General features: G+C 40.6%; 3 gene segments (V, D, J or C); all 3 read right to left on the bottom strand.

The window, feature by feature from the left end:
- Positions 1–19924: 19924 nt before the first annotated feature.
- LOC136766423 (immunoglobulin kappa variable 3-15-like) lies at positions 19925–20718 on the bottom strand. The segment is given in 2 exon segments: positions 19925–20247; positions 20611–20718. Coding segments are annotated over 2 exon segments (381 nt in total).
- A 42588-nt stretch (positions 20719–63306) lies between these two features.
- LOC136766415 (immunoglobulin kappa variable 1-39-like) lies at positions 63307–128597 on the bottom strand. The segment is given in 3 exon segments: positions 63307–63340; positions 63740–64160; positions 128484–128597. Coding segments are annotated over 3 exon segments (513 nt in total).
- Positions 115482–116177, bottom strand: LOC136766416 (immunoglobulin kappa variable 4-1-like). The segment is given in 2 exon segments: positions 115482–115840; positions 116016–116177. Coding segments are annotated over 2 exon segments (408 nt in total).
- Positions 128598–144179: the final 15582 nt, after the last annotated feature.

The following is a 144179-nucleotide window of genomic DNA, read 5'->3' as shown; positions in this document are numbered from 1 at the left end:
TAATGGCTGCTGTCACACTGGGACCTTTCTAAAGGGCTTGTTCCTGTTCAGGATATTTAGTGGGATCCCACAGGATCTTAGGATGCTGTACAATATTCTGCAATATTTCAAAATGCAGTTTTGATTGACCTTTCTATTGACTGAAATATGTCAGCATGAGCACTCTCGATATGATTATTAGAATTATGTGGTTTATCCTAATCATGGAAAGTTTTCTTTGAAATCTTATATAATTTATAAGATATTTGTATTACCAGTTTAGTAATATGACATATCAATGTTAAACTAAACTAAATTTAACTAAAGGAATGTAAATAATATGCACAATGATTGTACAAAATCCTGTGAACAAAGGTCTGGATGGAAAATATCTGGAGTGAGCCCGGAGATGCGGCCTGAACAGACCTGTTGTTAACATGCAATAACTGCTGAACCAGCATGGACTGTTGATACTACATGGAAGCTGCAGGATGATTGAATGCTCAGTAAATCCCATGATTACTTTTTCATATAAGGCTTAATCAACATGCTAATCAGGAATCCCAGACTGACGGTTTGTTGCACAATAAACCAGGAGCTTGGGAGCCTGGTCTGGTACCTGCAAGTGCTAATTGACTGACTTGCTGTACAGAAGATTGAGACGCTGCCTCCTGGGTGAACAGACTGAGCTGGTGGAGACAATCTGAACAATCTGCCCATTGGACTCTGGAAAATAAGTACTGATTGAAATAAACAAATCATTCTAATGAATACATTGATTTAAAATCACAACATACCAACCATAAATAGTTATATTGCTATGAATGTAAGTGGTCTTTGAAATATAATATAGTAATTCCAGATTCCAGGACATGTTTGTGTTTCAGGAAGGGAAGGGACTGAATGCTGCAGGCAGTGATCAGCTTCACCACAGAGAGGATAATGTTGCTGTCCACACAGTCTGTGTTCAATGACATTTGAAAGCAGTTTGTTTTTTACTTAGTTCAGTTTTAAAACAATCACAGATAATGAATCATAACTTTACTTAACATCCAGGATACAGATATTGCATGTATAATAACAATGGGATTAGACAGCACAGGAGCCAACAGCGTGTTTAGTAATATTACGCAAGACATAGTTGTGGTCACAGGCAAGGGTCAGTCAATCAGGCAAAGTGTGTGTCAGGGGAAATCTGGAAATCAAGGTCACGAGAAGTCAGGTGGAAAACTGGAGATGAAACCAAAATAACTGCTTGGAGATGATTCACAGGGAATACACAACTTCATGATAAGTGAGAGCCAAGGAGGGGATTAAATAGGGAAGCAGATGACCTGGATGATGGTCAGCATGTGTGTGGTAAGTAATCAGGGTGATTGCTGTGATGATTGAATGATTGCATGCGGGGAGCTGGGAGAGGAGACCGGTATGGATGATGCAATGAGGCGACCTCTAGTGGGGACCTGTGGAAGTGCTGTTAGACAGGGATACTAGAAGTGCTAGACAAGGCTGTGACAATCTACTATTCCATCTACTATTGGCTATACATTACATTTTAATATTACCACAATAACTATAACATTATATTTCATAATGAATCTGAAATAATAAAATACCCAAATTAGTATTTATAATTTAGAATCATCACAACTTCACAAGTAACACCTGTGAACACAGGTGGGATTTGACAGGGGTAGCTGAGAGCGTAATCCAGTGTTTAAGGGAGAAGAATAGTAATGGAAACAATCCATGACTTGCTCAGAGGCCTGATTTCAGATTAATTCTGTTTTCAGAGCATCAGTGTAAAATTCATCCACATCACAGTTTCAGATTGTTTATTGGTGTGAAATTCCCTCTGTGATGCATTTCAGGGATGTATTTTATAGATGCTGTGCCCCTGTGCAGTCCTGTCAGCTCCTTTCTTCTCCCTATCCATTATAGTGGAGTAAATGAAATCTTAAAAGAAATCTATGAACACTATCACTATCACTTTAAAACATGGGTTAAGATTAATTAATACATATAAAAATATATGAGTGGGTATATCCTCCTATCCTCTGTGCAGTTCAGCTGAGGGATGATTTTGTGTGGCTGTGTATCACTGTGTGCCCACCCAGACTACTGGGGTTGTGTTCAGTCTGACAGTAGTAATCTCCTGTATCTTCAGGCTGGACTCCACTGATGGTCAGAGTGAAGTCAGTTCTGGATCCACTGCCACTGAATTGCTCTGGGATCCCAGACTGATGTTTATTTGCAAGATATATCAGTAGCTGAGGAGCTTGTCAGCTTGAATCAGTGTACACTGCACTGCTGGTTTTACAGTTGACGGTGACTGTCTGTCCTTGTGGATCAGATTTCACTGATGAGGGCTGAGTCACAGTAATCTGTCCACTGGATTCTAGAATTGACAAAACAAAACACAATATCTATAAATATATCTGATTGAAACATTTTAAAGTTAATGCATTTTAAAGTGGTATCCTTATATGTTGCCAATGTTTCCCTGACAAACAAATACATCTAAGTCTCTTTTTAATATCTCTTACCCTGAGTGCAGATGGCGAGAGCCCAGATGAAGATGATGATGAAAGTCATTGTTGTTGTGGATTTTGTTGCCATGAAGGGCAGCATCATGAAGTGTTTAACTCACAGCGCTATAAACACTCCCAGAGCACTGAAGCATGTGCTGCCCATGCAAAGTGGCTCTTCTATGCAAATTGTCTTCCTGGGTACAGTGGGTACTTGTAGTAAAGCAGTGCTGTGAACACAGGCTTGGTGCTGTGTGTTCTGACAGAGCAAGGTTAGCAGTTTTGGGATTTTAGGACTAAAACAAAAAGAAGATAGAGAATCAGAACAAAATCATATTTGTGTATATAACAGTGATGACTGTTGTGATGAGCCTTTTAGAATGAAGTCTTAAGCTGTGGTTAACACTACTGCCCAACTGGCATCTATAGGATTAGAAAGGTCAGAATGACAAGAGGAGCATGGTGGCGTTGGGATGTCAGTTAGTTAATTGTAAGGAAGATCCTGTTTTTTATTTTTACTGTGCAATAGCATAATGGATAACAAGAGTGCCAGCGATGGACTGGTGTCCCATTCAGGGTGCATCCTCCATTGTCCTCTGTGTCCACCTAGTGGATTAAAGCAGGGGTTCCCAAACACCAGTCCGTGCTGCCAGTCTGCAACTCATTTAGTGTCGGTCTAGCATATTTAATTCTGCATGCTATCATACTCATGTACTGTATTGCTATTGCATTTTTAATTAATGTATTATTTTTTTTGTACAAGTGAATGTCTGTATGTTTTATATGCAATATCATGTATACTGGCTGTATACTTCATATTGTGGTGTTCAGCCATACTTTAATACCACAAATAGCTGAGTTTTAAAACATTTGGAAACCACTGGATGAAAGGAGTGCTCCGGCCACCCCTTATGTGTTAATAGCTGCATCAGTGTTGATTGTAAGAGCTATGTCTCATGTCACTTTAACTCATCTGAAGAGGAAACGATATCTGGGGCTCCAGTATCTCCAGGCTGCTGTTCTCATGGATCTAGTGTGATGTAAATAGCCTGTTTCATTACATCATTATTACTTTAGGAACAGCAGTGAGATGTTGGCCTTTTGTTATGGTCACTTTAATAATAACCACAGAGCCAGTGTGCTGTGCAGTGTCCTTAGGAACAGCAGCAGGATATCGGCTTCATCTAATGCTCCCTCTTTTATAACTCCAGATCCAGTGCAGAGTCCAGTCCCATATACTAATCAGACACAGGGAGACAGTGGTCCAGTGTGGGGAGTGGCAGAGCTCTGATAAAGGCTTGTGTGTCGCTGGGCTCTGATCAACAGGGCTGGTGTGGAGAGAGAGGGGCAGAGAGAGCCAGACAGCAGCAACACACAGGCTGCTCCTACTGCACTGGGAAAGTCTGTAGGAGAGAGGGGGGATGGGGCCGAGGAGGGAGTGAGAGAAGACCTCATTTTCAGATGGATTGATATGATTATGTACACTGTGTATCACTGGTCATGTCCTGAGAGAATAATAATAATGTATTTAAATTTAAAATGATCAACAGTTTTGTTATCACAGTTTCATTATTAAATGAGATGTATATTATATTCCGTATTTAAATATAATGATGCTTGAAGCAAAAATAAAATAAAAATCCAAGTCAATAAAAATGCTATTGCTAATCTTTTCAAATTATTGTGCTTAATTTTAAACATTAGACAGAATTGTTGGAAACTCATGTGAGAAAGTATTTGAAATTAAGGAGTATCTTTAATGTTTATCATATTAGTAACTTACATACACCTCCAGCACTGAGTCGTCCCAGACCTGCAGCTGTTCTCAGCCTCAGCCTCCTCTGGTTCCTGTTTATGAGCCTGTAGAGCTGAGGGAGGTTTTAGTACAGACGTGTATCACTGTGTGAAAGGAGAGCTATTATGCTTCTGACAGTAGTAATCTCCTGCATCTTCAGGCTGGACTCCACTGATGGTCAGAGTGAAGTCAGTCCCAGATCCACTGCCACTGAATCGCTCTGGGATCCCAGACTGACGGCTAGTGGCATCATAGATCAGGAGTTTAGGAGCTTCTCCAAGTTTCTGTTGGTACCAGGCTAGGTAGCTGCTAATAGAACTACTGGCTGCACAGCGGATAGTGACGCTGCCTCCTGGCTGAAGAGAGTGAGCTGGAGGAGTCTGAGTCATGATGATCTGTCCAAAGGACTCTGAAATAAAGGAGGGAATAAAAACATGATTTGTTAATTATCAGAACACAGCATTCATTAAAACAAATGAAAGCATTAGACATAACTGTCAGATTTATATTTAATTGATTTTAAATTAGTAATGCATCTACAGAATACAGTTTCTGATGACAATGTAAATTATACATTTTAACTACAAATTAAAATGGCTTGATTGAAATAACTGCTATTCATTGAGAGATTATATAACATTATTTGAATGTATTTAAGTTAATATATCTATTTATTTTTAATAACTCTTAACTTTGGGGAGGGAGGTTAAGTATTGTTTTATCTGTTTCTATTAATAATTAAAAAATATTTGTTAAACAAAAAAAATCTCACCCTGAGTGCAGATGGCGAGAGCCCAGATGAAGATGGTGATAAAAGTCATTGTTGTTGTGGATTGTGTTGCCATGAAGGGCAGCTCTCAGTCATGAAGTGTTAAACTCACAGGGCTATAAACACTCCCAGAGCACTGAAGCATGTGCTGCCCATGCAAAGTGGCTCTTCTATGCAAATTGTCTTCCTGGGTACAGCATCACTTAAAACAGTGTTATAAATACAGGCTCTGTGCTGTGTGTCTGACAGAGCAAGATGAGCAGTTTAGGTTAAACACTCATAGGACAGCAGGACTAGACAAGCAGATTTTCAAGTCCTCAGTTGTTGTAGTGTGGAGTCTTACAAATGTCATTAACTCCATCAGTTAGTCTTCAGAAAACTGTGTCTGGAGTCCAGATTGGTCTTTTCCTTGTCCTCACTGGCCCTGAGGACAGCACTACTGCCCCACTGGTGTGTTTGGGGTTTGAAGGGTCACAAGACCTTGACGATCGCTATAGCAATGAGACAGAACATTGTCACTTTTGATTTATTGTAATTACCCATCTTCTTACAATTACTTGATTAACCACAGCAGTGTTATGTCTCCCTCTTGTTGTCAGTGTTCAGTAACTACACACTGTGCTACTCACTTGTTACTAACAGACATCTGAAGAGGAAATGGTTTGCAGCTCGAACATCTCCAGACTCCTGCATCACCTGACTGCCGTTCTTACAGATGAGGTATATTGTGTATTGTCCAGTCTCTCTGCTCTTTAGAAACATGTGACATTGACCCAGGGTGGTGAGGGCCAGTGCTCTGATAATGGCTGCTGTCCCACTGGGACCTTTCTAAAGGGCTTGTTCCTGTTCAGGATATTTAGTGGGATCCCACAGGATCTTAGGATGCCGTACAATATTTCTGCAATATTTCAAAATGCAGTTTTGATTGACCTTTCTATTGACTGAAATATGTCAGCATGAGCACTCTCGATATGATTATTAGAATTATGTGGTTTATCCTAATCATGGAAAGTTTTCTTTGAAATCTTATATAATTTATAAGATATTTGTATTACCAGTTTTGTAATATGACATATCAATGTTAAACTAAACTAAATTTAACTAAAGGAATGTAAATAATATGCACAATGATTGTACAAAATCCTGTGAACAAAGGTCTGGATGGACAATAGCTGGAGTGAGCCTGGAGCTGCGGCCTGAACAGACCTGTTGTTAAACACTGATGCAGCTATAACCAGCATGGACTGTTGATACTACATGGAAGCTGCAGGATGATTGAATGCTCAGTAAATCCCATGATTACTTTTTCATATAAGGCTTAATCAACATGCTAATCAGGAATCCCAGACTGACGGTTTGTTGCACAATAAACCAGGAGCTTGGGAGCCTGGTCTGGTACCTGCAAGTGCTAATTGACTGACTTGCTGTACAGAAGATTGAGACGCTGCCTCCTGGGTGAACAGACTGTGCTGGTGGAGACAATCTGAACAATCTGCCCATTGGACTCTGGAAAATAAGTACTGATTGAAATAAACAAATCATTCTAATGAATACATTGATTTAAAATCACAACATACCAACCATAAATAGTTATATTGCTATGAATGTAAGTGGTCTTTGAAATATAATATAGTAATTCTTTTGAATTCTCACCTCTAGTAAAGAGCCCCAGTGTCCCCAGCAGCAGAACCAATGACATCATTGTTGTGTGTCTCTGTGACTCTGAAAGGGCTGAACAGTGTCTGATCAATACTGTGAGTCTTAAAGGGTTTGCAGCAGTGAGGCAGGACAGGCATGCAAAGCAGCTTCCTGTATACAAATCCTGTCACAGACAGTTAGATGAATACAGTTGGGTCTTGATTGGCTCTGGCTACAGTTTTATTTCACTTTTTACCACAGTCTGAAATTACATTATAGTATTGTTGTGGCTGACTTATAAAGAAAAACAGTTTTGACATTGATTTTCACCCTTTATTCACTTTTATTGTGTTAAATGATGATAATGATGATGATTATTGTTATGTCTGTGTGGAGATGCAGACATTTTGATATAGTGTTAACAGGATATTTATTCTTCTCCATCTTCTCATTTATGCAGATGTGTTTACTCTACAGTTTTGGAGCACTCAACATGAAACCTTATAGTTATGTGTCTTTAACATACATGATGATTGCTTATACTTTTTGTATGGATCCGCTGAACGAAACTGGAGGTGTACTTTTTTTCTGTGCCATAATACGGAAGTTTTCATGCTAAACTGCTAATCTGCAGGAGCCATTAGAGCTGTTCAAGTTCAAATCCGAAGGTCTTTCTTCTTTCAGGTTGTAGAACCAGGAGCAGCCAACAGAGGGGAGTGAGGGGAGAGAGCGACAAGTCCAGGGTCTAAAGTGCAAATCTTATCCAAGACAACCATAGACTGTCACTACCACTTCCTGTGGTGTATGTTATAAATAATTCCCATGCCGTGTCCACATCTCTTAATTTCAATGATCAATACTGCAGAAATTAAACAAAGGTACTCATCCATGCAGGGATGGTTATATCCTTGCCCTTCCTGTCCCAGTTTTCAGCCCAAGACTTTAGTGTGTTCTGTGTTATTATCCACACTTGGGTCCTACCTCCAACACAGAGCAGGTTTCATCTGGTTACATTGAAGAAAGAATGAAGCTTGTTGAAAGAGACAGGAAACAATTAGTGCAACAGTGTTCTCTGGAATTATGTCATAGGGCTCTGTGTGGACCTCTCAGTCATTAAATGAAATACAAACTGTGCTGGTAGAAAGATTTTGGGTCGGCAGTTCTAATCAGAATTTATGACGTGCATGTAAAAAAAACAGGAACACACAAAACCCAAAAGTAAACTTCAAGGAAGTACAAAGCATATATTTCCATTCTGGGACATACCCTCAAGGGGCTTAACATTTTAAAAACAGTGTCTGATTGGTCATTTCCAATAACTATAGCAGTGATTTCATTGGCATTCTACAATAAGCTTTCCCATCTCATCAATATTATCATTACTTATGAATAACAATCATTAACCTCTAAATTGCTAGCTACATTGGAAGGTCATTTGCATTTAATATGTTTGAGTTAATCAGATCCACAGGCCAGCAGAATGTTTCTCTGTCTGTTTGATATGAAGGAAGACTGACCAGCAGGGGAGTAGAGGGAGCTGTCCGGTGCTGAACCTCCAGCAGTCTGACAGAATAGGGGCTGAAGCTCACAGCCCTTCCCAGAGCCAAGGCTGGGCTCCACTGATCTGCCCTCCCTCCTCCCTCTGCAGCGCCCTTGACACATTCACACAGCACTCTAATGTGTCAGGACTCCTCTACTGACACAAGGACATGCCATTGACAGGGGACAGTCTGTGATCTCAGTGTTGTCCAGATTCCAGGACATGTTTGTGTTTCAGGAAGGGAAAGGACTAAATGCTGCAGGCAGTGATCAGCTTCACCACAGAGAGGATAATGTTGCTGTCCACACAGTCTGTGTTCAATGACATTTGAAAGCAGTTTGTTTTTTACTTAGTTCAGTTTTAAAACAATCACAGATAATGAATCATAACTTTACTTAACATCCAGGATACAGATATTGCATGTATAATAACAATGGGATTAGACAGCACAGGAGCCAACAGCGTGTTTAGTAATATTACGCAAGACATAGATTTGGTCACAGGCAAGGGTCAGTCAATCAGGCAAAGTGTGTGTCAGGGGAAATCTGGAAATCAAGGTCACGAGAAGTCAGGTGGAAAACTGGAGATGAAACCAAAAGAACTGCTTGGAGATGATTCACAGGGAATACAAAACTTCATGATAAGTGAGAGCCTAGGAGGGGATTAAATAGGGAAGCAGATGACCTGAAAGATGGTCAGCATGTGTGTGGTAAGTAATCAGGGTGATTGCTGTGATGATTGAATGATTGCATGCGGGGAGCTGGGAGAGGAGACCGGTATGGATGAGGCAATGAGGCGACCTCTAGTGGGGACCTGTGGAAGTGCTGTTAGACAGGGATACTAGAAGTGCTAGACAAGGCTGTGACAATCTACTATTCCATCTACTATTGGCTATACATTACATTTTAATATTACCACAATAACTATAATATTATATTTCATAACGAATCTGAAATAATAAAATACACAAATTAGTATTTATAATTTAGAATCATCACAACTTCACAAGTAACACCTGTGAACACAGGTGGGATTTGACAGGGGTAGCTGAGAGCGTAATCCAGTGTTTAAGGGAGAAGAATAGTAATGGAAACAATCCATGACTTGCTCAGAGGCCTGATTTCAGATTAATTCTGTTTTCAGAGCATCAGTGTAAAATTCATCCCCATCACAGTTTCAGATTGTTTATTGGTGTGAAATTCCTTCTGTGATGCATTTCAGGGATGTATTTTATAGATGCTGTGCCCCTGTGCAGTCCTGTCAGCTCCTTTCTTCTCCCTATCCATTATAGTGGAGTAAATGAAATCTTAAAAGAAATCTATGAACACTATCACTATCACTTTAAAACATGGGTTAAGATTAATTAATACATATAAAAATATATGAGTGGGTATATCCTCCTATCCTCTGTGCAGTTCAGCTGAGGGATGATTTTGTGTGGCTGTGTATCACTGTGTGCCCACCCAGACTACTGGGGTTGTGTTCAGTCTGACAGTAGTAATCTCCTGTATCTTCAGGCTGGACTCCACTGATGGTCAGAGTGAAGTCAGTTCTGGATCCACTGCCACTGAATTGCTCTGGGATCCCAGACTGATGCTTATTTGCAAGATATATCAGTAGCTGAGGAGCTTGTCAGCTTGAATCAGTGTACACTGCACTGCTGGTTTTACAGTTGACGGTGACTGTCTGTCCTTGTGGATCAGATTTCACTGATGAGGGCTGAGTCACAGTAATCTGTCCACTGGATTCTAGAATTGACAAAACAAAACACAATATCTATAAATATATCGGATTGAAACATTTTAAAGTTAATGCATTTTAAAGTGGTATCCTTATATGTTGCCAATGTTTCCCTGACAAACAAATACATGTAAGTCTCTTTTTAATATCTCTTATCCTGAGTGCAGATGGCGAGAGCCCAGATGAAGATGATGATGAAAGTCATTGCTGTTGTGGATTTTGTTGCCATGAAGGGCAGCGTCATGAAGTGTTTAACTCACAGGGCTATAAACACTCCCAGAGCACTGAAGCATGTGCTGCCCATGCAAAGTGGCTCTTCTATGCAAATTGTCTTCCTGGGTACAGTGGGTACTTGTAGTAAAGCAGTGCTGTGAACACAGGCTTGGTGCTGTGTGTTCTGACAGAGCAAGGTTAGCAGTTTTGGGATTTTAGGACTAAAACACAAAGAAGATAGAGAATCAGAACAAAATCATATTTGTGTATATAACAGTGATGACTGTTGTGATGAGCCTTTTAGAATGAAGTCTTAAGCTGTGGTTAACACTACTGCCCAACTGGCATCTATAGGATTAGAAAGGTCAGAATGACAAGAGGAGCATGGTGGCGTTGGGATGTCAGTTAGTTAATTGTAAGGAAGATCCTGTTTTTTATTTTTACTGTGCAATAGCATAATGGATAACAAGAGTGCCAGCGATGGACTGGTGTCCCATTCAGGGTGCACCCTCCATTGTCCCCTGTGTCCACCTAGTGGATTAACGTTGGGGTTCCCGAACACCAGTCCATGGACGGCTGCCAGTCTGCAACTCATTTAGTGTCGGTCTGTAGCATATTTAATTCTGCATGCTATCACACTCATGTACTGTATTGCTATTGCATTTTTAATTGATATATTTTTTTCTTTGTACGAGTGAATGTCTGTATGTTTTACATGCAATATCATGTATGCTGGCTGTATACTTCATATTGTGGTGTTCAGCCATACTTTAATACCACAAATAGCTGAGTTTTAAAACATTTGGAAACCACTGGATGAAAGGAGTGCTCCGGCCACCCCTTATGTGTTAATAGCTGCATCAGTGTTGATTGTAAGAGCTATGTCTCATGTCACTTTAACTCATCTGAAGAGGAAACGGTATCTGGGGCTCCAGTATCTCCAGGCTGCTGTTCTCATGGATCTAGTGTGATGTAAATAGCCTGTTTCATTACATCATTATTACTTTAGGAACAGCAGTGAGAAGTTGGCCTTTTGTTATGGTCACTTTAATAATAACCACAGAGCCAGTGTGCTGTGCAGTGTCCTTAGGAACAGCAGCAGGATATCGGCTTCATCTAATGCCCCCTCTTTTATAACTCCAGATCCAGTGCAGAGTCCAGTCCCATATACTAATCAGACGCAGGGAGACAGTGGTCCAGTGTGGGGAGTGGCAGAGCTCTGATAAAGGCTTGTGTGTCGCTGGGCTCTGATCAACAGGGCTGGTGTGGAGAGAGAGGGGCAGAGAGAGCCAGACAGCAGCAACACACAGGCTGCTCCTACTGCACTGGGGAGGGTCTGTAGGAGAGAGGGGGGATGGGGCCGAGGAGGGAGTGAGAGAAGACCTCATTTTCAGATGTGATTGATATGATTATGTACACTGTGTATCACTGGTCATGTCCTGAGGGAATAATATTAATGTATTATAATAAAAAAATATCAACAGCATTGCTATCAAAGTTTAATTATTAAATGAGATGTATATTATGTTCCATACTTAAATATATGCACAAACACACATATATATTTCTACATATAATGATCCTTGAAGTGAAAATAAAATAAATAAGTAAATAAAAATGATAATGCTAATCTTTTCTATTTTAAACATTAGACCACATGGTTGGAAACTCATGTGAGAAAGTATTTGAAATTAATGTTTATCATATTTGTAACTTACATACACCTCCAGCACTGAGTCGTCCCAGACCTGCAGCTGTTCTCAGCCTCAGCCTCCTCTGGTTCCTGTTTATGAGCCTGTAGAGCTGAGGGAGGTTTTTGTACAGACGTGTATCACTGTGTGAGAGGAGTGCTATAGCCCTGCTGACAGTAGTAATCTCCTGCATCTTCAGCCTGGACTCCACTGATGGTCAGAGTGTATTGTGTCCCAGATCCACTGCCACTGAATCGCTCTGGGATCCCAGACTGACGTCTAGTGGCATAATAGATCAGGAGTTTAGGAGCTTCTCCGGGTTTCTGTTGGTACCAGGCTAGGTTGCTGCTAATAGAACTACTGGCTGCACAGCGGATAGTGACGCTGCCTCCTGGCTGAAGAGAGTGAGCTGGAGGAGTCTGAGTCATGATGATCTGTCCAAAGGACTCTGAAATAAAGGAGGGAATCAGACTAATTGTTAATTATCAGAACATAGCATTAATTAAAACAAATTAAAGCCTTAAACATAACTGTCTAATTTATAGTGATTTTAAGTTAGTAATACATCTACAGAATATAGTTTGTGAAAACATAATGTAAATTATACATTTTAACTACAAATGAAAATGCTTTGTTTCCACAAATAAAATAACTTCTATACATTGAGAGATTATATTACATTATTTTAATTTAAGTGTATATATTTATTGACTTAAAATAACGCTTACCTTTGGGGAGGGAGGTTAAAGAAAAAATATTGTTTCTATTAATGATAAAAAAAAATTTGTTAAAAAAATAAATAATAATGTCTTACCCTGAGTGCAGATGGCGAGAGCCCAGATGAAGATGGTGATAAAAGTCATTGTTGTTGTGGATTGTGTTGCCATGAAGGGCAGCTCTCAGTCATGAAGTGTTAAACTCACAGGGCTATAAACACTCCCAGAGCACTGAAGCATGTGCTGCCCATGCAAAGTGGCTCTTCTATGCAAATTGTCTTCCTGGGTACAGCATCACTTAAAACAGTGTTATAAATACAGGCTCTGTGCTGTGTGTCTGACAGAACAAGATGAGCAGTTTAGGTTAAACACTCATAGGACAGCAGGACTAGACAAGCAGATTTTCAAGTCCTCAGTTGTTGTAGTGTGGAGTCTTACAAATGTCATTAACTCCATCAGTTAGTCTTCAGAAAACTGTGTCTGGAGTCCAGATTGGTCTTTTCCTTGTCCTCACTGGCCCTGAGGACAGCACTACTGCCCCACTGGTGTGTTTGGGGTTTGAAGGGTCACAAGACCTTGACGATCGCTATAGCAATGAGACAGAACATTGTCACTTTTGATTTATTGTAATTACCCATCTTCTTACAATTACTTGATTAACCACAGCAGTGTTATGTCTCCCTCTTGTTGTCAGTGTTCAGTAACTACACACTGTGCTACTCACTTGTTACTAACAGACATCTGAAGAGGAAATGGTTTGCAGCTCGAACATCTCCAGACTCCTGCATCACCTGATTGCCGTTCTTACAGATGAGGTATATTGTGTATTGTCCAGTCTCTCTGCTCTTTAGAAACATGTGACAGTGACCCAGGGTGGTTAGGGCCAGTGCTCTGATAATGGCTGCTGTCCCACTGGGACCTTTCTAAAGGGCTTGTTCCTGTTCAGGATATGTAGTGGGATCCCACAGGATCTTAGGATGCCGTACAATATTTCTGCAATATTTCAAAATGCAGTTTTGATTGACCTTTCTATTGACTGAAATATGTCAGCATGAGCACTCTCGATATGATTATTAGAATTATGTGGTTTATCCTAATCATGAAAAGTTTTCTTTGAAATCTTATATAATTTATAAGATATTTGTATTACCAGTTTTGTAATATGACATATCAATGTTAAACTAAACTAAATTTAACTAAAGGAATGTAAATAATATGCACAATGATTGTACAAAATCCTGTGAACAAAGGTCTGGATGGACAATAGCTGGAGTGAGCCTGGAGCTGCGGCCTGAACAGACCTGTTGTTAAACACTGATGCAGCTATAACCAGCATGGACTGTTGATACTACATGGAAGCTGCAGGATGATTGAATGCTCAGTAAATCCCATGATTACTTTTTCATATAAGGCTTAATCAACATGCTAATCAGGAATCCCAGACTGACGGTTTGTTGCACAATAAACCAGGAGCTTGGGAGCCTGGTCTGGTACCTGCAAGTGCTAATTGACTGACTTGCTGTACAGAAGATTGAGACGCTGCCTCCTGGGTGAACAGACTGAGCTGGTGGAGACAATCTGAACAATCTGCCCATTGGACTCTGGAAAATAAGTACTGATTGAAATAAACAAATCATTCTAATGAATACATTGATTTAAAATCACAACATACCAACCATAAATAGTTATATTGATATGAATGTAAGTGGTCTTTGAAATATAATATAGTAATTCTTTTGAATTCTCATCTCTAGTAAAGAGCCCCAGTGTCCCCAGCAGCAGAAACAATGACATCATTGTTGTGTGTCTCTGTGACTCTGAAAGGGCTGAACAGTGTCTGATCAATACTGTGAGTCTTAAAGGGTTTGCAGCAGTGAGGCAGGACAGGCATGCAAAGCAGCTTCCTGTATACAAATCCTGTCACAGACAGTTAGATGAATACAGGTGGGTCTTGATTGGCTCTGGCTACAGTTTTATTTCAATTTTTACCACAGTCTGAAATGACATTATAGTATTGTTGTGGCTGACTTATAAAGAAAAACAGTTTTGACATTGATTTTCACCCTTTATTCACTTTTATTGTGTTAAATGATGATAATGATGATGATTATTGTTATGTCTGTGTGGAGATGCAGACATTTTGATATAGTGTTAACAGGATATTTATTCTTCTCCATCTTCTCATTTATGCAGATTTGTTTACTCTACAGTTTTGGAGCACTCAACATGAAACCTTATAGTTATGTGTCTTTAACATACATGATGATTGCTTATACTTTTTGTATGGATCCGCTGAACGAAACTGGAGGTGTACTTTTTTTCTGTGCCATAATACGGAAGTTTTCATGCTAAACTGCTAATCTGCAGGAGCCATTAGAGCTGTTCAAGTTCAAATCCGAAGGTCTTTCTTCTTTCAGGTTGTAGAACCAGGAGCAGCCAACAGAGGGGAGTGAGGGCAGAGAGCGACAAGTCCAGGGTCTAAAGTGCAAATCTTATCCAAGACAACCATAGACTGTCACTACCACTTCCTGTGGTGTATGTTATAAATAATTCCCATGCCGTGTCCACATCTCTTAATTTCAATGATCAATACTGCAGAAATTAAACAAAGGTACTCATCCATGCAGGGATGGTTATATCCTTGCCCTTCCTGTCCCAGTTTTCAGCCCAAGACTTTAGTGTGTTCTGTGTTATTATCCACACTTGGGTCCTACCTCCAACACAGAGCAGGTTTCATCTGGTTACACTGAAGAAAGAATGAAGCTTGTTGAAAGAGACAGGAAACAATTAGTGCAACAGTGTTCTCTGGAATTATGTCATAGGGCTCTGTGTGGACCTCTCAGTCATTAAATGAAATACAAACTGTGCTGGTAGAAAGATTTTGGGTCGGCAGTTCTAATCAGAATTTATGACGTGCATGTAAAAAAAACAGGAACACACAAAACCCAAAAGTAAACTTCAAGGAAGTACAAAGCATATATTTCCATTCTGGGACATACCCTCAAGGGGCTTAACATTTTAAAAACAGTGTCTGATTGGTCATTTCCAATAACTATAGCAGTGATTTCATTGGCATTCTACAATAAGCTTTCCCATCTCATCAATATTATCATTACTTATGAATAACAATCATTAACCTCTAAATTGCTAGCTACATTGGAAGGTCATTTGCATTTAATATGTTGCAAGAAATGAATTGAAGTTGCTGATAACAAAGAAGTGATAGAAAAGTTAAAAGAACATGTTCCTTACAAGAGTCAATTCATAGTTACTGAAGAGAGAACTCCAGGGTCACAGCACAAAAAGGACAGAGGGAAAAAATATATATATATATATATATTTGTCCCCTACAACACACAGGGATATAAACACTCCATGTGTACTGAAGCATAGTTTGAGTTAATCAGATCCACAGGCCAGCAGAATGTTTCTCTGTCTGTTTGATATGAAGGAAGACTGACCAGCAGGGGAGTAGAGGGAGCTGTCCGGTGCTGAACCTCCAGCCGTCTGACAGAATAGGGGCTGAAGCTCACAGCCCTTCCCAGAGCCAAGGCTGGGCTCCACTGATCTGCCCTCCCTCCTCCCTCTGCAGCGCCCTTGACACATTCACACAGCACTCTAATGTGTCAGGACTCCTCTACTGACACAAGGACATGCCATTGACAGGGAACAGTCTGTGATCTCAGTGTTGTCCAGATTCCAGGACATGTTTGTGTTTCAGGAAGGGAAGGGACTGAATGCTGCAGGCAGTGATCAGCTTCACCACAGAGAGGATAATGTTGCTGTCCACACAGTCTGTGTATGACATTTGAAAGCAGTATGTTTTTTACTTAGTTCAGTTTTAAAACAATCACAAATAATGAATCATAACTTTACTTAACATCCAGGATACAGATATTGCATGTATAATAACAATGGGATTAGACTGCACAGGAGCCAACAGCGTGTTTAGTAATATTAAGCAAGACATAGTTGTGGTCACAGGCAAGGGTCAGTCAATCAGGCAAAGTGTGTGTCAGGGGAAATCTGGAAATCAAGGTCACGAGAAGTCAGGTGGAAAACTGGAGATGAAACCAAAAGAACTGCTTGGAGATGATTCACAGGGAATACAAAACTTCATGATAAGTGAGAGCCTAGGAGGGGATTAAATAGGGAAGCAGATGACCTGGATGATGGTCAGCATGTGTGTGGTAAGTAATCAGGGTGATTGCTGTGATGATTGAATGATTGCATGCGGGGAGCTGGGAGAGGAGACCGGTATGGATGAGGCAATGAGGCGACCTCTAGTGGGGACCTGTGGAAGTGCTGTTAGACAGGGATACTAGAAGTGCTAGACAAGGCTGTGACAATCTACTATTCCATCTACTATTGGCTATACATTACATTTTAATATTACCACAATAACTATAACATTATATTTCATAATGAATCTGAAATAATAAAATACCCAAATTAGTATTTATAATTTAGAATCATCACAACTTCACAAGTAACACCTGTGAACACAGGTGGGATTTGATAGGGGTAGCTGAGAGCGTAATCCAGTGTTTAAGGGAGAAGAATAGTAATGGAAACAATCCATGACTTGCTCAGAGGCCTGATTTCAGATTAATTCTGTTTTCAGAGCATCAGTGTAAAATTCATCCACATCACAGTTTCAGATTGTTTATTGGTGTGAAATTCCCTCTGTGATGCATTTCAGGGATGTATTTTATAGATGCTGTGCCCCTGTGCAGTCCTGTCAGCTCCTTTCTTCTCCCTATCCATTATAGTGGAGTAAATGAAATCTTAAAAGAAATCTATGAACACTATCACTATCACTTTAAAACATGGGTTAAGATTAATTAATACATATAAAAATATATGAGTGGGTATATCCTCCTATCCTCTGTGCAGTTCAGCTGAGGGATGATTTTGTGTGGCTGTGTATCACTGTGTGCCCACCCAGACTACTGGGGTTGTGTTCAGTCTGACAGTAGTAATCTCCTGTATCTTCAGGCTGGACTCCACTGATGGTCAGAGTGAAGTCAGTTCTGGATCCACTGCCACTGAATTGCTCTGGGATCCCAGACTGATGCTTATTTGCAAGATATATCAGTAGTTGAGGAGCTTGTCCTGTTGTCTGTTTATACCAGGCCAGACGATCACCATGTGAATCAGTGTACACTGCACTGCTGGTCTTACAGTTTATGGTGACTGTCTGTCCTTGTGGATCAGATTTCACTGATGAGGGCTGAGTCACAGTAATCTGTCCACTGGATTCTAGAATTGACAAAACAAAACACAATATCTATAAATATATCTGATTGAAACATTTTAAAGTTAATGCATTTTAAAGTGGTATCCTTATATGTTGCCAATGTTTCCCTGACAAACAAATACATGTAAGTCTCTTTTTAATATCTCTTACCCTGAGTGCAGATGGCGAGAGCCCAGATGAAGATGATGATGAAAGTCATTGCTGTTGTGGATTTTGTTGCCATGAAGGGCAGCGTCATGAAGTGTTTAACTCACAGGGCTATAAACACTCCCAGAGCACTGAAGCATGTGCTGCCCATGCAAAGTGGCTCTTCTATGCAAATTGTCTTCCTGGGTACAGTGGGTACTTGTAGTAAAGCAGTGCTGTGAACACAGGCTTGGTGCTGTGTGTTCTGACAGAGCAAGGTTAGCAGTTTTGGGATTTTAGGACTAAAACACAAAGAAGATAGAGAATCAGAACAAAATCATATTTGTGTATATAACAGTGATGACTGTTGTGATGAGCCTTTTAGAATGAAGTCTTAAGCTGTGGTTAACACTACTGCCCAACTGGCATCTATAGGATTAGAAAGGTCAGAATGACAAGAGGAGCATGGTGGCGTTGGGATGTCAGTTAGTTAATTGTAAGGAAGATCCTGTTTTTTATTTTTACTGTGCAATAGCATAATGGATAACAAGAGTGCCAGCGATGGACTGGTGTCCCATTCAGGGTGCACCCTCCATTGTCCCCTGTGTCCACCTAGTGGATTAACGTTGGGGTTCCCGAACACCAGTCCATGGACGGCTGCCAGTCTGCAACTCATTTAGTGTCGGTCTGTAGCATATTTAATTCTGCATGCTATCACACTCATGTACTGTATTGCTATTGCATTTTTAATTGATATATTTTTTTCTTTGTACGAGTGAATGTCTGTATGTTTTACATGCAATATCATGTATGCTGGCTGTATACTTCATATTGTGGTGTTCAGCCATACTTTAATACCACAAATAGCTGAGTTTTAAAACATTTGGAAACCACTGGATGAAAGGAGTGCTCCGGCCACCCCTTATGTGTTAATAGCTGCATCAGTGTTGATTGTAAGAGCTATGTCTCATGTCACTTTAACTCATCTGAAGAGGAAACGGTATCTGGGGCTCCAGTATCTCCAGGCTGCTGTTCTCATGGATCTAGTGTGATGTAAATAGCCTGTTTCATTACATCATTATTACTTTAGGAACAGCAGTGAGAAGTTGGCCTTTTGTTATGGTCACTTTAATAATAACCACAGAGCCAGTGTGCTGTGCAGTGTCCTTAGGAACAGCAGCAGGATATCGGCTTCATCTAATGCCCCCTCTTTTATAACTCCAGATCCAGTGCAGAGTCCAGTCCCATATACTAATCAGACGCAGGGAGACAGTGGTCCAGTGTGGGGAGTGGCAGAGCTCTGATAAAGGCTTGTGTGTCACTGGGCTCTGATCAACAGGGCTGGTGTGGAGAGAGAGGGGCAGAGAGAGCCAGACAGCAGCAACACACAGGCTGCTCCTACTGCACTGGGGAGGGTCTGTAGGAGAGAGGGGGGATGGGGCCGAGGAGGGAGTGAGAGAAGACCTCATTTTCAGATGTGATTGATATGATTATGTACACTGTGTATCACTGGTCATGTCCTGAGGGAATAATATTAATGTATTATAATAAAAAAATATCAACAGTATTGCTATCAAAGTTTAATTATTAAATGAGATGTATATTATGTTCCATACTTAAATATATGCACAAACACACATATATATTTCTACATATAATGATCCTTGAAGTAAAAATAAAATAAAAATCCAAGTCAATAAAAATGCTATTGCTAATCTTTTTCAAATTATTGTGCTTAACTTTAAACATTAGACAGAATTGTTGGAAACTAATGTGAGAAAGTTTTTGAAATGAAGGAGTATCTTTAATGTTTATCATATTAGTAACTTACATACACCTCCAGCACTGAGTCGTCCCAGACCTGCAGCTGTTCTCAGCCTCAGCCTCCTCTGGTTCCTGTTTATGAGCCTGTAGAGCTGAGGGAGGTTTTTGTACAGACGTGTATCACTGTGTGAAAGGATAGCTATTATACTGCTGACAGTAGTAATCTCCTGCATCTTCAGCCAGGACTCCACTGATGGTCAGAGTGAAGTCAGTCCCAGACCCACTGCCACTGAATCGCTCTGGGATCCCAGACTGACGTCTAGTGGCATAATAGATCAGGAGTTTAGGAGCTTCTCCGGGTTTCTGTTGGTACCAGGCTAGGTTGCTGCTAATAGAACTACTGGCTGCACAGCGGATAGTGACGCTGCCTCCTGGCTGAAGAGAGTGAGCTGGAGGAGTCTGAGTCATGATGATCTGTCCAAAGGACTCTGAAATAAAGGAGGGAATAAAAAGATGAATTGTTAATTATCAGAACACAGCATTCATTAAAACAAATGAAAGCATTAGACATAGCTGTCAGATTTATATTTAATTGATTTTAAATTAGTAATGCATCTACAGAATACAGTTTCTGATGACAATGTAAATTATACATTTTAACTACAAATTAAAATGGCTTGATTAAAATAACTGCTATTCATTGAGAGATTATATAACATTATTTGAATGTATTTAAGTTAATATATCTATTTATTTTTAATAACTCTTAACTTTGGGGAGGGAGGTTAAGTATTGTTTTATCTGTTTCTATTAATAATAAAAAAATATTTGTTAAACAAAAAAAATCTCACCCTGAGTGCAGATGGCGAGAGCCCAGATGAAGATGGTGATAAAAGTCATTGTTGTTGTGGATTGTGTTGCCATGAAGGGCAGCTCTCAGTCATGAAGTGTTAAACTCACAGGGCTATAAACACTCCCAGAGCACTGAAGCATGTGCTGCCCATGCAAAGTGGCTCTTCTATGCAAATTGTCTTCCTGGGTACAGCATCACTTAAAACAGTGTTATAAATACAGGCTCTGTGCTGTGTGTCTGACAGAGCAAGATGAGCAGTTTAGGTTAAACACTCATAGGACAGCAGGACTAGACAAGCAGATTTTCAAGTCCTCAGTTGTTGTAGTGTGGAGTCTTACAAATGTCATTAACTCCATCAGTTAGTCTTCAGAAAACTGTCTGGAGTCCAGATTGGTCTTTTCCTTGTCCTCACTGGCCCTGAGGACAGCACTACTGCCCCACTGGTGTGTTTGGGGTTTGAAGGGTCACAAGACCTTGACGATCGCTATAGCAATGAGACAGAACATTGTCACTTTTGATTTATTGTAATTACCCATCTTCTTACAATTACTTGATTAACCACAGCAGTGTTATGTCTCCCTCTTGTTGTCAGTGTTCAGTAACTACACACTGTGCTACTCACTTGTTACTAACAGACATCTGAAGAGGAAATGGTTTGCAGCTCGAACATCTCCAGACTCCTGCATCACCTGACTGCCGTTCTTACAGATGAGGTATATTGTGTATTGTCCAGTCTCTCTGCTCTTTAGAAACATGTGACAGTGACCCAGGGTGGTGAGGGCCAGTGCTCTGATAATGGCTGCTGTCCCACTGGGACCTTTCTAAAGGGCTTGTTCCTGTTCAGGATATTTAGTGTGATCCCACAGGATCTTAGGATGCCGTACAATATTTCTGCAATATTTCAAAATGCAGTTTTGATTGACCTTTTGATTGACTGAAATATGTCAGCATGAGCACTCTCGATATGATTATTAGAATTATGTGGTTTATCTTAATCATGGAAAGTTTTCTTTGAAATCTTATATAATTTATAAGATATTTGTATTACCAGTTTAGTAATATGACATATCAATGTTAAACTAAACTAAATTTAACTAAAGGAATGTAAATAATATGCACAATGATTGTACAAAATCCTGTGAACAAAGGTCTGGATGGAAAATATCTGGAGTGAGCCCAGAGATGCGTCCTGAACAGACCTGTTGTTAACATGCAATAACTGCTGAACCAGCATGGACTGTTGATACTACATGGAAGCTGCAGGATGATTGAATGCTCAGTAAATCCCATGATTACTTTTTCATATAAGGCTTAATCAACATGCTAATCAGGAATCCCAGACTGACGGTTTGTTGCACAATAAACCAGGAGCTTGGGAGCCTGGTCTGGTACCTGCAAGTGCTAATTGACTGACTTGCTGTACAGAAGATTGAGACGCTGCCTCCTGGGTGAACAGACTGAGCTGGTGGAGACAATCTGAACAATCTGCCCATTGGACTCTGGAAAATAAGTACTGATTGAAATAAACAAATCATTCTAATGAATACATTGATTTAAAATCACAACATACCAACCATAAATAGTTATATTGCTATGAATGTAAGTGGTCTTTGAAATATAATATAGTAATTCTTTTGAATTCTCATCTCTAGTAAAGAGCTCCAGTGTCCCCAGCAGCAGAACCAATGACATCATTGTTGTGTGTCTCAGTGACTCTGAAAGGGCTGAACAGTGTCTGATCAATACTGTGAGTCTTAAAGGGTTTGCAGCAGTGAGGCAGGACAGGCATGCAAAGCAGCTTCCTGTATACAAATCCTGTCACAGACAGTTAGATGAGAACTGAGCCATGGAGACACATGGCATTTGACAGGGCATCTATTACTGCCTTAATCTATTTGTAAGCTGTCACAGGAAGAGACTAGGGCAGATCATTTTAAATTATGTTATTATTCACTGGCTTTTTGCACATTTTCTATTATATTTATTTTTCTTTGACTGCAATTTTGTCTCCATTGGCATGTGATACCAATGTGCGGTTCTGTAAATGGTTTAGTATGAGCTCTCCTAGCACCGCATGACTAGACAAAGAACAGCTCTATGTTTTAGTACTGTGAGTTGTATGCAGTACTTGATATTATTGTTTGCGTTTTCACCGTGGATAATTGTTTTAATGGAACTGTGAAAGTCAGTCCTCTGGCTTCACTAGAGGCTCAACAATGTTTTCTACTTCATCTGCTAGTCTTCAGGATCAGCAGGGGAAACTGTTTCTGTAGTCCGTGCTCTTTTCCCTCTGTTACTAAAGAGTAATAGACTCACTGGGCTCTGTTCAATAGGGCTTGTGTGGAATCACAGGACAGAGAGAGCCAGATGCCTCTGAATCCTCTGAATCATTCAGTTCATTGGCAAACTTCAGACGGGCCTGTACATGTGCTTTCTTGAGCAGGGGGACCTTGCGGGCGCTGCAGGATTTCAGTCCTTCACGGCGTAGTGTGTTACCAATTGTTTTCTTGGTGACGGTGAAAAATATTTTGCAAAACTTGTAAACTGTAAGTTAATGTAAATATATTATTAAATGTATTTTAGATCTAATTTAGGAATATGTATTTTGAACTGAAAGCATTTTCCATTATATTGAATGATATCCACATATTTTTATAATATATTGCAATATTTTTTTTTTCCATACGGGGAAAAGGCAAGACATTAATACAAAAACAATCTGTTTGTCAATGAATTTGATTAACTGAAGTAAACCGGTCTAAATCCATACCTGCTGCATGGTATATTCTCACCGTCCAGGAGGTGATATTGTCAGGGCAATTATTTGTTCTGAACACACAGCACTGTGTTAATCACACTCTCCACACTTCATGCTATTCCTGTCGTGTTGAGTGGAATAAAGAGCTCATCTGAATGGGTGTCATCATATGTTCTGTAAAGAGCTGTTCTTTCTCCTTGGAGTTTTCTTGCTAAACTGCTCATTTGCTTTGTCAGAAAACACAGCACTGAGTCTTTGTTTATTACAGTGTTGTGCAGCTTATAGTAATTGTGGTAATATTAAAATCGAATAGTTTTAAATCTCTCTCCATATGCACTTGGGATTTAGAATATGAACACAAATTGAAACTGCTTAAACTGAAAGTGAAGTTAAAAACTATTTCATCATTTAGTTGTCCTGCAGAATGTATGTCTCTGTGAAAAGTACATGAAACCACTACTCAATTACAGAGTAGTTGTAATTCCTTACTTTTAACCCCAGCAATTTGGTAACCACATGCAATTGTAATCTAACAATCTAAAAGGCCAGTACCTGCTCATGTTTCAAATCTTTGTTTAAAAATGTCCAAACTGGCCTTGAAGAACTGAGACAATGTCTGACTTATTGTACAGTCAGTATATATTCATTAAATTGAAAACGTATAATTCTGAAAACAGATATTACATTATTATAATACATGAAACATGCAGTACCTTAAAACACTGTCCTCCATAGCTACATGTAGCTCAGTGTTGTTACTGAAGCTCAGTGTGTGTGCAGTGCAGCTCCTCACAGGCTGTGTCCCATTTCACTGCCTTCACCCTCAGCACCTGCAGTAGGTCTCAGCTGCAGCAGTGCAGTCTCTGTGCAGTTCAGCTGAGGGAGGTTTTCGTATGACTGTGAAGCACTGTGTGAACACATCCTTACTGTTGAGATAGTGGTACCTCTGACAGTAGTAATCTCCTGTATCTTCAGGCTGGACTCCACTAATGGTCTCAAGACGCATCTCTTCCGACAGCACTTGTAATATTAGTCCTCTATCCCTGCTAGATAGCACTTCAGCTTATTATGCTCCTCGCATTCTTGATTGTTTTCCTCCTTGCTCCCTTTCCCGTAGCCCTAGTCTGTAACCCTATATCTTGACAGCACTTAGCTTTCACCGTCCAGGATGTAGGAAGTCTCTTACTGTACTTGTGTAAATTGTAATTGGAATTTGTAAAATGTATTATTTTGAATTGCTATGTTTTAGCTAAGTTGAATTTGTAATGATTGATGCCTTGTACTTCTCTGTATTTTTGCACTTATGTTGTAAGTCGCCCTGGATAAGGGCGTCTGCCAAGAAATAAAAAAATAAATAAATAAATAAAAAATAATAATAATAATAATAATAAATAATGGTCAGAGTGAAGTCAGTCCCAGATCCACTGCCACTGAATCGCTCTGGGATCCCAGACTGACGGGAAGTGGCAAAATTGATCAGGAGTTTGGGAGCTTCTCCAGGTTTCTGTTGGTACCAGGCTAGGTAGTTGTTACTGTACACTGCACTGCTGACTTTACAGTTCACAGTGATGATCTCTCCTTGGTGAACAGATTTCACAGTTGGAGTGTGAGTCACAGTATACTGTCCACTGGATTCTGAAAATGAAAAATGAAAATAAATCAATGTATACATATGTTATATAAAATAAAACAATTTGATTTTGTCTATGAGCCTGTTTAGATATTACAAATAAATACATACAAAATCAAAAATAATTAAATTAACACATTTCTTACAGATGGCGAAAGCCCAGATGAAGATGGTGATAAAAGTCATTGTTGTTGTGGATTGTGTTGCCATGAAGGGCAGCTCTCAGTCATGAAGTGTTAAACTCACAGGGCTATAAACACTCCCAGAGCACTGAAGCATGTGCTGCCCATGCAAAGTGGCTCTTCTATGCAAATTGTGTTTCTTGGTGCAGCTGCACTTATAGCCAAGCAGTGCTGTGAACACAGGATTAGAAAAGACAGAATGACAAGAGGAGCATGGTGGCGTTGGGATGTCAGTAAGTTAATTGTGAGGAAGATCCTGTTTTTTTATTTTTACTGTGCAATATCATAATGGATAACAGGAGTGCCAGCGATGGACTGGTGTCCCATTCAGGGTGCATCTTCCATTGTCCCCTGTGTCCACCTAGTGGATTAACGTTGGGGTTCCCGAACACCAGTCCATGGACGGCTGCCAGTCTGCAACTCATTTAGTGTTGTTTTGTAGCATATTTAATTCTGCATGCGGTCACATTCATGTACTGTATTGCTATTGCATTTTTAATTGATATATTTTTTTCTTTGTACGAGTGAATGTCTGTATGTTTTACATGCAATATCATGTATGCTGGCTGTATATTTCATATTGTGGTGTTCAGCCTTACTTTAATACCACAAATAGCTGAGTTTTAAAACATTTGGAAACCACTGGATGAAAGGAGAGCTCCGGCCACCCCTTATGTGTTAATAGCTGCATCAGTGTTGATTGTAAGAGCTATGTCTCATGTCACTTTAACTCATCTGAAGAGGAAACGGTATCTGGGGCTCCAGTATCTCCAGGCTGCCGTTCTCATGGATCTAGTGTGATGTAAATAGCCTGTTTCATTACATCATTATTACTTTAGGAACAGCAGTGAGATGTTGGCCTTTTGTTATGGTCACTTTAATAATAACCACAGAGCCAGTGTGCTGTGCATCCAATCTTCATCTAATGCTCCCTCTTTTATAACTCCAGATCCAGTGCAGAGTTCAGTCCCATATACTAATCAGACACAGGGAGACAGTGGTCCAGTGTGGGGAGTGGCAGAGCTCTGATAAAGGCTTGTGTGTCGCTGGGCTCTGATCAACAGGGCTGGTGTGGAGAGAGAGGGGCAGAGAGAGCCAGACAGCAGCAACACACAGGCTGCTCCTACTGCACTGGGGAGGGTCTGTAGGAGAGAGGGGGGATGGGGCCGAGGAGGGAGTGAGAGAAGGCCTCATTTTCAGTCTCCAGACCTTAATCCCATAGAAAATCTGTGGAGGGAGCTGAAGGTTCGAGTTGCCAAACATCAGCCTCGAAACCTTAATGACTTGGAGAGGATCTGCAAAGAGGAGTGGGACAAAATCCCTCCTGAGATGTGTGCAAACCTGGTGGCCAACTACAAGAAACGTCTGACCTCTGTGATTGCCAACAAGGGTTTTGCCACCAAGTACTAAGTCGAAGGGGTCAAATACTTATTTCCCTTATTAACATGCAAATCAATTGATAACTTTTTTGAAATGCGTTTTTCTGTATTTTTTTGTTGTTATTCTGTCTCTCACTGTTAAAATACACCTACCATTAAAATTATACACTGATCATGTCTTTGGCAGTGGGCAAATGTACAAAATCAGCAGGGGATCAAATACTTTTTTCCCTCACTGTATCTCAGCCAGTCGAAGAAGTTCCTGCTTAGCACCGGAAGTGACTGCTATCAATATCAGTTAAAGTGAAAATTACTTTCTATACCCGTTGCCTATAAGAGCTCCAGGATAATGGTGAACGATGTCCAGCGTATGTAAGAGTGTTAGCCAATCGGAGAGCAGGGAGACAGCTGTTGTGTGCTCCTGTGTACTGGAGACTATGACATCTTATTATCATGGCTGTACAATAAGATGACCAATTAATTAACTCAGGACCATTTAGGCGATGCTGGCGGGACTTGAAGGTTCAATCAAATATTCCTCTTGAAAGTGGCGACTGCAGACCCTAGTATGAGGGGTTATGTTGAACCCCTCACACAGAATATTTCATATCCACTTTCTGTGAGTATCATCCATGGTAGGGAAAGTATGAAAAGGAGCTCAGCATGGAGTTGAACTCAGAGGAAGCCTCAGGCAAGATATTTGTCTCAGTTTAGACTTTATTATAATAGCCTTTTCTCATGTTCCATTAATTCGCTAATAGTGTTTTCTATGTAAATTGTCATCCTAGTTATAGTGGGCAGTTGGTACAAAGCAGTGCTGTGCACACAGGCTGGGTGCTGTGTCTCCTGACAGAGAAGGACTAGCAGTTTAGTTTGAACAGTCCCAGAGCAGCAGGACTAGACAATGAAAACTCATCACAGTTGGACCGGAATAAAGTGTGGAGTGTCTGTATCAATCAGGACTGTACTTTCTATTGACAATCTTGAATGCTGAGCTTGTGTTGCAAATTATTACACCTTACACCCTTATCCCACACTGCAGATTTGTTTAGTTTTAATTGTCTCAATCTCTACTATTAACAACAGTGCAAAAGCAGGATTATATAAGAGTAGCAGTATCATTACCTTGGCACTTTCTCTCTGGCTTCTGTAACACTGGAGCACACAGAGCCGGCTGGGGTAGAGATTGATTCAGTCTGTGTTGAATCTCAAACTTTTCACCAGAAATTCTTCAGACAAAACATACAAATTAATTCCTTCAGTCAAATTGTGTGATGGTTCTCACTGGCCCTGAAGGTGTTCCATCCATAATCTCAAACTATTCATCAAAAACATCGTGTTTAGGTGACAGGGTGTGCAGAGCCTTTTGGTTACATTGTTATTGTACTATACTATATTATAATTCTTAATATGTGTTATTACTATACATTTTGAATAGTAGTGATTCTCTGTCTCCCTCTTGTCGTTTTGTGAAGGATGACCGTTTTGAATTCTTGCACCTATTTTCAGGGCATGCAAATACAGATTCATTCAGTTGAGCCCCTAATGCAGTGGTGTCAAATTTAAGGCCCACGGGCCGAATACGCCCCCCCCCATGGTTTTAATCCGGCTCCTGCAAAGGTGGTGTATCATTAAGTAATGAGGCCTGGGACAGCTTGTAAATGCGGAAACTGCGTGTGAAAACTACAATTCCCATCATCCTTTGCGACTGTCATTGGCGGGAGGTAGGGTTTTAACAGCCAATCACAGGCTGAGTTACTGTCCGCGCTCCTGTGCTTTCAGTCATCTGCAATAAACTCAAAATGTCCAAGAAAAGAAAAATCGACAAGGGAGGTTTTAGCAAAGGTGGGAGTGGGAATATCTGTTTGTGGAGCAGAGTTTAAAACCTGCATGCCTCGTTTGTAAGGAGAGTTTAGCCGTGATTAAATAATTCAATATATGGCGGCACTACGAGACTAAACACAAAGAGAAGTGTGGGTGTCTGTTGAGAGAGCAAAGCTGCACAAAGGCTGCATTAAAACAAACTACAGCAAACCATGTGTAGCAGGTGGCTGCAATTTAAGACTAATAGGGTTTCTCAGTTTGATGCTTTGTTCCCTAATTGTAACCGGTGACCTAATTGACTAATTGTCAAGATGTTGCTGTTATTTTGCGCAAGAGACGCTCTTTCCCAGAGTCGGGGCCTCTAGAGCGCTGCTGTTGGGAAGCCTGGCTGCATCGCCTAAGTGTTGTGTTGTGTTGTGTTGTGTTGTGTTGTGTTGTGTTGTGTTGTGTTGTGTTGTGTTGTGTTGTGTTGTGTTGTGTTGTGTTGTGTTGTGTTGTGTTGTGTTGTGTTGTGTTGTGTTAAATCACATCTATGTCTAATTATAGCGCAAGATTGGGTGGCGCATTTCGCATCCTGGCTGTGGTTGCCCGACGTAAATGTTTTTATTCTCTTTAGTGGTACAACGTTGCATTTGAGATCTGAATATATTCAATTGTTAATTGCGTGTGTTTTTATTCTAGCGAGCATCAGTCGCTGTTTTCACAATATTGTGTTGTTTCTATTGGTTTTGTTTTTTAGTTTGCGATATTTGGTTCGTTGTTCTCTTGTAATTGTACTGGTGTTTGGTTTCAAGTGTGGTTATATTTTACGGTTTTTTGCTGTGATTAGTTTGTTCTGTTTAAACTCCTATTTTCGATTAGTCTTTTGGTTTGATTAAGATTGCTGCAATTACAAACTGAGAAGTTGCATGCTCTTAACAAGACCTTTGGAGTATGGAGCATTATAAGGATCAAAATCCAATCTTTAATTCATAAAAAAATAAGTGATTCAAATTCATTAAAAAGTAGTTCGTTTGTCAAATGAAATTAAACAAATCATTTGCCAAATTAAACTAAAAGATCAATTGGAAAACGGCACAATAAATTAATTGATTTATGAATTAATTTACGAATTGACTAATTTATGAATTAAAGATTACATTTTGACCCTTATAATGCTCCATATTGGAGATCGCAGTATGCAGCTCGTTTTTAATTGATACAGTCCTGCATCAATGACACCCTTAGGCGCAGTTTTAGCCCTTATTACAGCGCCGGTACCACAGAGCGCCTGCGCGCTGCGCAGTCCTTTAAAAATGTTAAAATAAATGTCAGCTGGTCTACATGCGATAGATCTGGTGTTGAATCTACTACTACAGAGAAATATTTGGCCTGTTGGATTTCAGCTGCAATTATGTTCTTAGTTTTATGGCCCATTAATAAGATAAACTCTTCCCATATTCCAGAGGACAAGTAAGAGGGCTTACCTTGACCCTTCTGTCCATGCTTCGTGGTGTGTTCTTGTGAAAAATAAAAAATAAAGGTCAAACTCCGCTATCAGTTCAAGCAAACCCAGGTAATTCCCATTGTGTGGGGATCCCAGTATTTCGTCATGCCCTCGGAATGAAAGCCCCCTCTCTCCCAAAAACTTGATAACAGCTACTACACGCCCCACAAACACAAACCAAACCCACAGTCGCTGCTCCTCATCAGAGGGACGGGTCTCCGCTTGTGCTTTTACAGAAACTCTGCACTGCGGCCCCAGACACGACGCTTGAGCCGGTGGCGCCGAGGCGTCTGAGTGCTGGGCTGGTAGAGCTGCTCCATAAACTCGATCTCTCCGGCTCTCACTGTTGCCACATCGGGGGATTTTCCCCTAAATTTGGGGGATTTTTAAGAGCCCAGGGGAACATTTGGGAGCAACATCTTTATGGGGGAAATGGTGGGGGATATTCTTCTGACACTGAGGGCAAGACGGGGCCTGGCTCAGAGCCAGAAGAAAACCAGGTCATTCAAACTGATTTCATTTCTATACTGTGAAATGTCAGACTGAAAGTGGTTGCTGTTAATGTTTGTCTTGTTTACTTATTTCACGTATTTTTGTACAATTTTGTGGTGACGAGTTCTACATCAACATGAATGTGAATTGCAATGTGAAGAGCCCGTGTCACGCCCTGTAATGCAAGGGAGCAATGAGAGGCTGTGGAGACACTCAACGGAAAGCACGGGTTGATTGAAAGGAATACAAGTAGATTTAACACTTTTTTTTTTTATGAACTACTCGTTTTTTCTATTTGAATGGAATACAAAATGTAATAGAAAGTTGTCTCAGATCAGACCACTGGACAGAAACACCACCAAGACTGACATTTCATGTTTCTGTCCTTGTGTTACAAGTCACCTACAGACTGTTGACAGAGTGGACGAGGGTCTACAGAAGAGCTTCCCCATCCTGGAGTCCCGACAGTCAGGGTGAGTTTTGTTTATTATGTCTTAAAAAATATTATAATTAATATATAAAAATTAAAGTATATATCATATGTAATTCAAATTATTATACAATTATGTTTAACACCAATCGAAAGTATAAATCACATTAACGTACATAGTAACACAATGATACATATGATACAAAAACATGCCTTAGCGTTTTAGGGGTTGGAGGCAGATTTGACAGTGTTTAAATGGGGAAACGTTTGGAAGCCCTGGCCTACAGAGTCATTGTGTAAGCCCTGCTACCCGCTGTCAATGCAGTTGTTGGCTCGGTGTTAGACAAGTGTCTAAAAGAGTAATAGATTAATAATACCCCGGTGCTACTGGTAACCTTTAAGTTTACATCATCATTTTTGTAAGTGTTGGAATATGTTGACATAGATGGCAGCATTGTGTAGTAGTGGTTAGGGCTCTGGACTCATAACTGGAAGGTTATGGGTTTAAATCCTGGGTGGGGCAGTGCTGTTGTACCCTTGAGCAAGGTACTTCACTTAGATTGCTCCAGTAAAATGCCCAGCTGTATAAATGGGTACAAATGTAAGTCACCCTGGATAAGAGTGTCAGTTAATTGACAATAATAATAATAATAATAGATGTCTAGACCTCCACAATCTTTAACCTTGTACTTGTTATAGTGTACAATTTATTCAGTATTCAACTGACTCAATATTATTCACTTGTAAAACACTAAATTTAAATGATTTATGATGGGAAAACATCTGTTTAACACTGAACTATTATGGAAATTACACTTATTGTGATTGACAAACCTGAACAGCTGTGTGGCCATTCAACACCGTCTGATTAAGATACAAATCTCTAAGTTGATAAATTTTCCCACCTTTAATTACATTACATGTCATTTAGCTGATGCTCTTATCCAGGGCAACTTACATTTGTACCCATTTATACAGCTGGGCATTTTACTGGAGCAATCTAAAGGAAGTACCTTTCTCAGGGGTACAACAGAATTTGTACCAGCCAGGATTTGAACCTTCCAGTTATGAGTCCAGAGCCCTAACCACTACTGCACAGTGCTGCCAGAGGGTGAGTGAACAAGTGCACACGGTGTTCAGGAATGTTGATTGATTGATTGAGGGGAGCTGGGAGAAGTGACTGGTAAGTAAGGGTGATGGTGTCATCTAGTGGGAAAAAGTGGAAGTGCTTGGACTGGAAGAAGAGTGCTGGTCTGTGGCCGTGGGACTGGTAGGCTACAGTAATATTGCAGCAAACATCTGTCCTGCTTATTTATTCATTATATGGGTATTTAAAAATACATAAAAACACCACAAAAAGATCTGTAATGCATTAATTTTATTTCCGTAATCGTAAATTAACACAATTTACTGAGAACTCTTACCAAAAAAACAGGCCTGTCACAACCTGTTAGGGGTGTATACCAGCATTACTGCTGCAACTCTCCCGTAACAGGTAGCAGCAAAACTGCAGCAAAATCACAGTCGCCCATGCAAATTAGGTTTCTGCCACCTTCACTTGCAACCAGTTGCAATCATTATCTCAGAATAAATAAGCAGCGCAGGTGTTTCTGGTTGCAAGAGAAAGGAAAGCAACCTGATTTGCATGGTGAGTTGTGAGTTTGCTGCAATTTTGCTGCAACCGGTTTCAGGAGGGTTTGAGCAATATTGCTGGTATAGACCAAAACAGGTGCGGCAGGCCAATTTGTTTATTAAGGGACCCTCACACAGTGAATTTGGGGCAGTGTGGTTGAGATCATGGTCATTCAGTAGCGGCGAATGCGCCTCCTCTTCGCGCGCTTGGTCTTGCCACTCGTCTCTGCAGTCCCTGAAACACAGAGCAAAACACACGTCACTATCTCTGTCCCCCTTCATCGCCTCCCCACCCTGTCCTGTTACTCTGGCTTCTGAATTCGGTTCAAAGCTCAAGTGTTGCAGGAAACTACAGAAAAAACAATTGCTACACCTCTGAAATACATTTTCAAGTGCTCCTTATGAAAACCAACTAACCCACTGGAGAGAGACGGCGCGCTTCCCACTGAGAGACAAAGAGTACAAACGCTACAGACAGAGCTCTGCTGATGAGGCCGTCAGGCGCAGTGTGCGGCTGTGTGATACGCAGGAGGGACTGACGTACACGGCTGTTGCAGGATCAGCAGCAAACTAAGACATATATAAGCTATATGCTGTTATTAATGTTATCTATCTCATTTCATGGGAAAAGGTGCCAATCTGTTGCTGCCAGAAAAATGAATAATACAAGCGCTGCCTTGTTGATTGACATGTGGTAGAAAATGTGGGCAAAGCTGCCATCTTGCCAAGGGCTACTGTACGGCTGCAAATGCTAACAAACAATACAGATATATGTAATAAAGTCCAATTTAAGACTGTTAATTAACGACAGACTATTTGGCGGGTTAATTGCTGTACTGTGTAAAACTAAACAAACCTGTTTAAGCTGTGAATGTGTTCAGTATATTATTATTAGTGCAGTATAATCTATTTGTGTGTTTCCCGAATTCAACGACTGGACCATGTTTGCTGCGCTCAGCAGCTTTTAGTTTGAAGATGTATTGTTTCAAGTTTCATGAGTGTCAGTATGACTGAGTAGATTCAAGGTCCCTTTCAGGATTTAAAATCTTTACACCAGGGGTAGTCAATAGGCGGCCCGCGGGCCAAATCCAGACCACCAGATGCTTTTGACTGGACTGCGAGAATAACTTTAGTTAACTTTTTTTCATATATATTTTTTGATGTAATGTTACGGAGGTTTGTTGCACTCAGTGCTTGTTATTGTGTGGAACCAAGTCACAGCAATTCCTGGTTATTAGCCAATAGAAAGTTATGTATTAATATTGGATGTCCTATATAGAGCTAGTGTTCCCTATAGTTAGTCAGTGAGTTGATTGCACACAGATCTCTGCACACATTCTGGACTGGGGCAAGAACGGCACTTTGTACTCGTCAAAAAAAACCAAACAAACAGGTATTTGGTTTTCCTGATTTCTATAAATAAGAAGCTAAAATGTGCATTGTTTGTCATGTGGACATATGTCAACCTCGCCTCTAACATATAAAAATGCATTCACACGACCGGGGGGTCACGGTGCCATAGCTTGTCTTCACCTAGAAACTGCTACGTCAGCGGTGGAAACAAATGATTTCCAATGCAGGTGCATATTTCAAGCAGCACACACATTGAGAGTTGTGCCCTCATTTTTCAACACTAATTTTGTGCAGTGCACAGTGAGACAAAGGGAAATTGTAAATACTTGAATCTAAGAAGGCACAAAATGCTTGAAAGTTTGTATTATGTTTATCTATATGACTACTAATCTTTAGCGAATTAAAATGTAAGTGGTCTGAAACGGTTTTAATACTAATATTTATATTTATTTAAACATTTTATGTTTCTATTTTGTCAAATTAATGTACTAAATATAAGCAATGGAGTATATTAGTAATTCACAGAATTGTGTGGGTGTGTGCTGGAAAGGGTCATTTGAAGGTGCGACCTCCCCCGATATCTGGACCTTGACTAAACCTTGACCAAGAAATTTGGACCCTCACACAAAATAATTGACTACCCCTGCTTTACAGCAACACATACATTATACATGAATTGTTAATCATGCAAGTGTCAAGACAAATATTGATGTCTAGTTGATTGTAATGTATGAAATAGATACACTCACACAATTATATGATCATAAGTGAACAGGGGTAGTCCTGAAAAGTTATGCTTTTTCTTGTATGTGATCATGCTTTGGCTCAAACATTGTGTGTGTGTTTGTGCAGCTTCAGGGCTGCTGCTCACACTGTACGTACCGCAGGTGTCGGCTCCTCAGCCTGCCTGGTGTCGCTCAGCTCCTGGGCCTGAGCGATGACTGCGGGCCTGAAGCCCACGGTGGGGCAGACGGAGGGCTGGGCGCTGGGCAGCAGCCTGTTGGCCACTGCGCTGGCCAGTCTCTGCTGCAAGACTGGGCTCTTCTCCAGGCTGGGTATACACATTTTATTTAATTTTAATGTATTTATTGGTTTGAATTTTAAATATATCATACCTGAGTGTGCGGGACGAGAAAGTCAGACTTTCAGATGCAGCTGTCTACATTGTGTGTTTACCAAGGCAATGACAGGGTTGACAGTATATTAAACCTGAGCAGTGAGCAAGTGAGGTTTATGTGGCTAATTATATTTGACACTTACATTCTTTAAAAATTATGTATTTGAGAAATGAGATTGAATTAGAAAAATACATCAATCAAACAGTACCTTAAAACACTGCCGTCCTTTGCTATATGCAGCTCAGTGTTGTTATTGAAGCTCAGTGTGTGTGCATTCTGGGAGTTTTCATGCTAAACTGCTAATCGTGCTCGGTCAGAACACACAGCACTAGCATCTTGTGACATCTTTGCTACGTACCTACTTAGTAAGACGAAGGTGAGTCTCTCGTTCGTATTATTAGTCAGACATTAAATAACTACGCAGGTTAGTATTTATGTCAGGTAACTTCTCGTTATATATATATCAGTCTCATTTACGTTTAGGTGCCGAGAAAGATCCAATCATTACTTGTTACCACAATTTCCCTTAACTGATTATTATTCAATGATTAAGGATAGGTAGGGCCACCAATAATCTAATGTCTATTAACTTGTGTCAATTTCAGACTAAACAGTTAAACAGGAATTAGAAGAAATTTCTCGGCGTTGACAGATTTTATTTCTAAACTTATCAACAAAACAGTTTAATGCAACACACATTTATATTTAAGAAAACTAAATGATATTACAAAATTTTAGAGTTATGAATCACAGATTAACATTTCTAATTGATTTCTCAAATGTCATGAATCATGAACTCCAAACTGTTAAACTTATCTGAACTTCGTCGCAGAGAGGCCTGTCTGGCTTCGGGCTCAGATAACAGCACACGGCACGAGGTCCGTGTGGTTGGAACAAAGGCAGTCCGGTTCGGCTTTGTCCAAGAACTTCCACTCAGTCGATGCACCTGGAAGTTGGGGTTTCGCGAAAGTAGAGTCGTTTCCAAACAGATTTTCCACTGGTTTGAAGGCTCCAAGGTTGTGCACAAAATCTTCTTTGTAAGCAGGGGTTCCACCGTAGTTACTTGAAGACAAAGTCTTTGAGGAAAGCAGGACCCTGTTCGTTCCAAGGGTCAAGTTTCTTAAGACTCAAATAGCTATTTAAATGACTGACACTTTCGTATACAGTCGACTTAGTCAATTGTCCAGCTGTAAAACTCCACTGATCAGGTGGGCACAGGCGGGCAACGCAGTCTGTAAAGTTCTTTATTAAATAAAGTCCTTTAAAAGAATTCTTCGTACGGCTCAATCTCCTTCTCCCAGTTTAACTCTTCTGTTGCCGGCAAAGACTTGGTTGGTTTCTGGTTCCGGTTCTGGCATCAGAGCTACAGGTTGAGCTGTGGCAGAGAGTTTCTGGTTCAGGTGATAGAGAGAGAGAGAGAGAGAGACTGACTGTCCGCTGTTCCTTATAGTCTGTCAGATCAACAGGTGATTGGTCCCCGAGTTCTTGAGATTGGATTTCGGTTTCAGCCCCCAGTGTCCTATTGGAGGGGGGCTTGATTTATGACTGATGTCAATCCATGCCATCTTTTGGGAATGCCGGTTGGCCCGGGTTCGTAGCTCTATGTCGGGATTTCGGCTCGCATCCACTTCAAAGAGTTTTTATCACCTACAGGCCCCTTTCTCCAGACATCTCATAGCAGAATTCCAAACTATTTGGCCTCTTCTCGGTGCCATCCCCCCCAAACTGTCACTTTGATGCAAACCAGTTCCAAGCTGATGAGCTAAGGAAATCGGATAACTTTGGGGGGGGAGTCTCCCCCCCCCAAAGTTATCCGATTTCCTTAGCTCATCAGCTTCTTTAGATCAGTGCTTCAGCTCAGAGCCCAAATGCTCTAATCCAAATACACCCAACATAACGCTACAACACCCTCTGTACAATGCAGCGTCAGAGGGGACAGGGAGGTCTTCAAGATGAACATGTTTCTCTAACTGTGCATGAGATTGGTAAAATTGCATGCTCTTAATTTTCATCTTGTTACAATTTCTCCACCTAGGTACAGCCCTTTGGGTGGTACCTTCATAATGATGGACCATCCTGATAAATATGTATTATGTTTATCATCATGTAGCACAGAATGTGGGGTGGTCTGTGATGGCAGGTATATCAGGAAGCATTGGATCCCCCTGGCTGCTTAATCCTGCAATCTCAGGCAACCAGGTCAATAGTGTAGCCCAGACGCTAGTCAGCCCAACAGGTGCAGCTCTTCAGGAAATACTCCATGTAATCACAAAGTACCTGAGGGGAAACCCAAGAAGGGGTGAATGGAGAAGCATGTGAGCAATCGGAGATCAGAGAGTGAAAGCATGGACCTGTGTTCACCAGCAAAACCATTGATTGTTTAGGAGGACCCTAAACCCTAAGGCTTCTGACCCAAACTAGACAATGACCCCACGTATGGCTACAACCCCTACTTATTATCTATAACCTCGGCTTCAGATTTCGATTCGCACTTAAACTCATGTTAAACTGATTGTAAGTGCTTGGGGAAACTATTTTGTGGTCCTGAGGTAGATAGGGACTCCCTCTGCACATGTAGTCAACGCTCTACTCCAGGGCTAGGTTTGAATACATTTTTACAGCCATTTAGTCTCACCCAAAATCCTCCCGGCTGTATCACAACATATATTATTTAAAAATAAATAATTTCATAAAAAAACATTTGATTAATTAAATACATCAGTCAAACATTATCTTTAAATGCTGCCCTCCATAGCTACATGTATCTCAGTGTTGTTATTGATGCTCAGTGTGTGTGCAGTGCAGCTCCTCACAGGCTGTGTCCCATTTCACTGCCTTCACCCTCAGCACCTGCAGTAGGTCTCTGCTGCAGCAGTGCAGTCTCTGTGCAGTTCAGCTGAGGGAGGTTTTTGTACGACTGTGTAGCACTGTGTGAACACCCAGCTGCTACTGGGATTGTGTTCAGTCTGACAGTAGTAATCTCCTGCATCTTCAGCCTTGATTCCACTGATGGTCAGAGTGAAGTCAGTCCTAGATCCACTGCCACTGAATCGCTCTGGGATCCCAGACTGAAGCTTATTTGCAAGATAGATCAGTAGTTGAGGAGCTTGTCCTGTTGTCTGTTTATACCAGGCCAGACGATCACCATGTGAATCAGTGTACACTGCACTGCTGGTCTTACAGTTTATGGTGACTGTCTGTCCTTGTGGAGCAGATATCACTGATGAGGGCTGAATCACAGTAATCTGTCCACTGGATTCTAGATTTGACAAAACAAAACACAATATCTATAAATATATCTGAATGAAGTTAATGCAAAGTTGTATCCCTACATTTTGCCAATAAATCATCATGTGTATTCCTGACGAGCAAATGCGTACGTCTCAGTTTTTAATATCTCTTACCCTGAGTGCAGATGGCGAGAGCCCAGATGAAGATGGTGATAAAAGTCATTGTTGTTGTGGATTGTGTTGCCATGAAGGGCAGCTCTCAGTCATGAAGTGTTAAACTCACAGGGCTATAAACACTCCCAGAGCACTGAAGCATGTGCTGCCCATGCAAAGTGGCTCTTCTATGCAAATTGTGTTTCTTGGTGCAGCTGCACTTATAGCCAAGCAGTGCTTTGAACACATGCTTGGTGCTGTGTGTTCTGACAGAACAAGATTAGCAATTTAAGGGTTTTAGGACTAAAACAAAATGAAGATGGAGACAAAATCATATTTGTGTATATAACAGTGATGATTGTTGTGATGAGTCTTTTAGAATGAAGTCTTAAGCTGTGGTTAGGAGTAGAAAGGTCAGAATGACAAGAGGAGCATGGTGGCGTTGGGATGTCAGTTAGTTGAGTAATTGTTCGGAAGATCCTGTTTTATTTTTACTGTGCGATGGCATAATGGATAACAGGAGTGCCAGCGATGGACTGGTGTGCCATTCAGGGTGCATCCTCCATTGTCGACTGTGTCCACCTAGTGGATTAAAGCAGGGGTTCCCAAACACCAGTACATGGACGGCTGCCAGTCTGCAACTCATTTAGTGTTGTTTTGTAGCATATTTAATTCTGCATGCGGTCACATTCATGTACTGTATTGCTATTGCATTTTTAATTGATATATTTTTTTTCTTTGTATGACTGAATGTCTGTGTTTTATATGCAATATCATGTATGCTGATTGTATACTTCATATTGTGATGTTCAACCATAATTAAATACCACAAATAGCTGAGTGTTAAAAAGTTTGGAAACCACTGGATTAACTGAATGCTCCCTCTTTTATAACTCCAGATCCAGTGCAGAGTCCAGTCCCATATACTAATCAGACACAGGGAGACAGTGGTCCAGTGTGGGGAGTGGCAGAGCTCTGATAAAGGCTTGTGTGTCGCTGGGCTCTGATCAACAGGGCTGGTGTGGAGAGAGAGGGGCAGAGAGAGCCAGACAGCAGCAACACACAGGCTGCTCCTACTGCACTGGGGAGGGTCTGTAGGAGAGAGGGGGGATGGGGCCGAGGAGGGAGTGAGAGAAGGCCTCATTTTCAGATGTGATTGATATGATTATGTACTCTGTGTATCACTGGTCATGTCCTGAGAGAATAAAATTAATGTATTTAAATTTTAAAATGATCAACAGTTTTGTTATCACAGTTTCATTATTAAATGAGATGTATATTATGTTCCATACTTAAATATATGCACACACACACACGCTCATATATATTTCTACATACAATGATCCTTGAAGTGAAAATAAAATAAATAAGTCAATTAAAATGATAATGCTAATCTGTTCTATTTTAAACATTAGTCAACATGGTTGGAAACTCATGTGAGAAAGTATTTGAAATGAAGGAGTATCTTTAATGTTTATCATATTAGTAACTTACATACACCTCCAGCACTGAGTCGTCCCAGACCTGCAGCTGTTCTCAGCCTCAGCCTCCTCTGGTTCCTGTTTATGAGCCTGTAGAGCTGAGGGAGGTTTTTGTACAGACGTGTATCACTGTGTGAAAGGAGAGCTATAGCCCTGCTGACAGTAGTAATCTCCTGCATCTTCAGGCTGGACTCCACTGATGGTCAGAGTGTATTGTGTCCCAGATCCACTGCCACTGAATCGCTCTGGGATCCCAGACTGACGGCTAGTGGCAGCATAGATCAGGAGTGTAGGAGCTTCTCTGGGTTTCTGTTGGTACCAGTTTAGGTAGCTGCTAATAGAACTACTGGCTGCACAGCGGATAGTGACGCTGCCTCCTGGCTGAAGAGAGTGAGCTGGAGGAGTCTGAGTCATGATGATCTGTCCAAAGGACTCTGAAATAAAGGAGGGGATCAGACTAATTGTTAATTATCAGAACATAGCGTTAATTAAAACAAATTAAAGCCTTAAACATAACTGTCTAATTTATAGTGATTTTAAGTTAGTAATACATCTACAGAATATAGTTTGTGAAAACATAATGTAAATTATACATTTTAACTACAAATGAAAATGCTTTGTTTCCACCAATAAAATAACTGCTATACATTGAGAGATTATATTACATTATTGTAATTTAAGTGTATATATTTATTGACTTTAATAACTCTTACCTTTGGGGAGGGAGGTTAAAGAAAAAGTATTGTTTCTATTAATGATAAAAAATAATTTGTTAAAAAAATAAATAATAATGTCTTACCCTGAGTGCAGATGGCGAGAGCCCAGATGAAGACAGTGATAAAAGTCATTGTTGTTGTGGATTGTGTTGCCATGAAGGGCAGCTCTCAGTCATGAAGTGTTAAACTCACAGGTCTATAAACACTCCCAGAGCACTGAAGCATGTGCTGCCCATGCAAAGTGGCTCTTCTATGCAAATTGTCTTCCTTGGGACAGTAGGTACTTGAATCCAAGCAGTGCTGTAAACACAGACTTGATGCTGTATGTTCTGACAGAGCAAGGTCAGCAGGACTCTCCCAGGACAAGACAAATCCAAGTTTGTTTGTTTTTATTACAGAGATGATTGTTGTGATGAACCTTTAAGAGTGAAGTCTTTACTCTGTAATTGACAGTAAAGGAAGCTGTGTCTGGAGTCCAGACTGTTCTTTTCTTTTCCCTCATGTGGCCATTGCTGTTCACTACAGGCTGTGTGGCTGGCTTGAGCTTTTTGATGTTACTACCTGATTTATGAAGAAGAGCATATTTTCATACTAGCATCTCCTGGCTCCTGCTTCACCTGACTGCCATTCTAACTGATCCAGTGTGCTGTGGAGCGAATGACAGGTGTGCCTGGGACACATATATAGGAAACAGAAATACATACTTCAGTTGGTTTGTTATTTGTGATTGGTCAGTGTGCGGCAATATACTTTTTTATATAATTCAGGCCTCCATGTGGAGAACACTCCTACATTGCATCCTATGTGAAACCAGTTCAGTTTAAGTTCAAATATGTGTCCATTGTGTTGCGGCAACAGTGTTCCCAACATCCTAATTTAAGATTCTAAGTCATTAAAGAGTAACAATTTGGTAACCAGATACAATTGTCATCTTTCAATGTAAAAGGCCAGTACCTGCTAATGTTTCAAATCTTTGTTTAAAAATGTCACAGAATAGGGATTGGAAATGAATGCAGACACCTCTGCCTTCACAGATATAAGTGGACATCTCAGGACACGTGGATTGAGTTCTTTCTGCAGATTGTAGGCTAACAGAGCGTTGAAGGTTCAAAATGTCAGAAGCAGAACCTATCAGTCAATCCCAGATCACCAGAGGGACAGTACAGCCCAAATTAAACTCTACTGGTAAAATCAAGATGAAAACAAGAACGTGTGTTGAGGCCGCAGTGTTGAGTGTTAGTCCTCACCAGCCCCTGCCTCAGACATGGTTGACAATGGGAGAGTCGGGCTGGCGTGTGAGACCACCTATTTCACTTGTGTTGTTATTGTGCTATGATTTTACATCATGGGCAGCACTGGTGCTCTGTCTTGTGGTCAGTATTAATAGTGTCAATCTGTATTGCTTATCAGGTTCTGCTGGACTTTGCTAACACAAGCTGAAGGACAAACTATCTGGAGGACTAAAGTCTCCTGGCTCCTTTCATTCCCTCTTCAAACCAAACTCTGTGAGGGAGAACAGTTGTCACTGCAGGAGACTGTCTTTACTGCCTGACAACTGCATTCTGCAAACAAACAGACAGGCAGATACTGTAAATAACTCTTAACTACATCAAGTAGACAAATACATTATAATCGAATTGATATAATGTAACATCATTGTTACAAGGTGGCAGGGCAAAGAGAGCCAGTGTCCAGAGCAGGAGCCCCAGTGAAGACATGTTCTCTGTGTGTCTCAGTGAGTGTGAGAGGGCTGAACTGTCAGCTTTCAAACCCTGAGCAATGGAGCAGCGCAGTTATTATAGCTGCTGATCAGAGCAGTGAGGCAGGACAGGGATGCACAGCAGCTTCCTTTATACAAATCCTGTCACTGACAGTTAGATGAGCTGTGAACACGGGTGGACTTGATAGGGTTGGGCCACTTTTATGGTTTCCTTCTATTTTTACCCCAGTCAGAGATCCCAGTTTAATGCTAATATCTAATCAGATGAATCTGTGTCTCAGTCTCCCTGTTCATATAATATGTAAGTATTATTGATTTAACAAATATTGTGATTTTCCTGGAAGGGGTGTTAGGTGACACGTTAGCTGACTACAGTAGGTAGAAAATATTATTTGATGTACAGTAAGGGAAAAAAGTATTTGATCCCCTGCTGAATTTGTACATTTGCCCACTGACAAAGAAATGATCAGTCTATAATTTTAATGTTAGGTGTATTTTAACAGTGAGAGACAGAATAACAACAAAAAAGTTCAGAAAAACGCATTTCAAAAAAGTTATAAATTGATTTGCATGTTAATGCGGGAAATAAGTATTTGACCCCTTCGACTTAGTACTTTGTGGCAAAACCCTTGTTGGCAATCACAGAGGTCAGACGTTTCTTGTAGTTGACCACCAGGTTTGCACACATCTCAGGAGGGATTTTGTCCCACTCCTCTTTGCAGATCCTCTCCAAGTCATTAAGGTTTCGAGGCTGACGTTTGGCAACTCGAACCTTCAGCTCCCTCCACAGATTTTCTATGGGATTAAGGTCTGGAGACTGGCTAGGCCACTCCAGGACCTTAATGTGCTTCTTCTTGAGCCACTCCTTTGTTGCCTTGGCTGTGTGTTTTGGGTCATTGTCATGCTGGAATACCCATCCACGACCCATTTTCAATGCCCTGGCTGAGGGAAGGAGGTTCTCACCCAAGATTTAATGGTACATGGCCCTGTCCATTGTCCCTTTGACGTGGTGCAGTTGTCCTGTCCCCTTAGCAGAAAAACACCCCCAAAGCATAATGTTTCAACCTCCATGTTTGACGGTGGGGATGGTGTTCTTGGGGTCATTCCTCCTCCTCCAAACACGGTGAGTTTAGTTGATGCCAAAGAGCTCGATTTTGGTCTCATCTGACCACAACACTTTCACCCAGTTCTCCTCTGAATCATTCAGATGTTCATTGGCAAACTTCAGACGAGCCTGTACATGTGCTTTCTTGAGCAGGGGGACCTTGCGGGCGCTGCAGGATTTCAGTCCTTCACGGCATAGTGTGTTACCAATTGTTTACTTGGTGACTATGGTCCCAGCTGCCTTGAGATCATTAACAAGATCCTCCCGTGTAGTTCTGGGCTGATTCCTCACCGTTCTCATGATCATTGAAACTCCACGAGGTGAGATCTTGCATGGAGCCCCAGACCGAGGGAGACTGATGGTTATTTTGTGTTTCTTCCATTTGCGAATAATCGCACCAACTGTTGTCACCTTCTCACCAAGCTGCTTGGCGATGGTCTTGTAGCCCATTCCAGCCTTGTGTAGGTCTACAATCTTATCCCTGACATCCTTGGACAGCTCTTTGGTCTTGGCCATGGTGGAGAGTTTGGAATCTGATTGATTGATTGCTTCTGTGGACAGGTGTCTTTTATACAGGTAACGAGCTGAGATTAGGAGCACTCCCTTTAAGAGAGTGCTCCTAATCTCAGCTCGTTACCTGTATAAAAGACACCTGGGAGCCAGAAACCTTGCTGATTGATGGGGATCAAATACTTATTTCCCTCATTAACATGCAAATCAATTTATAACTTTTTTTGAAATGCGTTTTTATGGATTTTGTTGTTGTTATTCTGTCTCTCACTGTTAAAATACACCTACCATTAAAATTATAGACTGATCATCTCTTTGTCAGTGGGAAAACATACAAAATCAGCAGGGGATCAAATACTTTTTTCCCCCCACTGTAGGTCATAACATAAACATATGCACCAAGTTTTACATCTGTCCCATTAGCGGTTTTGGAGAAGAAGATTGTTAGTAGAATTGTTGATTGTTCATTTTATGGCCATTTGAAATATATGCAAGTTACTTGGCGGAATAATAATAATAATCCGACCAATTACAAAAGGTTGTCCAGCAACTTCGTTGTTTGGCCCGCTAGTAAGAGTATTGCACGAATAAAGTATATTACGGACACCTTAGTGCAATATGCATAATGTAGCATTGTTCTACAGCCTTACTCGCCTTGCCTTTCTTGCAGCAAACAAGTGACATAAAACGAATTATAAATAAGTGGATGGTTCCTGCATCACACTCAAAATAAAAAGTGTATTTCTCAAAATTATGTTTTATGTTGAAGAAGCCCCAAATACCTCACCCATACATGAGGTTACCAAAGAGCACATAATGAGACCAGCTTCTACCGGTTTGTACCAGATGCATCCCTCTGCAGACACACAATACAAATTTAGTACAGAACGTACGTTTTAGTAAAAGCACAAGAAAATGGGGACGTGGACACACAACCCCCCTTTGCCTATCTAGACATGCGTTAGATACGTGTGAAACATACATAACGAAATGGCTACATATGTCTCCATATTTGGACATAAAATAGAGGACATTGTGTTTAAGCTTAATCAAGAAGATAGTGAGGATATCATAAGATAGGGAGTTGTCTCCCCCTTATTGGTACAAACTCACCCTGTCCAGGATATCGCAGTATGTATATAACATCATGTAAGCTCTATAATTTTAGGGAAGTAAGGACAGAGACCTGCATGTCTGTGTGTATTACTTTTCTCCAAGCGGCTTGAATAAAGACTCTGTTTGATTCAATCTGATTTCTGAAAGCAATTAAAAAGGGGATTCTTCATATGTAATGGAGGTTGATGAAAGAGCTGATCGTTCAAAAGGTGTGATCGTTGTGGTGCATCGGTAAGAATGCACAATTCTCATTAATTACAAACCGTGTCCCTTTATTGCATCACTAGCACTGTATCCAAAACGGTGTCTTCAGTAATTGTAATATTACGTTTGGATGAATATGTATGTGTGGTTCTACAGAGAAATAACAATGACATAAATCAACCAAGGTTAAATCTTATAAACTTATAACCGTTATACATATCGATAATACACTGTCTTCAATTCAATAAACATGTAAACAATAGATAACGGGCAATAAATAATATATTATAAATCAACGCAGTTTACATTATGACCGCATGGTGGCGCAGTAAATAATTACTCGTCTGGCTAACAGACTAGCATCGCTATTCTCACTATGTAGCGGCCATAACGTCTACAAAACATAGACAAACGTGTCTACTTACATTTTCCTGACGCACACAATCATATACATAATAAACAATTACTCTTTTCCAGCACCAACCTACACATAAAACCCCAGGGTAAAATTAATGTAATTATCTCCAGGCATGGCAGCAGTAGGGGTTGTAGCATTTTGTGGTCCGAGGTCCGGACCTCTGCACAGTGGTCCAAGTAGTGGTCCAGATCACGTAGCGCAAACTGGGGTGTTTTTTTTTTCCTTTTCTTTTCTTGGACATATCGTCTAAAACCCGTTTACTGTAAAATATGTGGTCGACATATGGAAACTACAAACATAATAATACAAAACATAATAATCATAAACATAATATTATAGTTATCAACCCTACTGTTTAATAATAAAAATATTATTATTATTATTATTATTATTATTAAACAGTAGGGTTGATAACTATAATATATGCTTATGATTATTATGTTTGTAGTACAAGGTACAAAGAAGGGCTGAACCAGGAGTTGTCAGAAACAGGCACGATGTCCACTGAGGAATCCACAGAGCGGTGATGAAGAGGTAAGTAGGAGTCTGGTACACAGAAGTAGGCTAGCAAGATATCAGGGCTTGGAAATGTAATGAAAACAAAGGCGAGACTTGGCACTGGATGTCCAGAACAAAGGGGTATATATACTTGGTTGTGTAGTGGAAGGGAATGCGAGACGGGTACCGAAATCAAGGTAAGAGACCGGGGTGATTATTGAATTATCAGTGAGGGAACGCAGCAGAAACCTGAGGCAAGGGCGGCATCTAGTGGTGAGGTCAGGCTTGAGGCATTAAATCAACAGCAGTGTGTCTGTGTCTCTGCAGTGCCGTGTGTGTATACAGTGTGAGAGGGGGAGCAGTGCGAAGACGTTACACTGATGGAGATGAGAAGGGCAGTGAGTCTGAAGGGAATTATAATGTTTAACATGCCTGATGTTTAGATGAATTGAAGCTCTGCATGTTAAGTGTCTTGTGGGGATCTGGTTTTATGTGATTTAATTAATTATTTAGTTGTCGCTTTACATCCAGTGGTTTAAATGGATAAGAAAGTAATTCTGCAGTATAGAGGACTCAGTGCTGACCCGGATAAATACAATGCATTAATGTGAGCAGAACCTTGAATCATTTTTTAAATTTATAAATGTATATTATTTGATATTGAAGACAATTTCTGTATCAATATTATTCATTTCAAATACTGTACATCAATTATAATAACAGCCAGTCAATTAGTAACATACTAAAACAGTTGGTATTCTCCTTGCTTGCATGTAGCTCAGTGTTGATATTGATGCTCAGTGTGTGTGCAGTGCAGCTCCTCACAGGCTGTGTCCCATTTCACTGCCTTCACCCTCAGCACCTGCAGTAGGTCTCAGCTGCAGCAGTGCAGTCTCTGTGCAGTTCAGCTGAGGGAGGTTTTTGTACGACTGTGTAGCACTGTGTGAACACATCCTTACTGTTGAGATAGTGGTAACTCTGACAGTAGTAATCTCCTGCATCTTCAGCCTTGATTCCACTGATGGTCAGAGTGAAGTCAGTCCCAGATCCACTGCCACTGAATCGCTCTGGGATCCCAGACTGACGTCTAGTGGCATAATAGATCAGGAGTTTAGGAGCTTCTCCAGGTTTCTGTTGGTACCAGTTTAGCCACTGTCCATTAGAATCACTGTACACTGCACTGCTGACTTTACAGTTCACAGTGACTGTCTCTCCTGGGTGAACAGATTTCACTGATGGAGTCTGAGTGACAGTGTACTGTCCACTGGATTCTGGAAATAGAATGTTAAAATAAGCAAATGTATACATATATGTATTATACATTAAAACAATTTGATTTTGACTGAGTTTGTTGTGTGCCTGTGTAGATACTATGAATACATGCAGAACTTAAATAATACAATATAAATAATTCTCACCCTGAGTGCAGATGGCGAGAGCCCAGATGAAGATGGTGATGAAAGTCATTGTTGTTGTTGATTGTGTTGCCATGAAGGGCAGCTCTCAGTCATGAAGTGTTAAACTCACAGGGCTATAAACACTCCCAGAGCACTGAAGCATGTGCTGCCCATGCAAAGCGGCTCTTCTATGCAAATTGTCTTCCTTGGTAGAGTGGGTACTTGTAGCAAAGCAGTGCTGTGAACACAGGCTTAGTGTTGTGTGTTCTGATGAAGCAAGATGAGCAGTTTAGCTTGAACACACCCAGGACAGCAGGACTAGACAAGCTGATTTTCAAGTCCTTGAATTGTATATGTTACCTGGAAAACAATAATGATTATTTGTTTATATACCAGGGATGTTTGCTGTAATGAGCCTATTAGTGTGGAGTCTTACAAATGTCATTTACTCCTGTGCTGGAAGAAAGATTTGGAGTCGGCAGTTCTAATCTATTCAGGAAAAACAGAAAGACAAGGTACCCAAAAATATTAGGCAGTTATATTGTTTCTCAAACGTCTTGAGGTAGTACAAAGCTTATATTCCCTGAAGGGGCTTAACATTTTACAAACAGTGTCTGACTGGTCATTTCTAATAACTATAGCAGTCATCAATATTATTATAATTACAATACAATTATTAACCTCTAAATCGCCAGCTGCATTGGAAGGTCATTTGCATTTAATACGTTGCAAGAAAGGAATGAGATTTAATTGTGCCCTGCATAGATTCAAGGCACCCTGTGCCAGGCGCAGCAAAGCAGCCCCAAAACATAACCGAGCCTCCTCCATGTTTCACTGTAGGTATGGTGTTCTTTTCTTTGAAAGCTTCATTTTTTCGTCTGCGAACATAGAGCTGATCTGACTTCCCACAAAGCTCCAGTTTTGACTCATCTGTCCAAAGGATATTCTCCCAGAAGGATTGTGGTTTGTCAATATTCATTTTAGCAAATTCCAGTCTGGCTTTTTTATGTTTTTCTTTCAGAAGTGGAGTCCTCCTGGGTTTTCTTCCTCGGAGGCCACTTTAGCTCAAAAATCAATGGATGGTGCAATCAGAAACAGACATACCTTCACCTTGGAGTTCAGCTTGTATCTCTTTGGCAGTTATCCTTGGTTCTTTTTCTGCCATTTGCACTATCCTTCTGTTCAATCTGGGGTCGATTTTCCTCTTGTGGTGGCATCCAGGAAGGTTGGCTACAGTTCCATGGACCTTGAACTTCTTAATAATATTTGCAACTGTTGACACAGGAACATCAAGCTGCTTGGAGATGGTTTTGTAGCCTTTACCTTTACCATGCTTGTCTGTTATTTTCTTTCTGATCTCCTCAGACAACTCTCTCCTTTGCTTTCTCCGGTCCATGTTCAGTGTGGTGTACATAATGATACCAAACGGCACAGTGACTATTTACTTCCCTTTAAATTGGCTGAATGACTGATAACAAGATTGAAGACGTGTGATACTAATTAAAGAAACTTATTAGTTTGGAATATCACTATAATACAATTATTTATGATCTTTTCTAAGGGGTACCAACAAATGTGTACCGGCCATTTTAGAATATCTTTGTAGAATGAGCAATATTATGCTTATTCTAAAGCAATATGCTTTATTCTATGACATACCAAAGGCATGCAAGTATACATGATGCAATAGCTTTTAATTCCATCACTTTTCAGGAGGAATGAAGCATTATTTCAATGAGCTGTAAGGGTACCAATAAATTTGAGCATGTCTGTATACATTGAACATTGTTGCAAAAACAAAAGTACCACCATAGAAAATCATATTAAAACAGTGGAACATAAAAGATCCCCAGCAGCAGAACCAATGACATCATTGTTGTGTGTCTCAGTGACTCTGAAAGGGCTGAACAGTGTCTGATCAATACTGTGAGTCTTAAAGGGTTTGCAGCAGTGAGGCAGGACAGGCATGCAAAGCAACTTCCTGTATACAAATCCTGTCTCAGACAGTTAGATGAGAATTGAGCCATGGAGACACATGGCATTTGACAGGGCATCTATTACTGTCTAAATCTATTTGTAACCTGTCACAGGAAGAGACTAGGGCAGATCATTTTTAATTATGTTATTATTCACTGGCTTTTGCACATTTTCTATTATATATTGTTTTCTTTGACTGCAATTTTGTCCCAATAGGCATGTGATACTAATATGCGGTGCTGTAAACGGTTTAGCATGAGCTCTCCTAGCACTGCATGACTAGACAAAGAACAGCTCTATGTTTTAGTGTTGTGAGTTGTATGCAGTACTTGATATTATTGTTTGTGTTTTCACCGTGTATTCACTCTGGCTTCACTAGAGCCTCAAAAATGTTTTCTACTTCAACTGCTAGTCTTCAGGATCAGCAGGGAAACTGTATCTGTAGTCCGTGCTCTTTTCCCTCTGTTACTAAAGAGTAATAGAGTCACTGGGCTCTGTTCAACAGGGCTTGTGTGGAATCACAGGACAGACAGAGAGAGCCAGAAAGCAGGGACACACAGGCTGCTCCTACTGCACTGGGCAGGGCCTGCAGGAGAGAGACTGGGACAGCAGGGGGAGAGAGGGATGATCTGTTTTCCTCATGTAGTTGGTAACTTTGTTCATACTTTGTAACACTGAGGAAGGCTTGGGGACATAATAGAAAGATATAAAACTCAAAGAAGAGATAAAAGAGAGATTGTTCCTGCTAGTCACCAACATGTCAAGCTCTCTTAGTGCATTTAAGAGTCTGAGTTGAGAGCAGGACACCAGGAAAACACGGCTCCTTCTCACTGCACTGGGCAGGGGGTGCAGATACTTTCTTTTGGTCTTCATATGTATTTCAAAATGTCAGTTTTCAGGTGCAATTGCTTCATAGCTGACATATTTGAGCCTCAGTCTCCTTCATTTATAAGTTGGACACCAAGTCCCAGTGTCATGCCTTTTGAACAATGCCTGTGTTAAACTGTTGTTAAATGTTTGATAACATGGTGGCAAGTATCCAGTCACTGAACCTGGAATATGAATACACTGTTCAATGTGTATCTTTCATTACAAATGAATGTGAGTATTGTAAATGTCATTTTATATATAATACAATTCAAGAAAAACAAATAGTTTCTTGTTGTTCCTGTGTTGAGTTGAATCTTCTGCCCTGTCAACACATTCACCAACTGTATTTCCTAAATAAATTGATCTTGTTGAGCAAATATGATGTTCTTGATTTATTCTTCTGTTCAGGTTTTGAAAGTATGAATTCCATGGAAAAAAACTAAACTAACTAATATTTGGTTGCATTTATCATCTGAATCAAACCCAGATCTGTAGTGACTGCAGCTATTCTCAGCCTCAGGAGAGTCGTCTGGGGGCTGCAGGGGGAGAGGGGGACTGGCTGTCTCATGGTTTTTGATGTTGTTTACACAATCAATTAGGATGGTGAAGGAATAGGAACACTTTAGAAGTAAATTCATACTCAAATAATTCAGATTATGAGGCCACTTACCTCAGTAAATTTACATCACTAACATATCAGCTATATGATGCAATCTTATTGAGTACTGCTTTTATAGTTGTGGATCAATTTTAAATACTTTAATGGAGTATGAGTATATCCCTGACACTGACCTCTGGCACTCTAATAGTTGACTTAGTCATAAGAACATAAGAAATTTTACAAATGAGAGGAGGCCATTCGACTCATCGTGCTCATTTGGTGTCCATTAATAACTAAGTGATCCAAGGATACTATCCAGTCTGATTTTGAATTTTCCCAAAGTAAAATACAAAACAAGTAAGAGTTTTTCATTCTGATCATTCAATTTTGAGAATACCTAAATTCTATTTTATACATTTTAGAGTAATGTTAAGAATTGTTAAGCCACTACTCTATCAGTACTAAAACTGCACATGTATTATTATGGTATGATCCGAAGACCGTCTCCAGTTGAATTAATCACATTTGCTACAACAACAAAAAGATCATAATCAATGTGTGTATCATCCGATCACCAATGTGCATATGCAATACAAGTGATCAGATTAAATATATTGCTTACAAACCAGAACTGAAAGCAGGGCAAATGTGGTAACACTTTAGTTTACGTATCCATTATTACTGTGAATGAACACTGTGTAGTGTTGTTATATAACTGAATAAGTCTTATAAGATGAATGACCAGTAGAGCTCAAATCATTAGAATAGATCAGAAACAAATACAAGTTCAAAATATACAAACAACTCTTTATTATAGAACAAAGGTACACTGACAATGCTAAATTACTAAAATAATAGATACTATAGGCAGTTAGATCAGTTTTATGAGAAACAGTGTCACCTGTGGGACATTAAGAATAATGTGTCCTAGTCTATTTAGGTATATTGTTCTTATTTATGTATTTTTAGCTGGCCTTTTTTACTTATTCACTATATTTTTATATATATTAAGTTATGTTTTATTGATTCGTGTTTGTTTTTTCACTGATTTCATGAGGCACATGAGTTTCATGGATATTTAATTAATTACATAATTATTGCACTCGGCTAATCATGCATTTACAAGAGGGTGAACCCGCTGCCTCACCAGAGTTCATGGAGGTAACCTGCAGATATTTACACCTGTTAGACTGAGGATAAAAATCCTTTCTGGTTTTAGGGCAGTGGAGTCAGTATGTATTACTATAGTGCTCAGATTCTTTTTTTCGATTAATTGCCAATGATATCTTTACTGTCACATGTTTCTTTCACTATGATAAACCACTGATACACTGATGACATATTCACTCTGTGACACAAGAACAAATAAAACAAGGAAAAATTGTATGATTTGTAACTTTAATTTTAGATTGTTCAGCTCTCCTACTTGCCTTAAATTACAGTTTTTCCCAACCGATTTGATACATTTCTCCAAACTCAGGTAACTGCTCTCAAAACAGTTAACACAGCAAATTAAACACACTCTTATGTTGGCAAAACAGTTCAATATTCACTGCATAATGAAGCACTGCATTTTATTCTAGTAATGCATTTTTTAAAATAAATTCTAACATCAAAACTACAAGTGTGTTCTCTGTTGATTTGATAACAAATTCAGCTGTAGATACACACATGAATGAAAATACATGTTTTTCGTGAAGTTCTTTAATGAGGAGTTTAGTTGTATATCAATGAGTGTTCGCCCCCAAAAAATAATAATTATGTAAATAAATACGTAAGTAAATAAGTAAATGTACTGCAATCATTGAATCAATAAACTTTATTGATCTTGCCTCTCAATTACATCTGGTCTGAGAATTTCTTCAACATCACAGCCTAGATTTTCACAAGTCATGCATCGTGGGAAAAAACGCTGTGAATGCTGGATCCATCCTTGACATGCTTGTGCCTCAATTTCTCCACAGGCGTCTTCCATCGCTTGAAGACGACTTACTTGTTTGTAAGGGTTGTGATCATATACTTTCCATCTCCAAGAGGAGAAGAACTCCTCAATTGGATACAGGAAAGGAGAATATGGTGGAAGGAAACCCATCCTGAAATGTGCGTGATGCTCAAACCACTCTCACACCAATGCTGAATGGTGGAATTGGACATTGTCCCAAACAACTACAAACTTCCGCTCCATTTGCTCCTGATCCCCCCCCGGAAAGAGGATTTCATTGAGGAAGTTTAAAAAAAATTGAGGAGCCTTTCTGTGTTGTATGGCCCCAAGACAGCATTGTGTGCCACAACACCAGTGGTAGAAATCGCGGCACACAGAGTGATGTTGCCTCCTCGTTGTCCAGGGACATTGACTGTGGCACGATGGCCAATCACCTTTCTCCCTCTTCTCCTTTCATTGTGAAGATTGAAGCCAGCTTCATCAATATACAGGTACTCATAATGAGTTGCCCTGCTATCCAGCTCCAGCATTCTCTAGAGTAAAAAGAACACCAAGTATAATACAGTATGTTCGTTTTTTACAGTGATGGCATTGATTGCAAAGTTGATACTACTGTAAGCTGTTGCTGAAGTCTGAGATCCCACTTTGATGCAGCACTATGCATAGAGATGCCCGAATCTTTACATTTAGAGTGGAATAGTATATGGACACATACATAATATCCAGGACAAAAATATCTTTGTGTTTACAGTAAAAGTGCAGTAATTGGCTTGCACGTACTTGAACAAACTGGAATCGCAACTCCTTCTCTCTAACGGAGTTCCTCTCAAAGGGCACTTTGTATACCTGCTTCATTCATGTTGGCATTTCTCCTTAGAACACGATCAGTTGTGGAGAGACTGCATTGGAGAATATTGTGACATAATTGATTGTCCTGTATTATTCTTTGCTGAATTTCTTTGAGGTGGAGGATGTTGTTCTGGACCGCCATGTCAACAATGGCATGCTCGTGTTCAATTGAAAATAGTCTTGAAACTTGAAATTCTGAAAAATGTTTGGACAAGCAGGAACATTTACAGTAGAAAACTAGAACTACGTAAAACAAGACTACATAGACTCTCTCTGTGGAAGTTGAATGGTATAGTTACTTACCGGTTTTCCCTCTGAAATGTGTGGATAATTGAAGCCACTGTGGATCTGTTTATATTGGGCTGAACTCTCTGCCCAGCTTCACTCAAGGAGAGACCATGATTTATGACATGGTCAATAAGGGTGGCTATGATTTCATTTGAAACACATCTGTACCCTATCCTTCTACCTCTCCTCCCTCCTCTTACATCTTGCCCTCCCTTTCCTCTCTGTCCATGTCTTCTTATATTTTCTTAACATATAGCTCTTTCCACTATACCATTGCCCTCCAATCTACCCATCTCTTCTCCCTCTACTCCTCCCTCTTCTCCTCTGCCTACATCCTCAACTCTTCTTGCTCCATCTCCTCTTCCTATACCCTCTACTCCTCTCCTGTCATCTCTTTCTACCTCTTCAACTGTTCCTCTCCCTCTCCCGCTACCGCTACCCTGTCCACCACCTTTCACTCTTTTACCTCTTCCTTTTCCCCTTCTCATTCTTCTTCTTTGTTGTTTTTCTTTTCCCATTTTCTAGTTGTTGTAATTAAGCTGTATAAACAATTAGGACATTTGCATTTCTTGTGTTGTGTGTGTTACTAACTCATCAGATATCAATTTGGGAGTAATTGAAAACATACCATGTGCAACTGAGCAATTAAAGAATAACAGTTTTGTTTGTTGTGTTTGGAAAATGGTACACAAATGTTTGTGATTTTTGTAAAGACCAATAAAAAGATCTGCAATAGGTTTTTCCTGATATATTAAAGTTTTGGTTGGCTGTAATTGGTTTAGAACAATTACAAAGTGTTCAGATCACCATGTTAATTGTTTTGAGAGCAGTTACCTGAGTTTGGAGAAATGTGTCAAATTGTTTGGGAAAAACTGTAACTAGAGCGCAAGTCCTGCTGCCAGAATGTAGGCTCCTGGTTAAATGTCTTCTCCCTCTGGGATTCTGTACTGACAGAACCATGGCATAGTCTCTTTCCAATATTGCACTAGTCCACAGGAACAGTCACTTTTATTGTTAAGGGACATTTTACTGAGCCCTATTTGTTTGTGGCCTAGAAATTCTTCCACTGACTCATACACTCCAAGTGAACCTTACAGGTAGAATGACTCACTTTTCATTGCTCTTTTTCCAATCTCACAACCCCTTCTCTGTGCAAGTGTTACGTGTGTATTCAGATGACCAGAAAACATGTATAAATGGATAACAGAATACAGCACTGGCACTATGGCTGTCACGGTCTCCCCTGTTTCTACCTTAGTTCACCACCAGAGGTCTCCCTCTCCCGAATACTAGTTTAGTGCTTCTCCTTTCCTTTATCCAGTCAAACCAGTCTTTCCACATTCTTCCCTACCAGGTGCACCTGTTCTATCCTCCTCTCCTATCATTGGTCAATCCTTCATTCACCTTGTTCAATCCCTCTCTCCTTCACAGTACTTAAACCCCTCTGTTTCCTAGATTCATCGTGAAGTCTTGCATTCTCTCCTGGATCATTTCTAAGCCTTGTTTCTTGATTGCCTTCCTGTGTATTTTTGACCTCTTGCTTCCTTCTCTCGGTTACCCCTTTCGGATCTCCCTACTAGCCTGTTCGCTTGATCGTTTGACCTGGACTGTCCCTGTTTATGCTCTCTCGTTTTGCCCTTATTGGATTATCTGATTCAACTCTAAAAGCCTGCACTTGGATCTTTTCCTTTGGTCCTAGAGGACGTCACAGAAGAGTTCGCCATTAACATGGATCCAGCGGCTTTACCTGACGTTGCGGCAGCTTTGACGGCTCAGGGGGCATTATTGGGAGAACACGACGCGATGCTACGTCAGATCAACTCCACTTTGGAACAGCTAATGAGGAGATTACCTGCTTTATCTCTCGAGCCCACAAGGCAGACCACGCATGAAGCAACCCCAGGCTCGTCAGCTTCTCCAGTTCCAGATAGACCTATACATTTGGCCATCCCAGACAAATATGATGGCTCATCAGACCGCTGCGAGGGTTTTATATTACAGTGCTCCCTTTATTTCACCCATTTACCAACTTCCTTCCCTTCTGATGATGCTAAAATCGCCTTTATTATTACTCTACTTACTAGACAGGCACTTCGCTGGGCATCAGCTGTATGGGCTCGTAAGGGTGAAGTAACAAGATCTCTCTCAGCTTTCCTTGAACATTTCAAGCAGGTTTTCCATCATCTGACAGCTGGAAAGGACGCTGGTGAACAACTGTTCTCTCTCCTTCAGGGTACTTCTTCTACCGCTGAATATGCTCTGGAGTTCCAGACCTTGGCTGAGATAAGTGGATGGGGTGAGCCTTCTTTAATCGCTCTTTTTCGTCATGGCTTATGTGATGATTTACAAGCAGAAATAGCTTGCAAGGGAGACGCACTTGATCTGGAACAGTTAATTCAACTTGCCATTAGACTTGACAACCTTATGAGATCCCGAGGCAAACGGTCATTGTCTGCTACATCCCGGTTATCCACCAGATCTTCTTTCAAGCCTAGCCCCGATGCAGAACCAGAAGCCATGCAGATAGAAAGGACTCGACTACCTGCTGAGGAAAGACCGAGGAGGATACAACAGCGCCTCTGTCTGTATTGTGGTCAATCCGGTCATTTCCGAGACGCCTGTCCTAATCTTCCTGGATCTTCTTCGACCACTCCACAGAAATGGGTGAGTACTTGTCCCCTGATAACACCTGCTCAGTGTATGCTCTCGGTACGCATCCAGCTCCACACCCAACGCGTCTTTTTGTCTGCTTTAATAGATTCGGGGTCCGCGGGGAACTTCATAGACGGAAGAACCGTGGATCGTTTGAACCTTCCTCTCTCACCGTTCTTGCCACCACTTAATGTCAGAGCTATCAACAACCAACCCATCGGTTCCAGTCCAGTTTCACTGAAAACCAAGCCAATCACCATGTCCATCGGAAAATGACATTCTGGAAAAACTGTCTTTTTTTTTTAGTGATTGATTCCCCTGGAGATGACAATACTTGGACATCCCTGGCTTGTACATCATAATCCCATCATTTCTTGGATCAAGGGGACTATTATTTCTTGGGGAGAACATTGCCTTTCTAATTGTTTTTCTTCACCTTGCAGAGCCACCCACATCGAGAGTCTGTTTCTATCCACACCGCCCGAGTTCCATCAGAATACAAGGATCTGGCTGCTGAGTTTAGCAAATCCCTAGCCTCCTCTCTGCCTCCACATCGTCCTTGGGATTGCGCAATTGATCTTCTCCATGGCTCTACTCCACCTCGGGGCAGAATCTTTCCTCTCTCTCTTCCAGAGTCGCAGGCCATGGAGGAATCCATCAAGGAGGCTTTAGCACAAGGCATCATTCGGCCATCCACTTCACCTGCTGCGGCAAGCTTCTTCTTTGTGGCAAAGAAAGACGGTGGTTTAAGACCCTGTATTGACTATAGGGGTCTTAATTCGCTTATGGTCAAGTATAGATATCCTTTACCTTTAGTTCCGGCTGCCCTGGAACAGGTAAGAGGAGCTCGGTACTTTACAAAACTTGGTCTACGTAGTGCATACAATCTAATCCGGATACGAAAAGGAGATGAGTGGAAGACGGCATTTATTACTAACTCGGGACACTATGAATATTTAGTCATGCCTTTTGGTCTGGTCAACGCACCTTCAGTCTTTCAAGCTTTTGTAAATGAGGTATTACAACCTTATCTTCATCGCTTTGTGATAGCCTACATTGATATTCTGGTCTACTCCTCTACTCTCTCTACGAACACATCTCCCAGGTTCGTCAGGTGCTTCAATGTCTACTACAAAATGGACTCTACGTTAAGGCAGAGAAATGTGAATTTCACCAACAGTGCGTGGCTTTTCTTGGATACATCATTGATGCCAGTGGAGTTCATATGGATCCTGAGAAGGTGAAAGCAGTTACTGAGTGGCCTCAACCTCAAACTACTAAAGAGTTGCAACGTTCTCTGGGTTTTGCTAACTTTTACCGTCGCTTCATCCGAAACTTCAGTTCGGTCACCTCTCCTTTAACCTCTCTATTAAAGGGCTCTGCTCGTCGTTTATTATGGACGGATTCTGCTGAAGTTGCCTTCGACAAACTCGAGTCCCTGTTCACCACTGCTCCAGTCCTCAAGCACTCAGACCCTAATCTCCCTTTCGTTGTGGGAGTAGATGCTTCTGAAAATGGCATTGGGGCAGTGCTTTCTCAATGACACAGTCAACCACCTAAGCTTCATCCCTGTGCATTCTTTTCTAGGAAATTATCACCTGCAGAGAGGAATTATGACATCGGTAACCGGGAACTCTTGGCAGTGAAATCCCCAGTGGTCCCCAGTGGTCCCTTTATATTCCCCTCACTCTTGGTGAAGTTTTGTCAGCACTGCCTACATTTCTAGCCCCTGTCTCTATCCCCTGTCCTTGACTACGTCCTTGCCTAGCCCTTTACTAGATCTGCACTTGGGTACCCTGTTCCCGTGCCCTGCGGTCTTGACACTGTGACAAAAAGCTCGATTTTGTTTTTTGAAAACTTCAGGTTTCATTTTTATTATTTTAGTAATCACCCCCACCCCCAGGGGTCGTTACAATATTATTAGTTATTTGGGGACTGGTTTCCAGAAGGAGAGAAGCTGCGCATGCATCACAGAAACTCCTCTGCTCGGTGTGTTTTTAATTAAAATTATGTTCTGTCATGATATGGTAATGTGGTCACTTTCTCCACAACACCCTAAGCGTATGTGAAAAATACTTAAATCTATACATGTTTGAAAACTGCAAAAATGGAATGTGCTAACTTCTGCATTGTCATTCACTATTATATAAACTAAGTTTAACTGAAAAAAGTGGTTTACTCAGCACTCGCTTGTGATGTAGATTAAATTGCTGGCAATACACAATTAGGTCCATAAGTATCAGGACAGTGACACAATTGTCATTTTGTCTCTGCATGCTACCACAATGGATTTGAAAAGAAACAATCAAGATGTGTTTTAAGTGTAGACTTTCATCTTTAATTTGAGGGTAGTTACATCCAAATTGGGTGAATGGTGTCACAATTACACTGATTTTTATATGTGCCCCCCCCAATTTTATTGGCTCAAAAGTATTTGGACAAACTAACATAATCATGAATTAAATTGTGAGTTTCAATACTTGGTTGTAAATCCTTTGCAGTCAATGACTGCCTGAAGTCTGGAACCCATAGACATCACCAGATGCTGGGTTTCTGCCCTGGTGATGGTCTGCCGGGCCTGCACAGCAGCTGTCTTTAGTTGCTGCTTGTTCATGGGGTGTAGGTGATCACGGGGCTTTGAACCATTGTATCGATACATTGTTCTTAGGAAGGGTCGATGCTGCTTCGTAAAGCTTGCTTCGAGCCTAACATCACTACTAGACAGTGAAGACACCGACTGAGGGGACCTGGATCAGAAGAGCCATGAGAAATTGCTACAAAGAGCAGTCAGGGAACAATGACTTGACGTTTGGAGACCGTAGAAGAAGGCAGATATTCCCTGTGTGGATTAGTACTTTGTTTACCTCTTGTTGAAAAGCGATTGTGAAAAAAGAGTCAGATACGGCATTTGGAGCTCTTTGTTTCATACTCCACAGAAAGTGGTAGTGAAAGTTTGGGGTCCCCCTGGAAAAGGAGCTGTGATTGTACTTTGCACTGTTTGATTGTTGCTGGCTCCCCTCTGGTGGCTGTTCCTGGATGTGCAACCTATAAAAGGAAGATACATTGATATTGCTTATTTGCACAGACTGCTTCTATTGATTAACATTATTCACCTTGATCCCTTGTAGAATCCGGGCTGATCGGTGTGGATCACTCTGTGTTTTTCCTGTCCCAGAACGGCTACTGGCCTTGGAGGCACCAAAGATTAATGTCGTCCTGTAGCAGGCATCTCACTTACCTGTAGGTGGTCTGTGGGGTCGCTGCAACCTGACAAGACAGAAGCCAAATAATATCATCCTGTTGCCTCCGTATCACAGTATCTATTGGAGAGATGCATCTTTGAGTCTGATTGCTGTTTTAGTGTGGGTGTTTACGTAAAAGATTCCTTTTTTTTATTTTTATAGCTTTTTATTAGATACTTTTATTTTATTTCTTTATGTTCTCTTGGGTAGGGTATTTTAGTCTTTTATTCTCCCTGAATATTAATGGCAGGTTTAAGCTAGATTTTATTATAAAATATTTGTCTACTTTATACCCTCTCTTATAGTGTTTGTTATAACTTTGTCTAGCACAGCCTTCATGCCCTGAGCATATGAAACCAACCCTGTTGAATAAAATAATTACTTCTCATCCTGCTATTGTGTCCTGGGGTCCCATTGAGCCTGCCCAGGAGAGCATCGAAAGGGGTTGTGAGTTCCTCTCTCGCTTACTAATTGAGGTGGCGTAGCTGGTCCCGTGTTTCACACTGAACCCCCCTCAGTTGTGACAAGAGTACTGAAGGTTCAAAATGTCAGAAGCAGAACCTACCAGTCAATCCCAGATCACCAGAGGGACAGTACAGTCTACATCAAACTCTACTGGTAAAATCAAGATATTGAGGACTAAAGTCTCCAGGCTCCTTTTATTCCCTCTTCAAACCAAACTCTGTGAGGGAGAACAGTTGTCACTGCAGGAGACTGTCTTTACTGCCTGACAACTGCATTCTGCAAACAAACAGACAAACAGATACTGTAAATAACTCTTAACTACATAAAGTAAAAAAATACATTATAATCGCATTGATATAATTTGACATCATTGTCACAAGGTGGTTGAGCAAAGAGAGCCAGTGTCCAGAGCAGGAGCCCCAGTGAAGCCATGTTCTCTGTGTGTCTCAGTGAGTGTGAGACGGCTGAACTGTCAGCTTTCAAACCCTGAGCAATGGAGCAGTGCAGTTATTATAGCTGCTGATCAGAGCAGTGAGGCAGGACAGGGATGCACAGCAGCTTCCTTTATACAAATCCTGTCACAGACAGTTAGATGAGCTGTGAGCTGTGAACACAGGTGGACTTGATAGGGGTGGGACACTTTCATGGTTGTCTTCTATTTTTACCCCAGTCAGAGATCCCAGATTAATACTAATGTGTAGCACAGTCACTCAGAGATGGCTCACACTCTGGGCCCTCATTCACCACAGCCCAACACTATAATAAGAGCTGAGAGCGTAATCCAGTGTTTAACGGAGAACAATGATGAAAGCAATTCCTGACTTGCACAGAGGCCTGATTTCAGATTAATTCTGCTTTCAGAGCATGAGTGTAAAATTCATCCTCATCACAGTTTCAGATTGTTTATTGGTGTGAAATTCCCACTGTGGTGCATTTCAGGGATGTATTTTATAGATACTGTGCCCCCGTGCTGTCCTGTCAGCTCCCTTCTCCTCTCCATCTATTACAGTGGAGTAAATTAAATCTTAAAATATTTTGTGAACAATACTACTATCACTTTAAAACATGGGTTAAGATACTGATTAGAAAAAATATGTATTAATACATATAAAATGAAATGAGTGGGTATATCCTTATAACCGGGCCAGTAGGTCTCAGCTGCAGCAGTGCAGTCTCTGTGCAGTTCAGCTGAGGGAGGTTATTGTACGACTGTGTAGCACTGTGTCAACACAGCACCACTGTGGTAACTCTGACAGTAGTAATCTCCTGTATCTTCAGGCTGGACTCCACTGATGGTCAGAGTGAAGTCAGTTCTGGATCCACTGCCACTGAATCGACCTGGGATCCCAGACTGAAGCTTATTTGCAAGATAGATCAGTAGTTGAGGAGCTTGTCCTGTTGTCTGTTTATACCAGGCCAGACGATCGCCATGTGAATCAGTGTACACTGCACTGCTGGTTTTACAGTTTATGGTGACTGTCTGTCCTTGTGGAGCAGATATCACTGATGAGGGCTGAGTCACAGTAATCTGTCCACTGGATTCTAGATTTGACAAAACAAAACACAATATCTATAAATATATCTGAATGAAACATTTTAAGTTAATGCAAAGTTGTATCGCTACATTTTGCCGATAAATTATCATGTGTATCCCTGACAAGCAAATACGTACGTCTCAGTTTTTAATATCTCTTACCCTGAGTGCAGATGGCGAGAGCCCAGATGAAGATGGTGATAAAAGTCATTGTTGTTGTGGATTGTGTTGCCATGAAGGGCAGCTCTCAGTCATGAAGTGTTAAACTCACAGGGCTATAAACACTCCCAGAGCACTGAAGCATGTGCTGCCCATGCAAAGCGGCTCTTCTATGCAAATTGCGTTTCTTGGTGCAGCTGCACTTATAGCCTAGCAGTGCTGTGTGTTCTGACAGAGCAAGGTTAGCAATTTAAGGGTTTTAGGACTAAAACAAAAAGAAGATAGAAACAAAATCATATGTGTGTATATAACAGTGATGATTGTTGTAATGAGTCTTTTAGAATGAAGTCTTAAGCTGTGGTTAGGATTAGAAAGGTCAGAATGACAAGAGGAGCATGGTGGCACTGGGATGTCAGTTAGTTGAGTAATTGTTAGGAAGATCCTGTTTTATTTTTACTGTGAAATAGCATAATGGATAACAGGAGTGCCAGCTATGGACTGGTGTCCCATTCAGGGTGCATCCTCCATTGTCCCCGTGGATAAAAGCAGGGGTTCCCGAACACCAGTCCGTGGACTGCTGCCAGTCTGCAACTCATTTAGTGTTGGTCTGTAGCATATTTAATTCTGCATGCTGTCACATTCATGTACTGTATTGCTATTGCATTTTTAATTGATGTATTTTTTTCTTTGTACGAGTGACTGTCTGTACGTTTTATATGCAATATCATGTATGCTGGCTGTATACTTCATATTGTGGTGTTCATCCATACTTTAATACCACAAATAGCTGAGTGTTAAAATGTTTGGAAACCACTGGATTAAAGGAGTGCTCCAGCCACCTTTTATGTGTTAATAGTTGCATCAGTGTTGATTGTAAGAGCTATATTTCATGTCACTTTAACTCATCAGAAGAGGAAACGGTATCTGGGGCTCCAGTATCTCCAGGCTGCCGTTCTCATGGATCTAGTGTGATGTAAATAGCCTGTTTCATTACATCATTATTACTTTAGGAACAGCAGTGAGTCACTTTAATAATAACCACAGAGCCAGTGTGCTGTGCAGTGTCCTTAGGAACAGCAGCAGGATATCGGCTTCATCTAATGCCCCCTCTTTTATAACTGCAGATCCAGTGCAGAGTCCAGTCCCATATACTAATCAGACACAGGGAGACAGTGGTCCAGTGTGGGGAGTGGCAGAGCTCTGATAAAGGCTTGTGTGTCACTGGGCTCTGATCAACAGGGCTGGTGTGGAGAGAGAGGGGCAGAGAGAGCCAGACAGCAGCAACACACAGGCTGCTCCTACTGCACTGGGGAGGGTCTGTAGGAGAGAGGGGGGATGGGGCCGAGGAGGGAGTGAGAGAAGACCTCATTTTCAGATGTGATTGATATGATTATGTACTCTGTGGTCATGTCCTGAGGGAATAATATTAATGTATTTAAATTTAAAATGATTAACAGTTTTGTAATCACAGTTTAATTATTAAATGAGATGTATATTATGTTACATACTTAAATATATGCACACACACACACACACACACACATATATCTTTCTACATATAATGATCCTTGAAGTAAAAATAAAATATATAAGTCAATAAAAATGATAATGCTAATCTGTTCTATTTTAAACATTAGACAACATGGTTGGAAACTCATGTGAGAAAGTATTTGAAATTAAGGAGTATCTTTAATGTTTATCATATTAGTAACTTACATACACCTCCAGCACTGAGTCGTCCCAGACCTGCAGCTGTTCTCAGCCTCAGCCTCCTCTGGTTCCTGTTTATGAGCCTGTAGAGCTGAGGGAGGTTTTTGTACAGACTTGTATCACTCTGTGAAAGGAGAGCTATAGCTCTGCTGACAGTAGTAATCTCCTGCATCTTCAGGCTGAACTCCACTGATGGTCAGAGTGAAGTCAGTCCCAGATCCACTGCCACTGAATCGCTCTGGGATCCCAGACTGACGGCTAGTGGCAGCATAGACCAGGAGTTTAGGAGCTTCTCCAGGTTTCTGTTGGTACCAGTTTAGGTCGCTGCTAATAGAACTACTGGCTGCACAGCGGATAGTGACGCTGCCTCCTGGCTGAAGAGAGTGAGCTGGAGGAGTCTGAGTCATGATGATCTGTCCAAAGGACTCTGAAATAAAGGAGGGAATCAGACAAATTGTTAATTATCAGAACATAGCATTCATTAAAACAAATTAAAGCCTTAAACATAACTTTCTAATTTATAGCGATTTTAAATTAGTAATACATCTACAGAATACAGTTTGTGAAAACATAATGTAAATTATACATTTTAACTACAAATGAAAATGCTTTGTTTCCACAAATAAAATAACTGCTATACATTGAGAGATTTTATTACATTATTTGAATTTATTTAAGTGTATATATTTATTGACTTTAAATAACTCTTACCTTTGGGGAGGTAGTTAAATGTTAAAAAAAAAAAAAATTGTCTTACCCTGAGTGCAAGAGCCCAGATGAAGATGGTATTAAAAGTCATTGTTGTTGTGGATTGTGTTGCCATGAAGGGCAGCTCTCAGTCATGAAGTGTTAAACTCACAGGGCTATAAACACTCTCAGAGCACTGAAGCATGTGCTGCCCATGCAAAGTGGCTCTTCTATGCAAATTGTCTTCCTTGGGACAGTAGGTACTTGAATCCAAGCAGTGCTGTAAACACAGACTTGATGCTGTATGTTCTGACAGAGCAAGGTCAGCAGGACTCTCCCAGGACAGAAGACAAATCAATTTTTTTTTTATTACAGGGATGATTGTTGTGATTAACCTTTAAAAGTGAAGTCTTAACTCTGTAATTGACAGTAAAGGAAGCTGTGTCTGGAGTCCAGACTGTTCTTTTCTGTGATAGTGAATACATTCTCACTGGCGCTGAGGGCAAGACTACTACACTACTGCAATGATCTGTCCTCTAACTGGGCAATTACACTGTTAACGTCAATACTGTTGTGTCTCCCTCTTGTGGCCATTGCTGTTCACTACAGGCTATGTGGCTGGCTTGAGCTTTTTGATGTTACTACCTGACTTATGAAGAAGAGCATATTTTCATACTAGCATCTCCTGGCTCCTGCTTCACCTGACTGCCATTCTAACTGATCCAGTGTGCTGTGGAGCGAATGACAGGTGTGCCTGGGACACATATATAGGAAACAGAAATACATACTTCAGTTGGTTTGTTATTCGTGATTGGTCAGTGTGCGTCAATATACTTTTTTATATAATTCAGGCCTCCATGTGGAGAACACTCCTACATTGCATCCTATGTAAAACCAGTTCAGTTTAAGTTCAAATATGTGTCCATTGTGTTGCGGCAACAGTGTTACCAACATCCTATTTTAAGATTCTAAGTCATTAAAGAGTAACAATTTGGTAACCAGATACAATTGTCATCTTTCAATGTAAAAGGCCAGTACCTGCTAATGTTTCAAATCTTTGTTTAAAAATGTCATAGAATAGGGATTGGAAATGAATGTAGACACCTCTGCCTTCACAGATATAAGTGGACATCTCAGGACACGTGGATTGAGTTCTTTCTGCAGATTGTAGGCTAACAGAGCGTTGAAGGTTCAAAATGTCAGAAGAAGAACCTATCAGAACCTATCAGTCAGTAAAAAAATACATTATAATCGCATTGATATAATTTGACATCATTGTCACAAGGTGGTTGAGCAAAGAGAGCCAGTGTCCAGAGCAGGAGCCCCAGTGAAGCCATGTTCTCTGTGTGTCTCAGTGAGTGTGAGACGACTGAACTGTCAGCTTTAAAACCCTGAGCAATGGAGCAGCGCAGTTATTATAGCTGCTGATCAGAGCAGTGAGGCAGGACAGGGATGCACAGCAGCTTCCTTTATACAAATCCTGTCACAGACAGTTAGATGAGTTGTGAGCTGTGAACACAGGTGGACTTGATAGGGGTGGGACACTTTCATGGTTGTCACTCAGAGATGGCTCACACTCTGGGCCCTCATTCACCACAGCCCAACACTATAATAAGAGCTGAGAGCGTAATCCAGTGTTTAACGGAGAACAATGATGAAAGCAATTCCTGACTTGCACAGAGGCCTGATTTCAGATTAATTCTGCTTTCAGAGCATGAGTGTAAAATTCATCCTCATCACAGTTTCAGATTGTTTATTGGTGTGAAATTCCCACTGTGGTGCATTTCAGGGATGTATTTTATAGATACTGTGCCCCCATGCTGTTGTGTCAGCTCCCTTCTCCTCTCCATCTATTACAGTGGAGTAAATTAAATCTTAAAATATGTTTTTGAACAATACTACTATCACTTTAAAACATGGGTTAAGATACTGATTAGAAAAAATATGTATTAATACATATAAAATGACATGAGTGGGTACATTACTAGCAGTGAGGCAGGACAGGGATGCACAGCAGCTTCCTTTATACAAATCCTGTCACAGACAGTTAGATGAGTTGTGAGCTGTGAAAACAGGTGGGACATCGTATGGTTGGGCCACTTTTATGGTTTCCTTCTATTTTAACCCCAGTCAGAGATCCCAGTTTAACGCTAATATCTAATCAGATGAATCTGTGTCTCAGTCTGCCTGTTCATATAATATGTAAGTATTACTGATTTAACAAATGTTGTGTTTTTTCTGGAAGGGGGTTAGGTGACACGTTAGCTGACTAAAGTAGGTAGAACATATTTTTTGATGTATGTGTGTATGTACTATTTATCAGTAGAGAACAGTCATGCTGCATTCCAAGACATGTCTCAGGCCTCCCTCTGACAGGAATGGGAGTATTAGAGCTCATGTGCTGTGTGCAGGGTGATTGAAACTCACAGGACTATAAACACTCCCAGTGCACTGAAGCATGTGCTGCTAATGCAAGGTGTCTCTTCAATGCAAATTGTCTTTCCTTAGTTGGTCCTTGTGTCACAGCAGGATTTTATGTGTTACCTGAGAAAGATTAATGAATTTGTGTTTATAAAACATGAATGATTGTTGTGATCAGCCTTGAAGAGTGAAGACTTAAGAATGTAATTTACTACCCAGTCAGTCTTCATGAACAATAAAGCAAACTGTCTGGAGTCAGACTGGTTACTCCTGTGTAACTGAAGAGCTCTCACTGTCACTGAGGGTAAACTGCTGTAAACTGGCATGTTTAGGATTAGAAGGATATCAATGGATAGAGGATCATTCTAGTGTTAGGATATTTGTCTCAGTTTAGATTTTATTATAATAGCCTTTTCTCATGTTCCATTAATTCGCTAATAGTGTTTTCTATGCACATTTTCATCCTAGTTATAGTGGGCAGTTGGTACAAAGCAGTGCTGTGCACACAGGCTGGGTGCTGTGTCTCCTGACAGAGAAGAACTAGCAGTTTAGTTTGAACAGTCCCAGAGCAGCAGGACTAGACAATGAAAACTCATCACAGCTGGACTGGAATAAAGTGTGGAGTGTCTGTATCAATCAGGACTGTACTTTCTATTGACAATCTTGAATTCTAAGCTTGTGTTGCAAATTATTACACCTTACACCCTTATCCCACACTGCAGATTTGTTTAGTTTTAATTGTCTCAATCTCTACTATTAACACGAGTGCAAAAGCAGGATTATATAAGAGTAGCAGTATCATTAGCTTGGCACTTTCTCTCTGGCTTCTGTAACACTGGAGCACACAGAGCCGGCTGGGGTTGAGATTGATTCAGTCTGTGTTGAATCTCAAACTTTTCACCAGAAATTCTTCAGACAAAACATACAAATTAATTCCTTCAGTCAAATTGTGTGATGGTTCTCACTGGCCCTGAAGGTGTTCCATCCATAATCTCAAACTATTCATCAAAAACATCGTGTTTAGGTGACGGGGTGTGCAGAGCCTTTTGGTTACATTGTTATTGTACTATACTATATTATTATTCTTAATGTGTTATTACTATACATTTTGAATACTAGTGTTTCTCTGGCTCCTTCTTGTGGTTTTGTGAAGGATGATCGTTTTGAGTTCTTACACCTATTTTCAGGGCATGCAAATACAGATTCATTCAGTTGAGCCCCTAATGTATATTTAAATAGAGTGAATGATGTTTGTTCATACGTTTTAAGGCTTGTACATCTATATCAATAATAATTCTGACCGGTATATCAGACTATCATGTGCTTTGCAGAGATACATATTGTGCAAGACATTGTCAATGACATTGACAATCAGAATGTTTTTAAATGTATTGCTTGCCTTTTCCTTTTCAGTATTGCTGCTCTCAGGTGAGATTCATACTTTCCTTCTGAATGAATTCACATTCAGATTGATTGGAATTTAAAACACTGTCATGTACACTCACCTAAAGGATTATTAGGAACACCATACTAATACTGTGTTTGACCCCCTTTCGCCTTCAAAACTGCCTTAATTCTAAGTGGCATTGATTCAACAAGGTGCTGAAAGCATTCTTTAGAAATGTTAGCCCATATTGATAGGATAGCATCTTGCAGTTGATGGAGATTTGTGGGATGCACATCCAGGGCACAAAGCTCCCGTTCCACCACATCCCAAAGATTCTCTATTGGGTTGAGATCTGGTGACTGTGGGGGCCAGTTTAGTACAGTGAACTCATTGTCATGTTCAAGAAACCAATTTGAAATGATTCGACCTTTGTGACATGGTGCATTATCCTGCTGGAAGTAGCCATCAGAGGATGGGTACATGGTGGTCATAAAGGGATGGACATGGTCAGAAACAATGCTCAGGTAGGCCGTGGCATTTAAACGATGCCCAATTGGCACTAAGGGGCCTAAAGTGTGCCAAGAAAACATCCCCCACACCATTACACCACCATCACCAGCCTGCACAGTGGTAACAAGGCATGATGGATCCATGTTCTCATTCTGTTTACGCCAAATTCTGACTCTACCATCTGAATGTCTCAACAGAAATCGAGACTCATCAGACCAGGCAACATTTTTCCAGTCTTCAACTGTCCAATTTTGGTGAGCTTGTGCAAATTGTAGCCTCTTTTTCCTATTTGTAGTGGAGATGAGTGGTACCCGGTGGGGTCTTCTGCTGTTGTAGCCCATCCGCCTCAAGGTTGTATGTGTTGTGGCTTCACAAATGCTTTGCTGCATACCTCGGTTGTAACGAGTGGTTATTTCAGTCAAAGTTGCTCTTCTATCAGCTTGAATCAGTCGGCCCATTCTCCTCTGACCTCTAGCATCAACAAGGCATTTTCGCCCACAGGACTGCCGCATACTGGATGTTTTTCCCTTTTCACACCATTCTTTGTTAACCCTAGAAATGGTTGTGCGTGAAAATCCCAGTAACTGAGCAGATTGTGAAATACTCAGACCGGCCCGTCTGGCACCAACAACCATGCCACGCTCAAAATTGCTTAAATCACCTTTCCTTCCCATTCAGACATTCAGTTTGGAGTTCAGGAGATTGTCTTGACCAGGACCACACCCCTAAATGCATTGAAGCAACTGCCATGTGATTGGTTGGTTAGATAATTGCATTAATGAGAAATTGAGCAGGTGTTCCTAATAATCCTTTAGGTTAGTGTATATCTATATATATATATAACCCATTTAAAGTCATATGTGGATATGTGCTCACGAAACACCTGTAATGATTTTTTATGTTTGGTATATCTGATACCGTGTACAACATTTGCATTTTGTATGTTTTGATTTGACTTTACAGGTACACAGGGACGTCCCAAAATACAGATTTCAAGAGAACAGCTGGAACTGCTGTTAAATCCGGGGTTTAACGCAAAAAAGATGTCTAAACTTCTGGGCTGTTCTGCTTCATACATCTATAAGACATTAAAGACCTACGGGATCTCTTTGAAACTAAGATTTTCTCCCATCTCTGATGAGGAGCTAGATGATAACGTACTACGCCTACATAATGAGTATCCCCGATCTGGAAGTGAGCTGAGATAAGACTTTGCTATATTACGAACTCGTAGCGTGATGCCATTTCATTGGTAATTGATTGTTATAATCCAGTATTAAATGTATATCATAGAATTGCAAGTTGATGTTATTATTCTGCAAAGTTTGTGTACATTTTAGAATTTAAAATCAATAACCTAATCCATCTTTATAAACTACAATATCGACAGAAACTACAGCCTAAGGCACAAATACAGTGTATACAAGGGATTGTTAAAACATTCAATCTATGAAGATAATGATCTTTTTACACCATAAAAGCACTGATTTATAAACTCGTGCCATGTGTTTTAAGAGATGAGGAGGTATTTTTGCATGCCGAGGGAATACATGTTCAGAGACACAGGGTGCGCAGCTCTTTGACGAGGACAGACGCAGCAGCTGCAGCCCACACATGCAGTAGTGCCAGTAGTGCCATCTCAACTATGTACAGTATGTTAAATGCTACAAATGTGAAACAAAACTGCAGCAATCTTTGTATATTATTTGTGCACAGTATTTATACTAAGTTTTACAAACTAATGCATCACCATGCAAGTTTTTCCACAGATATACTAGTAGTAATATAGGGCACTTTTTCGGAAGGGGGGCTCCAGGGGATTTGACCTTTGACCTGAACTTGAGTTGAACTCGGGGGGCCTGGGGGGGCCTTCCTAGGGGGTGCGGGGGTGCTTGTACCGCGTCACAGAATAATTACCATATTGATGGATTCCGAAGGAATGTACAGGGTGGTGGGGGTCTTCAACTGTTTTTCAAACCCTCCAAAAGATTTGTCTTTAAGCCAGACTGATGCTTTAGTAAAATAGCAATTTTTCTCTATATGTGTGAAGCTCCAAAAGAGCGCTATGTATACCCTTCAGATTCTTTAGTAACATAGATACTTCTACTTAAGCAATATCTGCGAGGCTGTCTCTTCAACAGGGCCGAATCTGTTACCTCTTTCAAATGGACAAGGGTTATGTCAGTCTGGAGCTTTTTGAGCAAGTGGGGGTGGCGAGGAGATGTCTACGTCTTTAGTAACCTCGGATCGGTGAAGAATTAGTATATTTGGGGGCGGAGTTGACAGGGCACTGAAGAAATAGCCTATCACGTTAGAGTTTGGTCTGAATAATTTAAATATGTGGGGGCGGAGCTAACAGGGCACTGATGACAGGTGGGGTCTGTTTTCAATTTGAGGCGATGGGCCCCCCGAGCCCCGGATAATGGAATGTGTTGAGAGATAGCGATCTGTAGAAGCGGTGGGGTTGTGGGCAGCTTGAGAGACACAAGATGGACTGAACTTTAGAAAATCCTGAATATGAGCAAAATGAAAAGAAATGTAATACAGAAAATGTAAATTAAAACTTTCAGTAATCAGCATAATCTCAGTAAATACTACACCAACCCAAGACCAATATTTTCTTGCATTTCAGAATATATATCAAACGTATAATTTAAATAACAGATACAATGTAAAGATTGAATAAATACAATTATGAAGTTATAAAGGTGTGTGTGTGTGTGTGTGTATTCACAACAGCGTGCAATGTAAATTAAATGTAACGTTACTAAGTTAAGAAATCCTTAAATATAGAAGAGTTATAGAATATATATGTTATATAAGAAGCATAGACTATATATGTAGAAACTGGGAAATTTCAATACAACTCAATAAAATCAGCATTTGTAATAATATTAGTAACCAAACATCAAATTATTTTAAATAAATATGTAATATAATCCATTCATGCATTAAGATTAAGTAAATACACTCAATAGGATCTCAGCACATCATGTGTGTGTGTGTGTGTGTGTGTGTGTGTGTTTATGTATATTTATATAATTTACACATTAGAATAGCTTGACAATATCAAGTTTGAACAGCCTTCAGTACATTTAAGTAGTGTCATTCTTACAGAGGGGTGTCTGTCTGTGTGTGTGTGTGTGTGTGTGTGTGTGTGTGTGTGTGTGTGTGTGTGTGTCTGTGTGTGTGTGTGTGTGTGTGTGTGTGTGTGTGTGTGTGTGTGTTTACATATATACCGAGTGCAGGCTGGAACGCTTATTTCAAGGGCTCAGATTCTGATGAGATTGAGCTGTTATCTAGCCGCTTGTATTAAAAAAAAAAAAAAAAAAAAAGTTTAACTTAACACAATAATGTGATAAAGAATCCTACCCGAAACGATGTTGGAAACCTGTAACTATAAGGCTATCAAAATATAAGCGTTATTCTTAACCATTAGGCTGTATGAAGATATAAAAACATGATAACGATGTAATTCATGAATGATGGTTATAACAAAACACTTAGGAATCTGGAGGTACATACAGCCGCAATGTGTTAAAAGATAACACGTGTGGTAGTGGTGGGGGGTGGTTGTAACATCAATCACGTGTAGAGAGAGAGAGAGAGAGTGAGACCACTTAATAAGTCCCCTTGTCTAAAGAGGTATTTTGGTTCTAAAATGTAATAAAATATAATAAGAGATGTATACAAACCTAGAAAAGACAATTTATTTATTTCATTTTAAACGTTTGTATTTAATGTTGATGTCATAATGTTTAGGGTCAACTGCTTATATAACTATATTCTTTACATAGTTTTATACACGTAGGGATATATATTATATATCAAAATAAATGGAAAGACCTACAGAAAACTTTATTAAACATATGTCAACAACAAGCGTTGTACATGATCTACAACACACGATAGATACGTGTAATTTACAGAACATTTAAAGATATTAAGGTTAAATAAATCTAATAAGCCTGATATTTTCATGAACAAACTTAGATTACTTATCCTCGAGCGCCACCCTACGGATTGTCAGAGACATTTTTTCAAGTGCGTGACGGAAAGGTTGCGGGGATTGCGGTGGTCAGCGCGGTGTTTAAGTGCGGGTTTGCGGCGGAGATTCAGTCCATTTGGTCACCACGCTGGCTGCACGGACCAGATCACACACAGAGACATCAGGATGCCCGGCCACGACCGTGCGGAGCGGACACTACACTTCTCCAACTTTGATGGTAAGTATAATCAAGAAATATAATTGCGCAGTGTTTAGATATCCGTACACTCGTTCAGATACATACGTATTTAAGAAATCTAATATTTGAAATGTTTTAAATATATTTGAATTGTATTTAAACGTTTAAATTCTGTTTATAGGAAACGTTGATTTTCAAATGTCTCAAGAGCCTTTTACACTAGGTATTATTATTTATTGATATATTTTTTTAATATTTATAAATAATAGGCACAGCGCGATGTTTCTCACAAGCACCCGTGTATCTGCAGGATTACCGAGCGCTCGATTTCTACACGAGCGAATCAATGAACACGGGTAAGACTCAATTAATAATGTATCGACCGTATTAATTATACGCGTTATGAACGTATGTACATTTTTATTTTCATATAATCATATTTACTTTCAGATTTGTTCCCGACATTAGATGACGAGCGACCCAGCACGTCAAACGCTGAGCCGCGTAGGTTAATACTTTTCATTTTATACATGTAATAAATATCTCGCCAGGATGTGTGATGTTAAATTATGGATCTATACGGGCGGATGTTTATATTATTTTGTGTTTTTATCAGAGGATCTATCCAGACGGAAAATAACGCGTTCCGAGGGTGAGTGAGACCTTTATTCCGTCACTCCGACAGATGGAGCCGTGGTTATATTGCACACAGTGCGCACAATGGCTCTATTGTTTGGCGCTGTCCGGGCGTGCTGTGCTGAGCGCCTGCGCCGAGCCATCTGAGCAGAATGATGCGCACGCAGGCCGGCCCCGAGGCATGCTGGGATCTGTAGTGTTTAAAGGGCTGTAGTAGTCTACGTTTGAAAGTGAAAGTAACCTGGCTGCAGCGCCCAGACTAACCTAGGGTATTAACTTCTGTTTATACATGTCTCCGTTTAAGACACCGAAAGTGATGATGAGCTTGAATCAGGAATGCCAGATCTAAGAAGACGTCTGCATTTAAACGGTCTGTTTGCATAGTTTATACGCTTTTACAACCGAGTATTTAAAACTATTATTTATGAAACGATAATATTGTCCGGGTTCTTGTCATTTTACAATGTACTTACTTAGACCGTTATTATTAATGTTTTCGTAGCACACGCTTTATTGAGACAATTATTAACGTTGTCTATTATTGTAATACAACATTTTAGATGTAGTTATTCTTTTAAACATTTTTATATATTTTTATTATGAATGGTCTATAATAATCTGAGCACTATTGTATTAATAAGTGTAAGAATAGTTCATTTAAAAGCTATAGGTTTACATAAATCGAATTATGATAATAATGTATTGTTTGTTTAAGGATGTTATTTATGTTATTATTATTATGTATTTTATTATTTAATATATTATTAATTTTATTATTATTATTTATTATTATTATTATACATTTTTTATTATTATTATTATCATTTTTTTAAAAAAATTGTGTGTGTGTGTTACAGTCTGTGATTAAACATATCCGTTCTTATGTGTTTCAGGTTCATCGTGATCTATTTCAGACAGTTCATTACTGCGGCTGATTACACAGCAAGGTAGCCCCAGTTATTCACCACCCCGAGAAACCGCCCGGGTGTCTCCGCAAGTTAGGAGCCAGGACTCCCTGACGCATATCCAAACACCGCCTGGACCGCCTGCATCACCAGCGAGTGAAGAAGAAGATCTAACTACAACCTTGCGGGAGACTATCAATCTACAGGTTGAGTTGGCATCTACGGACCTGCGTGAGTTGCTACATATAGTGTTGAATAACCAAAGACAGGTAATTGAGGGTCAAACAATCTTAATTAATGTCTTAGCAAGCTATATAAACAGGATCAGGGATTGAACATGTCTGAAAGTAATAAAAGGACCAATGATGCAGACATTCATGAGCAGGAGTCCAAAAGACCTAGAGAGAATGATCCTGATACGAATGACCCTGAGGCCTTAGCAAATGTACCGATTACCCCCGAGCTATTAGAAATGGTGGGTGAAATAAACAACCGACCGGCGCCTGCTATAGACTTGTATCCCTCTGTAAATTCTGACTTGTTACAAATGGTTGATTCCTTCGAACACCTACCCCTTCCGAACGCAAACAATTTAACAAAACAACCCCAACTTATTGCTAGTCCTGCTCCAACAGAAAATGTTCCTGAGTATGCCTCTAACCACGTTGTAAATAACAATTGTGTTGACACTTTTGAAGGTCTTGCTTTAAACAATGCTTTAAACATGCTTTAAACAATGTACAACAAAAGGGTTGTGGCGGAGGTCAGAACAGTGAAGCTGCAGGTGTTAACAATGGGCATAGTCGCGAGCTTAGCGATGTTCAAATTATCAACAAAGAGGCTGAAGATGTTCGGGGGAGTAACGATAGAACAAATACTGGTGGTGGTGGGGATTGCCATAATATCGATGCTGATAATAATGATGCGGGTGTAGAGCACGTAGACAGACCAAACTTCCGTAATTTTGAAATTGTTCACAGATTTAGTTTTGCAGAATTATTCTCTCTGTATGAAAATGTTTCGAGTCATTACAACTCCGGACAATTACAGGTGCCGACAAAAGAGTTTTTCTACGGCCTCCATCCAATGGTTGGAATACATGTCTGACAATCATAACATCTTGATCAGACACGCTTTGAATTATGGCGAGGTTAGAATGGGTCCCTACTTTCTGGGTGGTTTTTCGGAGGAAAATGGGGTTCGTACGGCTTATGAGTTTGCCGGTTGTATTTACCACGGTTGTCCTCGGTGCTTTGACGCAAACACTTTTAATCCTGTCACTCGTCAAATCTGTGGAGATATGCACTTTGATTTCTTACAAAGAATCGAGACTCTAAAAAACACCTATGGTTTAACCAGGAAAGTGATGTGGGAACATGAGTGGACGGCTATGAAAAAGCAGGATGGTAGTGTACGAACATTCATGAAAACCTTTGATTTTCCCGAACGTCTCAAACCGAGAGATGCTTTGTTCGGAGGGCGCACTAATGCAATCTGTTTACATTACGAGGTGAAGGCTGAGGAGAGAATAGATTACTATGATTTCACTAGCCTGTATCCCTTTGTCAACAAGACAAACATTTACCCCGTAGGACACCCCACCATAATTTATCGCGACTTTCTCGATCTCCAGCAATACTTTGGCTTAATCAAGGTCACGATGTATCCACCCAGGGAGCTTTTCTTGCCAGTTTTGCCTTATAGAGCTTCGGGAAAATTGATGTTTCCGCTATGTAGAACGTGTGTTGAAACTGAAAACCAGACGGTGGAGTGTCCACATGAGGATGATGAGAGGTCATTGACAGGAGTGTGGTGCAGCGTGCAGCTTAATAAAGCGATTGAGAAAGGATACAGAGTCGGTAAAGTGTACGAGGTCTGGCATTTCTCTGAAAAATCTGACACCCTTTTTGCCGATTACATCATGACACACCTTAAAGGGAAACAGGAGGCTTCCGGCTACCCTTCATGGTGTACTGATGAAACCAGTAAAGAGAGCTATATTCAGAAATATCTTGAAAAAGAGGGAATCAGGTTGGATCCGAGCTACATAACTGTAAACCCAGCGAAGAGACAGATATCAAAACTGATTCTAAATAGTCTGTGGGGTAAATTTGGAGAGCGGTCTAATAGAATAAACACTACCTTGATTAAAGAACCGTCGCAGTTTCTTCAATTTCTGTTTTCCAAAGAGCATGATGTGTCACACTTTAGCTTTGTAACTGACAGAGTAGCTCAGGTTCAGTGGCGACGACCTCAAGATTTCCCGACCAAGCCGGGGAATGTAAACGTTTTTATAGCTGTTTTTACAACAGCTTATGCTAGATTAGAATTGTATAGTTTAATGGAGCGTCTGCAGGAGCGAACTTTATATCACGATACAGACTCTGTAGTCTTTGTCAGCAGACCGGGTGATTGGATGCCGCCGCTTGGAGATTATCTGGGCGAGTTAACAAATGAACTAGACCCCCAAGATCACATCGTAGAGTTTGTTTCTGGGGGTCCAAAGACTTACGCTTATAAAACAGCTTCAGGAAAGAGCTGTATGAAGGTGAAAGGTATAACTTTGAATCACACTAACAAGAAACTGATCAATATCAAGTCTCTAACGACTTTGGTTCAAAATTATGTTGCAGGCCTAGATCAAGGCATTCAACCTGAAGAGGTGATTACTTCCGGAAATCAGATCGTCCGAAATAAAAAGGTGTACACTCTCGAATACAGGCAACTACAGAAAAGGTTTCGGGTAGTTTACAACAAAAGAGTTATTTTGCCAGACTATAATACGCTACCCTATGGATATTGACGGGGGATTCGATAACAGACTGCAACACCCCTTTTCATGTATTATATCGGGCCCTTCCAATTCTGGTAAAAGCTTTTTTCTTAAAAGGCTTTTAGAGAATTCTGCAATGGCTATAACACAAACTCTCGATAACATAGTTTGGTGTTACTCATGTTGGCAACCTCTGTACGATGAGCTAATGGTTAAAATTAAAAATCTTAAATTTGTGGAAGGTGTCCCTGCACCGCTTTGCGACAATGATTTGTTACCCAGTGACAAATGCAATTTAATAGTGATAGACGATCTCATGGAAAAGGCTAGTGACAATAGCGAAGTGGAGAAAGCTTTTACAAAATATACACACCATAGAAATTTGAGCATCGTCTATCTAGTTAAAACATTATTTTTTCAAGGTAAAAAGAGTCGAACGATCAATTTAAATGCTAATTATATTATTCTTTTCAAAAATCCTAGCGATAAGCTGCAGGTGAACACTTTGGCCCGGCAAATGTACCCCAGACAATCTAAATTCTTTTTGGAATCGTTCGAAGACGCGACTAAACACCCTTACGGATACTTGCTAGTGGATTTAAAAGCACAAACTCCCAAAGACTATAGACTCAGAGCGGGTTTGCTGACCCCAGATTGGCCTGTAGTCTACGTGCTAAAGAGAAGAAATAAAAAATAGAATGTCGGCTAGGATAAGAAGAAACCTACCGCTTTTAAAGATATTATATGAGGGTAATCCTTGTCAGAGGAAAGCTGTGTTGTTGGCCGCCCCTTCTGATCTGATAGAAACTTTATGGGGCAATATGGGGCAATATACCCTTAACAGCTTTTCAACTGGGTGAACTAAAACAACAAAAGTCTGTTATAAAGATCCTCACTAACAAGAAGTTATCCGTTAAAAAGAAGAGAGGCTATTAACCAGAAAGGTGGTTTTATCGGTCCCCTCTTGAGCATAGCCTTGCCTTTCTTAACCAACCTTCTAGCTTCCAGATCTGTATAATAGCGATGGAATACACCCAAAAAATGTTTTTGGTACCTCAAGAACAACTTGACAAACTAACAAAATCCCCGCCGCCTCCAGAATCCCTCCAACAGACTATGGAAAATAATCTAGAATCTGAAATTAAGTCTATATTGTTGCGATGCGATTTAAACCCTTATGAAAAAGTACAGCTTTATACAGCCGCCTTACAAAGATATCTGAATATCGTTAAACAGGGTGCAAAAAGCCAGAGCACTCTAACTTTAATGTTGCCTTCGGAGAAAGAGCAGCTTTCTGAATGCTCGGGTGACCTCCTGGAATAACCAAGGTGAATTTATTTTTAAAGGTCGGGTGATTAAAGGATCGCACATGTTTGATTTGATCAAGAATGTAACGAGTTCTAATATGATTCTGGATAGTAGGAGGCCTACGGGGTGGAGAGATTTCCTCCAAGCTTTGGCGTGTCTGAACATGCCTCAATCAACAATCCCTAACCAAACCACCCACAAAATCCGCCTCTATAAGGCCGGTGAGAGTGATTGGGTTGAACCCCCCGCCAAGAAAGAAAAGAACGAAACCTGCATCAAAACATAGATGGACACCTTATTAACGGTATAAATGTGTACTTACAGTTGGAAAGGGGAAAAGCAAAAAGCAATGTCTTTGTATATAACATTTGATACTTTTATTACGATGTATATCCATATTTTGACATGTATTACACAATTTTTACAACATGATTTTTTCTTTTATGATATATTCTTATTCTGTAATGTTTTTTTTTACATTTTATAATGTAATGATTATATCGGTTTATGTCAAATAAAAATGCTTTTGTATTAAAGCGTTTCTTTTCTTTAACACGCATGACATTTTTTTAAATCTTTACAAGAACAGACATTCTGTATACGTTAGGTATTTAACATAGTTATTATTAGGACACAAGGTTTGAACAAACCAGGACACAGTTTTATAATTTTTTCCTAAATGAGGGCCATACAGTGTCATAACATTTGTGTAGGGGAGACCTTTAGCTTATGATATAAGAAAAACACACAGTGTTGACCGCAGGTTGTAGTCTGTAGACTTTGCACTTGGTGGCAGTTATAAACCGGTTCTTTACAATTGTTTATGAAAAAGTTGTTGATCGTAGCTGGAAAATGAATAAAATCTGGAGGGTTTCCGTAGGAATCAAAAAATTCGCCGCAATGATCTTCCGTCAGATAAATAGCCAGCCAGTGCTCTCCAGGCATGGTTTCAGGGTGAGTGTTAATTATAACATGGCGGGTAAGTTCTTTAGCTTCAATTCAGGTAACTGATCACAGGCATAGACTCCGTGAAACAGCTTCTTAATGTGGGGGTTACAGTTCATGATGGCCGTGAGCTCTCTCGTGTTCATGTTTAATAATAATCATAGAGCGCATTCCTTCTCTGATTCACTTCTATAATATTGTCAAACACGGCGTACACAACCATATTTACAGTACTGGCTAGGGGTTGCTTGAAACGTATTTCCAGTCTCATGTTTCCTGTTTTCACCAGGGAGAAATGTTGCCTGCACTCTTCATCTGGGGTTAGGTTGAAAGCGTACAAAGTGTAGCCGTTGATGTATTCAGCGCGGTTTATCAGCAGGGGCTGGTCCTTCAGATGTCTCCCTGTAGCGAGAACTAGACTGTAATATTCACAGAGCCTGAGCGTGGCCTAATTTAACAGCCGGTGAAACAGACACCTTTTTAACAAACAGCGAGGCCGATAAAATAATGAGTTTCTATTTTTCATCATCGCTCATCAGACAAAATTCATTTTTGTTCCGAATCATTTTTATCTTAATATCAACCCCGTTGAGCATCAGTTTCTCTTGAAAAAATATGTTGGAATGAACATGACCAAAAAGCTCAATTGTTTTACTTGCTGTAGAAAATGTTGCTCTTTTTTTCAGACCCGCTTTGGTGCCACCTGGACCCTTGACATCCATGGCGGCCGGTGTGTCTTTGGCAAACATAGATGCTTTTATCGATACTCGTTTGTGTAAACAGATCCAGTTCTGATTTCACACATTCTTCCGAAATGTTGTGTACAAAAGCCATAATTAAAATATATATCCAGAACAGGTTCTTGACTTTCTTTTAGGTTTTCTTTTAATGGTCTTCTTCTTCTTCTTTTTTGGCTGCCTACTCTTGCGAGTTCTGCTACGGTCTGTCGCTGAATAAGTAAGTCTCTGTCTTTTGTTAGTTACCACTCTCCGCCCTCCGGGTGGGCGTTGTCTTTTACGAGAGCCTCTGGCCAGGACCATTAGACCCGAACCCTCCTGATTATCATTGTTGTTGGATCTGGTCATAGCGCTGCTGATCACATCGCTTACGATGTGTTTGGCGGCTGATTTAAGATGCGTTTTCGCTATATCAAAGCCTCTCCTGAGAAGAGGCATAGCCATCCTGAAAAGTCCTCGAAAGAGTACACCTATTCCTCTCCCATACATCACATTAGCTGCAGCGAACCCGGGCAAACCATTACCGGCCTACATTTTGTAATAGTTCACATAGTCTTTAGGATCGACATAACCCCTCATGATAGTCATTTTAGCCGTGTACACAATGTTTCACAGGTTGAAAATGTAGTTTGCTTATAACCTTACCAAAACAGAAGGGTATGTCAATATTCTGATCCGATTTCACTTAAATCGTAATATTGTCAAAATGAGTCTTGGAGACAGGTACGTAGTGTGGCTTGTTATAAGTAATTGTGACCACATCGTTGTTTTTACCCTTAATATGTACATTTCTTAAAAGGGGGACGTAACTATCCCCCACCCTCTGGTGTGAAATGTTGTCCGTGTAGATATAAAGGGTGTAAAATCCTGCGTGGATATCCGCGGGGTATGGAGCTATTATATCCTTAAATTCATCCTCCTTGTTGGCATAAAACCCTAAAATCCTGCCTAGGTTACCACTGGTTTTAATTCTTATCGTCGGTGCGGACTCCATGTAAACTTTATTTTTAATCGAACTGTAATGTAATCTGACAGGTTGTTTCCCTCCAGAGATCTGTTTGTTCATCTCTTCTAATAATTTTTCAATATTTTCATAATAACCGTCTTGTAATGTGAAAGTACACTGTTTTTTAATTCCGACGTCCAAAATTGAAAAGACCGAGTCTTCATCGCGTACTACAGCCCAAGTGTGGGGGTACTGTATTTCCGACAACCCCACCTCCCAGGGCCCCGCAGTTCTATAGGTTTTACAAATTTGACCGTAAAACTAGAAATGGTGTTGTTAGGATAAATGTCGAGGGACGCGTTACTAGGCAGCGTCACATAGAATCCTCCCTCTTCCATCTTCATGACCCATAATGAAAGATCCTCCATGAGGTTTCACTTGTATACCGGTGTAGCGTAAGGTACACTTATAAATTTCAATTAAAGAAGTGAATTTATAGTATCACGAATCCTGGAATCTTGTAGAACTCAATGTCTGTAATAATTGGACGCAGACACCAATTCCAAAGATATAAATTGTCAAATTTATTCAAAACAAAGACTAAATGTAGCACTACACTAATTATACAAAAGGGAAAAACTAATTAAAATTCAACTCTAGATCAACAAATCAAAGACAAATCACTTCCGTGACCAAATCAAAGACCATGGGATCGCATATGATAACACACAAATCGTTATACAAAAAAGGTTATAAACACATTGACTACAATACCGGTTAGTAAGACGAAGGTGAGTCTCTCGTTAGTATTATTAGTCAGACATTAAATAACTATGCAGGTTAGTATTTATGTCGGGTAACTTCTCGTTATATATATATCAGTCTCATTTACGTTTAAGTGCCGAGAAAGATCCTATCATTACTTGTTACCACAATTTCCCTTAACTGATTATTATTCAATGATTAAGGATAGGCAGGGCCACCAATAATCTAATGTCTATTAACTTGTGTCAATTTCAGACTAAACAGTTAAACAGGAATGAGAAGATATTTCTCGGCGTTGACAGATTTTATTTCTAAAATTATCAACAAAACAGTTTAATGCAACACACATTTATATTTAAGAAAACTAAATGATATTACACATTCTAGAGTTATGAATCACAGATTAACATTTCTAATTGATTTCTCAAATGTCATGAATCATGAACTCCAAACTGTTAAACTTATCTGAACTTCGTCGCAGAGAGGCCTCTCTGGCTTCGGGCTCAGATAACAGCACACGGCACGAGGTCCGTGTGGTTTGGAACAAAGGCAGTCCGGTTCGGCTTTGTCCAAGAACTTCCACTCAGTCGATGCACCTGGAAGTTGGGGTTTCGCGAAAGTAGAGTCGTTTCCAAACAGATTTTCCACTGGTTTGAAGGCTCCAAGGTTGTGCACAAAATCTTCTTTGTAAGCAGGGTTCCACCGTAGTTACTTGAAGACAAAGTCTTTGAGGAAAGCAGGGCCCTGTTTGTTCCAAGGGTCAAGTTTCTTAAGACTCAAATAGCTATTTAAATGACTGGCACTTTCGTATACAGTCGACTTAGTCAATTGTCCAGCTGTAAAACTCCACTGATCAGGTGGGCACAGGCGGGCATGCGCAGTCTGTAAAGTTCTTTATTTAATAAAGTCCTTTAAAAGAATTCTTCGTACGGCTCAATCTCCTTCTCCCAGTTTAACTCTTCTGTTGCCGGCAAAGACTTAGTTGGTTCTGGTTCCGGTTCTGGCAACAGAGCTACAGGTTGAGCTGTGGCAGCGAGTTACTGGTTCAGGTGAGAGAGAGAGAGAGAGAGAAAGAGAGACCGTGCGCTGTTCCTTATAGTATGTCAGATCAATAGGTGATTGGTTCCTGAGTTCTTGAGATTGGATTTCGGTTTCAGCCCCCAGTGTCCTATTGGAGGGGGGCTTGATTTATGACTGATGTCAATCCATGCCATCTTTTGGAAATGCCGGTTGGCCCGGGTTCGTAGCTCTATGTCTGGATTTCGGCTCTCGTCCACTTCAAAGAGTTTTTATCACCTACAGGCCCCTTTCTCCAGACATCTCATAGCAGAATTCCAAACTATTTGGCCTCTTCTCGGTGCCATCCTCCCCAAAAGTGTCACTTTGATGCAAACCAGTTCCAAGCTGATAAGCTAAGGAAATCTGATAACTTTGGCGGGGGAGAGGTCTTCTTTAGATCAGTGCTTCAGCTCAGAGCCCAAATGCTCTTATCAAAATACACCCAACATAACGCTACACCGGCCGTATATCCCACACCGCACTATCCAAAACCCAGCTATTGAACTTTTCAGGCCACCCCACCCATTTTACCAGCACATATTTTTTCCTGTTTTCAGTTTTTTTCCCTAAAATCTTTTCTACTCTGAATACGCTATCATTCCCCACTACAATATTTTGTAACTCCTCCTCATAAAAAGTACCTTCTATAGACTCCCAGTCGTAGTCTTTTAACCTGTACACCGGCGGGGTTCGAGGCACACGTTCTGTAATGGTGAAATATTAATCCGAAAAAGTTTGCTCATAACCTTTTACAAAAGGTCTCCGTAGCTTTGAAACTCTTACAACATCTCCTACTTTGAACTTGTAAATCTGTTTCTTTGAGGCTTTAAATGGTCCATAGACATTTTTAAAGACCTTAAAATAATTACTCTTATCCACCTCTACAGGTCTCATTTGAATACTTCTATGATAACTGTGGTTGTAAGCATTCACAAACTCTTGAACTCTATCGAGATACGTTCGAGTATTGTTAGCTGTGAAGTATCTCCACATTTTTGTCTTTATAGTTCTGTTAAATCTCTCCACAACCGAGGCCTTAAGCCCGTTTCCTGTGGTGAAATGATGTATTTTGTGTCTTTTCAAAAGATTCTGGAATTCTCTATTGAGAAACTCTTTACCTTTATCAGACTGTAGTTTTTTAGGACAGCGCTCCTGCAAGAGTATATCTTTAAAGGCCTGCGTAACAACAACGCCGGATTTATTCCTCAACACTCGCACCCAAGCATATTTTGATAATATATCTATACACGTCAACATGAATGTGTGCCCTTTATTATGTTTTGATAAATTTGACATATCCACTAGATCCACCTGCCATTGTGAATCTATGTCTGAAACATACACACGATTTCTTTAAAGTTAATTCTAGCCGGTTTATGTAGGGTGTAAGCATCTTGCGCAGACAACAACTCGGCCACACTTATCTTATCTGCCTTAATACCCTGCTCTGACAGCCCTCTCCGGAATCCCTTCCGACCCCCCAAACTCCCAACTTTGGCGGGGTTGTAGTACAAATCCTTCATCCTAGGAGCTTGTCGAGACATTCTGTAAGAGCACACAAAGACAATGACCAAAGTATTTAGAAAATGGCTCTTTTATTCATTTTCAGAGTACAAACCCATTTTTAAGCAATTGAGAAAATACAGCATACAGCAATTTTTCCCATTATTTAAACAAAAAGATATCAACTGTTTGGTTACTTGCTCTATATCCACTACTACACCGGCTTTTATTTTATAAGTACACACATCGATTACATACATGTATAAAACAATAATATGTGCTATTTTAAAAATAAACAACCGTTCATTAAACATGACTTGTAAAAGATTATATAAATATTGATGAAATGGTCTAACATTGTTCCTTGCAACAACAATCATAGCCGCCCAGTTTTCATAACCCTCAGTCTTTTTCACATCATCCATTAAATGGTCCAGGTTTGAAAGTTGAGCATCGTCGACAGTCAAATCTTTCTTTTCCAATACTTTGTACAATAGGGCCCTCAGATTTGTCGCGGTTTGTTGGCGACAAATCCGGTTACAGAAACAATCCAGAACATTCCCCATCTTCAGGTGCTTTCAGTTGCTTTCAGCCTCTGAGTTGGTTTCGTACAGATCAAATTCCTTCTCCTTGTACTCTGCTTTACTTTCTTTACGGAAGAAATATTCCTTCAGCTTGCCGGAGGTTTTTCTGCTGCTCTCATCCAACTCGTCGAACAGCTGGTTGAGTTTCTCTCTAATGTACGGCTCCTTTTTCAGCTCCAACAAAATTTCATCTATAATTTTCTGGACCTGCACGGGACAGACATGCAGATGATGATAAGATAATGCTTTGACTAGCACTGGTTAGAGATGGAAATAATATGTTTCTGGTTCAAACAGACAGCTGTGTCTCCTCTGGCTAGGATGATTCACTTCACACCCCAGGCAGACTTCTTTCAGGGCTCGATTGATGAGAGCATTCAGTATATACACCAGGGCGTTCTTAATAATTCTACTTACTTCACCGCGGACCTCTGGTCTAAAACCGTCACCTTCGTCACGCCCCCCGGCAGGTTTGATGATCATTGGTTCGCTCAGTGCTGGTTGAGGTGTTTCTAGAGCCATAGTACAGCTCTCCTGAGACGCCGCCGCAAAAGCAGCGATGTTCAGGGTCTCTTGAGCCGGGGAGTCGGTGGTGTTAGTCGTTACTTCAATTGAACAGCGGGCTGTTTCGTCTTGAGGTAGTGGCGGGTAGCCGTGGTAAGAGCGCTCAGGCTGGTATAAAATGTCAGGATTGTAGGACCAAGGGAGGTCCTTGTTCGTAAGAGGGCTGTAGAGTCTCGAAACAGACATGCTCTTTTAATCTAAACCAAGAGCAAGGGGGGTGGCTACTTTTATACGATATTTTTACTACGTCATGTATTACATCACAGTTAGACGGGTGGGGGCGTGGGGGTAATGTCGACAAAGTCCTTGTTGATGTCTTTGGCAGCATGCAACCAACCCCCGCCACATTTTTGCCCATCCTCGCTGTTGAAATAAAGTCTCTTTTTAACAGTCAAACTCTACATATTTCCTCAAGACCTCAAAACCCTCATTAATTTATTTTATGACCGTTTTCATTTTCGACCAATCCTGGGCGTAGAAATCAATTTCAGTAACATATTCATTTTCATCCTCAGGATCCATAAAAATAGGTTCAGCATCGTAAAAAAAGCTAATTTGTTTGACATAGCGTGTTTTCCTAAACACTATTCTGTTGTACCCTGTCATAGTTAGAGTCATTACAGTTCTACTATGATTCACAGATAGAGCGCTTTCCCAGTCGTGACTTTCAAACATCAGAGGCAGTGGTGCAGTTTCACGATCTCTATTCCACTGTTTCAACGCCTCTAACGCTTTATCCACATCCCCTTCCCTTGTCCAGTCCTTTACATGCATCCTCGTAAGCGTACTCAATTCTGGTTACAAAAGGCATAGACATCTCCTCACCACTCAAAAAGCTCCAGACCGACATATCCCTTGTCCATTTTAAAACGGTATCCACGCCTTGTCTCATCATCCTCCAGAACCCAGATTCCGTCGAGTCTCACATCATATCGTGAAGGAACCCTAGCCCGGGTTTTCCTCTTGGGTGTTTTCTGGTACATACAAATCTTTTGGAGGGCTTGAAAAACAGTTGAAGACCCCCCACCCCCTTTTACATTCATCTGGTGCCCTGTTAGCTCCACCCCCCCAAATATTTAAATTCTTCAGACTGAACTCTAACGTGATAGGCTATTTCTTCAGTGCCCTGTCATCTCCGCCCCCAAATATACTAATTCTTCACCGATCCGAGGTTACTAAAGACGTAGACATCTCCTCGCCACCCCCACTTGCTCAAAAAGCTCCAGACTGACATAACCCTTGTCCATTTGAAAGAGGTAACAGCTTTGGCCCTGTTGAAGAGACAACCTCGTGGATCTTGCTTAAGTAGAAGTATCTATGTTACTAAAGAATCGGGAGGGCTTTAATAGAACTCTTTTGGAGCTTCACTCGTGTAGGGAAAAATAGCTATTTTACTAAATAAATCGGGAGGAGTTAAATACAACTCTTTTGGAGCTTCACTAGCGTAGGGAGAAATATCTATGTTTTCTAAAGAATCTGAAGGGTATACATAGCGCTCTTTTGGAGCTTCACACGTATAGAGAAAAATTGCTATTTTACTAAAGAATCAGTCTGGCTTAAAGACAAATCTTTTGGAGGGTTTGAAAAACAGTTGAAGACCCCCACCACCCTACACATTCCTTCGGAATCCATCAATATAGTAATTATTCTGTGACGTGGTACAAGCACCCCACACCCCCAAGGAAGGCCTCCCCACCCCCTAGGAAGGGACCCCCCCCCGAGTTCAACTCAAGTTCAAGGTCAAAAGGTCAAATCCCCCTTAACCCCCCGAGGAAGGGGCCCCCCCACCCCCTAGGAAGGGGCCCCCCCGAGGTCAACTCAAGTTCAGGTCAAAGGTCAAATCCCCCGCAGCCCCCCCTTTCGAGAAAGTACCATATATTACTACTCAATACATTGTCAATGACATTGACAATCAGAATGTTTTTAAATGTATTGCTTGCCTTTTCCTTTTCAGTATTGCTGCTCTCAGGTGAGATTCATACTTTCCTTCTGAATTGGAATGTAAAACACTGTTGAGATCATCATGTATGTTTCCATAAAACAGTCTACAAATAGACGTTATACAGCCCTGAGGAGCTTTGAGTTTTATTAAGTTTTTTCAAGAAAGTTAAAGACAGGAGGGACTGAGAGCTGCAGACAGTGACAGCCACACTGGAGATAATGTTTCTGTCCACACAGTATTGTTACAATGACAGTGACAAGGCTGTCAGTATATTACTGCTTTTAAAACTGAACAGTGAACTAAAACAATGTCTGACTTATTGTACAGTCAAGATATATTCATTAAATCGAATTATAACAGATAAACAGATATTACATTATTATAATACATGAATCATGCAGTACCTTAAAACACTGCCCTCCATTGCTGACAAAACAAAGAATTTCCCGCATTTTCTACTGATATAAGAAGAACCTTATAATTAGACACTTTAACATTATAGGTAGCTTGTTGGCAGGTGTCACGGTAGAAAAACAGGCAAGAGGTCGAGAGATCAGGCAAATAACACAGAGCAGGTAATCCAGAAATCAGCAAACAAAGAAACAGGCGAGAGTCAAGTGCATGGGACAGTCAGAACACTAAGCCTGCAGTACTAAGGAGGCAAACAAGGCTTCACATTGAAAGCATGGAGAAGAGGGGTATATAAACAGGAGGCTGATGAGCTGGAGCTGAGGAGCAGGTGTGATGATTGCTAACTGAGATGGAGATGATAATTCAATGATTAAGTGAATGGAGGCTGCCAGCAAACACAGTGGAGCATTGCCCCTTACACTGCCCCCTGTCTAAACTACAGACTCTGGGGCTTCAGAAAGAGGAGCCAAAGTCACTCCATATAGGATCTGTACAGATCTGCTCAGAGAACGTTACTGTGAGTGACAGGAGCCATGGAAAACAGATGTTTGTGATCCAGCCCAGCGTGTACTATGATAACACATGAATCCACATGCTAAGGGACCATATCTTCCTAACAGGAATCACAGCAACAATTCTCACAATGTACAAGAACATTTTACTTTTTGAACAGAAACTATAAAGAAGAAAAATGCATCACATATTTGTGCTAATTAACTATATAATGCTTGATTTATTCAACAATATTATAGACAAAAGACTGGTCAATGTTTTTATTTCAGTTCAAGACTTTGACCCTCACCTACCGCTCTCTCGACCACACTGCACCAAGCTACCTTCAGTCACTCGTCTCTCCATACATCCCCTCCAGACCACTGCGCTCCTCCAGTACCAGAAGACTAACTCTGCCTCCTTTCCACTCTCCTTCCTCCAGAGCCGCTCCTTCTCATCCCTGGCCCTTAAATGGTGGAACGACCTGCCCACCGAAGTCAAAACTCCAGAGTCCTTAACCTCATTCCGGCGCTTACTCAAGATGCATCTTTTCCGACAGTACTTGTAATATTAGTCCTCTATCCCTGCTAGATAGCACTTCGCAGTTTTTATTATGCTTCTCGCATTATGGTCTGTGACCCTACATCTTGACAGCACTTAGCTTTCACCGTCCAGGATGTAGGAAGTCACTTACTGTACTTGTGTAAATTGGAATTTGTAAAATGTATTTTAATGATTGCTGCCTTGTACTTCTCTGTATTTTTGCACTTTGTTTGCACTTATGTTGTAAGTCGCCCTGGATAAGGGCGTCTGCCAAGAAATAAAAATAATAATAATAATAATAATAATAATAATAATAATAATAATAATAATAATAATAATAATAATAATAATAATGCCTTGTCACTATCTGAGCAGGACTCCCAAAGTGTTTTGGATACATTCACTCCATTGTCGAGGACTATAACACCATATCATGTGCATGTGTTTATCTATCATGAATTTCCTTTTACACACAGTAAGTGAAATAAGTAAATACACATTGTGACGGAACAGGGCTCTGTCCCTTTAAGGAATGGCTGCCCAAGGTAGAAAACTACATATCCCAGGAGCCCCTGTGGTAGACATGGGAAGGGGCGGGGCCTCCTGTGTATATAAGGGAGCAGGCAGCATGAATCAGGACAGTTGTTGGGAGGTTGCAGCCAGAGACAGATACAAGTGAGATCCTATTGCAAGCTCCATCCTTTACAGAAGGATGTACTACCAAACTGCAAGTGTGAATAGTGTGATGAGAGTGTATACTGGCAAGTGAGTAGAATTGCCAAACTATTGTTACCAGTTACTTGAATAATAATAATAATAATAATAATAATAATAATAATAATAATAATAATAATACCCTGTGTTTTGGGAAAGACAAAAACCTGTTTTGGGACCCTGGGATTGTGGGGATAGTCCATTAATTCAGGACACTAAGAATTGAACATCCACTCGGACATTCTAACATGGGAATTGTTATCCTGCTGGTGGTTGGGGAGAAATATTTTTCCCAAATGGACTTCCCCTGTGTTTGTTTGGTTCCTGAACTGATGTGGTCATAGGCAGCACTGTGGAGTCATGTTTAGGGCTCTGGACTCATAACTGGAAGGTTGTGGGTGGGGCAGTGCTGTTGTACCCTTGAGCAAGGTACTTCACTTAAATTGCTCAAGTAAAATGCCCAGCTGTATAAATAGGTACAAATGTAAGTCGCCCTGGATAAGAGCGTCTGCTAAATGACAAAAATAATAATAAAAGAGAGGGAAAGGAAGGATGTAAGGTAGGCCTGAACAAGGCTAGGCATTACTTTTGTTTTTTTTGTCAAGGTGAGTGTGTATTACATTTTGGTTTGCATTAAACTTGCCTGGACAGAAGAGTCCTTCCCACAAAGCCCCCGTCTGGACGGCTCATTCTTAATACACCCATTTACTGGTCTGTCACAATATGTACTATGGTCTTTGCCTTGTCCATTGATACCAAGGCATTCCTTTACAAACTAATAGTCTGATGACAATAGACCTGCAGGCACTTTGCCTGCGGGGAGCCACCAGTCAAAGCAGGTGCCCAGAGACACAAAACACTGCTGGTCCTGTGGAGCTGACCTGAGTTCTGTCCTATGTCCAGGCTGACACCTCTTCCCAGGTCCCCTCACTGCCTGAGCCCTCCACCAAGCTCTCACCCCCACTGCTCGTCTCCCCTGGGGCATCTTCAGTTTCAGTTTATATTGACAAAATGAAGGAGCAATGGAATCATTTAAACTGTATGTTGCCCTCAGTCCACTCTCTCCTACAGCCCCTCCCCAGTGCAGTAGGAGCAGCCTGTGTGTTGCTGCTGTCTCTCTGTCTGCGCCTCTCTGTCCTGTATAACCCACACCAGCCCTGTTGATCAGAGCTCACTGGCACAAAAAAAATGATAATAATGGAAAAGAAACATATTCTGACAGATGTCCCTAAATCATCATGTTTCACTGTACTGCATTTTCTTGTCTCATTCCTGCTTTCCTGAGTCGTCATGCTGTCAGAACAAACAGTGCCAAGCCTGCTTTCACAGCACTGCCTGAGTACAAGTACCCACTGTACCCAGGAAGACAATTTGCATAGAAGAGCCACTTTGCATGGGCAGCACATGCTTCAGTGCTCTGGGAGTGTTTATAGCCCTGTGAGTTTAACACTTCATGACTGAGAGCTGCCCTTCATGGCAACACAATCCACAACAACAATGACTTTCATCACCATCTTCATCTGGGCTCTCGCCATCTGCACTCAGGGTGAGAAATGTGTTCATTTTATTTTCATATTTATCATTGATTATTTTCTAATATGTGTTAATTTTTCAGCAACATATCAATAATGTATTATTTACTATTATTTGTATTTTTTGAATTTCAGTTTTGTATGCATTTAGTTTTAATATCTAAACAGATGCATCAAATTAATTGATAAAATCAAGTTTTATTGTATATTACTTATATGTATTCATTAATATATTTTTATTTTTATTTTCCAGAATCCAATGGACAGTACATTCTGACTCAGACTCCATCAGTGAAATCTGTTCACCCAGGAGAGACAGTCACTGTGAACTGTAAAGTCAGCAGTGCAGTGTATAATAACAACCACCTAGCCTGGTACCAACAGAAACCTGGAGAAGCTCCTAAACTCCTGATCTATGCTGCCACTACCCGTCAGTCTGGGATCCCAGCGCGATTCAGAGGCAGTGGATCTGGGACTGACTTCACTCTGACCATCAGTGCAGTCCAGCCTGAAGATGCAGGAGATTACTACTGTCAGAGTTTCCACTATCCTAACAGTGTGTATGTGTTCACACAGTGATACACAGCCGTACAAAAACCTCCCTCAGCTGAACTGCACAGAGACTGCACTGCTGCAGCTGAGACCTACTGCAGGTGCTGAGGGTGAAGGCAGTGAAATGGGACACAGCCTGTGAGGAGCTGCACTGCACACACACTGAGCTTCAATAACAACACTGAGCTACATGTAATAAAGGAGGGTGGTGTTCTTGATTTAGTCAGTTTGATTAATTGACTTGCTTTTATTTTAATTATTGATTTGAAAATGATTACATGAAAACATAAAATTGTCTTCAGCTTCAAGATTATACAATTATGGTTTGACAAGCTCTGCACACATTTATGCATTTCATTTACCACAGGCAGGACTGACACTTGTACATAATTATTGTTTTAATCCTGAACAACAATTAGTATTAAAGTAACAGCAAAACACTTACATTTCCTCCAAAAGACAGTGATGATGCAGAGATTTAAATGACCTAATACATCAGAAATGTAAAATAAATGCATTCCCTTCAGCCTCCCAGTCCTCCCCTCCCTCCGCACTGCTCCCCCTCTCACTCTGTATCCACACAGGGCAGCAGAGACACAGAGACACTGCTGAGAGCTCAGCCCTCTCCTGTCTCTCTGCCCTTACATCAGTTTGACAGATCTTCACATTAGCTGAATACTTTATACTCCTTTTTAATGTATTAAACTGGGTGAATAATGTTTAGCAATGCTTTATTATAGATGCATAATCAAAGACTAAAATAGTTAACTTCAATATAGATAAGTTAGTGACACAATGGATTGGGTGACAGGCTGTTTGGCTGAATCATTACATTATAAACCCCCCCACTGTCAGCCGTGCTGTAAATCTTTGTCCTCCCATGTCTCAGTACATTGTGACAGCACTGCAGGAATGCACTGTCAGTCCCGTCCTCATATGGAGACAAAACTAATGACAGGCAATATAACACTGTCAGCAGCGTCACTGTACACAGATACACAGACAGCAGCATTATCCTATCACTGGTGTGGCCGTTCACTGCCTGCAGCGCAGTCCCTCCCCTCTTCAACACAGACAGCCTGGACTGAGGATGAGACTGAGATCACTGACTGGCACCTGTCAATTATGGCAAGCCGTTGTGACATTTAATCCTTATCCGAATGCTAATTAATATGCATTTTTGATATCAAGAATACAATTGTTGATATCACATGTACAATTCTTGATATCAAAAATACAATTGCTGATATCAAGAATTAACTGCCAATTGTTGATATCAACACTTGTATTTTTGATATCAGAAATTGTATTTTGGATATCAGAAATTCAATTCTTGATATCAAAAATGCATACTAATTAGCATCCAGTTCTATTTTTGATATCAGCGGTGATCTTCGGGCAATACAAAGAAACGGCTCTATGAAGAATTTTTATCGCGGGTGTTGAGAGGGTGCTAGGGGGAGCTGGGCCATTATACTAAAGAATATGAGCAAAACCGGTCTTGGCCACTCCATTTTATTGATTTAAATATTAATAATATACACTATTAATGATAATTACTTAACAATTATTTAATTCCTCACCATTTTTATTTTTATTAAATTAAACAAGTACATAGCTCAAATCTTCCCAAAGACTTTGCATATAGACATTGATACAATAAATATTTTGGAATTTCAGTGAAGGGTAATGTGACATCAAAAAGCACCCATAAGCATTGGGGATATATTCACAATCACTTAGTATTGGAAGTTTCAAACCAGGACAATGCGGCGGTTGTTGTGATTTACGGAAAATGAGTCAATGATGCATTGAACATCCAGAGCCCTCACTCTCCGGCTATTGATGGCCAAAAGAGCCAAGTTGCTGTTTCAGGCATCCCCACTGTTGCTTCTCAGATATGTCTAGCGTTGGAGACGGGAGAAAGATCTCTCACATGACACAGATGTCACAGGAAGTGTCAGGGATATGCAGAGGAGTTTGTAAAAGTCCATATACGCATCTTTATATGGTTCCATAAGCAACAGCAATTCAAATGTGATTTTAATAGTGGAGTGTCCTTGTGTTTTTTCCCTTTCAAGCAAATGCCGGACTTGGTGCAACTCTGCGTTTAAATTTCCTTCAGTGATGTCGTAGAACTGTGCCATGGGCAATAGGCTGCTTATTCAAGAATGACTTGTGTTGTGGACTGAGTGCTGAGACTCCCATCAGCACATTGTCGGCCTCTTTGGAAAAGCGTCTTGTCAATTCACTGACCATCTTGTCAATTACTTGATAAAAGCACTGGGTGCGCAAATCATCACCAGAGGCGTGAGCACGGTGTATAGGGGCCTCAACGATAAAGTCCTTTAGTCGCTGGCATTGTTATAGTGCATCTCTCCTCTGTGGTAGTAAACTCCCTGATGATAGGCCATTTTTGTATGTCACTCCAAGATTCCTCCGAATGTTTTTCGGATAGTGCTGTGATGACAGATTGGATCAAATCATTTGCTGATGAGATGTCCAGGTTGGGTGACTGCAGCTGGTCTGAAGCAAATTTGGTGACCCGGAAACCTTTCTTGAAAAGGTCATGGACCACTGAACCCGAAAAAAATTGTAGAGCATTTGCACAATCTCGAAACACTCAGAAGCAGGCTGACATTGTTTACACAGTCCACAAGAACAAGGTTAAGTCTGTGTGCATGACAGTGCACATATAATGCATGCAGCACCTCTTTTCTGAACTTTTCCTGCACTCTGTTGTGACACCCTGACATCACCGCCGCTCCATCGTAGCACTGGCTGATGCAGGCATTGACATCAATGTTGCAATGACTGAGAGTTGTTTTAATAGACTGTAGAAGTGAATCTGCATCCAATCCTTCAGCTGGCATAAAGTTTAACAACTCCTCCATAACATTCCCGACATGTAGGTAGTGGACTACCACCAAAATCTTTTTTTTTTTTTGCTAATATCTTTACTCTCTTCCACAATTAAGGCAAAATAACCAGCATCTCTCAGTTCCTCACTGATCTGTTTCCTCACCTTATCAGCCATAATTGTGATGATCTAACTCTCCACCACAGCCTTCATATAGTGCCGATTTTCTTCGACCACTTTAGAATGTCCATTACCAAGGACGTTCAGTATTTTTGAGCCATCGTACATCCTCTGTTTAAATTCACACCATGCCTCCATAGAACACTTATGTGCTGCACTTGCATTATGGGCTTTGAACCTCAGTTGTGCTTTACACCAGTTCTGGAATCCAGAAAGTGTGAATGCTGGCTCTAGACGGAGCTCATGGCCAACCGCGGCTGCAAAATCTCTGCATGAAATGCAAAAAGCTGCATCCTTTTCTACAGAATACTCCAGTCAGTCATAATGGTCAAACCATCCAGATTGGAAGGTTTTTTGTTGGTTTCCAAATGTCTGGGTTGGATATCTGTGGACAGGGCGTCTTGGTCCTTCATCTGGTCTTTGGCTTATATCCATAGGCCCGTTTACACTTGACCTTGTGTTGCTAAAGTGACTGGAACTTGCAGTTGTGATAACTGCCGTCTCCATCTCTGTGTCCGTGGCAATCACGGTGATGGACTGCTCTGTGTTTGAGCAGTCATCTGATCAGTTTTCAACCTCGTTTTTTTTTTTCATTTCCACTAGAAACAGGAACTGAGGTAGAATTAAGAGGTTGCTTAGTTGGCACAAGGAACCGCTCCATTTTTACATTAGATATTACGACTGTGAAATTCGTAGCTGCAATTCACATTACGTGAAACAATGTTTACACGCACGTGTAATGATTCAAATGTTTTTATTTTATTTTATTTTGTTGTTTCAAATTTATTAACTAATTTATTCATTAAAATTTAGGCTGTATATAATTCCTTCCAGAATAAAATGTTTGGGGGTGGTATGTGGGGGTGCTATGGACTTTCTTGGGAGGGCTGAAGCACCCCCTAGCCCCCCCTAGTGCTGCGTATGACGTCTGGAATTGAGAAGAGAACAGGACAGCACTGCGGGGGGCAAGGATGAAGGCGTTTGGCAATTGGGAATATTAAAGGCTAGGAAATCGAAGCCTTGAGGAATAGAGGAAGCCGCTGATTTGAACAAGGGAATTGTTCACAGCAGGATAAGTACTCTGATATCCTATGGGAAAACTCTCCTTGTTCTTGAATGAGAGTTTTGGTTGATGATTGCTGTGCACATTTCATGGCTCCTGGCTGTCTCTTAACACAAGTGTAGCATCCTGAGAAGAAAAGGAAATCGATCTGAGTATAGATACTGGACTGATCTTGTTCTATTTCTATTTATCTCGCAGGGCTGGTAGAGACGGTGTGTCCCCCCTGTAGTCAGCTGTGCCTGAGGCGGAAAGTAGTGCACCTGTGGAGAGAGACATGCTGGGGAAAAGGATAGTAGAAGGACGTGAATGGGAAAATAACATCTGTAGTATGTGTGGTTTCACTTACCCGGCCTCAATGACGCATCCCTCCTGAATATCCTTTTCTTGCTTCTCTCTCCCTTCACAGGATTGGTGGCACTGCAGAGCCTGGGCCAGAGTCTCACACTGTGGAAGGGGGACCCCGTGCTGCCAAACCTCCTAGAGATCTACTGGCTACAAACTCAAATGGACATTAGTGAGTAAGAGACTCCCTTTTGCGTATTGCACTGTAATTCTGGGACTTTGACTCTGGGTGGGGGGCAGGACAGGCTTAGCTTTTAGTATAGTTTTATTGGGGATTTTTTTTTGGATTAATTTTAGTGTCTTTTAAACATTTTGTGTTTTCGTTAAAGGATTGCTAGCACAATCGTCTATTATTAAAGGTGGTTTTAGGTTATTTTTATTATTAGTAATAGGGCCTCTAGTTTGGTGGACTTCGTTCCCTGCCGGCAACCATTGCAATAAACTTGTTGTGTTGTAACTCCAAATATTGACTCTGTGGTGTGTACATTGGGTGCACCCCGCATGGGCTTATCACTAGGGGTCCAGAATTAAATGTAAACACTGAAATAACATAGATGTCAGTATCTATTATAGTAAGTGGGTCAATACTAGATCCTTGGCTAAATTTCTGTGCTACTTATTACCCCTCCAGAATGCTTCAACGGAAAGTCAACATATGCACCTTTTTGAGATTTTACAAGTATTAACTAGAGCAGTAAAAACTTCAAATTGTGCTGATAAAGCAATTCTAATTAATATACCAGTCTTCACATTAGAAGAAATACTACAGATGGGCATTGCGTTAACTCTGGCATTTGGGTGGAAATATTCTAATCTATTAATTAACACATCAGTACATGTCCCATTGTAAATTAAACTGTGTTACCTGACATACACTCACTTTTGGGATTCGAGTAAGTGGTTTAAGGAGGTAACTGGTGGTGTACTTTCACCCGTAGATATAATTTCCATTGTCGAGCTCAAATACTGTCCTTTACTAACATTTCGTTAACAACTGTCCTCCACTGTCCAACACATGGCCACAATTGCCAGTGTCAGTGTGTCCTCTGCTGCATCTGCCAGCACACAAGAGTTGCTGAACACAGCCTTACATGACCGTCTCCTCCAGCAGCGGAGGACAATTGAGGAATGTCCTCTCAAGCATGAAGTGACCATGGCTGAGGCCCATGCACATGTGACTAAGACAGAGAGTAAAATTCTGATGGCCCGAGCTCAACATGAGTCGGGTGGAAACATATATGACTGGTTTGGCCTATGGAATCTCTCTAATTGAATTTCTTCTGTTTTATCTATCCTGCTTTTCCTTTTCTCATCACTAACCTGTCTCTACATTCTCTAAAGTCTCTTCATAAACAGGATAGCTTTTAACCAGTATTAGAGCCTCTCTTATGGTTCAACATGCCAGACGCAGACCTGAATCAATTTCTCTGATCCCACTGTGTTTCGTGTGTCCGACGTGGCTAGAATGGCCACTTGGCCAAAAGAGGGGACTAGTGGGAAAATTTACTTTTATTATTTCCTTTATAAATTATTAATGGTTTTGTGTTGCTAATTCATTCTGGTCTATAAAGCAACCATTAGTTTGTATTTACTCTGTTCTGGGGGCTACTTTAACTGTTAGTTCTTAATGCATTTCTGTCCAAGGGGTTACTTCAATCAAGCATTGTCTTCTCATGATTTCATTCAGCCACTGTCTTCTAGGATATTCAATCACCTGAAACAGTTAAACAGAATAAAGGTTGTGTGTTTTGGGGCACAGGTATTTGGTTAAGGACTTACAACAATGTCTTTGATAAACATCTGCTGCCTAAGAATGCTGACCATCACCAATCAACTCATCAAACACTTCAACAACAGTAACACACTTAGGTCTGTGTTAATTATTATGTATGTGGTAAACTATTTTGTACAACTGCATTTTAATGAGATGTATTCACTTCCATAAGAGAAGACTGTAACCCATTGTCTCTGAAGATACAAAAAGACTTCTCCAACTCACATCCTCAGTTATTTTCTTCACTTCATGTGAGAGGAGAGCTCCGGGTTAACCTGTATTTATGTTTTCTGTAATAAACTTGTTACTTCTTCATTGGTGTATCCTGGGATTTACTAAAACCACTACAATTGCTTGTGTGGATTCTACAGGATAGAGGCATAGAGAGAGACAGACAGCAGCAACACACAGGCTGCTCCTACAGCACTGGGGAGGGTCTGTAGGAGAGAGTGGACTGAGGGCAACATACAGTTTAAATGATTCCATTGTTCTGTCGTTTCATCAATATGAACAAACTGAAGACACACCAGGGGAGACGAGCAGTGGGGGTGAGAGCTTGGTGGAGGGCTCAGGCAGTGAGGGGACCTGAGGAGGGCTAACTGAGTGACAGCGCACAGGGGCTTATCAGCTTTGCATAAATTATACATTAAATCTACTGCAAACGTACCTTCACATAGACACCTTTGGCTATTATTCTCAACTTGAAAGACAACTTCTATGTATCTGGTGGACTAAAATTATGGATAAGAATTTATTTTAAGCACTATATTATAATGCATTTCTTAAGTAGTTTAAAGTGATTGATTTCAACTTCATATTGTATTATTATTGACAACACTAAATGTAATGACATAATACATAATCAATTATACAGCCTACTATAAAGATCTGATACCAGTTATTACTCCAGTTATTAATTAATTAAGTGTAATGTGTTGTTTACATTGATTGTTTTATGTGTAGGTGACAATTCAACCAAGAAGGATCGAGATTTAAGGACTTCAGGTTTATTCAATACAGAGTTCTCTGGAGCCAGAATTATTTACTGAACTGGATTAAGTTACATTAGTTACTTGCAGGCATTATGAATCATCATACGTTTTGTATGGGTAAATAATAATCAACCGCCCCCTATTTGCAAACCTAGGGCCAGATTTAATCAAAACTTTGACCACCCGCTAATAGCAAACTACATACCTGTACATCATAGCGGTTACATTTATGATTAGAAGAAACTGAAATCTTACTAAAAATGCAGCCACAACTGAGTACAGTTCTGTAGTTTTCGATTAGCGGGTGGGTCAAAGTTTTGATTTAATCCTGGCCTTAGTCTTCAGGCCAATTTAAAGACAAATTATTTAATAATTTCCAGATGCAGAAATAATTAGATCTACTAGATGTTTACTCTTCAGTTAGGCTCCAACATCAAAGAAAATTACATTTCTGTTAAAACATTTTCAATATAGGAAAAAATAAAATAATTATGAAATATCTGTTTTTAAAGGGGGGTAATACAATTATAGGATAGTGCCATTTCAAGGAATCTAACAGTTTTACCTCTCACATACATCAACAGAAAAACTGAAGTTTCAAAAAATTACCAATAATAATTGAAAGATAACATTTTCAGACAAAATGTACAAAAAGTACATTTTCAGACGTTAATTTCTACATTGGTTATCCCAAACTTTCACTTTCATTATTGATTTGGCCTCTGGGAGACATTGTACCCTTTACAGAAACTTCTTTCCCATCAAATTTTTTCTCACTCCCTGAAGCATTGTCTCTGACAAAGCTTCCATCCTCATAATACATTAGATTGAAAAGAGATTCATCACATGAGTGCCCTGTCTCAAAAATCCAACAGCAAACCAGTTTTCATACTTTTGGTAATCATAAGGTACAGAAAACATTATGGCAAAATGGTTGACAGCATGACTTTTATTGTCTTCACAGAGATCATATGTCAGGACACCAACACACCCCCAAAGCTTGTGAGGGTTTTTGGTGAATGAACATGCTTCCATAGTCTGTTTTCTAATTGTAGGCTGAGGAGGATTGTGACTGTACCTACTAGAAGTGAAGACCCTTAAGTAAAGAAAAAACAATAATTATAGAACAGTAACATTTAAAGGTCCTTGTCTCAGTGGACCCCTGATCCCGCAGGAACGGGGCTACAGACCCACTGTAATTCAACATAATATACAGCTAGCTAGCCAGACACTGGATTAGCTACAGCTGAGCACAACAGTAAATACAACACGGGCAGCAAGAACATTCATGCTGCCTATGCACAGGACAGGAGCAATCTCGCTCAACTGATCAGTACAGAGAGGCCTTCCGAATGGAAAGCATAGTCCGGTAGGAAGGGAAAACACAGTTCAAACTAGCTCCATCAAGGATGCACTAGGCAGACTGGGAATAGACACCAGAAGCCAGAGCCCACAGGCTACAGGGGCTCGACTGAAGCCAACACCAGGTTCCCAATGGAAGGGACCAGGTCCATCACGTCCAACCTGTAGAACCAGACAAATATGAGCGGTGGAGCACAAGCTGCAACTGCAAAAATGTCTGCCAAGGGGGCGCCTTGAAAAAGGGCCAACAATGTGGCAACGCCCCGAGTCGAGTGGGACACCAGGTGTCCAGGCACCAGGGTCCCAGTGGACTCGTACGCCATGGTAATGGTGTCCACAATCCAATGCAAGAGGTGCTGCTTTGAAAGTGCCTGGCCCTGTGTATAGGCTCCAAGGACACAAATATTTGGTGCAAGCGCCGAATGTCCTTAATTCGTTCCAAATAGCACCTGAGGGCCTGCACAGGGCAAAACATTTGAAGCCGACTATCCTGCTTCGAAGAGATGAGAGAAGGATGAAAAACCATCAACTCAATACACCTGTTTATATTAAAAGGAGACAGCACTTTCATGAAGAATGCAGAGTTAGGCCGTAGCGTGACCCTGGAGCCATCTCCCACAAAACGGACACACAATGGGTGTACGGACAGGGTTTGTAACTCGCTCACGCATTTTGCAGAGGTGATTGACAGCAATAACGCAGTCTTAAGTGGCACCAGCTTCAGCTCAGTTAAGGGTGGCCATAACCGTCAAGCTCCCTTCAGACACTACACAGACAGGAAATGAGACCCAGGGGGCTCGCCATCAATCGGACATGACATACGGAGATGGCCGCCAGTTACACTTTGAGCATGGATGGGGACTTGCCCTGGTCCAACAGCTATTGTAAAAAATTTAATATGACCCAGGTGGGGCAATTAATGGGATCATGACCCACGTCTTGGCACCAGGTGCAAAATATCTGCCAGTGATAGGAATACTGTGACCTCGTAGAGGGAGCTCTCGCCGACTGAATAGTGGCTACTGCTGTGTCTGACAGACTCCAGGCTATCAAGCCTTGTTCAGGGGCCAGGCCCAGATCTGGAGCAGGCCTGGGTTGGGTTGGTCTATAGAGGAGACAACGCGATCACACGTGAGACAGCGCGTCGGTCCCCCAGGTAAAAATGGCTGCGGGGCCGCTTGGGACCACATTCTGGTCGCCCACGAGTAATTATATCAGTCACACTCTGCTGGGAACAGTAATGCAGAGAGGGGAGGACCACACTCTACCCTCACCTTGAACAATATTAAGACCATATACGGAGCGGGGTTGATAGGAGATCTGCTCGTGTACCCTCCGATGAACACAGGAGCACTCACCAGCTAGGGGTCGGGCGATAGCAGTTCTACTGTGCAATAGTATACAAAGTGGGGCAACAAGAGACAGCTCTTGCGCCCTCACTTAACACAGGAGCAGTCACTTCCTGCTCAGTAGCACAGCTAGGAGAGGAGTGGCAGCAAGCTCTACTGTGCCAAGAGGCATACACAAAGCGGGGCAAGGGGAGACCAGCTCCATGCCATCAGCTTAATACAGGGCTCAGTGAACTGTATACAACGGGGTAGCAGAGTAACACACATGCCCACCCATGACAACATATGCAGTGGGCTACACAGGTCCAGCCTGGGCCACTGACTATACACAAGGGCGGCCTAACAAAGCAAGCCCTGTGTAATCCTGTAATCCTAATGAGCACCATGGTGCGGAGGCAGACCACTTGGGCTCCAGCCTTGTTAAGGTGGAGGCCGGCGCCTGGAGCAAGGAAGAGGAGGGGGCCAGGAGGCGCCGCAACAATGGTCTCCTTCTTCGCTCTGCTTGCCTGCACAGGAGTGTGCACAGCAAGAATGGCAGGTGCAGCTGGAGCAGCGATGGTGGCGTCTCTCCATGCTCTGATGTGAGTGCCACACAGCGTGTTGGCAGGAGTGTGCAGCGGTGGCACCAATCAGTGCAGGCACCGGAGGCACACAGCAACTGGGATGCCCTCGCAACAAGGTGTAGAGCCTAGCGGGACTGACAGCTGTAAGTGCATCTCCACCTGTCAATGCTACACTGGCCTACAACGGGGCCAACTGCATAACTGCACCAAAACCGAACCTTGCTGCCGGACAGAAAACTGTTTATCCAGACACCGGAGTGTGGGATACAAGTGCTGCGTAGGCCCGTAGGCTTAACCTCAGTGGAGTGCAGCGGAGCTTGATCCCAGCAAGCTGAAAGAACGAGATCTCCTACAGCCGCAGCCGTGGGCTGTAGTGCCGGCGCAAGCCGATGTAGGATCCCCTCACACGGGCGAGATCTTTTACGACACACCAAGGCTCAGGCCTGGCAGCCAGGGCTCGGGTTTACTGCTGCTGGTTATGCTCTCGGTGTGGAGGAAAAGCCCTGTGGAAGTGCACTGGAACCCCTCCCAATTGGGCAGTGTTCCCGACTTGAAAGATAATAGCAAGATCGGATGGTTTGTGTTATATTTAGTAAAGATTCACACACAGTGAGTTTCTGCCAACAAGTACTGTATAGGATATACTGAAGCTCTTTGCAGAATTTCAAAAATGTTTCACTACACCCTCATATGATGTAGTGACATGTACCTTTTATTGAACAGCTCTGATAGACTTCTCTAAAATTCTGCACATATTCAGCTGGTGTATTGCACATTATGTTTACATGCTGGTTCATATGTAAGTATTCCTCCCAATATGTATTACTGGAATATTAGGTCATGTAAACAGCTTCCTTTACACTGACTGCAGAAAGTCTGTGGGACATGACTGCACCCTGTGTAAACAAGTGATACATTAATCACTAAAAAGGGGAGAAAATAAAGCATTGAAAAACATTACAACTAAGGGGTGAAATTAAACAGATTTAATAAAAGTCTAGGAATATTATATCTAAATCAAAAGAGAAGTCCGTGTGTAATTTGTAACTGAATATGCAAATTGGTGATGAACTGTCACTGGTGATTAAATGTTTGTGATTAACTGTCGTTTGTAATTAAAACTGCGTGATGAAAAGACCCGAAAAGACAGGAAAGACCTGAAAAGACAGGATTGAGGTTTGAGATGGTCAGAAATGTATGTATTAACATATTTGTCTATCTGTCTATAGTGTGTTTAATGTTTGGATTAAATAATTATCGTATTGACTCCTTTTTACTCACCTTGGATTTCTTAAGATATATTTCTTGCTGAAGTTGGAAATTTGAATGGCAACATTTCGATCAGTATTTATGTTTCTGGAAATTTGATCAATGGTTGTGCCTACCAGGGAGATTCCAGATATAATTTCTGAAACCAGTCCTGCTGTAACTGCCATTTTCAATGTATTGTTAAGGTTGCCTGGCTCCTTCCACTGAAATTAAACAGATGTTATCAATAGATATTTTATTTTACATCATCCTATTATATTAGTTTAATAATACCAAATAAATAAATAAAAACACAGCAGAGTAAGGAAAACTTAAAGAAGGATGAAGACTATGGTTCAGCCATGATATGACCAAATCCAATATTTGACCTACCAGCAATTTGCAAATGGCAAAGTTATATTTATTTTATTGCTTGAGGCCACTTTCTACTAATTATAACTATACTAACTTTCTACTAATTATAACTATACTAACTATATATTATAAGAATACATAATACTTTTCAAGTTTGAAAGTTGCAATTTGCATTGAGGTTAAATTTTGTCGCAGTAACCTGTGTCACAAGGTATCTACCAGTAGCTGTGAATAATGTACCATTTTCCTAGGTCTCTTCTTTCTACACCGTGCTTTCTATATATCACACACTACTGTTGCTGTAATGTATATTTGCTGTCCTGTCCTCATGTTTGCTTACTTTGCCTCTCCACACAGGCTGTACTGTTTCACTGTCTATGTTTCAGTTTTCATTAATAGTTTCAGAGGAAAACTCTAAATCTAAAACAACATATATATATATATATAACATACACTGTATGAAAGATTTATAGGACCTACTATTCAACATTGGTATCAATCTGAGATTTACACAATTGTATATTCAAACTTAGAAAAACACTCAGATCAAATCTCAGATCAATATACATAAGGGTGTACATATTTATTGGTAATATTTGTTATGGGTGTTATTTGATTGTGAATTGTTTACTAAGATTACTATCAAAACTATTATTTGGGTCTAACAAGTACTGAGAATGATCAATTAACATTCTGAAAACAGTATTATTATTTTGTGAATAAATACGATCATAGCAGCAAGATAGACATATTGGTCACACTTTACAATAAGTACCCGGTATAACTCATTAAAAGTACCACAGGATAAACACTTATCTGAGTTCTGATGTCAATTACATGTATAACAGGGTTAGGGTAAGTATGGGTTCATGTACTCAACATCAGAACTCAGATGATGTTCATGATGTATTGATGTTTAAATCCTATAATATTCATATATTAATTCATGAGTTATACTGGTACCTTATTGTAAAGTGTTACCATCATATTTTAGTTGTATTGTTTATATAGACTTGATTTACTCTCAAAAGTACATATAATACTCACTGTTGACAAATACATCCCAAGCTACCTGGGGATTTATACTTCTTCAATTATAATATATCTAAGTAAAATATAGTTTCATAAGTCACGATTCTGGGAGTTGCCGAATTAAAAAATATTTACTGAGCATCAGTCCCATATTTTAAATACAAAGTATAATTTAAAATGTCACTTTTTGTTTTTTAGGGAACTACATTTCTCCCACATTGGAATTGAGCTCTCCCAGAAAACTCCTAAACATAACACATCGTTTATTACACGTGCATTTCAGATACAAACTGTCAGAGCTGAATAAAGTATCACCAACCTGAAGAAGGTTCAACTCTTGATCTGCTTTAGGATGTCCTGAAGAAGAGAATAACTTTTAGGACCTTATGCTGAGTCTTATGACAGTTGGGAAGACAATGTTAGCTTCATATGTTACTTTGTCCCTTCTACTTAGTGTGGGGAAAGATAACATGTTTGGGTAACTGTGGTGCAGTATTTCTTTTTTAATCTGCTCTAGCCAGGTGTTAACTGATTTTTCTCCAGCAGTACCAAAAACAAAATATTAAAATAATGCTGTTTATCAGTATTTTATTAGTTGTGCATCACTTCCATAGGATGCCTCCAAAGAAAGACATAGAGGTCTTTCATAGGTTCCATGGTTTATAGATTTGGTCAGTACAGATTGACAAGGAAGTACAAGACAGAGTGGCTAAGTTATGTAGTTTATTATATCTGTCTGTGTGAAATGCACCTCACTTTTCAGCAGCCATCAGTTCACAGCCTGAAATATTCATAATGTCTTCAAAGTTCAAAATATGGGGTTATATTTTCTTTCAATCACCCCCCATCTCCCCCAGTATCTTCTAATTTAATGAGGGAAGAATATCACAAATCCTTGGAACAGCATATGATTTTATTTTTGTCATTGTTTTGAGGTAAAATTTAATCTTTTTAGCTATAACAAAACAAATGAGTTAATTGTAGATGAAAGGTAATGCCTTGAACATATTCACCATGCTTTAAAATATGAAACAAAAATAATGTGCATCACTTTTGCATGTATTACAGGTTTTAAGAAAAATATCTGCAGAAGGGTTTAGATAATGTATTGCATACACACACTGGTGACCTGCAGCTCCTGATACCAGCATAATAAGATATCAGCCTTCGGGAAAACGTTGGACTAATCATTAATTTCAGTAAAGTCTTTGTCAAGTATGAATGACCTGAAAGATTAATTAGAACACTTTACTAAAACCTGGTGCTTTTGAATACACTGAAAAAACATTTGCTGTTATGCCCAGTTTTACCTGTTTTTCCTAATGTGGAGAAAACACAAATAAGTGGGGAAAGTGTCACATAAAATCAGTAAAGTGTTAATTTTAATTAACAAAAAGGTACATTAGTTTAATCAATAGTATTATTTTGCAACATGACAAATGAGTAACGGTATATTACCTTTGTAGGGATAAAGGCTTTTGGGGATACCACCGTAAATCACTTGTTAACTGTGTTATGTGTCTGGCTGGAGAAAGGGGAATTTACTTAAAATATATGACACCTTTAAATAAAGCACTACATTTGCAATGTCAGTGATAATCACATTATATTATTTAGTGAAAACATGTTTTTTTTATTAAGATTATACGCTGTTAGGCTACAGTATTTCAATTCAAAATTCATTAAACAAGCAAACAAACAACTTAGGGGTGTGTTTTTCTATCTTTCGGGACAGCCTGAAGAAAAGAAGAGATATGGCTTTGAACAAAATTGCTGTGTTCACAGCAGTGACCTGTAAGGATAATTAGTGTAAAGTGAGGTACACATTGCAAAACAAGAGTGCCATAATGTTCTTAATACAAGAGGAATTTGAGAAGCTCTGTTTATGTGGAGCACAGGCACAGATTGTTTCCCTTGTCAAATAATGTTGTTAAACTTTCCCTTCATTTTCCTGTAGGGGTTTATTTGCAATAAACATGTACGTCACTGTATATCATTTTCAGTCCTGTTTCTGTGTTGCTTCTTTTGAAAGTGAAACCAGTCTGAACTCCACATATGTTATCTTGTTCTATTATCCATAAAACAGATATAATAAACTACATAACTTAGCCATTGACTTAAATGTCTATTGCAAGCAATGAAGTTATAGTTGATAATTTGTAGTGAAAGATACAGTTGTACAGATTCACTCCATGCATTTGAAACAGTTATTTAGTCATGTATGCAGTTTAATCAGTATTTACAATACACTTCACTATTAACTTCACTTTAAAGATTCCAGTTGATGGAAATGAGTAATGATAGAGGCTGTGTAAACTGTTGAATGCTACTCCATTGACTGTTATGCCATTGCTGCATGATCGTATACTTTGTGTTCTGAGTGAGGGATGCAGTTGGCATGTCTGCAACTGGTGTTTGTATCCCTGGGGTTCTGCCATAGTTGTATTAAGGGGAAATATCTATGCATTATGGAAAGTGATAAATACACCTGTGAAGCTGAATTACTGTGAATATAATGCATTGAATTTCCATTTAACTTGCATATAATTAATAGTATCTTAAAATGAAGTTCATATTGAGACAGACAATACTCTGGCATATATTCATAAAACTTGAACAGGCTCTGTCTTGTACTTCCTTGTCATTCTGTACTGACCAAATCTATAAACCATTTTGCACAGTACTGTATGTCTTTGTGTTCTGGTCTGTGTGAAATGCACATCACTTTTCAGCAGCCATCAGTTTGCAGCATGAAATATTCATAATGTCTTTAAAGTTCAAAATATGGGGTTATATTTTCTTTCAATCACCCCCCATCACCCCGAGTATCTGCTACTTTATTAAGGAAAGAATATCACAAATCCTTTGAAAAGCATACAATTTTATTTTTGTCATTGTTTTGATGTGAAATGTAATATTTTTACCTATTCCAAAACATTATGAGTTAATTGTAGATGAGAGGTAATGCTTTGAACATATTCACCATGCTTTAAAATATGAAACAAAAATAATGTGCATCACTTTTACATATATTACAGGTTTTAAGAAAAATATCTGCAGAAGGGTTTAGATAATGTTTTGCATACACACACACTGGTGGCCTGCAGCTCCTGATACCAGCACAATAAAGATATCAGCCTGACTAATAATTTATTTCAGTAAAGTCTTTGTCAAGTATGAATGACCTGAAAGATTAATTAGAACACTTTACTAAAACCTGGTGCTTTTGAATACACTGAAAAACATTTGCTGTTATGCTCAGTTTTACCTGTTTTTCCTAATGTGGAGAAAACACAAATAAGTGGAGAAAGTGTCACATAGTGAAAACAAGAGAAATACATCTAATTTTGTTTGCAAACATGTCTGTTATACACTGTTAGGCTACTGTACAAGGGAACACTCATCAATGCAAACTTCCCATCTAGGTATTTCAAATTTAAAAAAATTACACAATCAAGCCAATATAGAAATAAACAAACAAACAAATTGATCTAACTTAGGGGTATGTCCTTTCCTATTAGTGTGTTTTTCTCTTTCAGGGCAGCCACCTCAGATCAGACCCCTGGGCAACATCTCCTTTGCTGGAGACCTCAGGTGAGTACTTGGTCCTGCGCTCTGTTTTCATTCCTTCTTCTGTACAGAGCTATCGGTGGTTTCCCCACTGCCTTCCAAATAAGTACAGTGAAAGAAGGAGAAAAAGTTACTTCAGTTACTTGCTACATATGTGCCCTGGCCTGAGCACAGTACCTGCAGGAGAACTGACCACTGGTACAGGGTTGCCACCATCTCCAGGAGTCTGAGGCGGCCAACAATAGTGGAAGAGTGAGCACAACAGATACAGTGGCCCTGACCGCAGACAGGCACGGCTCCTATTGGCTACTAGGGGTCTAAATATACATGTTCTCCCTTGATAAATAAAACAAGTGCATGTGCTATGATATAGAAGCACACCCATTACTCAAAAGTGCTGTTTTCTTCTGACACGGTTCATTCCTACATCCTTTCAGGCACAGCTGTGTGTCCATGATCTTGAGCAAGCTTTCAGCATGTCTGGCAGGAGTTACAAGCATGGATATATAGTAGGAAGTGAAGTATTCCCCAAACCAAACTGCATTGACATGACATTTGTCATTTAACAGACACTCTTATCTAGGGCAACTTACATTTGTACCCATTTATACAGCTGTGCATTTTACTGGAGCAATCTAAGTGAAGTACCTTGCTCAATGGTACAACAACAACAACACTGTCCCACCCAAGATTTGAACCCACAACCTTCCAGTTATGAGTCTCTACTCCACAGTACTGCCTATGACCTGAGTATGTAGGCCATCTCTTATGGCCAGGTATTCTGCTGATCCAGACTTTTCTTCTTCACACAATCTTAAATGACAGAGAGTCAGCGAGTCATCTTGGACAGTTGGAGGATGTTCACAAGGCCATCTGGTGGAGTCTTTTCCTAAGACATATGCTAATAAATGACTGTGTTAAGGAGACCTTTTTATTTTGTACTAATAACTCAGATTAAAGATGTATCTATGGAAAAGTATTAGAGCCAGTCATAGAGTTACACAGTTTCACATGAAATGTGAATCTGGAGAAATTCCTTCAAGATCTCTGATTTGAAACTTTTGTTAGGGAGTACCATGGTGCTCATTACCTAGCTCCTAAGGACACCCCCTGAATTGGGGTGATCGTATTTAAGTCTGATTTTAAACTGCAGTCAGACACCTCAACTCAGCAGCAGTAGCAACAGTCAGAGAAGTGAGTACTGTATTTATTACTATTATTATTTAAAATTATGATTGTCTAAATTACGCTTTTGTTCATGATTTCTAACTGTTGGCAACAAGCATGGGTGTGTGTAATACCTACGCAAAACTCTATAACAAATCTTGTTTTTTTTATTCTTATGGGTTCTGTTTTATGATGGTTGATGTAAATTATGTATTTTTAATTTCCAATAGTCTAGAGATTACTTCAGAAAAGTGGCCTGTCCTTGTACACTAGCATCGTGGCCTGTGATCCAGCCAGTCCGCCCCTGTACTGCACCACAGTTACCCACACTAAGTAGGAGGGGCAAAGTAACACATACAGCTGACACTGTCTTCCTAACTGTTATAAGACTCAGCATGAGGTGCTGAAAGATATTCTCTTTTTTGGGACATCCTAAAGCAGACCAGGAGTTTTTTTTTCATTTTTCAGGTTGGTAATACTTTATTTAGCTCTGAAAGCTTGTATCTGAAATGCACATAAGTTCCAACATGGGAGAGATTTAAATTATACTTTGCATTTAAATATGGGACTAATGCTCTGAATGTTTTTTTTAATGAACTTCTACAGTGAGGGAAAAAAGTATTTGATCCCCTGCTGATTTTGTACGTTTGCCCACTGACAAAGAAATGATCAGTCTATAATTTTAATGGTAGGTGTATTTTAACAGTGAGAGAAAAATCCAGAAAAACACATTTCAAAAAAGTTATAAATTGATTTGCATGTTAATGAAGGAAATAAGTATTTGACCGCCACTTGGTGGCAAAACCCTTGTTGGCAATCACAGAGGTCAGACGTTTCTTGTAGTTGGCCACCAGGTTTGCACACATCTCAGGAGGGATTTTGTCCCACTCCTCTTTGCAGATCCTCTCCAAGTCATTAAGGTTTCGAGGCTGACGTTTGGCAACTTGAACCTTCAGCTCCCTCCACAGATTTTCTATGGGATTAAGGTCTGGAGGCTGGCTAGGCCACTCCAGGACCTTAATGTGCTTCTTCTTGAGCCACTTCTTTGTTGCCTTGGCTGTGTGTTTTGGGTCATTGTCATGCTGGAATACCCATCCACGACCCATTTTCAATTCCCTGGCTGAGGGAAGGAGGTTTCCCCCCCAAGATTTGATGGTACATGGCCCCGTCCATCGTCCCTTTGATGCGGTGCAGTTGTCCTGTCCACTTAGCTAAAAAACACCCCCAAAGCATAATGTTTCCACCTCCATGTTTGACGGTGGGGATGGTGTTCTTGGGGTCATTCCTCCTCCTCCAAACACGGCGAGTTGAGTTGATGCCAAAGAGCTCGATTTTGGTCTCATCTGACCACAACACTTTCACCCAGTTCTCCTCTGAATCATTCAGATGTTCATTGGCAAACTTCAGACAGGCCTGTACATGTGCTTTCTTGAGCAGGGGGACCTTGCGGGCACTGCAGGATTTCAGTCCTTCACAGCGTAGTGTGTTACCAATTGTTTTCTTGGTGACTATCGTCCCAGCTGCCTTGAGATCATTAACAAGATCCTCCCGTGTAGTTCTGGGCTGATTCCTCACCGTTCTCATGATCATTGAAACTCCACGAGGTGAGATCTTGCATGGAGCTCCAGACCGAGGGAGACTGACAGTTATTTTGTGTTTCTTCCATTTGCGAATAATTGCACCAACTGTTGTCACCTTCTCACCAAGCTGCTTGGCGATGGTCTTGTAGCCCATTCCAGCCTTGTGTAGGTCTACAATCTTGTCCCTGACAACCTTGGACAGCTCTTTGGTCTTGGCCATGGTGGAGAGTTTGGAATCTGATTGATTGATTGCTTCTGTGGACAGGTGTCTTTTATACAGGTAACGAGCTGAGATTAGGAGCACTCCCTTTAAGAGAGTGCTCCTAATCTCAGCTCGTTACCTGTATAAAAGACACTTGGGAGCCAGAAATCTTGCCGATTGATAGGGGATCAAATACTTATTTCACTCTTTAACACGCAAATCAATTTATAACTTTTTTGAAATGCGTTTTTTTGGATTTTTGTGTTGTTATTCTGTCTCTCACTGTTAAAATACACCTACCATTAAAACTGATAATTTCTTTGTCAGTGGGCAAACGTACAAAATCAGCAGGGGATCAAATACTTTTTTCCCTCACTGTACATCATATATTTTTCTACAGTATTTCACTATCATACAGTATCATTCATTAGTCCTTAAAAATAAATTACAAGGACTTTTCCACTCTCACTGCTTTTGTCATGCAACTTATTTGTTTGCAAATGTCTTCAGAATTTCGTGAATTCTGAAAATCAATATTGAGGAATGTATTTTATTCATTTATTTTATTCATTATTATTAATTTGACAAATTTTAATGTGTGTTTTTGCATTTATGCAATCTATCCTCAATAATTCTATGCATTTATGACTGATTAGCAAGGATCTCTAATGCAAAGTGAGTTATAACTATAATGAAAACATGCTTTGTGTTTGTATAGCGTTTGTCAAGCAAGTAATTTGGGCTTCTTTGTCTGGAAACTTTTATGCTCTGTCACTTTGATAATTACTTAATAATACATTTTTAATGTCTGATCTAAATTACTGGATAAGGTGATAACATTTATTTCTTACTTAATTAATAAGTTAAAGATATATATATACACACCGATCAGCCATAACATTATGACCACTGACAGGTGAAGTGAATAACACTGATAATCTCATTATCATGGCACCTGTCAGTGGGTGGCATACATTAGGCAGCAAGTGAACATTTTGTCCTCAAATTGATGTGTTAGAAACAGGAAAAATGGGCGGCCAAGGCTCATTGATGCACGTGGGGAGCCAAGGCTGGCCCGTGTGGTCTGATCCAACAGACGAGCTACTGTAGCTCAAATTGCTGAATATGTGAATGCTGCTTCTGACAGAAAGTGGCCGCAGACCAGTCAGGGTGCCCATGCTGACCCCTGTCCACTGCCGAAAGCGCCTACAATGGTCACGTGAGCATCAGAACTGGACCACGGAGCAATGGAAGAAGGTGGCCTAGTCTGATGAATTATGAGTTCAAGGTGATGACTTGGCCTCCAAATTCCAAAGATCTCAATCCAATCGAGCATCTGTGGGATGTGCTGGACAAACAAGTGCGATCCATGGAGGCCCCATCTCTGCATTACCAGTCTCAGCTGCTGGAGATAAGTGTATAATATTACCATCTGTATTGGAGACAACTGCGTTTGTTTTCCTTTCTTTTTTTCTTTTTCAGTAAGCACCTTCTGTGAATTTTTATATATATATATATATATATATATATATATATATACACTCACCTAAAGGATTATTAGGAACACCTGTTCAATTTCTCATTAATGCAATTATCTAACCAACCAATCACATGGCAGTTGCTTCAATGCATTTAGGGGTGTGGTCCTGGTCAAGACAATCTCCTGAACTCCAAACTGAATGTCTGAATGGGAAAGAAAGGTGATTTAAGCAATTCTGAGCGTGGCATGGTTGTTGGTGCCAGACGGGCCGGTCTGAGTATTTCACAATCTGCTCAGTTACTGGGATTTTCACGCACAACCATTTCTAGGGTTTACAAAGAATGGTGTGAAAAGGGAAAAACATCCAGTATGCGGCAGTCCTGTGGGCGAAAATGCCTTGTTGATGCTAGAGGTCAGAGGAGAATGGGCCGACTGATTCAAGCTGATAGAAGAGCAACTTTGACTGAAATAACCACTCGTTACAACCGAGGTATGCAGCAAAGCATTTGTGAAGCCACAACACGTACAACTTTGAGGTGGATGGGCTACAACAACAGAAGACCCCACCGGGTACCACTCATCTCCACTACAAATAGGAAAAAGAGGCTACAATTTGCACAAGCTCACCAAAATTGGACAGTTGAAGACTGGAAAAATGTTGCCTGGTCTGATGAGTCTCGATTTCTGTTGAGACATTCAGATGGTAGAGTCAGAATTTGGCGTAAACAGAATGAGAACATGGATCCATCATGCCTTGTTACCACTGTGCAGGCTGGTGGTGGTGGTGTAATGGTGTGGGGGATGTTTTCTTGGCACACTTTAGGCCCCTTAGTGCCAATTGGGCATCGTTTAAATGCCACGGCCTACCTGAGCATTGTTTCTGACCATGTCCATCCCTTTATGACCACCATGTACCCATCCTCTGATGGCTACTTCCAGCAGGATAATGCACCATGTCACAAAGGTCGAATCATTTCAAATTGGTTTATTGAACATGACAATGAGTTCACTGTACTAAACTGGCCCCCACAGTCACCAGATCTCAACCCAATAGAGCATCTTTGGGATGTGGTGGAACGGGAGCTTCGTGCCCTGGATGTGCATCCCACAAATCTCCATCAACTGCAAGATGCTATCCTATCAATATGGGCCAACATTTCTAAAGAATGCTTTCAGCACCTTGTTGAATCAATGCCACGTAGAATTAAGGCAGTTCTGAAGGCGAAAGGGGGTCAAACATAGTATTAGTATGGTGTTCCTAATAATCCTTTAAGTGAGTGTATGAGCTATAATATTTTAAGTTATAGAGTGCTTTCTCATTCTGCTTTGCATTTTTTTTTTATTTATAAATACTGAAATATTATTGAATGGCATATGAGTATATCCCTGACACTGTCTGTAGTACAAAATAATTCCTCTGGGAAACACAGGGGATAAGATCTAAACCTAAAACTATACTAAAATCACCTTTATTTATATGGAGTGAATAAAACTACCTAAAACCCAAACCTTATAAAAAAATAAATACTAAAGCTAAACTAAATGATCCTAAAAATCAATTTGTTCCCCCCAAATGGCAGACATGAAAAAAGACAGGCTTCTGAAGAGAAAGTGCAATAGTGCTTATCAGTCTCTTCTGTTCTCCTCGGTGGATCAGTGCAGAGTACAGTCTCACTCATCTACAACAACCGCAGACAAGGGATGCGATCCAGTGGACATCAAGGCTTCTCTGGGTGCCACTCGCCAGTCAGTCCCACTTCCTTCCTCCAGGATCCACAGCTGCTCCTCCAAATGTAGCCAAACTAACTCAACAGGGGAAGGGAAGGGATGGTCACAGGAGCCAATCCAGGGGGTATCCGTGTCCACTACAAACATTTTTACAATCCTCATTCATGCAGAAGCCACTGCCACCGGATACCTCCCTCCCTCAACGCACTGCTCTGCTTTTCATCTCCCCACAGGTACCCTCTAATGGAGCCGGTCCTGCACCAGGAGTATGTGGAGGAGTCTGACACCGGATCTACAAGTAGGAATTCCCTATTTCATTACTTTGACTGTTCAAGATTTCCACTATAACTCCTTATATTCTTTTACAGAGGAGTCCAGCACACAGGAGTCACGTGGAAATAATTTGTGATTAATGCAAATACACACAAAAAGGAAAAGAAACACTTCAAACAAAGTGAAAACCAATAAATAAGGCCAAACAATAAAGTGAATAAGGTCTGAGCTCTGTCCCTTCACAGGACACATACATACATGTAAAAACATTCCTAAATGAGAAATGTGGGCTCTTGGTAAACAAGATGTCTTTGACAATCATAGCTGTGTTTCACAAAACAGCCCTGTGCTCACAACATAACATCAAATATACAGAATTGTAAAATTCTCCTTGAGTACTGAGTGCTGTTTTTGAAGCTCAGTGTCTGTTTTCAGTGAAGATCCTCCACAGGCCCGTGTCATTGCCTTCACCCTCCGCACCTGCAGTCTCCGTGCAATTTGTTGGGGGAGGTTTTTGTATGACTATGTATCACTGTGTGAACACCCAGCTACCACTGGGGTTGTGTAAACTCTGACAGTAGTAATCTCCTGTATCTTCAGGCTGGACTCCACTGATGGTCAGAGTGAAGTCAGACCCAGATCCACTGCCACTGAATCTCTCTGGGATCCCAGACTGACGGGTAGAGGTATAATAGATCAGGAGTTTAGGAGCTTCTCCAGGTTTCTGTTGGTACCAGTGTAGGTAGCTACCTCCAGAATCAGCGTGAACTGAACTGCTGGTTTTACAGTTCACAGTGACTGTCTGTCCTTGGGGAGAAGATATCACTGTTGAGGCCTGAGTCACTGTAATCTGTCCGCGGGACTCTAGAAATGACAAAAAAAAAAAAAACATCAATAAATATCTGATTGAAACATGTTTACGTAAATGCAATTTTAAGTTTCTTTGTATTCATGTTGTGTTTCCTTCCATTTTACCAATCATTCTTCATATGTCTCCCAGTCGAACAAATGTATAAATGTATATTTTAATAATTCTCACCCTGAGTGCAGATGGCGAGAGCCCAGATGAAGACGGTGATAAAAGTCATTGTTGTTGTGGATTGTGTTGCCATGAAGGGCAGCTCTCAGTCATGAAGTGTTAAACTCACAGGGCTATAAACACTCCCAGAGCACTGAAGCATGTGCTGCCCATGCAAAGTGGCTCTTCTATGCAAATTGTCTTCCTGGGTAGAGCGGGTAGGGTATTTGTAGTAAAGCAGTGCTGTGAACACAGGCTTGGTGCTGTGTGTCTGACAGAGCAAGATGAGCAGTTTAGCTTGAACACTCATAGGACAGCAGGACTAGACAAGCAGCTTTTCAAGTCCTCAATTATATATGCTACCTGGGAAACAATAATGAGTGTATGTTTATATAATAGGGATGATTTTTGTAATAAGCCTATTCGTGTGGAGTCTTACAAATGTCATTTAGTCCATCAGTTAGTCTTCAGAAAACTGTGTCTGGAGTCCAGATTGGTCTTTTCTTTGTCCTCACAGGCCCTGAGGACAGCACTACTGCCCCACTGGTGTGTTTGGGGTTTGAAGGGTCAAAACACCTAGACGATCACTAGAGCAATGAGACTGTGACCTCAGTTTTAATTGTAATTACCCATCTTCTTACAGAGTCACTTGATTAAAGGTGGGGTATCATCATTTTTTTTTTTTTACATTAAAAGTTGTGCCTATAATTTCTAAATATGTCCTGAAAGTTTAATTCACATCCGTTGCTTATAAGTTGGAAAAAAACTTTTTTTTGTGAGGCTGTTCATACAAAACCTCAGACTCCTGTACCCGGAAGAGCACCAGTGCGTGACGTCACATCAGGTATTCACTGATTTAAACCGCAGACTCCTCAATGGCAGATGACAGTGAAAGCGGATTAACTGGGTTGGATGTTTTGTGTGAAAGTGTTGATGTGGACGACAATTCACCAACAGTCCCCCACATCAGATACAGGAGAGCAGGATAACATACTGTATACACTTTTTATTGTATTAATAAAGTGCAGTGGGCTGCTGTTGTAATCCCGGCGCACAAACTAAGACTCTTTGACTGAGAGAAATGTACCTGACAATTAGCTCCTACACCTTCGCTCAAATTAATAATAGTGCTTAATTATCATGCACGCCAAATAATGGTATAAATATCATAATAATAATAATAATAATAATAATGTATATATTTACAATATACTTTGTATGTATTTCATTATTAATAATAATCATGGTTGGCGCTAGACTTAAAAATAATATGGATGCGGTCAAGCAGTCCGACAGAGCACCATCAGCCGACCCTTATATGTTCTGTCAGCCCCCCTAAAAAAAAATCCAAGAATGAAGAAGCACCCCCCCCTCAGCTCTGACACCGGAAAAAAACACCGCCCCCCTCTCCCCACTCTTAGTCCAGCAAAAACACCTTCAGTTAACTCCCCCCTCACCGATGCTGGACAGCGTTTCGAAGCCCCCATAAAACCTGACGTCTAGAAGCGCCCTTGATCATAATAATATTTGCATTGTTCACATGCACACACTAATTCGTGAAAGTAGTTTACTTTCTTTTTGTTAATACTGTATTCAATTTCCATATCGTCCAATTATTCTCCCAGTCAGTAACATTGCTCAGCTGCTGGAGGCAGGATGTTGAACTGACCATCACAATGATCTCAAAATGTCCCAGGATTGGGGGGGTCAGGCAGGCCTACAGAGCAGCGCATCACAGTGTCTCCCAGCTTGGGAATCTGCACCAAATAGCTCGTCTCTCGTTTCTTCACTGTGACTTACAAGTGTAGTTTTTTGGGCCTTAATAAAGCAGAGGCGCTGTTGTTATCTACCTGGATGAAACCATATATTACACACCATGCTATGTGTCCCCTTGGCGCGTTTGTTCTTTTTTGGGAACTGGTTTCGTTAGCGCTAATGCAGCCAAACAGCCCGAGAGACGGCGAGCTCTACCTGCTGTGACGTCACGCATAAATTAGCCACAGATTCAGGGAGCTGGACTTTTCACAGAGGGGTCAACTTCACACTTGTTTTTATACCCTTAGCGTTAAACCCTACACATAAAAACTACACAGATGGTTGTTTTGACCGGCCAGCAGTTCTTTAAAAGTGAATTCTGAAAAAGGTCAAAAACGATGATACCCAACCTTTAACCACAGCAGTGTTATGTCTCCCTCTTGTGGTCAGTGTTCTGTAACTACACACTGTGCTACTCACTTGCTACTAACAGACATCTGAAGAGGAGATGTTTTGCAGCTCTAACATCTCCAGACTCCTGCATCACCTGACTGCCGTTCTTACAGATGAGGTATATTGTGTATTGTCCAGTCTCTCTGCTCTTTAGAAACATGTGACAGTGACCCAGGGTGGTGAGGGCCAGTGCTCTGATAATGGCTGCTGTCCCAATGGGACCTTTCAAAAGGGCTTGTTCCTGTTCAAGATATTTAGTGGGATCCCACAGGATCTTAGGATGCTGTGCAATATTTCTAGCAGGCAAATGACTGACCTTCATAACTGATATATGTCAGCATGAGAAGCATTTCTATGATTTCCACCCCCAAAAAATCCCAATCATGTGGTTGATCATAATTATGGAAAGGTTTTTTAAATTGTGGTATGTGTATTATTAAGAAGATATTTGTAATAGCAGTTTTCCACTATGATATCTTTAGCATTTTAGCACTTTTTTATCTTTACGACAATATGATATCAATCTTAAACTGCCTTGAAACATTGTCTTTAGCTCCAATGTGTCTCAGTGCTGTTGTTGAAACTCAGTGTCCCATTGCAGTCTTTGTAGTTTGTAGTTGTAGTTAGAGAAAACACTGTCAGCACCACCCCACACATTTTTATTCATACAACATTCGGGGCTGTAGCCCCCCTAAAACCTGAAGTCTAGCAACACCCCTGGAGAGAGAGAGAGAGAGAGAGAGAGAGAGAGAGAGAGAGAGAGAGAGAGAGAGAGAGAGAGAGAGAGAGAAGCAGTACAGAAAACTGTGAAAGATATCAAACGCAGAACTAGCCGTTGCCTGGCTGTGAGGAACTACAGCTGCAACAGAGCACAGCAGCAGACGAGTGACATGGGCTGACTGTGCCAGTGTTGTTTATCTCTCTGACCAGCACACTGACAAAGGGGAACTTTTACAACCTCCTTGAAAACAGGAGGAAGACACAAGTTTACTGTGTAGAGACTCTTTTATTTTTTCTAACAGAGGAGACAGAAAGGGAAGTTTTTAATGTCAGTTCTTCCTCTGTCAGCATCCAGTCATGTGTAGTGGGACCTGTGGGGAAGTAAGAAATCAATCAATGAACTCAATCATGCAGTCACTTACCTGGTGGTCCTGGGGCTCTCTATAGTCCGAGTGTGGGGAGCAAGTCCTGAGGGAGGTTCCCATGCGGTGGGGCAGGTCTGAAAGAGAGAGGCACAGATAATACAGGTGTAGCTTAAGGTACACTTATAAATTTCAGTTAAAGAAGTGAATTTAAGTATCACCTTATCAAGAATCCTAGAATCTTGTAGAACTCAATTTCTGCAATAATTGGATACAGACACCAATTCCAAAGATATACATTTTGATATACTACTAAGTGAGAGAATGAGCAAGAATCATAGTCAAAATCAAGCAGTGAACCATAGTTTGTAGTTCTTGCATTTTGAGTGTGGCATGTCGCAAGTATTTTGCATACATAGGCAAAAATAATAGCAGCAGTCATATTATGCATCACTCTGGTACATGTATGCCCCGTTTCCACTGGCGCTGCCGGACGGTTAAACGGCTGTTTCCACTGGCTGAGCAGCCGTGTTTTGTGGAAGTTAAATGTTTAAATGTTTTAAAGCCATTGTTCCTAGATGTTTTAATACAGTCCCTCACAAATCAGCTGTTTTGGCACATGTCAGATTGTATGTCGAGAACAGCATACCAGGAATACACACAGGCTCCTTCTCAATGCACTGTGCAGGGTTTGTAGCAGAGGGGGTGCAGGATGATTATTTGGTAAATAAAAGTGTTTTATGCTAATCCTTCCTAAAATCCTAAAATGACTAAACATTTGTTACTTTCCCATCCTAAACAAAAACACATCTGTAGTGACTCTGCAGCTGTTCAATTTCTGTAGAGCTGAGGGAGAGGGCAGCTGCTACCCTGCTGACAGTAATATCGCCAACATCTTCAGCCTGGACTGGACTGATCTGTGTAAAGACTGTCCCAGATCCACTGCCCGTGGAATCATCAGGCATCCCAGAGGTTTGTTGCCATATAAACTGATGTCAAGTCCTCTCTGAAACCCAGGACCTGTGTCCATGTTGGTAATGGCCTCCCTCTCTGTTCCTCCCAGCTGCGTCTCTCTTCAGAAGCCAGAGTTCCAGACAGCTCCCTGGGAACTCTATACCAGCACTGCTGGCAAGTCTGATCTCCCCCCACAGGTGCGGCAATTGCTAAAACCAGGAAATAATGATCTTTGTATTTTCCTTTGTTCTTGTAGGTTCCCGTTGCAGCCAGCTGACAGGACACAGGAAAAAGCCAAGAGAAAGTATGGTTTTCACATGGTTGCTTGTGGTTTTTGATCCACTGAACAAGACTGGAGATGCACTGTAATACAGAAGTGAGGACTGCAGCGCATGTGCAGGGATGATGGATGTGTTGCAGCCTACGTCACTGCTATAGCAAAGCAGTTACTTTTGATGGCAATGTAATTCTCATTCCAGGAATATCAATAAACTTTCCGTTGGTACAATATTCTCTTGTAGCTAAGCAGTGTTGTGCATACAAGCCTGGTGCTGTGTGTTCTGAGAAATCAATATTAGCTGTTTAGCGTGAAAACCTTATTTCTCTCAACACAGCTGGGATGACTGTATTTTATCCATCATCTCAGGCAGTTCATTAGACAGTCCTCAGGAACTGGAGTAGAATCTGTTCTGCAGCCCAAACTGTTTGTTCCAATGCAACTGAGTATTTCTCACTGGCACTGAGGTCAGCAGACAGGAGAAACACAATAGCAGTGGTATTACTGTCAGTGTGGGGTTTAACATGTTTAATTATTTTGTAATTCCATTTTGATCAGCAGTAATGAAGTGGTGCACATCAATGGACTGGCGTCCCGTCCTGGGTGTATTCCTGTGTATGCATGCCGGGATCGGCTCTGGCTTCCCCCAACCCTCACCAGGATAAGCGGTTTCACAAATGGATGGATGGATGGATGGTTACAGTGGTAGTACTTTACAAATAACATGCATTCATACATGTATATAGAGAACATTTTATTAATGTCTATTGTTTGCTCAATGTTACTTTCTAATGAATGGTAAGTTGTAACTCACTGGCCTTGATCTGAGATCAAGCCCCCGCAGATCCCAAGAGTCGAGTGTGGAGCCACATCACACAGTGCAGCATCAGGCTCAGGGTCAGTCAGTGCAGACAGGGCTCTGTGACAGAGGAGCTGAGGGCAGCGCTGAGCTGCTCCAGTAGAAGCTCTCATGGTGGCTGCTTGTTCTGACTGAGGAGAGTGAGAGCCACTCGACCTCCCCTTCAGCACCACTGACACAGGAGAGCAGGAGGGCTGTCTGTCCGATGTGAGCTCTTGTTTGGCCACATGGAATATTTATTTCAGCAGTGTGTGAATGTGCTGCTGATAAGTGTTGGAGATTAAAATCTATGTTCAAGAGAGAACCCAGCTCCACCATCTTTCCATCAGCTGCATGTACACTTATATACCATGTATACGATGGACACCACACAAATGAGTAACTAACACCCCTTCCCAGCATCCTGTGCTATAAGTCCCTCCTTCTCCATGACTCATTTCACCTTGTTGGGGGTTAGATAGCCAGCCTTGTCCTCTTGGACAGGCTGTGTATCTGTTTGCCAAGTGTGATTAAAAACATATATATATAAATAAGGATAAAATAATTTCCATTACCAATCCTCTCAGCAATATAGGTTTGTGTGAAGCTCGTGAAAAAGTATTGAATTATTTATTATTTCAGTGACACAAAATAGAGGTTATATCTCCAGCTGTAGCAGTACAGTCGCTGTGCTGTTCTGCTAATGGAGGTTTTTGTACAGACATAAATCACTGTGGGAGTCACTCCTGCATCCTTGACCTGGACTCCCCTGATGGTCAGAGTGAAGTCAGTCCCAGATCCACTGCCACTGAATCTCTCTGGGATCCCACACTGACAGCGATTTGCCCAGTAGATTAGTGTTGCAGTTGCTCCTGGTTTCTATTGATACCAGTACAGGCAATCATCCCCATCACTATCAGTAACAGAGCTGCTGGTTTTGCAGTTGATGGTGAATGATTGTCCAGATTTTACAGACAAGTCTGAAGGAGTCTGAGTAACACTGAACAGCACAGTGGAGTCTGAGAGGAGAAAGCTCACAACGAAGCAGAAATACAATAGTGAGTCATATATTACTTTTATAATTGTTATTATAAAACAAAAATGTTTGACCTGAGTAAAGAGAGCAAGTGTCCAGAGCAGGAGCCCCAGTGAAGCCATGTTCTCTGTGTGTCTCAGTGAGTGTGAGACGGCTGAACTGTCAGCTTTCAAACCCTGAGCAATGGAGCAGTGCAGTTATTATAGCTGCTGATCAGAGCAGTGAGGCAGGACAGGGATGCACAGCAGCTTCCTTTATACAAATCCTATCACAGACAGTTAGATGAGCTGTGAACTGTGAAAACAGGTGGACAGGTGGTTGATAGGGGTGGGACACTTATGGTTTCTTCTGTTTGTTACACAAATCCCAGTTTAATACTAATGTCTAATCAGATTCTTCTGTGTCTCATTCTCCCTGTTTCTTATAATATATAAGTAATGTATAAGTATAACTGATTTTACAAATATTGTGTTTTTTTCTGGAACGGGATTAGGTGACAAGTTAGCTGACAAAACTATGTAGAAAATATTTGCTGATGTACAGTGAGGGAAAAAAGTATTTGATCCCCTGCTGATTTTGTACGTTTGCCCACTGACAAAGAAATGATCAGTCTATAATTTTAATGGTAGGTGTATTTTAACAGTGAGAGACAATTGATTTGCATGTTAATGAAGGAAATAAGTATTTGACCCCTTCGACTTAGTACTTGGTGGCAAAACCCTTGTTGGCAATCACAGAGGTCAGACGTTTCTTGTAGTTGGCCACCAGGTTTGCACACATCTCAGGAGGGATTTTGTCCCACTCCTCTTTACAGATCCTCTCCAAGTCATTAAGGTTTCGAGGCTGACGTTTGGCAACTCGAACCTTCAGCTCCCTCCACAGATTTTCTATGGGATTAAGGTCTGGAGACTGGCTAGGCCACTCCAGGACCTTAATGTGCTTCTTCTTGAGCCACTCCTTTGTTGCCTTGGCTGTGTGTTTTGGGTCATTGTTATGCTGGAATACCCATCCACGACCCATTTTCAATGCCCTGGCTGAGGGAAGGAGGTTCTCACCCAAGATTTGACGGTACATGGCCCCGTCCATCGTCCCTTTGATGCGGTGCAGTTGTCCTGTCCCCTTAGCAGAAAAACACTCCCAAAGCATAATGTTTCCACCTCCATGTTTGACAGGGCGAGTTGAGTTGATGCCAAAGAGCTCGATTTTGGACTCATCTGACCACAACACTTTCACCCAGTTCTCCTCTGAATCATTCAGATGTTCACTGGCAAACTTCAGACGGGCCTGTACATGTGCTTTCTTGAGCAGGGGGACCTTGCGGGCGCTGCAGGATTTCAGTCCTTCACGGCGTAGTGTGTTACCAATTGTTTTCTTGGTGACTACGGTCCCAGCTGCCTTGAAATCATTAACAAGATCCTCCCGTGTAGTTCTGGGCTGATTCCTCACCGTTCTCATGATCATTGAAACTCCAAGAGGTGAGATTTTGCATGGAGCCCTAGACCGAGGGAGACTGACAGTTATTTTGTGTTTCTTCCATTTGCGAATAATCGCACCAACTGTTGTCACCTTCTCACCAAGCTGCTTGGCGATGGTCTTGTAGCCCATTCCAGCCTTGTGTAGGTCTACAATCTTGTCCCTGACATCCTTGGACAGCTCTTTGGTCTTGGCCATGGTGGAGAGTTTGATTGATTGATTGATTGCTTCTGTGGACAGGTGTCTTTTATACAGGTAACGAGCTGAGATTAGGAGCACTCCCTTTAAGAGAGTGCTCCTAATCTCAGCTCATTACCTGTATAAAAGACACCTGAGAGCCAGAAATCTTGCTGATTGATAGGGGATCAAATACTTATTTCCCTCATTAACATGCAAATCAATGTATAACTTTTTTGAAATGCGTTTTTCTGGATTTTTTTTTTGTTATTCTGTCTCTCACTGTTAAAATACACCTACCATTAAAATTATAGACTGATCATTTCTTTGTCAATGGGCAAATGTACAAAATCAGTGGGGGATCAAATACTTTTTTCCCTCACTGTATGTATGCATGTATTATTTATCAATAGTGAAGTCATGCTGGATCCCAAGACAATGGATGGCGGCATTGTCATCCAGGAAGAGACCACTCCCATCAGGAGATAAATATTTCACCATAGGATAAAGGCGATCACTCAGAATAACTTTGTAATTATTTGCAGTGACCCTTCCCTCTAAGGGGACAAGTGGACCCAAACCATGCCAGGAAAATGCCCCCCACAGCATAACAGAGGCCCCCCCGGACCCCCTCACTGTAGGGGTCAAGCAGTCAGGCCTGGTCCGTTCTCTTGGTGTCCCACACATGCACTTGCCCACTTATCGAGAATATGCTGAAGGATGACTCAGCTGACCATAACACTTTTTTCCACATCTCTGTAGACCAGTGCCTATGGTTTGTGCACCGCTGAACTCTCAAATGTGCATTTGTCTCTGTAATGAGGGTTTTATGCATTGCTGCCTTACTATAATATCACTCTTGGTGTCATTCTCGATGGACTGTTCTTGCTGACAGTCTGATCACGTCCTGCATGGATATTCTCAGTCACCTGGAAAAGAGTTGCTTTTCTGTTCTTCCTTACATGTTCCTCCACTAATTTATTCAGGTTTTTCCTTTAATTTGTCACCCGTCTGTATGTAATATACATTAAAACAATTTGATTTGGTCTATGTGTTTGATGTGTCTGTTAATATATTATGAATAAATACATAAAAAGCTGAAATAATAAAATATAAATAATTCTCATCTTGAGTGCAGATGGCGAGAGCCCAGATGAAGATGGTGATAAAAGTCATTGTTGTTGTGGATTGTGTTGCCATGAAGGGCAGCTCTCAGTCATGAAGTGTTAAACTCACAGGGCTATAAAGACTCCCAGAGCACTGAAGCATGAGCTGCCCATGCAAAGTGGCTCTTCTATGCAAATTGTCTTCCTTAGTGCAGTAGGTACTGGCTTGGTGCTGTGTTTCTGACAGAGCAAGGTTAGAAGTTTTGTAACAATTTGCATTATATTATATAGTTGGGCGCCAGGTAGGATAAAGCCTACCACAATTTATCATATTTAAAATGTAATAAACCATATAAGAATAATATAACACAAAAAGGTTACCAAACCTTTTCTGGGCCCAGATTCACCATACTCGATTAGGTTCACAAATAATAAACAATAGGTTAATAAAACAAAAGACACCAAAAGACAGCAATAACGCCTTTTAAAGTGCATGTGTCACGGTCTCTTAAGGGAGGACCGCAGGGCACAGGAGTTAAGGACCCAGGTGCAGTGCTCATACAGCTGGCAGCAAGGAGCAAGGAGCAAGGAGCAAGGAGCAAGGAGCAAGGAGCAAGGAGCAAGGAGCAAGGAGCAAGGAGCAAGGAGCAAGGAGCAAGATAGCTAGGTAACACAGGAGGAACTGATGACACTTTACACAGAGTGAGGGCAGTGAGCGGTTTATGAAACTGGGAAGGTAGGTGCAGGGCCAATGGGAGAAGAGGAAAGGAACAAGAGTGCACATGGGTGTGGAGGAATGTTAATTGGAAGAGTGACTGATGAAAGCAGTGAAGGGAGAAAGAAAAGGCACAGTTACATTGGCGGCCTCTAGTGGGTATAGAGGGTAATGGCTAGGGAACCATGAGAGCATGTAGCCATAAAGAGTGCAAACCGTTCAGCTCAAGTCAGTGCAAACAGTAATGTCCTTCTTTTTAAGTGACGTATGCAATACATATACTAAATGCTAGAGTAAATGATATAAAGTGACAAGTGCCAGAGAATTAAACTCGTCAAAGTGCAAAACATAGGTCAATAAATAGACATCATTATACAACAAGCAAGCATACATTAGCAGCACACAGGAAAAGGAAGGAAAAGACCTGTATGTTTCACATCAAATCAAACAATTCACACAAACTTTGATTTAGAATATAAATCTGCAGTTTTCAAAGGGGTGGAAAAGTCACTGCAACCGTATCCTGGGTGGAGCTTTTCTGTTTTCCTCTTCGCAAGACTTCAGTTCACTTCTGTCTTTATCCAGTTCAAGTACATTACGATTGATTCAAACTTACAAGTCCATCTTCCTTTACGGTTTCTCCGACTAAGACTGCTTTGCTCTTCACTTTGCAAATCCACTACACCACGTTGTTTTAGTTTAGAGTCCATTAAATCCTGCTTTTACATTTGTTTTGTCTTTCTTCTCTAAGCGTCTCTTCAGGCAACTCTCTAGGCGTCACAGTTTAGTTAGAAAACTCCCAGGACAGCAGGACCAGGAATAAGAACAGCTCTTTAAAGAACATATTATGACACAAATTCAGATGGAGTGATTAGGACAGTGCTTTGTGTTCAGAACAAATTATTGCCCTGTGAAGAGCTGCAGAAAATAGCAAGAGACTCTGTGTGTGGTAGAAGGTTGATTCTTTATTCCGGCAGCTGCAGGGGAGCCTGACAAGAGAAGTTTCCTCAGACAGTCTCAACATTTCGAAGTTACATTTGGTATTTTATGGGTTGTGTACAAGACAGAGAAGACAGTTCTTTCCTTCTTGATTTTTGCAAACAAACTTACTAAGCAAATTGTAACTAATTAACACGAGACATTTAAATTACTTACTACATAGACTTTATGACTGAATAACATATTGGTCAAGGATGCTAACATAGCCAGTTGTGTAAAACAACAAGATGCAGAGCAACAACAGAATGCAGAGTCTTAGAGATAAGATAGCTATATTTGAAATGATTGAAATAATCTATACTGTTGAGAGAGGTTGTGTCAGCCTTTGCCAGGTCCAAAGAGTAACAGAGAAACAGAGTCAGCTTTAAAACTCCAGGAATGTGAAATGTATCTAAAATATTCCATTTAGTTCTTCACCCTGACAATAACACCTCCTGGACAGTTGGACATGCAGCAGGTATGGATTTAGACCAGTTTACTTCACAAATTTATTGACAAGCAGAATGGTTTTGTATTAATTGCTTGCTTATTCCTTTTCAGTGTTTCTGCTCTCTGGTGAGATTCATACTCTCACTTTCCTTCTAAATGGATTTACAGTCTGATCATTTGGAATGTAAAACACTGTTGAGATCATCATGTATGTTTCCATAAAATAGCCTACAAATATATGTACTTTACACAGCACTGAGGAGCTTCATATTTTGTTGTTTCTTTCAAGAAAGTTAAAGGCTGGAGGGGCTGACAGCTGCAGACAGTGACAACCACACTGGAGATAATGTTGCTGTCCACACAGTATTGTTACAATGACAGTGACAAGGCTGACAGTATATTACTGCTTTTAAAACTGAACAGTGAACTGAGACAATGTCTGACTTATTGTATAGTCAAGATACATTATTTAAATCAAAAACGTATAATTCTGAACACAGATATTACATTACTATAATACATTAATCATGCAGTACCTTAAACACTGTACTCCATAGCTACATGTACCTCATTGTTGTTATTGAAACTCAGTGTGTGTGCAGTGCAGCTCCTCACAGGCTGTGTCCCATTTCACTGCCTTCACCCTCAGCACCTGCAGTAGGTCTCAGCTGCAGCAGTGCAGTCTCTGTGCAGTTCAGCTGAGGGAGGTTTTTGTATGACTGTGTAGCACTGTGTGAACACATACACACTGTTAGGATAGTGTAAACTCTGACAGTAGTAATCTCCTGCATCTTCAGGCTGGACTCCACTGATGGTCAGAGTGAAGTCAGTCCCAGATCCACTGCCACTGAATCGCTCTGGGATCCCAGACTGACGGGAAGTGGCAAGATAGATCAGGAGTTTAGGAGCTTCTCCAGGTTTCTGTTGGTACCAGGCTAGGTAGTTGTTACTGTACACTGCACTGCTAACTTTACAGTTCACAGTGATGATCTCTCCTTGGTGAACAGATTTCACAGTTGGAGTCTGAGTCACAGTATACTGTCCACTGGATTCTGAAAATGAAAAATTAAAATAAATCAATGTATACATATGTTATACAAAATAAAACAATCTGATTTTGTCTATGAGCCTGTTTAGATATTAAAAAAATAAATACCTACAAAAACTAAAATAATTAAATTAACAAATTTCTCACCCTGAGTGCAGATGGCGAGAGCCCAGATGAAGATGGTGATGAAAGTCATTGTTGTTGTGGATTGTGTTGCCATGAAGGGCAGCTCTCAGTCATGAAGTGTTAAACTCACAGGGCTATAAACACTCCCAGAGCACTGAAGCATGTGCTGCCCATGCAAAGTGGCTCTTGTATGCAAATTATTTCTTAATACGGAGACACTTGCTGCCAGTCAGTGGTGTTTACATTTTACCATGAATACTTGAAGGAAAGCAAGATGTACAAAGAACATCCTAATCGGTGAGTTTGATACATTACCTCAGGAGATGACTATTGTAATGAGCTTGTTTCAGTGAAATCCCCTGGCTTCTTTAGGACAGCGGTTCCCAAACATTTTGCCTGGTGCCCCCCTATACATTTGGTTCAAAGCTCGCGCCCCCCTCCGCCATGTCTCATACATTCATATTTATATTACCATTTATATTTTTGAAAGCCCTAACGCTTAACAATGATAAATACACTTACATGCTTGTTTGATTTTTACTTCTCACACTTTATTTATATCGGTAATACCAGAAACTTTCTATGCAGGAACCTATTCAATTCATCTACTACTCACTCAAATTTATAAGATGGGTAAGCCTAAATCAACATAGTTACAGAAGATGCACTAATGCTTTTACCAGTTATTTAAAATATATATTGCATATTTGTAATGAAAATTATTTAATTTAATAAACTTCTGCAGTTGCCGACTTTTTTAAACTGTCAAATTATAAACACATCTTCACATGTGACACCCCAGAATTACAGAATTAAGGGAAGTTTTTTTTTATCCCATACCTCTGACTGTGCAAAGTCATCGATTATATTTTCTTGTTAATGCCATTTCTTTTTTTGTTAACGCATTTCCAAAATATTGCAGCATAGATTCCTGGGGAGCTCGTTTCCCACTCGCTGACATTTTGGACCTGCAAGTTGTTTGTATGTTTTAATTTTATGGTAATTATCACCATAATTATAACTGCTGTGTATTTTGGTCTGAAACTACAGAGAAGCGGCTCACAGACGCAACACGACAATCCTCTATTCTGATTGGCCATGACTGGATATGTATTAATCCAATAACTGAGAACCAATTTCCACTCTCATGAGTCACTACTGTAGTTTTTAATGTGTGAAGTGCTTGTTTCACAGAGATTGTTCTATGCAAAAGGAATCACTTTATTTAATGTGAATTCAGCAGAGCAGCAATGAACAGTTGTCAGATCCCCTTGTGGATTTCATGTGTCTCGTCTTGACTTCTTACCCATTCAGCTCTTTACTTGCCCCCCCCCCCCATAGAGGGTCTTGCACCCCACAGTTTGGGAACCACTACTTTAGGGTCTCATGATTGCCATGCTCTCCATCTGACACTTTTTAGGAGAACAGCAGGCTAAACTGTGTTTCTGTTTTTCTGAAGAATTGTCACTGGGACTTTTTTAAACTCCACTGTCCCCCTGGAATGACTGGGATTACAAAGGTGAGGAAGACAAGAGGTGCATGATGGCATTGGGATGTCTGTCAGTTTAGTTTAGTTGTCTGTTGTAAGAACCTGTTACTGTGTTATAACATATAGACCAACAGGAGATCTTTGGCTTCATCCATAATTTATACTGTTCATAAGATGGCCATTTTTAGGATCAGTAGATTGAGTCCAAACTATTTCTTCAGATTTTTCAGCAGATTTCTCACTGGCACTGAGGTCAATTGCTCTGCCCCACAGACAGGAGAAACGCAATGTGATTTTATTGAGGTAATTTATCTTGTAACAACATGAACAGCAGTAGTGTTCTGCTTCCCTCTTTTGTTCAGTGTTAATAAATGCAGTTTGTGTTGAAATCTGTTGGTATATTTGATATTAATTACAGAGGACATACTTTATAAAGCCTTTGCCGCATTATGTATAAAGACTATTTGCATGATGTGTTCTCTCTGCTAAACATTGTACATTAATCTTTGGTACTGCTAATTTGTAATTCACTGGCCTATAGCTTCTGACCTGAGATCAAGCCCCCGCAGATCCCAAGAGTCGAGTGTGGAGCCACATCACACAGTGCAGCATCAGGCTCAGGGTCAGTCAGTGCAGACAGGGCTCTGTGACAGAGGAGCTGAGGGCAGCGCTGAGCTGCTCCAGTAGAAGCTCTCATGGTGGCTGCTTGTTCTGACTGAGGAGAGTGAGAGCCATTTGACTGCATCACTGGCACAGGGACAGCAAGGAGGGCTGTCTGTCCGATGGGAGCTCTTGTTTGGCCACATGGGATTTTTGTTTCAGCAGTGTGTGAATGTGCTGCTGATCAGTGTAGGAGCTTAAAATCTATGTTCAAGAGAGAACCCAGCTCCCCCATCTTTCCATCAGTTGCATGTACACTTATATATCATGTACACGACGGACACCATACAAATAGTAACTAACACCCCTTCCCAGCATCCTTTGCTATAAGTCCCTCCATCTCTCAGTCTCAGCTCCATGACTCATTTCACCTACTTTGGGGTTAGATAGCCTTGTACTCTTGGCCAGGCTGTGTATATGTTTGCCAAGTGTGATTAAAAAAATACGTACATAAGGATAAAATAATTTCAATTACCAATCCTCTCAACAATATAGGTTAGTTTGAACATGTGAAAATGTATTTAAAGCTTTATTCCTTGAGCAACTGTAGAACCGTCTCGGAAATAAGTGGAGAAGTCGTCGAGATAAAGCAAATAGAACTTTAATCAAGCCGGCTCGGAAGCCCCATGTCAGAAAATTCCTTCAGTGAAAACTTAATGTTTACAAACATGAGTGCAGCTTTATAGGAAAGTGACGTGAAATCTTATGGTCGTTCATCCAATCAGAAGGTACAAGTCTGGGTCTTTTTACGATCTGTCTTCCCGTGAAGAGGTGATGGATCCAAAAAGCAGATGTCCGTCTTTGATGTGCACTAGGAAGATGCGATCCCATGGTCGTCATTTACCTAGTGTCAATCGCTCATTAACAGAAACAATTCCAGCCTATCAGGAGAATCAATTAAGTCCAAAACGGATTTTCAACAAAACAGCTGTAGGCTATTTCGGCACTGTGTGATCTTTTATTACTGATGGGAATTTCTAACAAATGAAGCTTGTTGACCTTTTGCTTAGCCTGCTAAAGCTAATCTGCTCAGTCTGTATACAAGCTACTTCTAATGCTAGTGTTAATATAAAACATTATATAATTATCACAAAACACTTTCTTCAACTTTCCTATACAGAGTCTTCAGCGACATTCTCTCACAAACTGAGGTTAATTTTCCAGCTGTTGCAGTACTGTCGCTGTGCTGTTCTGCTAATGGATGTTACAAACATAAATCACTGCGTGAGAGGGTAACTGGCAGTCTGCAGGCAGTAGTAATCTCCTGCATCCTCGACCTGGACTCCACTGATGGTCAGAGTGAAGTCAGTCCCAGATCCACTGCCACTGAATCAGTCTGGGACTGATGACGATTTGCCAAGTAGATCAGTGGTTTCTATTGATAAAAGCACAGCCAATCATCCCCATCACTATCAGTAACAGAGCTGCTGGTTTTACAGTTGATGGTGATTGTCTAGCTTGTGCAGACAAGGCTGAAGGAGTCTGAATAACACTGATCAGCACAGTGGAGTCTGAGAGGAGAAAGCTGCGCAGCAGAAATAAAATAGTGAGTCATATATTACTGTATTGAAAATGTTACAAATACCATCTTTGTTCTTGACTTTATGATTATTATCACAAAACAACAACATTTGACCCGAGCAAGCAGAGCCAGTGTCCAGAGCAGGAGCCCCAGTGAAGACATGTTCTCTGTGTGTCTCAGTGAGTGTGAGAGGGCTGAACTGTCCGCTTTAAAACCCTGAGCAATGGAGCAGTGCAGTTATTATAGCTGCTGATCAGAGCAGTGAGGCAGGACAGGGATGCACAGCAGCTTCCTTTATACAAATCCTGTAACAGACAGTTAGATGAGCTGTGAGCTGTGAACAGAGGTGCACTTGATAGGGGTGGGACACTTTCATGGTTTCCTTCTATTTTTACCCCAGTCAGAGATCCCAGTTTAATACTAATGTCTAATCAGATGAATCTGTGTCTCAGTCTCCCTGTTCATATAATATGTAAGTATTACTGATGTAACAAATATAGTGTTTTTTCTGGAAGGGGGTTAGGTGAAACGTTAGCTGACTAAACTATGTAGAACCTATTTGTTGATGTATGTATGCGTTTATTATTTATCAATTGTGAACAGTCATGCTGGATTCCAAGACATGTCTCAGGCCTCCCTCTGACAGGAATGGGAGTAGTAGAGCTCATGTGCTGTGTGCAGGGTGTTGTGATTGTTGTATTGCTATGACCAGCAGTACATATTGTGATATTGTGGAGCACAGTGTAGCACAGTCACTCAGAGATGGCTCACACTCTGGGCCCCCATTCACCACAGCCCAACACTATAATGGCACAGAGCTGAGAGTGTAATCCAGTGTTTAAGGGAGAGAAATAGTGATGGAAACAATTCTTGACTCACTCAGACGACTGATCTCAGAAGAATTCTGTTTAAACGGCAAGTGTAAAATTCATCCTCGTCACAGTTTCAGATTGTTTTCGGGGGTGAAATTCCCACTGTGGCGCATTTCAGGAATGTGTTTTATAGATGCTGTGCCCCTGTGCTGTCCTGCCAGTTCCTTTCTCCCCCCCCATCCATTACATTTATTGATCCATTTTATCAATAAAATGTAATATATAATTTTTTTATTAACAATACTACAATCACTTTTGATAATATGGGTTAAGATACTGATTAAAAACAAAATCTGTATCAATACATAAAACATTATATGAGTAGGTTTATCCTCCTAACCAGGCCAGTAGGTCTCGGCTGCAGCAGTGCAGTCTCTGTGCAGTTCAGCTGAGGGAGGTTTTTGTACGGCTGTGTATCACTGTGTGAACACATACACACTGTTAGGATAGTGGAAACTCTGACAGTAGTAATCTCCTACATCTTCAGGCTGGACTCCACTGATGGTCAGAGTGAAGTCAGACCCAGATCCACTGCCACTGAATCGCTCTGGGATCCCAGACTGACGGGTAGTGGCAAGATAGATCAGGAGTTTAGGAGCTTCTCCAGGTTTCTGTTGGTACCAGTTTAGCCACTGTCCATTAGAATCACTGTACACTGCACTGCTGACTTTACAGTTCACAGTGACAGTCTCTCCTGGGTGAACAGATTTCACTGATGGAGTCTGAGTCACAGTATACTGTCCACTGGTTTCTGAAATAATTAAATTCATTAATAAACACTGCATAACATATACAATTATACAATTAAATTATTATATATATGTCTGCCTATGTCTCTTTATTGGAAACAATTAGTGTATTTTACTGTAATACTGAACTTATCATATTTAATATATATTTTTGTATATTTGTTTTTGTTTTTACTATGAGTCCTACTGAACTTATCATATTTAATATATATTTTTGTATATTTGTTTTTGTTTTTACTATGAGTCCTCACCCTGAGTGCAGATGGCGAGAGCCCAGATGAAGATGGTGATAAAATTCATTGTTGTTGTGGATTGTGTTGCCATGAAGGGCAGCTCTCAGTCATGAAGTGTTAAACTCACAGGGCTATAAACACTCCCAGAGCACTGAAGCATGTACTCCCCATGCAAAGTGTCTCTTCTATGCAAATTGTCTTCCTGGGTAGAGCGGGTACTTGTACTCAAGCTGTGCTGTGAACACAGGTTTGATGCTGTGTGTCTGACAGAGCAACATCAGCAGGACTCTTCCAGGACAGAAGACTTTTCAGAGTTGGTTAGACTTGATTTAATTTATTTTTGTTTATATGACAGGGATGATTGTTGTGATGAGCCTTGAAGAGTGAAGTCTTTTCTCTGTCCATCTTCAGGAACAGTAAAGGAAGCTGTGTCTGGAGTCCAGACTGTTCTTTTCTGTGATGCTGAATAAATTATCACTTGCGCTGAGGGCAACCCTACTACACTACTGCAGTAATTTGTCATCTAACTGGATTATTAAATTGTTAACTACAAACGTGTTATCTCCCTCTTGTGGCCATTGCTATTTACTACAGGCTGTGTGGCTTGCTCGAGGTTTTTGATGTTACTAGCTGACTTATGAAGAATAACATATTTTCATACTAGCATCTCCTGGCTCCTGCTTCACCTGACTGCCATTCTAACTGATCCAGTGTGCTGTGGAGCGAATGACAGGTGTGCCTGGGACAAATATATAGGAAACAGAAATACATACTTTGATGAATGCGGAGTTCGATGTGAATGAGGTAGGTGCTGTAGCTTCAAGACAAAAGACAAAACTGCCTTTATTGGGTGCAATTCAAAACCACTGCCAGGTTGCAGCTGAAAAGAAAATACGCAAAAACTAAATTAATCTAAACTAGACTCAAATGTTCAGCTAACTGTGCAGTCACTGCTTTTATCCATCATGGGACCACCGTTATTGCTCTTCTCCAGTCTAGACCCAACATTCATTCTTTCTGTTTTTTTCTGTTCTTCTAACCTAAGAACTTTGAACCCCATGGTGTCCCACCCTCAGTCTTATAAAGCTGCTTTAGAAACCACCCCTTCCCACATTGCATGTCCAGTAATAGGCTGTGTCCCCCACCCCCCACCCCGATCCGCTAGGTGACAGGTGAATGAAGTTAAGGGAGGAACCTTTACATACAGAACTATATACTCGTAATGCAGAATGACATTCAAGAAAACACACAAGCAAACAAGTTTATGAGAATTCCACACAAAATACACTGACAAACAAGAACAATAAATACATATATTAATATCAAACAATAGTTTAATCCTTTGTTTGCTTAATTCTTGTGAAAAAAGAGACACCTTCAACTTAATATGGAACACCTTGGATTACAAATTACAAAAAAACAAAGAATGTCCTTCCACAAGTGAAAACAATCTGATTGGTTAACTTGTAACACAACCCTATGACTTCCACATTTTGATGGTGTATTCTTGTTTACCAGAAGCATCTTGTATCCAATCAGTGGAAACCTACCTTCAGTTGTTTTTTTATTTGTGATTGGTCAGTGTGTGTCAATATACTTTTTTTATATAATTCAGGCCTCCATGTGGAGAACACTCCTACATTGCTTCCTACGTGAAACCAGTTCAGTTTCAATTAAAATATGTGTCCATTGTGTTGCGGCAACAGTGTAACCAACATACTAATTTAAGATTCTAAGTCATTAAAGAGTAACAATTTGGTAACCACATACAATTGTAATCTTGCAATCTAAAAGGCCAGTACCTGCTAATGTTTCTAATCTTTGTTTAAAAATGTCCACAGGAATTTCCATTGGAAATTAATGCTGACACTTCTGCCTTCACAGATATAAGTGGACATCTCAGGACACATGGATTGAGTATTTTCTGCAGATTGTAGGCTAACAGAGCATTAAAGGTTCACTATGTCAGAAACAGAACCTATCAGTCAATCCCAGAACACCAGAGGGACAATACAGTCTACATCAAACTCTACTGGTAAAATCAAGATGAAAACAAGAACGTGTGTTGAGACCACAGTGTTGAGAATTAGTCCTCACCAGCCCCTGCCTCAGACACAGATGACAATGGGAGAGTTGGGCTGGCATGTGAGATCTGCCACCTATTCCTGTTCCTTATGTAAGTCATACCACCTTGTTTTGGCAAATGTATGTGTCACAGATGAATCCGTCTGCAGCGCCCTTGACACATTCACACAGCACTCTAATGGTGTCGGGAGTCCTCTGTTGACACAAGGCCATGTTATTGACAGAGGCCAGTCAGTGATCTCAGTCTCATCCTCAGTCCAGGCAGGCAGTGAATGGCCACACCAGTGATAGGATAATGCTGCTGTCTGTGTATCTGTGTACAGTGACGCCGCTGACAGTGTTATATTGCCTGTCATTAGTTTTGTCTCCATATAAGGATGGGACTGACAGTGCATTCCTGCAGTGCTGTCACAATGTACTGAGACAGGGGAGGACAAAGCTTTACAGCACGGCTGACAGTGGGGGGGGGGTTTATAATGTAATGTAACAGCCAAACAGCCTGTCACCCAATCCATTGTGTCACTAACTTATCTATATTGAAGTTAACTATTTTAGTCAAATATGTCAAACTGATGTAAGGGCAGAGAGACAGGAGAGGGCTGAGCTCTCAGCAGTGTCTCTGTGTCTCTGCTGCCCTGTGTGGATACAGTGTGAGAGGGGGAGCAGTGCGGAGGGAGGGGAGGACTGGGAGACTGAAGGGGATGCATTTATTTTGCATTTCTGATGTATTAGGTCATTTACATCTCTGCATCTTCAGTGTCTTTTGGAGGACATGTAAGTGTTTCCTCTTGTGTCAGTATAATAATTTTGTTGCTGTCACTTTCATTCCAATTATTGAATGGGATTAAACCAATAATTATGTAAAAGTGTCAGTGCTGCCTGTGGTAAATTAAATGCATGCATGTGTGCAGAGCCTTGCTTGGCTTATCAAATCATAATTGTATAATCTTGAAGCTGAAGACAATTTATTTTTTCATGTAATCATTTTCAAATCAATAATTATGATAGAATCGAGTAAATTAATCAAACTGACTGAAACAAGAACACCACCCTCCTTTATTACATGTAGCTCAGTGTTGTTATTGAAGCTCAGTGTGTGTGCAGTGCAGCTCCTCACAGGCTGTGTCCCATTTCACTGCCTTCACCCTCAGCACCTGCAGTAGGTCTCAGCTGCAGCAGTGCAGTCTCTGTGCAGTTCAGCTGAGGGAGGTTTCTGTACGACTGTGTATCACTGTGTGAACACAGTGAAACAAAGTTTTCAGAGTTTTTCTCTTCCTGAATCTAACAATGTTGTTCTTCTGAAATTATAGTGATTTTAAATGTTTTGAAAAACGTATAAGTTTGTTAGTGATAACAACGGACAAAGCAGTATATAGTGAAAGGGGTATTTATTTCCAATGGAGGGTTCGAATGCTGTTACTCTTCAGCTGTAGACTTATAACATTGAATATAGAACTGAAGCAGAGACAGAAACAGCGCTGAGTTTCTAACAGGAGTTTTAAATGGACAGGTTTCCGGAAGAGGTTGTCCTGATGCACTGTAAGACAAGCCATTAACAAGGCTAATTATCGTTCATTGATTTGACAGATCGTCTGTGCATTTGTGAGCGTGTGAAGCTGAGGCAGAGGAGACAATCGGAGAGCAGGGAGACAGCTGTTGTGTGGTCCTGTGCACTGGAGACTATGACAGCTTATTATCCTGCTTGAACAATAAAATTAGCAATTCATTCATTTAGGTGCTGCCAGCAGGAGATGAAGGCTCGATCAAATCTTCCTCTTGAAAGTGGCGACTGCAGACTTTGTTGAATGTTGCCCTCACACCGAATATGTCCTAAGGGTCTTCCACAGTAAGGAAGTATGAAATGAAAGCTCAACACAGAGTTGAACTCAGAGGAAGCCTCACGCAATGGGCACAATGGGCACATTGCCCTCAAGTTGTAGATAATAAATAAAGATGTAAACATGTTGTCTATTTAAACTGAATGTTTATCTTAACCTAGCAGTGATAGTAAACAATTTCACTAGCTACAATATCTATTGCAGATGTGGAGAAAATGAAACCTGAAGTAAACATTCTGGCATAGAGTCCATTCACTCTCCAGTCAGTCTACAAGTACAATAAAGCAAACTGTGTCTGGAGTCAGACTGGTTACTCCTGTGTAACTGAAGAGCTCTCACTGGCACTGAGGGTAACACTGCTGCCCCACTGGCATGTTTAGAAGGATATCAATGGATAGAGGAACATATAGTGTTAGGATATTTGTCTCAATTTACATTATATTGTAATAGCCTGTCTTCTTACAGTTATTTACTTGATTAACCACAACAGTGCTTGAATAAAGTTCTATTTGCTTTATCTCAACGACTTTTCCAGTTATTTCAGAGACGGTTCTACACTAACTAATATTTGGTTGCATTTATCATCTGAATCAAGCCCAGATCTGTAGTGACTGCAGCTATTCTCAGCCTCAGGAGAGTCGTCTGGGGGCCGCAGGGGGAGAGGGGGACTGGCTGTTTCATGTGGTTTTTGACGTTGTTTACACAATCAATTAGGATGGTGAAGGATTAGGAACACTTTAGAAATAAATTCATACTCAAAGAATTCAGATTATGAGGCCACTTACCTCAGTAATTTGACATCACTAACATATCAGCTATATGATGCAATGTTATTGAGTAGTGCTTTTATAGTTCTGGATCAATTTTAAATACTTTAATGGAGTATGAGTATATCCCTGACACTGACCTCTGGCACTCTAATAGTTGACTTAGTCATAAGAACATAAGAAAGTTTACAAACAAGAGGAGGCCATTCGACCCATCGTGCTCATTTGGTGTCCATTAATAACTAAGTGATCCGAGGATCCTATACAGTCTGATTTAGAATTTTCCAAAAGTAAAGTACAAAAATTATATTTTATACATTTTAGAGTAATGTTAAGAATTGTTAAGCCACTACTCTATCAGTACTGAAACTGCACACGTATTATTATGGTATAATCCGAAGACCGTCTCCAGTTGAATTAATCACATTTGCTACAACAACAAAAAGATCATAATCAATGTGTGTATCATCCGATCACCAATGTGCATATGCAATACAAGTGATCAGATTAAATATATTGCTTACAAACCAGAACTGAAAGCAGGGCAAATGTGGTAACACTTTAGTTTACGTATCCATTATTACTGTGAATGAACACTGTGTAGTGTTGTTATATAACTGAATAACTCTTATAAGATGATTGACCAGTAGAGCTCAAATCATTAGAATAGATCAGAAACAAATATAAGTTCAAAATATACAAACAACTCTTCATTATAGTACAAAGGTACGCTGACAATGCTAAATTACTAAAATAATAGATACTATAGGCAGTTAGATCAGTTTTATGAGAAACAGTGTCACCTGTGGGACATTAAGAATAATGTGTGCTAGTCTATTTAGGTATTTTATTCTCATTTATGTATTTTTATGTGGCCTTTTTTACTTATTCACTATATGTTTATATATATTAAGTTATGTTTTATTGATTTGTGTTTGTTTTTTCACTGATTTCATGAGGCACATGAGTTTCATGGATATTTAATCAATTACATAATTATTGCACTCGGCTAATCACGCATTTACAAGAGGGTGAACCCGCTGCCTCGCCAGAGTTCATGGAGGTAGCCTGCAGATATTTACACCTGTTAGATTGAGGATAAAAATACTTTCTGGTTTTAGGGCAGTGGAGTGAGTATGTATTACTATAGTGCTCAGATTCTTTTTTTCTGATTAATTGCCAATGATATCTTTACTGTCACATGTTTCTTTCACTATGATAACCCACTGATACGCTGATGACATATTCACCGTTTTTCCCAATCGATAAGACACATTTCTCCTAAGGTAACTGCTCTCAAAACAGTTAACACAGCAAATAAAACACAGTCTTATGTTGGCAAAACAGTTCAATATTCACTGCATAATGAAGCACTGCATTTTATTCTAGTAATGCATTTATTAAAAATAAATACTAACATCAAAACTACAAGTGTGTTCTCTGTTGATTTGATAACAAATTCAGCTGTAGATACACACATGAATGAAAATACATGTTTTTCGTGAAGTTCTTTAATGAGGAGTTTAGTTGTATAACAATGAGTTTTCACCCCCAAAAAATAATAATTATGTAAATAAATACGTAAGTAAATAAATAAATGTACTGCAATCATTGAATCAATAAACTTTATTGATCTTGCCTCTCAATTACATCTGGTCTGAGAATTTCTTCAACATCACAGCATATATTTTCACGAGTCATGCATCGTGGGGAAAAAACGCTGTGAATGCTGGATCCATCCTTGACATGCTTGTGCCTCAATTTCTCCACAGGCCTCTTCCATCGCTTGAAGACTTACTTGGTTGTAAGGGTTGTGATCATTTAGAATGTAGGCTCCTGGTTAAATGTCTTCTCCCTCTGGGATTCTGTACTGACAGAACCATGGCATCGTCTTTTTCCAATAATGCACTAGTCCACAGGAACAGTCACTTTTCTTGTTAAGTGACATTTTACTGAGCCCTATTTGTTTGTGGCCTAGAAATTCTTCCACTGACTCATACACTCCAAGTGAATCTTCCAGGTAGAATGACTCACTTTTCATTGCTCTTTTTCCAATCTCACAACCCCTTCTCTGTGCAAGTGTTACGTGTGTATTCAGATGACCAGAAAACATGTATAAATAGATAACAGAATACAGCACTGGCACTTTGGCAGGTACACTCATTTCAAAAAAAGGATATCGATCAAACAAAGACAATGAGAATTATTAATTTTGCTTGCCGAAATAACTTTTAGGATATGTTCCCAACTTTAGACCCACTCAATTACTCCCCTATTTCTAAATCAATCGAAAAATCACGATCAACAGCAGCAGCAGTACTAACATTACTTATATTTTTATCTGATGCTGCAGCATGTACCTTGCCTTAATTATATCTGTATCACGTTGATAAGGTATCCAGTGTGGTGTGCAGTGCCCAGTCCCACAAGTCAATCAGACGCAGGGAGACAGTGGTCCAGTATGGGGAGTGGCAGAGCTCTGTCAAAGGCTTGTGTGTCACTGGGCTCTGATCAAAAGGGATGGTGTGGAGAGAGAGGGGCAGAGAGAGCCAGACAGCAGCAACACACAGGCTGCTCCTATTGCACTGTTATTAATGACACATTTACTTCATTTATTTTATGACATTTAATTCACTCCAAATAGATTGACTCCACTCCAAATTTTATTCAGTCTTATTGAAATTCAGTGTGTGTATGCTCAGTGAAGCTCCTCAGCCCCTTTCCCAATTCATTGCCCCCACCCTCAATCCCTGCAGTAGGTCACAGCTGCAGCAGTGCAGTTGTAGCAACAGTCATAATGGAGAGAGACTGGTATGCGGACCCAGGTGCAGGGCAATTGGGGAAGAAGGGAAAACATTCAAGGCGAACTAGTTTAAAAGGGAGATCCAAAAAACGTAGTCGGAGAGGCAGCTGAAAGGTTGATTGATTAAACAAACAGCCACACAGAGAATACAAATTCAGAAACGAATAACTAGGCAGGGTCTAAACACAGGATGAGAATACACAGCTAAACATAGTCAAATTATAAAAAGACTTCAAAACAAGTGTTGGGTGATGGTGGGTTTAAATACAAGTGCTAAAGATGAGGATCAGGTGAGTTCAATGATTGATTAATGAGAAGAATCAGGGGAGGAAAACTGAAAATCTGGAACACGGGAGACATCCAGTGGATCAGACTGCAGGGCTGACAGCAGTCACTATGCAGTTAATCTCAGGGAGGTTTTTGTATGACCATGTATCACTGTGTGAACACATAGCTACCACTGAGGTACTGTTCACTCAGACAGTAGTAATCTCCTGCATCTTCAGGCTGGACTCCACTGATGGTCAGAGTGAAGTCAGTCCCAGATCCACTGCCACTGAATCGCTCTGGGAACCCAGAATTGTGTTGTGTTGCCCCATAGATCAGAAGTGTAGGTGCCTCTCCATGTTTCTGCTGGTACCAGGCTAGACAAGGATACCATGACCTACTGTAAGAACAGTCATGGCCTATAGAGCAGGTGGTTGTACAATTAACAGTCACCCTCCCTCCTGGAAGAACAGATTTCACTGATGGAGTCTGAGTCACAGCAAAATGACCACTGCATTCTGAAAGAAAATGTATTAATATGAATTAAAAGTTACATCTTATTGAAGATTATCTTGTAATAACTTAATCTTTAATATAATCATAATTAAACAATATTTCATAAAGTCCCCTTTACTCTAAAATGTTCAAATTGTGCTTCCATATTCAAATAAATTTTGAACAGTCCTCACCCTGAGTGCAGATGGCGAGAGCCCAGATGAAGACGGTGATAAAAGTCATTGTTGTTGTGGATTGTGTTGCCATGAAGGGCAGCTCTCAGTCATGAAGTGTTAAACTCACAGGGCTATAAACACTCCCAGAGCACTGAAGCATGTGCTGCCCATGCAAAGTGGCTTTCTATGCAAATTGTCTCTGTTTGTATGGAGGCTACATATGGCAAAGCAGGCTTCTTGCTGTGTGTTCTGGCAGAGCAGGGTTAGCAATTCAGGGTGAAGTATCCCAGGAAAGCAACACTTAATACATTTATTTTTAAGTCCTGGGTTTTATTTGTTACCTGAGAAAGATTAATGAATGTGTGTTTGAAGAATCCCCTTTTTAATTGCTTTCAGAAATCAGACTGTAGTGTAGATAGAATCAAAAGAGTCTTTATTCAAGCCGCTTGGAGAAAAGTAATACACACAGACATGCAGGTCTCTGTCCTTACCTCCCTAAAATCATAGAGCTTACAGGGTGTTATATACGTACTGCGATATCCTGAACAGGGTGAGTTTGAACCAATAAGGGGGAGACAACTCCCTATCTTATGATATCCTCACTATCTTCCTGATTAAGCTTAAACACAATGTTTCTATTTTATGCCCAAATATGGAGACATATATAGCCATATCATTATTTATATTTCACACGTATCTAACGCATGTCTAGATAGGTAAAGGGGGGTCGTGTGCCCACTTCCTCATCTTCTTGTGGTTTTACAGAACTTACGTTCTGTACTAAATTTGTATTGTGTGTCTGCAGAGAGATGCATTTGGTACAAACCGGTAGAAGCTGGTCTCATTATGTGCTCTTTGGTAACCTCATGTATGGGTGAGGTATTTGGGGCCTCTTCAGTGTTTATATGAGTGATTGTTGTGATCAGCCTTGAAGAGTGAAGACTTAAGAATGTAAAAGGCTCTATGCAAGGCCACTTCCCCATTTTATCTCAGCCAGTCAAAGAAGTTCCTGTATAGCGCTGGAAGTGACTGCTGTCAATATAAGATAAAGTGAAAATGACTTTCTATACCCGTTGCCTACAAGAGCTCCAGGATAATAGTGAACGATGTCCAGCATATGCAAGAGCATCAGCTGTTGCTTCATCAATCAAAAAGGAGAAGGGTTTCAAAATGTAACAATGGACAATGCGGTATACACTCACCTAAAGGATTATTAGGAACACTTGTTCAATTTCTCATTAATGCAATTATCTAACCAACCAATCACATGGCAGTTGCTTCAATGCATTTAGGGGTGTGGTCCTGGTCAAGACAATCTCCTGAACTCCAAACTGAATGGATTGGAATTGGAAAGAAAGGTGATTTAAGCAATTTTGAGCGTGGCATGGTTGTTGGTGCCAGACAGGCCGGTCTGAGTATTTCACAATCTGCTCAGTTACTGGGATTTTCATGCACAACCATTTCTAGGGTTTACAAAGAATGGTGTGAAAAGGGAAAAACATCCAGTATGCGGCAGTCCTGTGGGCGAAAATTACTTGTTGATGCTAGAGGTCAGAGGAGAATGGGCCGACTGATTCAAGCTGATAGAAGAGCAACTTTGACTGAAATAACCACTCGTTACAACCGAGGTATGCAGCAAAGCATTTGTGAAGCCACAACACGTACAACCTTGAGGCGGATGGGCTACAACAGCAGAAGACCCCACCGGGTACCACTCATCTCCACTACAAATAGGAAAAAGAGGCTACAATTTGCACAAGC

This window comes from Amia ocellicauda, chromosome 13 (genome assembly GCF_036373705.1).
Source record: "Amia ocellicauda isolate fAmiCal2 chromosome 13, fAmiCal2.hap1, whole genome shotgun sequence".
Classification (NCBI taxonomy): domain Eukaryota; kingdom Metazoa; phylum Chordata; class Actinopteri; order Amiiformes; family Amiidae; genus Amia; species Amia ocellicauda.
This window is presented reverse-complemented; position numbering and strand designations above follow the sequence as displayed.